The 144179-nt window shown below is 29.3% G+C and overlaps 10 protein-coding genes, 1 long non-coding RNA gene and 3 pseudogenes across 39 annotated transcripts in view; 5 read left to right on the top strand and 9 right to left on the bottom strand.

Annotated features, from left to right (window-relative positions):
- Window positions 1-9933, bottom strand: part of LOC145186514 (vinculin-like) — a 9997-nt gene extending 64 nt beyond the window's left edge. Inside the window, exons 1-19 of the mRNA XM_090095500.1 lie at window positions 9555-9933; window positions 8979-9086; window positions 8632-8803; window positions 7930-8247; window positions 7321-7539; window positions 7075-7211; window positions 6459-6651; window positions 5982-6127; window positions 5694-5856; window positions 5454-5605; window positions 5046-5285; window positions 4837-4972; window positions 2798-2889; window positions 2628-2715; window positions 1093-1241; window positions 856-971; window positions 606-741; window positions 412-502; window positions 1-260 (exon numbers count right to left, since the gene is read on the bottom strand). The exon at window positions 1-260 is cut by the window's left edge and continues 64 nt beyond it. Coding sequence (XP_089951626.1) covers window positions 100-260; window positions 412-502; window positions 606-741; window positions 856-971; window positions 1093-1241; window positions 2628-2715; window positions 2798-2889; window positions 4837-4972; window positions 5046-5285; window positions 5454-5605; window positions 5694-5856; window positions 5982-6127; window positions 6459-6651; window positions 7075-7211; window positions 7321-7539; window positions 7930-8247; window positions 8632-8803; window positions 8979-9086; window positions 9555-9611 — 2874 coding nt within the window. The 5' untranslated portion in view covers window positions 9612-9933 and the 3' untranslated portion in view covers window positions 1-99. The remainder of the gene's footprint in view (window positions 261-411; window positions 503-605; window positions 742-855; window positions 972-1092; window positions 1242-2627; window positions 2716-2797; window positions 2890-4836; window positions 4973-5045; window positions 5286-5453; window positions 5606-5693; window positions 5857-5981; window positions 6128-6458; window positions 6652-7074; window positions 7212-7320; window positions 7540-7929; window positions 8248-8631; window positions 8804-8978; window positions 9087-9554) is intronic.
- A 7202-nt stretch (window positions 9934-17135) lies between these two features.
- Window positions 17136-34329, bottom strand: LOC145186517 (tolloid-like protein 1). 9 transcript variants are annotated; one of them, XR_016454840.1, is made up of 14 exons: window positions 34141-34329; window positions 33874-34005; window positions 33522-33660; window positions 33106-33281; window positions 32753-32965; window positions 32359-32544; window positions 20920-21048; window positions 20673-20814; window positions 20041-20339; window positions 18461-18616; window positions 18139-18342; window positions 17808-18056; window positions 17270-17487; window positions 17136-17191 (listed from the first exon to the last, which is right to left on the bottom strand). XR_016454840.1 is itself a non-coding variant. In XM_090095445.1 (13 exons), exons 1-13 carry the CDS (start codon window positions 34256-34258, stop codon window positions 17372-17374), a joined length of 2259 nt encoding a protein of 752 aa, XP_089951571.1. In that variant the 5' UTR covers window positions 34259-34329; the 3' UTR covers window positions 17136-17371. The 9 variants fall into 9 exon arrangements, 4 of the variants coding, with proteins under 4 accessions (XP_089951571.1, XP_089951573.1, XP_089951572.1 ...); XR_016454842.1 differs by having other exon boundaries at window positions 17136-17487; window positions 17808-17989; window positions 34141-34308; XR_016454841.1 differs by lacking the exon at window positions 20920-21048 and having other exon boundaries at window positions 34141-34307.
- Window positions 26290-29365, top strand: LOC149885058 (uncharacterized). 8 transcript variants are annotated; one of them, XR_016454851.1, is made up of 7 exons: window positions 26294-26569; window positions 26771-26920; window positions 27114-27251; window positions 27373-27414; window positions 27514-27551; window positions 28046-28145; window positions 28278-29365. It is a non-coding gene; the product is annotated as an uncharacterized LOC149885058 (long non-coding RNA). The 8 variants fall into 8 exon arrangements; XR_016454846.1 differs by lacking the exon at window positions 27373-27414 and having other exon boundaries at window positions 26290-26569; window positions 27641-28145; window positions 28585-29365; XR_016454847.1 differs by lacking the exon at window positions 27373-27414 and having other exon boundaries at window positions 26290-26569; window positions 27641-28145.
- A 5309-nt stretch (window positions 34330-39638) lies between the features above and the next one.
- Window positions 39639-47703, bottom strand: LOC145186535 (vacuolar protein sorting-associated protein 26B-like). The gene is made up of 10 exons (XM_090096355.1): window positions 47611-47703; window positions 46528-46671; window positions 45588-45663; window positions 42793-42949; window positions 42386-42487; window positions 41919-41981; window positions 41209-41315; window positions 41047-41115; window positions 40609-40751; window positions 39639-40538 (listed from the first exon to the last, which is right to left on the bottom strand). The coding sequence occupies exons 1-10, from the start codon at window positions 47611-47613 to the stop codon at window positions 40458-40460; spliced, it is 945 nt and encodes a 314-aa protein (XP_089952481.1). The 5' UTR covers window positions 47614-47703; the 3' UTR covers window positions 39639-40457.
- A 6731-nt stretch (window positions 47704-54434) lies between these two features.
- Window positions 54435-83854, bottom strand: LOC145186510 (uncharacterized). 5 transcript variants are annotated; one of them, XM_090096518.1, is made up of 23 exons: window positions 83746-83854; window positions 83197-83311; window positions 71249-71586; window positions 69929-71057; window positions 68338-68494; window positions 67885-68246; window positions 67612-67689; window positions 64518-64805; window positions 63664-63816; window positions 60998-61228; window positions 60480-60715; window positions 60221-60403; window positions 59805-59922; window positions 59464-59610; window positions 59286-59380; window positions 58770-59201; window positions 58237-58329; window positions 56856-57006; window positions 56574-56771; window positions 56272-56340; window positions 55577-55818; window positions 55034-55170; window positions 54435-54807 (listed from the first exon to the last, which is right to left on the bottom strand). In XM_090096518.1, exons 1-22 carry the CDS (start codon window positions 83758-83760, stop codon window positions 55051-55053), a joined length of 4950 nt encoding a protein of 1649 aa, XP_089952644.1. In that variant the 5' UTR covers window positions 83761-83854; the 3' UTR covers window positions 54435-54807; window positions 55034-55050. The 5 variants fall into 5 exon arrangements, with proteins under 5 accessions (XP_089952644.1, XP_089952643.1, XP_089952647.1 ...); XM_090096517.1 differs by lacking the exon at window positions 54435-54807 and having other exon boundaries at window positions 54830-55170; XM_090096521.1 differs by lacking the exons at window positions 54435-54807; window positions 83197-83311; window positions 83746-83854 and adding exons at window positions 72679-72755; window positions 73258-73687 and having other exon boundaries at window positions 54830-55170.
- Window positions 73754-76646, top strand: LOC145201649 (uncharacterized). The gene has a single exon (XM_080074750.2). The coding sequence runs from the start codon at window positions 73754-73756 to the stop codon at window positions 75581-75583; it is 1830 nt and encodes a 609-aa protein (XP_079930876.2). The 3' UTR covers window positions 75584-76646.
- Window positions 75577-77285, bottom strand: LOC145201650 (uncharacterized). The gene is made up of 2 exons (XM_090096523.1): window positions 77096-77285; window positions 75577-76955 (listed from the first exon to the last, which is right to left on the bottom strand). The coding sequence occupies exon 2, from the start codon at window positions 76861-76863 to the stop codon at window positions 75631-75633; it is 1233 nt and encodes a 410-aa protein (XP_089952649.1). The 5' UTR covers window positions 76864-76955; window positions 77096-77285; the 3' UTR covers window positions 75577-75630.
- LOC149885057 (uncharacterized) lies at window positions 77726-78976 on the bottom strand (annotated as a pseudogene).
- A 5958-nt stretch (window positions 83855-89812) lies between the features above and the next one.
- LOC145186539 (regulator of G protein signaling 13-like) lies at window positions 89813-96217 on the top strand. Of its 7 annotated transcripts, none has more exons than XM_080062680.2 (7): window positions 89813-89916; window positions 93698-93914; window positions 94210-94302; window positions 94381-94442; window positions 94570-94736; window positions 95673-95762; window positions 95858-96217. In XM_080062680.2, the coding sequence occupies exons 2-7, from the start codon at window positions 93724-93726 to the stop codon at window positions 95963-95965; spliced, it is 711 nt and encodes a 236-aa protein (XP_079918806.2). In that variant the 5' UTR covers window positions 89813-89916; window positions 93698-93723; the 3' UTR covers window positions 95966-96217. The 7 variants fall into 7 exon arrangements, with proteins under 7 accessions (XP_079918806.2, XP_079918808.2, XP_079918809.2 ...); XM_080062682.2 differs by having other exon boundaries at window positions 89903-90014; XM_080062683.2 differs by lacking the exon at window positions 89813-89916 and adding an exon at window positions 90773-91077.
- Window positions 96218-97485: 1268 nt separating this feature from the next.
- Window positions 97486-114707, bottom strand: LOC145186512 (uncharacterized). Of its 4 annotated transcripts, none has more exons than XM_090096374.1 (24): window positions 114577-114707; window positions 113866-113901; window positions 112868-112936; window positions 111028-111093; window positions 110861-110907; window positions 110671-110760; window positions 110461-110521; window positions 110290-110376; window positions 109980-110021; window positions 109844-109899; window positions 106565-106628; window positions 106373-106440; window positions 103797-104239; window positions 103561-103704; window positions 102447-102626; window positions 102017-102367; window positions 99937-100041; window positions 99327-99560; window positions 99179-99243; window positions 98692-99100; window positions 98459-98565; window positions 98153-98374; window positions 97888-98073; window positions 97486-97802 (listed from the first exon to the last, which is right to left on the bottom strand). In XM_090096374.1, the coding sequence occupies exons 2-24, from the start codon at window positions 113887-113889 to the stop codon at window positions 97575-97577; spliced, it is 3348 nt and encodes a 1115-aa protein (XP_089952500.1). In that variant the 5' UTR covers window positions 113890-113901; window positions 114577-114707; the 3' UTR covers window positions 97486-97574. The 4 variants fall into 4 exon arrangements, with proteins under 4 accessions (XP_089952500.1, XP_089952503.1, XP_089952502.1 ...); XM_090096377.1 differs by having other exon boundaries at window positions 105107-106440; window positions 114577-114699; XM_090096376.1 differs by lacking the exon at window positions 114577-114707 and adding an exon at window positions 114004-114119.
- Window positions 108480-109207, top strand: LOC149885056 (uncharacterized; annotated as a pseudogene).
- A 1472-nt stretch (window positions 114708-116179) lies between the features above and the next one.
- Window positions 116180-118771, top strand: LOC149885055 (uncharacterized). Its single transcript, XM_090096721.1, has 2 exons — window positions 116180-116524; window positions 116683-118771. Exons 1-2 carry the CDS (start codon window positions 116306-116308, stop codon window positions 118561-118563), a joined length of 2100 nt encoding a protein of 699 aa, XP_089952847.1. The 5' UTR covers window positions 116180-116305; the 3' UTR covers window positions 118564-118771.
- Window positions 118572-125024, bottom strand: LOC149885054 (uncharacterized; annotated as a pseudogene).
- A 5729-nt stretch (window positions 125025-130753) lies between these two features.
- LOC149885053 (uncharacterized) lies at window positions 130754-134222 on the bottom strand. Its single transcript, XM_090096691.1, has one exon. The coding sequence runs from the start codon at window positions 132351-132353 to the stop codon at window positions 131127-131129; it is 1227 nt and encodes a 408-aa protein (XP_089952817.1). The 5' UTR covers window positions 132354-134222; the 3' UTR covers window positions 130754-131126.
- Window positions 134223-144179: the final 9957 nt, after the last annotated feature.

The following is a 144179-nucleotide window of genomic DNA, read 5'->3' as shown; positions in this document are numbered from 1 at the left end:
AAACAAACACGAAAAAAAAGCTACGAAAAAATCATAAAATGTTTTCGACTGTACACATTGAGTAATAAAATTTTGAAATTGTATTTTATAGAAATGAGATTAAGACCCAGTCTCTTTCTTGCGATGCGAAATCTTTCCGTGTCCAGTACGGATCTTAATAGTTGCAGATTCACAGTCTTTCACAACGTACCTTGCGGAAGCCATCAAATTCTCAGCACAACCTACAAGCATCTCTGTAGCTTCAAGATCCGCTTGAGGGTCTAAAATAAAGGAATAAAATGAGCAATTTTTTTAAGCTTCATTGGTTAGCCTATCGTCTGTTAAGAATTACAATTAGACATTAATAAAAGTAATTATTAAAATCAACAAGAAGGCAGGGGAGGAATAGGAGCAGCTAAAAAAATCAGTTACCGTTAGCACCAAACATTGTGGCTTTGACCGTGGCTAAAATCTTCAACTGTGTTGCAATCGTCGGAATGCGATCAATCGTGAGCTCCAATTCCTAATAAAGATTAAAAACAAAAGAATCAAACTTTTTTTTGCCATTAATGAAATCTTCATAAGAACTGAATGTTTTAAAAATAAACATTTAGTGAGAAGCTTACACTTTTCATGCGTTTGTCAGGACAATCCTTTGCGATCTCCCTGGCACGTTTAACGAGCTCCACACTTGCTCGTGCAACTCCTTTAGCTGTCTCGATGAGTTCCTTTTTTGAATGAGTGTTGAAATGATCTTCGTCGCTAAAACAGAAGAAAGAGTTAAAATTGCCGTAAAAGCGTCCAACCCTAAACTTTTAAAATGAATAAAACAAAAAGCAGGTTGAACTTGCACATAAACCTACGTCATAAACTTACGTAATAAACTTTGACATTTTGGCAAACAGCATGGCCATCTGGCGTGCAGCTTGGATTAGAGAATTGCCTTCCTCTTCCCATTTGCTAGCTTCAACGTGAAGCTGATGAGCAGCGACCTGGAAAAGAAAGTGTTTAACGCACAGTGGGAATTTAATTTAAAGAATTGATTATTTCTGTGATAAGCTACAAAAACACTAAAAAAAAGATTAGCTTCAAATAAATTAAAATTCTTTTTACAGCCATGCGATTATCTGCATCAGGAACATTTTCTAGAATGGAGCGCAATTCTTGAGATTCATCAGCTGCTATCAAGCCTTCCACAACTGGAAACGAAGCAGGTGGTGGAGGGCGTGCAGGTGATGGGAAATCAAGTTCGTGTTTATTCGCTTAAAATTAAAACAATCGAAAAAACTAAGGAAACGTTTTTATTCACCACATTTATAATTCTCATCATGTGTGTTTGTGAGTGTGTGTGAGTGTGAGTGTGTGTGTGTGTGTGTGTTGTGAGTGTGTGTGTGTGTGTGTTGTGAGTGTGACTTTTATAAAGATTATCAATAATAAAGATTTGAGTTTTTTACAATATTTAATTTCTTTTTAAGTTTTGAAAATATTTTTAATGTTTGGATGTAGAAAAAATAAAATTCCAAAATTTAGTAGTTTAGTTTATTAACTTTGATTTATTCTACAAAGTAATGGTTACAATTTCTTGTTTTATTTATAAGGTTTCTTATACAAGGTGTAAAAACATGCTGCCGCATTTTTAAAGGAAGAAGGAATTTTTTGTTCCCTTTTTGTGTAAAGTTAAAAGTAAAATGTTTAGAGAGATTTTTTTCACAGTTTCATTTAAAAGTTTTCTTTCTTTATTGATATCTCATTTTGCATTGAGTTCCAAGAATCAAGTTTACACATATTCTTCTATTGAGATTCTATTAAAGTTCTCATACCTCGATTACCCTCATAAGCCTTGATGACATCAATTATTAATTTACTTAGGGTTTAAATTAAATAGCCTCTTAAATAGCTAATAAAAACCCTTAAGATTAGTATTAACTTATTTTGTTCAGAAAAAATGAATTAGATTAACTCTAGACAATGCTTTTTTCATGAAAGCTGCAAACAATGTGTTACTGATTGGACATGCAGCTAGATAGCAAATAGGCTGATTGAATATTCATTCAAAAATATATTAGGCTTTCATATATTAGCTTCATGTAAAATTACATTAAATACAATTGCTGAAATGCTAACCCTTAACTATAATGCTTAGTTAACTACTTTGTACCCAATACTCTAAATAGTTTTTTTTTTTCAACTAAGTTTGTTCTTTTGAACAATGCTATCCATATTTTAAAAGAAAAAAACATTTTATTCTAATAAGAAAATGTAATCATAATTTTAATAAGAAAATATTAAATATCATTGTATATTTACAAATTTCAGGAAATAATATACATGAAAACATGAAAGTGCATCACCAACTCATATTTACAGCTAACATCACAAATATCTGCCTTTGATTGATGTCATTTGTCTTTTTTATTATAACTATCTTGTGTTTGTGCTTTTTCTTAAGACACAAAATTTCATAGTTAACAAAAAGAACACAAAAAAAACAATTTCATAAAAAATGTAAACAAACTATAACTTTTTTTTCCTTTGTAATTTACTAAAAATAATTGAAAGAACTTTTGCTACAATTGCATTTTGGTTAAAAATTATTTCATTTGACTTGCTCCTAGAGGTCTGCTGCTCAAAAATAAAGTAAAAATTACCGATTTTTATCTTTGCCATATCAGGTAAAGGGGGGAGAGGTGGAGCAGTATCAAGTGCATTTTTAACTTCAACAACCTTTCCAACAAGCTAAAAAAAAAACAAAAGTATTAAAATATTATAACAACAATTTATAAACCTATGATTAAATTTTACTTCTTTTATGACGCACCCCATCACTTGTATTCTTGAACTCAATTTTCACTTGAACTGCTTTTGGATTTAAAGCAACATTCTTAGTGCATTGGACCAAAGGAGAGCTGCCTAGATAAAAAATAAAAATTAATCTCTACAGCTCATTATTAAAACATTAGAAATAACGAGCTTATCAACTCAATCAGATTAACTAATGAAATTAATTAAAATCATTTTTTTATTATTATTTACAAATGTGTAAAAAAAAAAATTGCAGAAACTAGAAACTACTACTCTGGTGAAATAACTTTACTACCTTTTAATGGTGAATAAAAGATAAAAAAAATATGAATAAAGATATTTCAGTACCATCTAAATATTATGAATAATCTTAGAACCCTTGAAGCTGGCAGAAGCTTCAAGGGTTCTAAGATTAATCATAAAATTGGACTCCAATAACATGAAGTTACAACCAAGTTGTAAGATCCATGTCAAACTTGAGCTGGCATGGGTCAGATGGCTTATACTTCGAGTGATTCATTATTTTGTTAGGCAAATTACAAACTAGTCTAATCACGTTTCTTTTCTAAACTGATCTATTCAAAATGGCAAACTCTTCACCACCCATTATTTCCTCATACTTTTTATCTTGTTTGAAAGTTTTCTGTATCTTGACTTTGTTGTTTTTCACTCTTTTGATCTTGCTGGTCTTTTAACAGCTCTACAGCTTCAGTTGAATGTTTAAGAATGAGATGGCAGGTGAGTTGAAAAGTGGATGATCGATTGCATCAAAACTTTTTATTGAGTGCTTTTTCTTTTTGCTTTACAGTAGCCTCAAACTTGTTGTTCCTAAATTGGTTGCTTTTGTCATCAGGTTCTACTTTTACAGTTACATTTTTCTTCCCCACTTGGCTTCTGTCTAAATGGTACCATATCTTAAACCTACTTCCAGGTATCATATTTTAAAATAATTATTGCTAGCTTCAATGTGAAGACACCATTTGACACATTCACATTGAAATTTGATTAATTTTACAGAGCTAAAAAATTGCAACTATTAAATTTGAAGACTCCTCTGTAACATACCCAGATTTCCCAGTTTTCACAACAACTTGTTGTACCAATATACATACCTTACACATGCATGCAGTTCAAATTTAATGCTCACTGCATTGGTGAACATTAATTTTAATTGTGCATGCTGGTAAAATTAAATGATTCACCAACAGTGAACAGTCACACCTTTCTCACCACAGTGACAACAGCATCAAAATAGCCACATTCACCACATTCACCATATTCGCCACATTTGCCACATTCGCCACATTCAGCACATTCACTACAAAATTTACAAATGAATCTACACATGAACACAGACATGTTTCCAGCAGTCAATTTCTCATGATATAAAGGATCACTTTTATATAATTTATTGCAAGATTCTACTCCTTGCTGGCTTTCTCCCAGTAGAAAAACTGTATTTCTTGTTTAAACATCATGAATAAATATTTGATGTATTAAAGCTGGCAGATAAAACTACTGATACAGTTAAATAAAAGTATTTACAACTTTAAAAGCACATTTCTCAAATTTGTTGATGTCAAATATAATACCAATTAGTGGCTTTTCCTATAAAATTTAGTTCATCAATTTGATTAACATAGCAAAAAAAATGTTTGAGAGGAAAGGTGTAGATTTATCAATTTTGGCCAGAAATAAAATTGTGTCCAAAAATCCAAACCATATTGCATTTCAAGAACTTTTTAAGGTTATTAAATATCAACCACACTAATATGTGTTAAGGTATCAACCAAACCGATATGTGTTAAAATCAGCCAAATCTGTATGTTTTAAAATATCAACCAGCCCAATATGTATTAAAATGACTCTGATTTAGCCACTTACAAATTCACTAAAGATTTTTTAAAATCAATAGATTACTTAAAACCTGCAACTTGAGTTTTAAATTCTATAGCATATTTTTGTCAACTAAATTTACTCTCTAATGAACTAATGATAAAAATATTTGAAAATCTTTTAAAACTTTGGTAAATTTTAAAAATTAGGGATACTTACTTTCACGTAGCCGACTAACTGCAGCATTAACATTTTCTTGAAACTCAGGCTCAAGAGAATTTTCTGCTTCAGCATTAGCAACTTGAATGACACGATTAGCTAATCGAACCATGTTGCCACCTTTAGATACTACAACCTGTTAATTTGAAGGATATATTAAACTAACTTGCACCCTGTTGTTCCTATATTAGATCTTAAGAAGTACTTACAGAAGGGTTGGATTGTTCGAGACCAACCAATGCATTTTCTTGCTCTTTTCTGATAGCTACTTCACTCTCTTTCACAAAATCAAAAGCATCAGTAGCAGTGTCAACAAGTGCTGTAACTTCTGATGCTTTATCAATCCAATGATTCTTAAGATTATCAAAATGAGCTTCAATGGTGGGATTCCCAGGGTTCAAAAGCAACAGTTTACCTGCATGTGAGACTTGGGGAGTAATTTCTGATAACTAAACAGTTTTATAAAACAAAAAATTATAATAGATTAACTTCAAAAACAACTTTTTAAAAATAAACCAATTTATATCTAAGAACAAAATTAATTATAATTTTTTTTTTATGATTCTTTTATTCTTAAATATAGATTATTCTTTCCCATAAATTTAAAGAACACTCACATCTTTTGCAGCAGAGTGGATATTGTAAACTAGTTGCTTGTTTGCATGTTTCCCATGCACAGCTGTTTGCTCAGCACTCTCAATCATTTTGCTTGTATGGTATTCAAAAGCACCTGCTTTCTCTTCATACTCTTGGTCACGGTTTGGTGTATCTATATTTAAAAAAAAAAAAAGATTTTTTACATAAATTAACCTGATACAATGAAATCATTTTTAATTAATTATAAGCTTTTGGATTACCTATTGCAGCTTTGGCTGCTTTTTCAAGATGCTTAATAGGAGTGGTAGTATCCATAAAGCTATCAACAACACCACGAACTGCTCCAATTTGAAGAATAACTTTTAGTTTCTCCAGCTCTCTCTTTAATTGTTTTGCAATAAATTGAGCTTCAGGAGTGTTTCCCTTGAAAATATTTTTCAAAAATTATTAAAGTGATTTTTTATCAATTTCTTTTAAAATATTTTATAAAAATTTTTAAACAATTCTTTTTCTTGAAAAACAAATTTTTCTTAAAAAACAAACCATACTTTTCCTTGAGCTTTGAGATCTGCAAGTTCCTTTGTCAAACGCTGTACAGCGCTTACAGTTTCAAGGAGCTCTTGTTTTTCAGGTCCAGATAAATGCTCAGCCAGCCTTTTTCCATCTTCAATGAGAGCCTCGATAGCACGCTTACCTATAAAAAAAAAAAAAAATGTTGCATATCAAAAAAGATATATATCTTTTTGTTATTTTTTTTTATTGTAGTTGAATTAATATGAAAATACTATAACAATCTATCAGCATGTTAAAATTAAATGTAAATATATATATATATACATATACATATACATATATATATATATATATATATATATATATATATATATATATATATATATATATATATATATATATATATATATATATATATATTAAAACATATTATAAAGGTATCGTTAACAATTAACTGCAGAAAATCAATTGCCTGCTATGACTATTAGTACTAGAACTAAAAGTTAACATACCAGCACCATTAGGCTCAAATCTTGGGTCATCAATCCAGTTCATTGCTTGCTCATATTGACCCTGTGTTGTGGCAGCAGGCAATCTCCTACCAGAGGTTGTTTCATTTGCAATTGCATCATCAACAAGTTTTGTCAAACGTTGAATTCTATCATCAATTTCTTGAGCAAGCCTCATTGCTTCAGGCGATTGACTCTGATGATTAAAAATTAAGTAACAGTTTTAACCATAATCTAAATGTCACAATTGGAATTAACAAAAGTAACATTTGATTGTACTTTTTTGTTCAGACTATTTCCTTTAAGACATTAGTGTAAAATTTCTAATATACTCTCTAATAAAAAAAAACCTGTTGATTATCCTCACTTTTCAATTCTCTAATTATACTTGCTTACTTAACTATTCTCTAATTAGGCATTTTACACATAATTTTTAGTTTGGAAACATAAAACACAGTTCTTTAAACTTTAAATTTTAGTTTTAAAATAAAAAATGATAATAAGAACAAAAGTTTCAATTTCTATATAAGTTTATACATTAATTATTTGAATACAAAATAATAGAAAGATAAAAAAAAAAAAAAGCATTAAAAAGAAATTATTATTTTGTTAGTCATACCATTCCTTTAGATCGTAGATCTGCAATCTGATCAATTAACCTATCAAGTTCATCACATAAGTTCTTAATCTTCATATCATTTGCTAGAATACCAACCTGTCGAGCTTGTTTTATTATTTCACGTAAGGCTTGTTCACCTGAAGAATATACCTTAAAATATTAACAATGCTAAATTGATTCTTTCAAGATAGATTCAAGTTACAAATGCTCTGAAAATTTCATAAGAATGCATTTTTTTTAAATTACCAAGACCATTCGCTGTGGCTTCTGAATTTGACAACCAATCTTTAGCTACTTTCAGTTTTTCTTGATACTTATGGCGAGCTTTTTGCATAAAGTTTGTAGGATCTTCAATATCATATTCATCGTCTACTTTCAGTTGAAGGACACGCATAATTTCAATGATGTCATCACTTATTTTTGTTATTAAAAAATTTCGATTTTCTTGCGCTTCAGCTTTGCCCTCTAAAAAAGAAAACTTATGTTAATACTTATGGTTAAAATATTTACATAGACAGTATAGGTATAAACTATGTAAGTATGTTATGGTGAATGACCAAAAAATAAATTTTATTGGCATAGGTTATAGAACAAGGAAATGTTTAAAAAACTCATATTTAGTGAAGACATTTTTGTATTTCAGTTAAAACTTAGTTTAAAGATAAAATGTTCATTTTGTGTTAGTTTGTTTTATTTTTGTTAAAGTTCATTTATTAAAAGCTTTAAAATTACAGTAAAGTTGCAAATAATTTTCAATCAAAACACTTGGTTGGCAGATGATAAAAATCAGTATTAAAACTTAGATAGAATTTTACCTGGAAAATGAATGAAAAATTTATCAAACACCAAACTTACTTCCATTTTCAAGTGTCAACACAAAGGACTTCATAGCAGAGATCAATCGTGGAATATTTGCTCTTGCACTGTTTTTATGTTTCTCTAGTAAATCTCTGTGTGTAGCATGTGTTAGGTCTGGAATCCTACCTTCAACTTTTTTGGCAAAGCTAGTAGCACCAGGAGTAAGATTTTTTACAAATGTAACGCAATCAGGCAGAGATTCAACAATTTCAGCAACTTGTAAGTAATCTAGTACTGCACAACATTGTGCTAAAATCTTCCGCACTTCACCATCATCAAAAGTTAGAAGCAGAGCAGATGTTCCATTTAAGATCCCTAAATACAACAACCATGATATAGTGTAGATAAATAAGTAAGAATTTAAAGGAAATATGTTTAGACTACTAAAAAAGATAATGCACCTTTTAATGCTGGTATATATACATATACATATATACATATATACATATATATATATATATATATATATATATATATATATATATATATATATATATATATATATATATATATATATATATATATATATATATATTCATATGAAAGCTCAGAAATATCACTATACAAAATAATAATGACAATGGTAATGAAGAAAATGAAGCTTTATATAAAAAAGAAAAAGAAATCACAACTATAAAAGAAATATGCTTTGAAATATGACCTTTTTGAAACATCACTACAAAATGTTAAAATATATACCTCTTGCTCCATCCAATAGTAGCTTACGCCCAACACTTGAATATGGGTCACTCTTTAAGACTTTTGAGGCTTGTATAAGGTCATTAGATGCCTGCTCAACTCTTGTAAATGTAACAGGCATTTCTTTTTGAAGAATTTCATCCTTACTGGTTTGTACAGTTGACTTACCAACCTATATTGGGTGGTTTTTTCAAATATTTACAAACTTTAACTCTTTCTTTCAATTCATAAATATTTAAATTTACAATTTATTGATAATTATTTCACACACTTATTTATAAATGATGTTAGATAAAATATATTTTAAAATATCTTTCGTTATCTAATTTAAAAAAACATATTTTTACCAAAACAAGGTTGTTGACAGCAGCACTAACAGTATTAACAGGTTCTGATAAATCAGGAATTGCTCCTCCTTCTTCACCTTCCTCATGAATTACCACAAGACGGCCAACCTAAGTACATGTATAAAAATGAGCTGAGGAATTATCTTTTAATTGCAACCACAGGTACTATTTCTTCTATTTTGCTGATTGGCTGAAAACTAGTTTCCTGGTAAATCTAAGCAGCAAAAGGTTGCTGTTTGTATAAAAGGGCTGGATGTTATCATGTAAATGTGACTTTTTAGACAGGATTTTTTAAGTATTGTAATTTATTATGTCTTGAAGAAGAATGTACATATTTAGTTTTTATGTTACAATATTTATCATTTAGTACAACATATATGTTTGAAAATAGGTTTGACAAATAGGCAAAAAGAAATATGTATCTATAGTAAATGCTTAGCTTGCTGACAATTAAATTAAAGATATTGATACCATCCATGAAAATAATGATATCACGTAGCTAGATGTATAATAGGCACAAATGTAAAGAATTGAATTGAAAACATAAGCAAAAACTTAAATAAATTCATAACTAACTTGCTGAGCAACAGGTTCAAGAATCGATTCAATCGTTTTGGTGTGAAAAACGGGCATTTTTGAACACAACAAAAACTGAATTAAGTATAAAATCGAATTTCTTTATAAACATTAAATCTAGTAAAATAAGACTTTTCTTATCGGTTCATAAATCGAGATCTTAGTTTCGTCATAACTCCACCTTTCTGCACAATATAGATATATAGATCTCCTGTGGTTTTAAACAAAGTAATACTGTACTTGAATGGCTAGGAACTTAATCAAAACAATTAAAATTTTGTTTAAGTTTTTTTACACCTCGCTCCCCTCCTCTCCTTCCCCTTGTGTAATTTATTTAAATTTCTAAAAATGAAATTAAACTGTATAAAGTTTTTTAGATGAATGATTAAAAATTTTAATGCTTAAACATTTTGATTCGAAATGTTCATATTGCTTTTACAGGAAGTTTGGAGCTAAATATTGTTTATCAAGAAGATTATTTTTTTATTGACTTGGTTTTGCAGTTTGTTTGTTTGATTTTTTTTTGCTTTTTTTTTTTATCTACTTATTTATCCAATTTTTTGGATAAATAAGTAGATAAAAAAAACGGGCTTAATTTATCACTAAGATTGGTTTGCACCACAAAAAAAATCGTTTGTTTTTTAAACACGTAAATGACGTTTAAGCGCTTAATTTTATTGCTCTGTTGTTAACTTTAATTTTTTTAGTAATTCTTGCTGTTTTATTTTCGGGATCAGAACGCATATCCAATTGTAAGGCATATCACAATTGGATATGCGTTCATATCCAGTTGTGATATACCTACAATTGGATATTATAGGGGTGTTCAGCACCGTATCCTTCGCAAATGAAGTCTTACAAACGCGAAGCGAAGTTGTTTGTTTGTTTGTTTTTTCGGGACTCCTTTTTTACGAAGGTGATGCGAATATATTCGCAAATTTAGAACTTCGTAATTACGAAGCTTCGAAAAAGTTCAGAAATTCAGAACTTCGTAATTACGCAGTTTTGCAAAGTTTGATAATAAAGCTTTACGAAGTTTTTCAAAGTTTACGAAGTGCTTAGAATGTACTACGAAATATTGGTGCCCTGATAACGGATTACGGAGGAATAGCTATCAGGACAATAAATTGTCTGGAAAAACGGGAATTGTATAATCAAACTTTTAATTGTCGATTTTATAACTATATATGTCTTCTTTTTTTCTAACAAAAACTTTTTATCTTTTTCTGTTAGATAGTTAAACAAACTTGGTGAGGTTTTCGCTCAACGGCGACTTCACAATTTTTGCTCAAAGGTGACTTCACAATTTTTTTTTGAAGTAGAAATAGAAAAGAAAAAAGAGAGAGAGAGAGAGAGAGAGAGAGAGAGAGAGAGAGAGAGAGAGAGAGAGAGAGAGAGAGAGAGAAAAGAAAAAGCGGTCAGAACGACTCCCAAAAGGTATTCATTTAAAAAATTTTGGATCTGGGAAGGAGATCTGGGATGGGGAATTCGCAAAAGTTTTGAAAACAAAAATTTTGTATAAATCTGAAGTAAAATGCAACAAACTTTGGTCACAAGAATTAATGCACAGGAATTCTTAAAGTTTTCCAAATATTTTGTGTAAGTTGAACCTTAAAAAAATGGTTCACACAAAAATTCCCATTTGAAAAAATTTACGCCAACTTTAAGGAAAAAAAAAACAGTGCAATGGAAGCAACACCATCGCGTAAAAAAAACTTAGAGAAATCTGTGTATAATCATATAGCATTAAAGTCAAAGTAGAAAACAAAATAAAGATGAGTGAACATTAATGATTATTTCAAGTTTTTTTAATTTTTTTTTTTTTTAAAGTTTCACAAGCTTTTGTAGTCTCGCTTCTCACATGTTTTTGTTGTCTCGCTTCTCACATGTTTTATATAAGGTAATTTTTCCTGTTTGAAATACTTCATCTTTAAAAAAATTGGTAATATTTTATGCAGTTAAAAAATATTGATAGTAACATGAGGGGTCTTAAATTTCAAAAAAATTTAACCATCTAATACTAAAATAAACTTATTGATTTTTTTTTTTATTTTTTACTGGGAAACTGAAATTAATAGAAGGTGACATCATATAGAAAAGTGACATTTTTAGAAGTCTTTTCTATTTGACGATTGGCTGATTGAAGGATTAGAATGTGTCATGCTTTTAGACGTCAGATAAAGAAATTATCATTTTCCCATCAGCACATGCAAATGGAATGGTCGTACTGAACGAAAAATTTTAGCCATTAGAGTTTTATTTGATTTATCACTTTTGCTGGGAAGTTTTAGTCACAAAAAATTCTGAACAGCTGTAAGAGTTGTAGTTAATCGCGATGAAAATTTACAAAAATGAGTGGCTTTTGCAAAAAAAATTGCTTTAATTACAGGCACGTGATTACTCACTTAATCCTTCCACAAGTCAAAATTTCTAATCATTTTTTATCATTTTAATCATTTTATTCTGTGCTATCCAGAACCTCGATTTTCTCAGGAACTTTTAAGCGTAAATCTTATGTGTAAATCTTATGTGTAAGTCTTATGTGAAAATCTTACAAGAAAATTCCATGAACTTTTTGCGAGTATACGTAAGAAATTGAATTTACAATAACCATAAACCTGACGGACTTCTTTTTTTTTCTCTTTCCGTACGTAGAGTTTCGTGAAATTCCTTCCAGATTATGGTTTCTAGCAAAAGTAACTTCCTCAATTAACATCTGAGGGGATTGAAAGAAGAGCTTATGGTGACAAAACTTTTCGCAATCTTTTATGCAAGTTTAAATAAAAAATTTAAATAAAAAATTTATATTGAAAAAAATTATTCTTTCACAAAAAATTTGATACATTGATTGTTTTTCCAGTTTTAAATTTGCAATTAAAAGAGTTGCAAATGTTTGTTTTCATTAATGTATTTTTGAAAAAGGTGACAGCCATCATGGTTGTCAAAATTGATGCCATGACAGCCATCGCATTAAAATTGATGCCTCAAAAACAGTTTTTTAAAAACTCTATTAAAAAATGATTTTTTATTTGCGTAAACTTCATCGTAGTAATTTCTTAAAACATGAACTTCTTTCCACTCATCTTCCCGCTCATCTTTCCCCGATGCTTTTTAACGTGGTATCATACCTAGGGATTGCAATCCCGCACACTTTTTAATCCCGCGGGATCCGCGCGGACTTTTTTAATTTTTGTGCGGATCCCGCGGGATCCCGCGCGGGATTAGTAGGTTTCTTATGCACATTATAAAAGGCAAAATGACAATTGTATTTTTCTTTCAAGTATTTCAGAAAAAATATACTCAACTTATGAAATTGATAAAATAAGGTAAATAAAGCCAAAAAACACAATTCATTTGTAAATCAATATAATTCTTAACATTTAATGAACAAAAAGACAAGCCAAAGTACATAGGACATCTTTTAGCTTTACGTAGAACGTCTATTAGCTTTTTTTTTTTTTTAAATATCAAAATGAGAAAATCATTGTAAGAAATGTGCTCTTAAGAAACAGACCCTACTTAAGGTATCATCACTTAATCTATTCCTCAAAGGACTGCATATGTAACCAGCTGCTGAAAAAGCTCGCTCGGCCTCTACGCTTGTTGGTGGTATGGTCATCAAGTAACTATGCGCTATATCTTGAAGCTTGCCTCTTACTCCATTACTTTTATAGGCAGACATTTCCGGCTTCAATAATTTATCAAAGTCTAAAGAATCTAAATTTGGTCTCTCCTTTACATTTTCTGTCCAGCTTTTCTTGTCTTTCTGTGTTTGATTTTCCAATTCTTTTTTCAGCGATAGAATTGTAGGAGTAAGTATTTGGGAACTGTTAATAAAATCTACAGCTTCTTTTTCTTTGAGTTCATTTTCTTCGTCGGATTTTGTAAGTAAACTAGTAGTCCATTTAAATTCTTATTACGACGTTGTGTAAACCTCACACGAAGTGCAGCGGCTAAATCTTTGCTCAAAAGTGATGATTGCTTTTGCAATTTATCTAGCATAAATTGAAAAGTTGTTTCCGCCGTGACAAGGTTCGATTCTCTCCTGCATAAAAGTTCGAGACCAAGTTTTAGTGGTGCTAGGCAAATAATTAAGTCATTGATTTGGGACCACTCTTCTTGGGTGAAACGAATTTCTGACCCAATATCAATTAAGGCTCTTTCAATACAATACCAAATACCAATCAGCAGATGGTCGGTCAAAATCATTGTCAAACCATATTCTTTATTTATAACTTCATCATCCTCAGTTTTACCATATTCATCTTCTTCTTTACAATTTTCATATGTAGTAAACGATTCTTCGACTTCTCCGCTGTTTTTCTTGTATAAGATATCAATAACTGCAAGTTGTATTCCATGAGCATAACATAGTTGTTGATAGCAACTAACTTGACGCAATATTCTGCATTACACGATCCATGGATTCGAATCAATCCAAGATTAAAGTGTTTCGCCTCCATATGTAAATTTAAGTTTAAGTATCTCTGACTATTTTGTGATGTCCATTCGTCAAACGTTATTGAAAACTTTTGATTTTGCTTTTTTAGTGATGTGAATTTTTTCATTATATTGACTTTTACAGAATCTGAGAATTTAACTACCATCGATCTTATAGTATTAGGTGAAGTAGGAAGCCGGAAACCACTCTTTGAAAACAAGAACCGTAAATCTAAAGATGTGCAAAAACTATTAAATGTAAAGCCGAACATAGCATGCACTTCGCATTTTGTTTATCACTTTTTTTAAAATATTCCATATAGTTTTAATTTGCGACATGCTTAGTACTTTTGTATTAAAATCTTAATGTAAATAATTTTTAAAGACTTTTTAAAAAGTAGTTTTTAAAAGTATATTTTTTATAATTATGCACGCACGTTTTCAATTTCACGTTTTCAGCATACTCATTAACAAAAATTTCAACATACTCATTAGCGAAAATTTCAACATAATCATTAATTAAACAAAAAAAAATTTGAACGAGTTCGACCAATGTTTTGCTAAATAATTATTTATTTTTGAATGATTTTTTTATATTTATAGCTAAGAAAAATATTTTAATAGCTGAAGATAAATTTTTCAATGGATTTGTTTCGCAAATACATTAAACACTTTTAATTTGATATTTTTTTTGTCTTTTTAGTTTAAAAGAATTGACCTTTTTTGTTTAAAAGCAATAGTTTCAAAATCCCGCCAATCCCGCGGATCCCCCAGTAGTTTTTGCGGGATCTCGCATGCCTTAAATTTATGCGGGATCCCGCGGGATTGCGGGATCCCGCAATGCGGGATTGCAATCCCTAGTGGTATCCTTCAGTTTTTTTGATTAAAATTTTTCTTTGATCAAAATCTTTTTGATCATCAAAATCTGTTAAATATTTAAAATTTTTTCTTTATAAATTTAAATTTATTTAAATTTCATTCACAAAGTATAATTTCTATGTAATGAATACATTGGTTGTTGTAAAAAAAAATATTTTTCATATGGCGCCATTTCATTTCGTATGGGGCGCCATTTCAACCTAAATTTTTCTTTTACCTTTAACATAGAAAATCACGTTGATGTTGGCCAAAAAAGTTACTTAAAGAATATTGGAATTTTTTTTAATATAAAAATTATGATTTTTTTAACACATGCTTCATTAACGTGAACATAATTTAAACTAAATTAAAATTCTTCAATATTTTTAATGATAAAAACTCATTTGGATGTTTTTTTGATTATTTGGTTTGATGTTTTCCTCACCAGCTTACATTTAGGAAGAATTAAATTTGGTCTATTTTTTCTAACTGCCACTTATTGTAAAGCTAATAGCTAAAACTGAAATGTTTTTAAATATTTTTATATTGTAGTTGCAAATAAAATTTTAAAAGCAGCTTTGACATCAAAAAGGGTTGTTGAAAAGAATGAGATGCAGTGTAAATTTGTGTGTTTTTGTTAGAGAAGAGACTTACAACTGCGATTAAACGAAGTTACGTCAGTTTAATCGCGAACGAGGAAAATTTTGATCTTCCGAAAATCGATTAAATAATTTTATTTTTCGTAAAAAACGTCATTATTTGGTTCGTAATTTACGATCATATTCTAACTAACGGAATAAATAGTAAGATTCAATCGTGATATTTTGTATCTTACGTCAGTTAAAAAAATTCCGTTAATAATTTGCGTTAAAGTTCGTAAATAACGATTTGGGTCTTTTTATAAATGGTGTTTTTTATGTAATTCTATTTGTTTACAAAATTGTGCTCCACATAACTAGACCAGCTCTCATTTTAAAAAAAGAGTTTTTAAAGTCTTATTTTTGCTGGTTTTGTAGTCAGTATCGTTAAGTTTACTGAATTTATTTAGATATTTATAATGAAATTTATTTTTTGTTATTTGTATTTTAATCGTTATTCACGATTCGTAAATGTAAATATTCATCAGTTACGAAATTTACCTACATTTTTTTCAACTAAATCTCTACAGTTCTGGTGTCATTAACATGTCAAAATCCTTCATATGGCGATAGTTTGGTAAGGTTAACGAGGGTGGTTGTGTTCCAATTGATGACTTGTAAGAGAAAGGAAACACTGAGGTTTCGGATTCAGAGGAAGAGATAGATGATGAAAGCAGTAAAGGAACAATTGCTACTTAAAACACCTTTCAGTCTCAGTACTCAGCAACAGAGGAGCATGTCAGAACACTAGCCAGGAAACAACTGACAATACGACTTACCCAAGGAAGTCAATCACAATTTATGATTGTTGTTAGAAGATGCATATACAAATAAGTTTAACATATTTTACATTGTTTAAAATTCTAAACTTTTTTATGACAACTTCAATAAAAGTCAAACTGTTGTATACATGTGTGTAATATTCTTTAATAGTACTTTAGTAGCGAATGGGTTTGTAGAAAAATATTTGATAGTAGTTATCGTAAGAGTGTTCAGTTTCGAAATTTTATCACAAATTAACGGGAAAGGATCCTAATAAATTAATCGATGGTTCTCATAATTTTTAACAGAAATTTCAAACAAACTAATTTACGTAGCTATGACGAACCTTTCGAGCAAATTACGTGAAGTTACGAATTGAATCAATTACTCGTTCGAATTTCAATATCACAATTTAATTTATATCGTTAATCGTTACGTTCGGTTTTTTACCAACGCACATAATTTTAATCTTTAATCGTTACGTTCGCAAAAACTTCGCAACAAAAAGCATTTTCTTCATTGTCACAAAGTATAAAAGAATAAAAGCATTTTCTTTATTGTCACAAAGTGTAAAAGAATAAAATGCGTTACAAAAAATAAAATATATAAAGATATATAATTGAATGTAAATAGAATATTTTATTGTAGACTAAAGTTAGAACTTTTGCCATTTTTTCTGATCTGCAGAAATGAAGACAGTTCCATTGGTACTAAAGTTCTTAAAAGATTTAAAAGAGTTTCTTAATTTGAATTTTTTTTTTTTTTGTTTTTTTTTTTAAACATTTTTTTTAAAAAAAGTTAACGGTGGAAAAAAATTTAATCAAATGAAAAAAAAAGGAAACAGAGAAATGGAGGAAAACCTACGAGAAAATAAAAAGAAATGTTAAGATTACGTCTCTAATTGTCATTTCATTGTCAACCAGCAAACATTTTGTTAACCTATAAATCGAATGTCAAAATAAAAACATAACAGTTTGTATATTTTTACAAAACTCTCAGTGTTATAAAATGGGTTACCTGTCTAATCGTCTAGCTATCTAATCGTCTAGCTATCTAATCGTCTATCTCATTCCATGGTTGGTTTTAGTGACACATATAGAAAACTATCAAATGTGTTTATCACTTTTGCGAGATTTTTTTTACTGCTCTCCATTTCAATTTGAATCCTTTTTTTTCAATTGCTTCGTTTGAAACAAACTTCAACGTGATTTTATTTGTTCTTGAATATAAGCCATCTGAAAAAAATGAAACTAAAAAGATTTAAAAAATAAAACAATCTAAAAAGATTTAAAAAATGACAACTCATTAGTTCAATAACATCTACATAAAAATCTATCACTTGATAAATATGTAACGTTATAAATTATCATATTAACAATAACATAAATATGTAAAGAAAAACAATAATATTTATTTTTCATTTCCAGGAAAACCTTACGTCTTAAAATAAAAGTCTTTAAATGATTTAATAGCATAAATATTATATTTATCCCTTTTTTTTTAACTTTTTTATGTTTAAAACTTTTAATGATTTTTTTATCTTTAAAAAAATCACCTTTTAACGGATCTAATCCGCAAATCCGACTTAATAAAATGGAGTTACTATCATCACCATCTGTAATTTCAAGATAGTCATGCTCGCAAGATCCATTCTTCTCTGTTTCAAACGCAATAAATCGCAATAATATTAAGGAATCCTTGTCCACCACGATTTCCCAATCGCATTTCATATTCGAACTATATAACGAAGGATAATGTGGTGTACTCAACTCTCCTGTTATTGATGTATATACTTCTCCACAAGCTGCGTCAGTTAATACAAAGAGAAACTAAAATAGATGTTAAATGCAAAACGTTGTAAACGAAATTATATTGTTTCATTATACCTTTTCGGTCTATTAATTCCCAAGATGCATTGAAACCAGTCCTGTTTTCTTGGCTATCAGTAACCATATTGATCCATAATGAAGGTGTAGCGGATACAACTGTTACTAATGCATTCTGGCCGCAATACTTGCCAATTTCTTTACCATTCATGTCACCGTCTCGCACAATTAAGTAGTCAAATAAACAAGGCTCCATTAAAAACCCTGAAATGTTTTCATATGATTTTAATGACTTCATTCATGTTCTTAGTTCATAGAGATTAAGCAAACAGAAAGTCCAGGTCTGATTTTATCCCTTTAAAAAAAAAAGAAGGAAACTTACTTTCAAAATCAAGCTTTTCAATTAAAAGTTTAACTCGCTGATTCGTGCCTCCTTTAATTAACCAGCTGCAGTTGAGGTCACTTGGATAAAAATTTGGGTAGTTAGGAGAGTAAAACACTCCTTTGTTGACTGTAAAAACCTTGTGACATGGTTGAGCTGTAAATAGTATATACATATACATGTTTAAATACGTTCCCTTTGATATATATACCCCTTAGTTAGAATAATATTTCTCGGGATGATGCAATAGTTGATAACTACTAATTACTATTTAAATTACATACAAATTGTTCTTTGCTTAGTTTTCATAAACTTTTCAACTATTTGTTGAAAAGGTTATGAAAACTAAACAAAGAACACACATATACATGCACACACACCTACACACTCGTACACTCACATGCACACACACCTACACACTCGTACACTCACGCAAACAAGTTATAGTTATCTAAAAACATAATATAAAATCGTGCGCATGTGCAATTTTTTTTTATGCATAAATATTCAAACTCTTTACTTAAATATACAAACTTATACTCAGATGGGGTATATAATTTCGACTCATATTGACTTCTCCTAAGTGATACCTTTCTATCTGTTGTTATGTTTATAGTTATTATCTACCTTGGTTTGTTATCTATTATGAGGTATAAAAATCTAACAGACTTTTTATACCCCAGAGTGTTGGATATACCCGAAATGACCTGGCAATTGTCTCACAAATCTACTGTTGGTTTTTTAATCAATGGCGTTATCTTTTTATGAAAACTCCAAGAATAAATCCAAAAAGCGGTGCGAAAAAGTCATGTCGCACTTCCGGGTATTTTAACTTGTAGCTACCAATCCTTGTGTTATCCTCTGAGCTTTTCCAAAAAATGTTAAAGCAGGGTTTCCATTAGCGTTGTTTCAAAAAGTATTGTAAATCGTTGATAATGTTTTTGATGACTGATTTTTTTACTGACGTTTGTTGCTGACGAAATCTCTTTACCTCAATAAACCGTTCGTAGTTTTTTATACATCAACAATTTTGTTAAAAGAGTAACGTGATCTAATCTAGTTATTTAATAAAATAAAAAATGCCATTTTCCCTTGAAGTTGTGAAAGAGAAAAAAAAAGTTTCCAAATTTCAATCAAAAGAATTTTCTCCCCTAAATCAACGACAAATGATTAGGTTATTAATGGGGAGTTTCTAAAAATTAATGTAGGTTTTTTTTCTAAATAATTTTTACATCATAATTGATCGTTTGTAAAATAATCAGTAAAATTTAAATAAAATCGAGTTTTAAATGGAAAATAGTAAAAAGTTTATTACAAATTTTTCTAAGCCCTTGAGGGTCGCCTAAAAATTTTTCTAAGCCCTTGAGGGTCGCCTAAAAATTTCAGTCAAGTAAAAATCTGAAAAATTTGACACAAAAACGTTTAAGACACCAGAAAAAAAAAAACTTTTGTCTTTTTTGGAATAAAATCTGTATAAACTTGTTTAACAAGTGAACTATATATGCTTAAATAATATATGAAACATTAACAAGTATATGTATTATACACACTTAAATAACATTTTAACATATTGTGCTTACGACATTTTTGAATATTGCATTTCTTGTTTTCCAACGAATTTCCTCGACATGGCTCTCCCTCAAATTTTGGTGCGGGGTTATCACAAAAACGAAATCGATGTTGATTCCCTGTTCCACATTCTTTTGTACACTTTGACCATTCGCTCCAGCTACTATATTTTCCATTTACAGGTGATTGAAATTGGCGATTCCTAGAAAACTCATTTGCACAAAGGTAGTTGTTATCCCAACCGTCTTTACCCTCTTTTGAGTACCACTGTATGCAAGATAGATTTTTAAGTGGACCTTCAAACGACCATCTAAGATCGTAATTGAGGTAACTCTCAAAAAAGTTTTCAGAACTTTGACGTATAGATTCAATAATTAAAATTTTTAAATTTATTTAACGAATTAAAATTAGACGAAGTATAATTGCATTTATTTAAAACTTTATATATGTATATATATATATATATATATATATATATATATATATATATATATATATATATATATATATATATATATATATATATATATATATATATATATATGTATATATATATATAAAGTTTTGATAGATATATATATGTATAATCTTAAATTATAACTACTAATTTGTACACAAAACTTCGGTAAAAAAATTTTCTTACGTGAAATTAAACGGTGAAAATTTTGGTAAACACAAATAATTATCATTCCAACTCTTTCCACTCAACGGTTCATTGATTAACGTACATTTCATTTCGTTTATGGGGCCGTTGTCTGACCATCGCATTCCAATCTTTCGTTCACCTGAGAGGCGAAAAGTAACTGTTTTTTTTTTTTTTTTTAGCAGTTCATTCTTACAAAGATTTTTTTTGCTCCCAAAAAATTATCAAGAATATAAAGGTGACTCACTTCTTTGACAAAATGAATAAAAACGCAAATCATTCAAATCCTCTCTTTCATATATTAAAACGCAATCAAGTAAATTGTCTACGTCTCGAGATCCAGCGAAGCTAAAATCATTTGGGTATCGGGGCCAATCTTAAAAAGTCGTTATTTTTATATATTTTTAAACTTTTTAAACTTTTTTGAAATTGAAGTAGTTTTTGTTTTTTATTAGTTTATTATTTCTTGCAAAACTTTTACTAATTTTGTATGGTTATTACCCACAGTGGGCCAGAATTCACTTTTACTGGACAAAATTTGTAACTAATTTAATATTAAAGCTATATTCACTAAAATTAGTATGAGTACAAATATGATGTCTGTGCTTTTTATGAAGGTAATATTTTTTTATTTCTTTGCTATGGATACTTTTATTTTGCTTAGCAACAACCTATTTTTGTTATCTGCAGATATTTTGTAAGTTTTATATTTTATTCACTAAATTTGGCATGAGTACCAATATGAGATCACACTTCTTACAAAAGTAATAATTTTTTTAATTTAGTTGCTATGGATACTTATATTGCTTCGTTACCGGAACGTTCCTTAGTTACAAAGTGGTAAATTGATATTTGAATATTTTATCGGATTTTTGACCCACCTATATTGAATAACAATTGAGTATTTAGGTAAATAATGTTTTAGGAATAATAAAAGCAAAAAATATTGCAAGAAAGCATTGTCAATTTTAAATTACCTCAAAAAATTATAAAACAATAATATCGTTTGAAGATTGTTTAAGTAATTGTAAAACATCTGAAGGAAATGCTTTATGATTGGTGTGATGTTGATTTACACAGTGATGAAATAACAGGATCACTGGAAACTAGGAGTCTATTGATAAGATCAGTATTTGTTGCTCTTCCGGATGTTTTTCGACTGAAATTTTCGCGATAAGATTTGAAGTCTTTATTTCTAGCCTCTTGAGCTTCCTCTGACATAAGTCCGATGGGTATGTAAGACTTTTAATTATGTCATGTCCATGTATCAATACTTCGTGAACTGATTGAGCCATGTAATACCATGGATAAAGGGACACATATAGTCTAAAAGTGTCGAAACAATAATCCTTGAATTTTAAGCAGTCTATTTCATATCCTGAAGAGAGCGAAACCAAGATAATGTAAAATCTGAATATAAGGTTTTGATCAATACCCAGAATTTCAGCTGTTTGTTCATAAGCTGCAAAAGCACGCCTTGAGGTATTGCCATCATTGCTTGTTCCAGAACCACCACTTTTAGGGAAATCAACAACAAGTTCCATTTTGTTCATAAAATCAGTCTGAATCTTTTGTTTAGCTACAGATGCCTATACTTTGTGTTCTTTAAATCTTGCTTGCCACTTTCTTGTTTCTTTTTTATATGCAATGTGCAATACCATCTCAAAAAATCTAATCCATGCATGAAGACTGGAAAGACCATATTTGAACTCTCTGTTAGTATAATCTATTAAGGATATCAAGACTATTCATATTTTTTGGAGAGACACCACACACTGAACAGCATTGGTATGAGTTATTTTTTTTAGATAATATTGTTTGGACCTTCCCATCAATCATTGTAAGTTCAATAATACAATTCACTTCAATAGAAGATCCGCAAACCTCTGATAAAATCATACCCAAGCTTTCTATCTCACTTTTAATGTACTGATCTTCTTCAATCACAGAATCCTTGGATTCCATTTTGTGTGCAAATCTTATGGTTTACAATAGGCTGTGGAGGATGACTTGATTTCTCCAAAAAGGCACCCTTTTGTTGCTGTTGTTAAATCCAGTCAAATCCAATGAGACTACCCGCCTTAAAATGACTTAAGGGCCCCTTAAGGGTCCCTTCGTGGTTCAGGGTATACTAAGGGCAAATTTTCTCAAACAATTTTTTATCAAAACTAAAAAATATTAGCTTACATTACTTTTCAGCACAAAATTAGTATATTTTTGATGATTTATTAAAGTTAGGGTGTGTTTAGGGCAGATCCTAATATGGGGGGGGCTTAGGGCTAAACTCGGGCTAGCCGGAAATCGGCTCTAATTTTCTGGAATTTTAAAACTCGGAAAAAAACGATTTAACAGAGCAATTTTGAACCATTCAGAAAGAAACTCCGTAAAGCGTATATTGACGTTGTTTCCTTAAAAAATTGTAAATATAGTTTGAGTGGCTTTTTTTATGATAGTAATTAAGATATTCTTACGGATTTTTATAAGTATAAGTTGTATGCAAAACTTAAGTAGAGAAGAGTTTTTTAGTACAAGAGGAAATGTAGAATTGAACCGTTGCACAGTGGAAAATAAAGGTGTGTTTCGGACCAAAAATCGATAACTTTTTTGTTACTAAAAATAGAGATTTGAAATTTTGCACAAATGTAAAGTAGTATATGACGCTTCTTGAGAAATACTTTTTATAAGAATTTTTTGTAATACAATATTAAAAATAAATAAATAAAAATCAAAAACTTCAAAATTGGCAGTTTGTTAATTTACACTTTAACACAATGCTTTACAAATGTATGAAAATACCTTAAAATTATTAAAAAGGACGAAAAATACATAAAGTGCTTACCTACTAATTATAGAAATATTTAAAAGAGTTTCTTAATAACAATTTTTAAATAGTTGTTTTTATGAAATAATGTATAGGTATATTAAGGTGGTACCAGGGTAAAATCAACTTTTTAACAAGAAATTGAAAACTATTAATAGACTTTAGCTCTTTTCTGTTAATGAACAAAAAAAAAATATAAAACAGTAGCCCAAAAAAAAAAATTTTAGTGATGACGTCATTAATTATGCGCATAATTAGTGTTATGTTACCCCCAAAACTGCTTATTCTTTCATCTAATATAACTAACTCAAAAAGAGTCAAAACTGCTTGAAAATTTGAACATGAATTCTTTAATGTATTAAGAATGTTGTCAATGAAACAGATTTTTTTAAAACATTTTTAATTTTACCAGGTTGACATTCGAACTTTAAGATATAAAATTAAAGGTAGTTTGGGACCAAAGCATGATAAAAATGAGTTTTAAATAAAAAAAAAACAAAAATTTGCTTCACAGACAACATTCGTAATATGTTCATCTTTAAACCTGCAAAATTTCAGCCTATTATCTATTTTCTATGAAAAGTTATTTTTTCTGAAAAATTGAGATTTAGCGAGAAAAAAAGCGTTTCTAAGGTCGTTGTTATGAAACAAGAACCAAACTGCTCTTTAAAAAAAGGCCAAACTTGATTAAAATTAAGAAGATTTTTGACTTTTTGCAATACGCATATTGAAATAGGAAGATTTAAGAATTCAAAACATTAATTTTGGTATTTTTCAAAATTTTATCAAAAATAGCCGTTTTTTACCCTGGTACCACCTTAAAGGTACTATATCATAACTACATAGGGACTTTCAGTTCCTGAAATCAGTTCGTTGACTTTCAAAAGCTGCAGAGTATCTTCATCAAGTTCTTGCACATTTCACGCAAAGAATTTATTTGGCTCTTTACTTCATCTACAATGGCTTTAGTTTTCTTGGAAATCTCTTTGCAGAATTCTATGCATATAGGTCGACAAAAACGAACATATGAAGGTGCTGGATTTTGCCAAACAACTGCGCCAGTTACTATATCAATTAGTTTGATAGGCACCAAAGAACTAGTAAACAAATTTGCATCAGAAATAAGTTCAGATTCCTCTGGAAGTTTCTACTTGTATTGGCTTTAGCCAGTGAAACCATCACAGCCCCATTTACTATATGAAAGTAAATGCTTGAATTCAATACTGTACACGGAATCTATGGTCAAAATTCTAGCTACAGTGTGATCCAATAAATCTTGTAGTTCCAGAATTTTCGGATGTGTGTTCGTAATTTCTATTGCAGAAGATGGTGGATAGCAGGTCTGTTTAATTTCTTGAATTTTACAATATGGTGGAAATATGGAACAATTTCGTTCATTAGTCACCTTCCTCATGTACAAATATTGTGCTTTTGTTAAATCTGAATCAATAAACACGCTGAGTGCTTCTTCATCAGTTAGCATATTTTTCTGGCTTGCGTTTTCCATAAAACTCGATATTAATTTTTTTTTTGTCTTTATCAGCAATCCTTAATGATTCCACAAGTTTTGCTTCTGCTTCTTCTCCTATTGAATGCAACGCCTGAAGATATGTATTAAAGATATGCTCGAATCCATATTCCTTAAGTAACATGGAATTTTTTCTTTTTTTTGCTGGATTCTGACGAATCTCCATAAGACACGCACGGCCTTCCGCGTTTTTCAAAAGAAGTAGATGGCGTGGAGTCGGTAATTGTCTCTTCTGAGTTAGGTAAAGATACACAATATCCAACCAATCACTGTTCTTAGATAAAAAAGCTTCCTTTTTCCGTGACGCCAGTATCCATAGTTTATTAAAAGACGGAATAATGTGCCTTTGAATATCACCCATGATGAAACACAAGTTGTCCTCAGAAAGTTGATAATTTTCTTTTAAAATTGTTGACAGTGCCTCAGTCTTTCCTCCATCAATATAGGAAAGCAATAATTTACATTTCAAACACTTAAAAATTGTCATTTTAACAAGTCACAAAAATAACTAAAGTAATATTCAATACTCAAACGAGTTGATTTAATTTCCACTGTGAATTTGTTATACTGATATAAATGTTTCAACTCTTTATATATTGGCAGTGTACATTTACTACAAAAGGAGTGCAAAAATACAAGAATGCCATGGTATAAATAAAAAATTGATAATAAGTTAAAAAACATATACCAAGCTATTGTTATAAATGAACAAAATTTGAAACCACGATAAAAAGCGGTTTTCTGTTTTTTTACTTTTATCACTCTTTTCTCGATAATTTCGGAAACCGCACGTTTCTGCAACTCATTCTTATACATGTTTTTAATAAACACCTAGGCTACAATACTACATTAAATGTAAAGCGTGGGGAAGCGTGGGTAACTACCAAAAGTCTCAGTGAACTTGAAGAATATTAATTTTTTTCATTTATTTTATTGTTCAAATAATTACTCCTAAATATAAGTAAAAATGTATAATTTTCTTAAAATCTCCATAACATGAGCCTTTCAAAAATGTATAATACTTTATACTTATTCCTAGAAAGTTTTTTAGAAAATTAACTTTTAAAGTGATGAAGCGAACAGGTTTGAAATGAACATCCGCAAAAGTAATAAACAATAAGGCTTCAAATCCTTTATTTTTACATAAAATTATGTGAAATTCCTGCATTATAGTAATGATTGACCATTAAACTATTAAATAAAATTGAAATATAATGACAGTAGCGACATTAGTAAAAAACATTTATGATATGCTGTTGCTCTACAATTTTCCACTGTGCGTTGTGTTCGCTACGAGAAAGCTACATGGTTAGAAAAAAGAATTTGCTTCAAAGATTTTTGTCCATTCATATAGCTTCTAAGTATTGATAGACATTAATCATGATGATCAATTGTTATTTAAACTATTTTAAATGAGTTATTTAATATAATAAAGATATAATCCTATAATAGCAACAAAATATTTGTTGTATAATTTAAAAATGGCTTCAAGAACTGAAAGAAGAAAACGTCGTAATCAACTTGATACTTTTGTCTCAAGATGAAAAGGTAATACAACAATATAAATAGGTAGCTAATAATCTTGATAATTTGAAAATATCAAAGTAATGTTATAAAGAAATTATAGTACATTGTTGCTTTTATCTCATTCTATTTATAGACTGTCAGACAAATATCTGACTGCCTTTTTTTATCTAAACTTTTGTAACTTTTTTTAAAAATATTTTTGGTCAAATATATTCATTTTAGGAGAATCTTCCAATTATATGATGCAGGGTGAGCCTGTTGTAGAGGAGGAGAATATTAAAATTGTTGAAGATAACTTTGATAGAAGTGTGCCTACTATTTTTGATGGTGCGACTGGATTATATGTATAAATGGAGCGCAAAAGCAATGAATGTAAATTAGGATTTCCTTTGTTTAATCTAAATTGTTAATTTTTGAGACTAATACTCACCAAACACATGCTACAAAAAAGATTGCTGTCAGTTTTTTTACTAAGAGTAATTAGTCAAACTAATTGAACAAACTCATACACCTCTGTACCTTACAGTGCTAAAAGGCCAATTTTTAAAAAAATTGTTTTTTTCAGGTAAAGTTACATTAAGAGAAAGTCATAAAAGTAAAGAAGAATCCAAGTGTCATTTTTTATCTCTTCATATAAAGCTGTTATTTCTGTTTGAGTTTGAGTGAAAACAAAATTTGAATGTCTCAATCTCCATTCCCACATGTAAGTTATTAACATTATCAAATTTCTTTAATGTAATTTTAATCATGCATAAATGTATGGTATCAATTGCTAAATGTCATTGTTAAAGTAAATATCATTTAATAATATGATTTTTATTTAGTTCTAGCCTGATTGTATAAGTACATCTCTTAATTTATCTGATGTAAGTAAAAGTTACTTTTCTGCTGTTAATCGAGATGATTTATTTGTTCTTATATGAAAGTATTTTGTTGCTACGCTTTTTTTTTTTTTTTTTTTAAAGGTTTTCAGTTTTCAACTACCTGTATTGCCCAGCCAATTGTAAGTTTTTGAAAATTGGGATCTAGTTATATATTTTAGTTACACAAAAGTTTGATTGTGTTTTTTAATTTTTTAATGATTTCATATAGGATTCAAGCATTCCACAGTCAGATATACAGTCAGTTGTATGCTGTAAACTATTTATTGTTCATGTATAGGTTTTCTCTTAATCTTTACTGCATTTATAGTAATACTATTTATATCCTGGTATATAAGGCCACCATGCTCTAAAACCCTAGGATATAAATAATAATGAGATTTGATATGAATCTCAAGGTCCACATGTAGGAGTACATATGGCCCAAGGAATACATGTAAAATATGTATTGGTGTACATATCCATTTTATTAAATTAAATTAGAATATATTTTTATGTCAGTTAAGTATTAGTTTTATAATGGTACAAAACTGCTTTAGACTTTATTTTTCAAAGGGTAATTATAAATTGTTAAAGTTTTATAAACTATTGAAAATAATATTTGTTGTGACTTTAGTTAAGTCTCCGTGATTCTTCTGATTCAAGTTTACTGCGTATACATGGCAGTATGCTTGGGGTTTGCAACTGACTTAAAGTTGAACCATTTAGTGCACAAGGTTTGAATGTTTTGTATTACTAGGGGTAAGAAAATATTCTACAAAATGTTTTGGCATATGAAATGAATGGCAGTAGTATAATATTTTAAGTATAAATATGTAGTATATTGTTTATTATGGTTATCATAACAGGACAGTTTCTTATGAATATGTTCATTCTTCGTGAACTGAATATAAGTTGACCAATCTTGAGCAAAGACAGGGAAGATTGGAGGCATGTGTTGCTAGTGATCTTGTTGAGCAGAATGTCTGTCATACATAATTTCCTATCTTTACTTCTCTGCAACAATGTTCTGAGATTGAAAAGCACCCAAAAAATATGCTAAGTTTTTTTCAATTTCTGATTATGTAAGAATAGCCATGATGTGTTGCTCTTGACAAGGGAACATAGTGTGAATGATGGTGTAATATATTTAAGTTGTTAACTGATCTTTTTTAGTTAGCATTGATGAAGAGTGAAGGAGGGTTGACTGTCTATGAACAATTTCAAACAAATTGCTGGCGCATGACTTACAGCAAAAGATTAATAGGCTTGAAACACATGGGAAGCTGAAGTTTTTGATAGCCTGGAAAATCAGTGTAAGAAAATCAGTGTAATCTACTGTGAACAATTGTACAAATATGAATCTGTTGGACTGTGAGTCAACAGTTTGACTTGTGGTGTTTGACTTAACAACAAAATAAAGTAAAACTATTAATATCTTTTTATATGCAGATATAATTTATATTGTCAATGCGGCTATATCAAACAATACAATCTCTAATACATGTGAATCTCTAATACATGCGAATCCATATATTTAGGCATAACTATAGTAATTGGTTATATAATTATAGATTTAAATGACTATTTATTTACATATTTTTTCTCTTTTTTTTATAAGTATTTATTTAAATTTTTATTGTTTCAACTGTTCACATTTTCCCTGGCACCACGTCAAAAAAGATAGAACTGAAAGTAGCACGATTTTTTAATAACGCCAGGATCGCTCTGGTGGTCGTCTGCAGCGCTGTAAGAAAAAGACACTTGAAGTTTTGATTGAGGAAGAGAGTAAAGACGACTATGAAGGAAATAATGACGGCAGTAAAAACGAAGACGACAGTGAAAACAATAATCCTCGACAAAAAAAGCAAAAGACTTAGAAAACACTTTTATAAATAAAGATATGTAATGATGATTTTTATAAATATTATTAAATAAAATGTGTTAAACTATTGAATATTACTAGTTTAAAAAAACAACCACGCTTTACTACTCATACAGGATGAGTAGTAAAGCGTGGTTTTTATTTTGGCCGCTTTAGGGCTAGCCCTTAAGGGACCCTGAAATTTGGCGCGGACATTTCATAACGGTCCCTTAAGGGTTTGCCCTTAAGGGACCCTGAAGTTTTTTTAAGGCGGGTAGACAATTAATAAATAATGATTCTTCACGCTTTAAATCTCTGTTAATATAAGGTTCTGATAAAACTTGTTTATAAATGCTTTGGCCAGTAGCACCATCAAAACCAGCCTTACACGTTAGTGTCATTGTTTTTATTGCTTTGTCGTTCAATATCAAAAGCCTTAGCACAGGTTCCTGAACTGCACAGATTCTTTGCAAAGTATGAGTCAATAAATCTTTTAAAGTAACTAAAGCTGAATAGTCCTCCACTGTTATGTTTGCAGGATAACATTTCAATTTTGCATCTCTGACATCATTGTAAGAGGGTAGATGTTATATTCTTTCTCCAAGGCTCCGCTTCTAATCAATTGATAGGAAGCTTTTGTCAGACTTGCATCAATTATTAAAGCCAGTGGCTTCGTCTGCTGAATATTTAGTTGCATTATCTGTATTTGAAATATTTAAAACGTTCTTGGCAGCAGTAACAATAGATTCATCTCTAAGTTTTTTATTTGCAGCAAAAAATAATTCTTTGGAAGAATGAGATTCAATTAAACAAGATACAAGCCGTTTTTTAGTTTTATTAGAATTATTATCAAATGCAACTGGTTTTCAACCACGTCTACTTGCAGTTGGTTCATTGTCTTTTTTTCTGACAATTAAATATTCATTAAGCCAGTTTAGAAACTTCTTTTCAAAGTTTTTGACAGTATAGTTTGCAGATTTCCACTTTTTTTTATACAAGTAAACAAATCGTTGAACAGCATGTATAAATCAACGTCTTTAAAATCAGCAAACTTTGACTGAATAAATTTCAATATATCTTCAGCAATATTTTGTTTTGAAATACTAAGATGGTTTTTTTGGAGAAAATTATGAATGTCTAAGTTTAATAAAACCATATCTAAATAATTATTTAACAAGTATTTTGTATTTAAAAGTTTAATATTATAATAAATATGCCGCCTGGACTACGAACATTTGTTAATAATTAAGTTACTACAGTTAGTAGTTAAAATTAAAAGTAATTAAGTTACTGTTAGTATTTGTAATTAAATAACTAACAACTACCGAAAATATGTTGTTGCTATGCTATGCAAAGTAAGGTATCCATAGTGTGACGAGGGAGAACTAAAATAAAAACGACGATCGATAAAAAATATACACATGATGATTCACCAACTCTTCAAATAAATAAATGATAAAGCGAAAAAGAATTAAGTTAAAAACAACAACTGAGAAAAGACGTAAACGCGAAGACTCGTAAACGATAAAGCGACAAATAGAAAAGTCAAAACAATGATTCGAAAAGATTTATACACAATTGTTCACCGATCTATCACGTAAGTAAATGATAAAACGGAAAGAAGAAAAGTTAAAAACAACTGAGAAATAACATAAACACGAAGACCTGCCATATAAGTAAATGTCCTGCCATATAAGTAAATGAACCATGCCATATAAGTAAATGAAACCTGCCATATAAGTAAATGAAACCTGCCATATAAGTAAATGAAAAGATATCGCAACTGGAAAACAAGGAGTCTTAGAGTTATGAGAGTTAGTTAGTTGAGAGATTTGGAAAGAGAGATTAGAGCGACTGATGAGTACGGTCGTCGCTTTAGAAGAAGAGATTTAAAAGAGAATTTTAAGAGAAAGAGTTTTTAAGAGATTTAAAGAGGATTTTAAAGAAGAGAAAGAATTTTGTGATAAGAAGAGTACTTTGATGAATAAACAGTTTTATAATAAGCAGTTTTATAATAAGCAGTTGAATAAAAGAAGAAGAGAAGAAGATTTTAATATTGATTGTTGGAGAATAACCAGAAAATTTAATTAAAGAAGAGATATTTGTAATAAAAGAAGATATAAAAGAAAGAGGAGTAATTGATATAAACAGTATTGAACACTGCAAGAAGCGTAAGAGAATATTATTTGTATTATATAAAAGTTATGAGTAAGAGTGCTACCATTACACATTAAAATATGAGTTTTATTATATTATAGAACATACTTCCCCTTCCCCTTACCTTCATTAACTAAACAATAACAAACATTAAATAAACATTAAAATAAATAAATTGTTACGAAAAAACGCCAACCTCACAATAGTAACCAAAAAAAATTAACCTCATAAGAATTGTGAATCTCATTTTAATACATACCCCCAATATTGTGTACTTAGCGCAAGTAAAATACTGTTAAAACAACGTTAATGTAAAAATGAGTTGTTGTTATACAAAATTTAGTACCATACCAACCAAGTTAAAACATATATAAAATTTGAACTGGGATTTAAGGGGACGAGTAATCAATTAAAACTCGATTGAAGCATCATATAGCTCAAATATTGTTGTGGTAATTATTAGTTATAGTGCGGCAAAAAATAAATTTTTTAAGGAATTTTTTTTTTAATCTGTGATTTTCAAAGTATAACTGAGATAACATGCTATGACAAATTTATTTCACACATTGGTTTTTCTTATCTCGAAATACTCTAGAATAACATGTACTAATTTTTTGTTTCAAAAACGTAGATGCAATTGAAATATAACACAACTTTGATGTCACCGTTAATTACTTATTTATAATTTTTTTTTTAAAATTTCAATTTTCAAATGCTTAGAGTCCTGGTAACTAAGGGATTTAATATAAATAAATTATCAATAAATTTCTCCTAATATATATAGATACTAAAATTAAATAAGTTTTCATGATTAGACAACTAAAACTTTTCCCACTTTGTCCACCTACTGGCCCACTGTGTTACCCCCTACCCCTGGAAAGATTCTTTCACTTAATATGAAGGTTGGAAGATTTTAAAAAAAAGGTTACCTGGGCATTCCTCGTTGTTGCATGCCTCAGTTTCAATTTCAGGTCCAAGGCAACCATTAGTTCTATTTTGCATTCTTCGACAGATTCTCGTTCTTTCTCGCGTTCCTCCTCCACAAGATTCAGTGCAAGGTTTCCAGCGAGACCACAGGCTCCAAACCCCCACATGAAAATTTTCGCTCAAAGCGTCTAAAACATTTTTGAATCTTTACTTTTTTAAAAAAGTTTTTATATTAAGAATATTATTCAAATAAAAGTTTAAATTCAAAGTTTATTATATAAATATCACTCTTCATTTTGTTTTATTCCTTTCTTAAAAAAATCCTCAATTTAAACATAAAAAAATATGTAACAGGTCAATAGTAACGAAAAAAAATTCTGAAAGTGAATTATTTACCGCATTTGTATAAGAACTTGATCTTCTTTATATCAAGATTGCTTAGTCTATCATTTCCCAGCTTATTTATGTTGTTTGCTTTCGGTAAAATTGTGTTTTTTTGGTTAATCGAGAATGCGTTCATTGGATAATGCATAATGCTAAAGTAATCATATTCGAGTCCCAAAGAATGAATATTGTAATTTGGAAATTTTTTAAACGCGTTTATTTTTTCTAAAGAAATTTATTAAATATTAGGTATCATGAAAAATTTATTTGCTACAAAAGCAAAAAATATTTTAAATTCTTCTTAACATAGCATTCTTGTTTCCTTAGGCTCGATTATTCTAATATTTAATATCTAACATCGGTACCGTTATTCACGTTTTCAGTTGCAATCGTCACATAATCGTCTCTATCGGATCGGCTATGCTCATGTAAAAAACCTACAATATGGCCGATTTCATGCGTTATTGCACTCGTTTGCAAGCAGCCTTTGCCCAAATACACAATTTGCTTGCCACCTTTTCTACCAACGTCAGACTCGCAACTAGAATCCAATTTTAAATCTGTTTAAATTAAAGTTTTTTTGTTGAAAAACTTTGCTTATCGAGTTTTTCCTTTTAAAAAAAAGTTAAAAATTTGCTATTCTCTTGCCACGTTCACAGATAAATTTTTATTTATCATGGGAACGAGGGTGGCACAAATGATACTGGCTTGCTTTTTCAATTGACGAATATTCAAAACAGAAATACATCAAAATTATCATTTTACATCACGTAGGATTTACCTTTTTCCACTGCTAAAATAAAATACTACATAATCTTTTTCATTTTGTCGATGTACAAAACGAATGCACGTGTTTGTCTCCCATTCAAGAATCGCTTGATCGAGATGAATTTGAGCTGTGTTCTTCTCCTCATCGCGAACTATAACGAATAATAAGTAAGCTTTGAGGATGTAGACAATAGTTGGTTTACGGTCAACCTCTACGACCTTTGGTACTACGATCAAATACGCTTAAAATTTATTTTGCTAAAATCTAAAGATGTTAATCTCGCAGATCATCAACTAAACCTCAATTGATTTACAAACAAACAAATTAATCCTAATTTATATTGATTTTAAAAGTCCTAACGAACCGTTTTTATGAAAAGCTACTGCGAACGGAATTACTCCATTTGTCCATAACTTCTTTTCATGAGCTAAAGCACCATCTTGTTGACTACCCTTCGTAGAAATTGATTCAAAGTTTAGCCATTCCACTTTCTTTTCTGTTAATAAATTATTATTATTAAAGAAAAAAAAAAAAAAAAAAAAAGAATAAACATAAAAATTTAACGACAGTTTATTCGGTACAGAATGTCAACATTCAAATCATCATAAAAATTTCAGCGAAAAATACTCACCAGAGTCATCTCCTTGAGTTGTTTTGTTACTGAGGATTATTTGGTTTGTCTGGCTTGCTTGAAGACTTGCACGTGCGTATTTTATAGCAAAAAATGTCAACAAAACAAAAAACTTCATTTTTCTTTCGAAACTTTTTTTTTTTTAATGAAACAAAACAAAACACATGTTTGGTTAGGGAAAAATACAAATGTTTGGTTAACTGAGAAAAAAACAAATGTTTGGTTAGCAGAGAAAAAGCTAATTAAAAGTCATTTTCGTTTTCTTTTAAAAGTTTAAAATGTATCTGCATTATGTGATGGAAGTTTTAAAATTTCTGTAATTAAAACATACGTTAAAGAATTGGAAAGTTCATTAAAATTTAATTTAAATCAAAACTCTTTAAGGTTTCCTTGTTTGGGGATGTTTACACTTTTACAAGATAATATTGATACATGACACGATTGGTGGGTGAATTAGCATTGCGTATGTTTATAAAGAGCTGTACTTAAGAAATTAGAGAGTTTACTTTCAAACCATACAAAATGTTTTCCCAGTTGTTAAGATTTTTTGTTTAAATTGCTTAATGTGTACATAAAGGCAGGGGCAGACTAGCCCGATGGAGAAAAATCATGTTTAAAATATGTTATGCATTATTCTGTGCTTTTACCTGTAAAAGTTGTAAAATTTGTTATTATCAATTCGGATAAATATATAATAATTTGTCTTTTCTTTTAAAGAATAACATTTTAAAACAAAATTTATTTTATAAATATTTCAATGAAATTTGTAGTTACAAGTAAAGGAGAAGGGAGATTATGTTTTCTTTTCCTTTGTTGTGAAATTGATGGAGGATATTTAGAATACTGGAAGGGCGCTTACTCCTTACATCTTTCTAATTAATTTCCTTTACGTATCCTTACGTACTTAGGGGTGACTGTCAGATGAAGTGGTTTTTTGCACTTATTTCTCCAAAGCTCAATTTAGGCAATCCAACAAGATGGTTGATGCCTTTCATAACATATGTGTCTTTGCAGTCATCAATAACGTTTTAAGTCATTAATTAGTGGATGAGATACATGTTTAGCTTTTCTACAGCAATAGTAAACAGTGAGTGGAAGACACAATTTTCGCTCTTCTGTACAAGCAGTAAACAGTGGATGGATGACTCATTTTCAACTCTTTTGTGCATTACTTAGTTCTTTTTGTATTCTTGATTTTTCTTTCTTTATCTAAAATTTTTTGTTGGGTAAAAAATGGGAGTTAGGTTAAGAAAATTTTAAATGTTACATTTTATTGCATTCGCAAAGATTTTTTGAAAAACAGTTAATGATAAGTTACAGAAATATCAAGTTTTCATTTTTTTAATTGTAACATAAAGTACCACGGTCTTAGTTTCTAGATATCAGCGTTAATAAATCCAGTTGAAAAATTGCAAATTTTACCAACTTCTTTAGGTTTGCTATCGTTAATTTATATCAACTTCAGATTTTATTAAACTTGTTCAATAACAAGAGACACAAAAAAATCTCGAAAAAGATGGTGAAAAGAAACCAAGTCCAACTTCTTTGAGTTTGACAAATGTTTACCTTCAAACTAACATCATTGTCATTTCCTGTCTCAAACATCGTTAACATTTTTTAAAAAAAGTTCCTTTTAATACAAAAGCATTATTTTTAAATATTGAATTTCTTAGATTGCTAACTTAATTCGTTGAATTGTTGAATTGTGGCTAAGGTATTTATTTTTCAATTTAATGATAAGTTTTTTTATTTGAAAAAAAGCTTGTTCTAGTCTTCTTCTCGAAAGTAAGACTTAGTGTCCATGTCCTAATATCATTGAAATTTTATTGAAGAATTTTAATAATATTTTACATTTTTGATATTTATTAAAATAAAACTGATAAGTAACATTTTGTACCACTTCGTAACATTTCGTACCATACGTAACACTTCGTACCTCTATGTAAAACGCTTTTTGTTGAAAAATTTTGGTTTTATAAAGATAGCCAACAGAGATTTCTCATTTATAGAGATAAAACGGTGAATTGGACGTTTTTCACTCATACTGTCAAAAATAAAACAATAATGAGGTCATAACTATACAAAAAAAAGTCAAAACCGCTCAGAAGGATTTAAAAATGAGGAGATTTTCTGGGTTTTTGGCTCCAAATCACTTTTGGAATAAGTCCTAAATCCATAAGCTCCATCGTCATGCTTTTATTACGGCTTAGTATAATTTTTCTAAGGCAAGCATCAAGGATGTGGATTTCATTAGAAATTCTGCTTTCCATTTGAGTGTAATTCATAATGAGAATCTGAACCAGCTCCTCGTAGGTTTCCCTGTGATTGTTCATGAATGACTACACCAAAACTGTCCTATGCCGCTTTCTCTGCTCTCTTTAGCTTCTTGATTACGTCACACCTTATGATCTTCCTTATTTGTGGTCCAACGAAAACACTGACACCGGCATTAACCTTTATAGTAAAAAAATTTCAAACTTTTTTTAGACTCAGGCCTCACATCTCTTTTAGTAAGATTCTAGGTTGTTTCTTATATCATATATTTTTAGATATTTAACCTTTTAGTTAGGTATGTAAACAATTGAACCCTTAGCAACGCCTTAGTTACCTTTTTGAAATCACTATAAACCTATCTAGCATATTGGTAAACTTATTTCATGTTAGGTAGGTCTTTAGATTATAATCATTTTCATATAATTTTGTCAAATACAGTTTGATATTTAATAGCATTGAGGGATATATCAACATATAAAATATGTACCACAGTGTGCTCTTTAAAGGGAAGTTGTTCTATTGTTAAAATAAGTTTATTCAAAATTAATATTTTTTTGTTCTGTAATTTCGTTGTGCGGAAGCCATGGTGAAAATTGGTAGAAAAAAATTAGCATTTTGTAGTTTACCCTTACGACACAAAAAATCAAATCCAGAGATTAAGAAAAATCACAATCAAAAAAATAATAAAAAGTTATGATAATTATATCATAAACTTTACTCTTTTAAAGTCATTAATGACTTTTTCTTGAATGTTGCTCAAATGATGTTAGTTTAGTTGACCAGTTTTTATCTCAAATGGGGTACGTGGATAAGTTAAGCTTGGTAAGAGAGCATGCAAATATATAAACAGAAGCTTACACATTCACAGAATGTTTTACACATTCACTGAATTTTTGACACATTCACTGAATGTTTTGAGAATATTAAAGCTCAATATTGAAAAGAATGTGAAAGGAACAAAAAAATTTGAAAAAAAATTCAAGGCTCATTTTTTTGAAGTGAAAAATGACCTGTAAATTACACAAAAACTTCTAGCACAATGGAGCATCGCAGTAGAAATTTTTCGACATTCAGTGCAAAAGAACGATTTAAATTATATCCTAGAAAATGGCAATACGTCACGATATCCTAGGAAATAGCAATACGTCATGATATAATGAAATATTTAAAAGTAATCCCTATAAGAAATATCTTCATATTTAGGAAAATGTTAAAGTGTGTAGGTCATGTCAAGAAAAATGTTACAGTGTGTAGGTCATGCCAAGAAGCGTCTTGCGACAAGACTAAAAAATCTGGTCAAGGAATATATAAGAACGTCAGGGAACGGAAAACTTGTTAAAAAAATATTAAAATCCAGATTTCCTATGAAATGGCCATACTTTAAAAAAAATTCTATCTATGTTATGAAAAAGTCAATTTTAACATTATTATCGTACTATCTTTTAGCAATACAGATTTTCATGTTGTCAATCTAATGATAAATCTTCTTATCGTAGAGATTTCTAGAGTTTATTTTAAACAAAAAAAAGCCACAAATCGTGCAAAACCAAGATGAGCATAGATGAGCATAGATGAGCATCTCGTTCGCTCGTAGAAAAAAAACCACGATGAGCATAGATGACCATAGATGAGCATCGTTCGCTCGTAGAAAAAAAAAGGACTTTTAGTATTGATGAAAATATTTGAAGGCATTGAAGTTTAAAATACAAAAAGCAGTTCACTTGGAGCTTTTTAATGATTTTTATTTTTTAAATGGTTTTTACAACACACTGGATCTTTTCTACAAACCCATCCAAAATTTTATCAATTCGTTTCAAATTTTTAGAAAATGTTCCTTCTAATATCCTCTAGAGGATAAGCGAAGCAGTTTTTTTATCTTGTATATTTATTTGATAGTTGAACTAAAAGGTAAACGAATTTTGAAAAAAGAAAAAACTTTAACAAAATGTAAACGTTCTATTATTTGGTGTATAGAGGAAATCTGTAATTTTATTCAAAACGAATTAGTTTTTTACAGACTTTTAGGTCAGAGGTCTTCCATAAGCTTTATCAACGTATGGTCATTTTGTGAATTCGTTTTCGTGAGACCCATCAGGAATAACGCCATTTTGAAGTTCGATGACCTTCCACTTATAATTATACTTTAAGGCACTTAGCATTTGGCTATAGTCCTTTTTCAGATGCTCCAGATGCTTCCAGAACCCCCCTTGAATAGACGCTATACGTTCGGACTACAGTTGATTCATTAAGCCTCGAATATAACAATTACACTGTTGCAGAAGTACAACCCATCTTGCAGACTGAAAAAGCTTGGTGACTGTCCATACTTGTCATAATTTGTGATTTTTTTGTTGCACTGTTTAAGTGTCAGAAGCTCAGCAGTGAGCTTAGTAAGACGAAGGTCGTTCCTTATTAGTTCAAATTTCTTTCTACATTGAAGCCTTAAGCTCCAAAACTGCGCAAATCCACTTTCTGACGGTGTTTGATGTAGAGAACTTTTTTGTAAATTTAAATAAGATTAATACAAAAAAATAGAACTTAATTTAAAAAATTGTAAAAAGTATAAGAATTATTTTTTATGTCGTGGTCCAAGTAAGACCTCTTTTTCAAAATTTCGCTGAGTTTCATAGTCGCACAAGTCCATCATTTTCAAAATGGATCTCTATAGAGACATTGAATTCTAGTTGACAGGTATTAGTTTCTATTTACATCATTTTTATAGCAAAAGTTGAAGCAACACAGAACTTATTTTTTTTAGAGAAACACAAATTAAAACGTTTTTCTTGAAATGAACGTTGATAGACCTGTGCTGTTTTGGAACTCATGGCTGCAAATGTAAAATTGTATTATGGATTTCCAGTGTCATCACACTCCGACGTGTTGATCCCTTCAGAAGATGGTTGATCCATGTCAGAAGGGTTGAAGCCTCAGAAAGTTCAAAAAATGACTAAAGGATTCCAGAAAATTCTTAAAACATTGGAACATTTTAAATGCTTTTGGAGAGTTTTTACAATTACAAAACTTTCTAAAAGTTTGATTAACACTGAATTTTAATAACTTTTTAGAAAACAGATTAATGAGATAAGTCTCATTTCCGTGTCAAGAGCTGGTCTAGTAGTAGATCAGAGAATGTTTAAATTTTTATTTTTTTTTCGTGTTGGTTTCGTTTATAAAACCTTTCGCTCATAAAACCTTCAAAAAAGTTTTAAAAAAAACAACAAATATCATCTTGTTCTTTCGAAGATTTTTTAAAGAAAAATTCCAGAAATAGTTACATAGAGAAAATATAGAAAGGTAGAAAATGCAAAAACTAACGAGATTGTATTTCAGAACAGATAAATTCGAATGTTAATATTAACAAACATAATAGTTAATAAACATAATATTAACAAACATAATAGTTAACAAACATAATAGTTAACAAACATAATAGTTAACAAACATAATAGTTAACAAACATAATAGTTAACAAACATAATAGTTAATAACAAAAACAACAATGTAATAATCTAGATCATATTCGCATCAGCAAAAAAAAAAATTTTCTGATAAAAAAAATTCAAGACAAGCATAGAGAATAAAGTTTGTTTTTAAAGCGAAAATTTTTTTCAATATTCGCAAACATTAATCTATAAAAATTAATCGTCGGATAAAACAGAGACTGCAAACAAGAACGTAAAATAATCGTCAGATAAAACAAAAATTTTTCGCCAAAATATTTTCCATGAAAAGTGTGTAATAAGCAATTTTTTTAATATAAAAAATTCGTTGATTAAACACATCTCAGAAGATAAATTAAATACTCAAAAGATGGTGAACCAAATAGTACTTAGGGGTAAAAACTCTACAAAATTCAAATTTAACTTTCTGACGTCTCTCAATGCTATATATCTAAGTACATACGCATAGACTAAAATTTCTACACTGTTGATAATATAGCATCTGCGACAGCGTTCTCTTTTCTTGAACTGCTAGTTTAACATGCAAGTAGAAAAGAAAATCCGTACAAAACTAGTTATTATATATATATATAATTTTATAAATTAGACTCTTTCAAATTTATCTTCCAGTCCAGCAATTTTTTGTCGTTTGGGAATATCTCCTTTCCTCCATAAATATATTTCCTAAAAAAAAAAGGAGTTTAACAGTTTCTGAAAAAACAGACAAACTTTTCATTAAAAATCTGTAAACTACCTGCTGTTTAAAATAACGCCGTTCCTCCTCATCAATAAGAACAAGATTCAAAAAATAACGCGTCGAAAACTTCTTATTGATGTCTTTCATAGTCGGCGTCAGTTCATAACCAGAAAGAAACAGTCGAATAGGTATTGATTCACCTACACAGAGAAAAAAAGTACAGTTGGTGAAATTAATTAAAAAACAAAGCAAGAAATTTTACTACTTTATTTGATGCATTTGCACGGGAAGCAAGGGAAACCCATAATATAACAGTCTTCTTTAAAAAGATAGTTACCTAGAGCAGGTTTTTTTCTGCTATATATTTTCTGCTATAGCTTTCACATTAATCGGCGTATAATTTTCTGTGGTTAAAAGGTTTTACAAATTTTTACTGAAATTGTACCTTTAAACAACGTTTAACGATCGTAGAGAGTGAAATGAGAAAATAACTACCTTTAACAGGTGCACCGTCCATTATTTCATATTTTGCAATTGTTTCATTTTCAGTATATGTATTCGGACCTAAAAGAATAAAGCTAGGTATACCACATCACCTACAAACTGCAAGGAATTAGTTTAAATAGTGTCACAACTTAAAATGTTGATAATACTGACCTGTGCCAGCTATTTCCCGTTTAATAATTGCCAATTCCATGTGTCTAATTTTAATGCGAACCAACAGAAAGTAGATCTTCCCAACAATAACATCCTTTAAATGGTATCTAGAAGTTTGTAAAAAAAATGGTATCTAGAAGTTTGTAAAAAAAATGGTATCTAGAAGTTTGTAAAAAAAATGGTATCTAGAAGTTTGTAAAAAAAATGGTATCTAGAAGTTTGTAAAAAAAATGGTATCTAGAAGTTTGTAAAAAAAATGGTATCTAGAAGTTTGTAAAAAAAATGGTATCTAGAAGTTTGTAAAAAAAATGGTATCTAGAAGTTTGTAAAAAAAAGAACAAAAGTAAAAAAATTTGTTTTAAACTTTTCATTTTTAGCTGTAAAACATTTGAGAGAAGAAACCTTTGAGAGAAGAAAAAAAAGCAAAAAAAAAAAGCAAAAAATGAAATTGAATATAGATAACTGAATGTTCATTCTGATTATCTAAATTCAATTTATGCATGAAATGAATCCCACAATTACTATAAGAAAGAATAAAGCTTGTTTTTTTTTTAATATTGTTTTTATCATTATGTAATTCTAAGTAAAATTATGGTTTTAAAAAAAACGTAAGGTAAATTTTTGCAGCTTACTGAACAAACTTACCTACAGTCACCATAACAGAGAACTACAAAGACAAAAAATTTAATGAGAAGCTGAAAACCTCTTACTTTGATTTATTGTATTCAAACTCTATGTGTAAACAGTCTTCTATACCAACTTCCATCTTAATACTAAATGAAATGGCATCTTAATAGTTAGTGTAAAAAATCAAGAATAAATTTTTCAATTTTATGGGTCTCATTCAAAATCAAAACAAATGACATAAAAATAATGACAATTTTTAGGTGAGAAATTTTCTCACATTATTCATTGACTTAAATTTAAAGTTAAAAATATGTAAAGAAAACAGAAAAAAAAACTTATGACCACTACTACAAAAACTCAAAACAGCGCCAGAGGATCTAAAGTCATAAAAAGTTGCCATTTTGTTGGTTTACTATCTGTAATTCACAGCTTTTTTAATGTTGATTAAACTCAAGTTAAAAGTAATGCAAACATTTATAAAACCTATTTTAAAAGTAGAATTGACTTTTTTTTTACTTAATGAGAAGTTTCAGGAGACTAAAGATTAAACCTGTTGTTCAATTCTGGATATGTGGATAGTGTATGAACAGCAATATCTAATTCTTGTGTTATGTCTGCAATTCTTCTCATTATAGTTACTTTTAAGAAGTATCTAGATATAGAGGTCATAATAACTAATTAAGTGATAAATGGTCAAAATAAATCAAGATTACATATAATCACAATTTCATAACATATTTATGACAAATTTATGATAATATCAACTTGAGAAAAAAAAAGCATCTGATAAACATAACGAGAATCTGATAAACATAATGAGAACATAATGAGAATGTAACAATGAAAATATAAAATATTTTCACATTAAAAAGAACAGCGATGCAGTATTTAAGAGACTGTAATTAAACAAATGAAACTTCAAAAATTTTTATTAAAAACTAATGATTAAAAACCTACCTCAGTCTAACATTAGTTCCATTATAAGATTCATAAGGTTTTTCAACATTAACAAATTCAAATTTATAAGAACTACTCATAGACAATTCGCCAGGTTTCACAAGATCTTTAACAAGAGAAGTGAATTCATGGTGGTTACCTCGATCATAAAAAAGCTCTGAAATAGAAAGAGGTACAATCTCTTACTATTGATATTACTTGCTAAGTTTTTAATCAAAGACAACAAAAGTTCTGCAGTCTTTAAATAAAAATTTTGTGAACACCTGCGGAAACTGTGTGTGATCTCAGAAATTAATTTTTGTGAGCAATCATCTAAACCAAGCTGCTTTGCAGTTAACAAGAAAATGTATCAAGAGTTTGCAAGAAATACTGATTCTATTTATAAAAGAAATTTTATGACCAAATCTTTTGGTTTGACAAAACAAACACCAAAAATACACTCCTCAATACTAATCAATTCAAAAATTATCCACTTTGACACAACCAAAGCCATCCAACGAAGGATTTTTTTTTTGAAACATGAGTTTGGCTGTTTATATTAGAGGAACTTTAAAAAAATATTTAACAAATGTAACTCTTAAAAATTTTTTTGTTAACTTTTTGATCTTAAGGATAGTATAGCACATTTTATATAGTTTTGATTTGTTAAAATAAAGGAGAAGGAGAGTGAGGAGACGGAAACAGGAAAGGAGGAGGAACAGGAAGAATAGGAGGACCATGAGAAGCAGGAGAACAAGGAGGAGAAGAAAGAGGAGAGATATAAATAGTGTAATATCTAATAAAATCTAGTCACAGTAGCACAGAAAATGAAAATTTTTTAGCAGATATAAAAAAAAAGCAACTCATCCATCTTTTATTTTTTGGTGTTTAGATCGAAAATCTTTTGTGAATTCAACAATTGAAAGAAACTCAAGAGTAAAAGAATGGGATTGTTGGCAAATGCCAGTTGAGAGTCACATTTTGCATATTTATCTAAGTCAGTATTGATTTAGAAAAATATGAAAATTTTACTGTTCTTCTGTTAAAAAGGCATCAAGTGAATTCTTTAGCTTTTATAATGCCTAAATGGTATAAAAAGACATTAATAGGGAAGACAAGCAGGAGTTGGTAGAGCCTACCAACAGGTAAAATACAGAAACTATGGGTAGTTTATCAGATTCTAATCAAAAGCATTATACACCAAAATTCAACTCTTATTATTCTCTCAAAAAGAAATAACTGCTGAATTTATTACTTGGTTTTATACACTAAAGAAAATATGTAATCAAGCAACATATTAAGATGTGACAGCCATAGAGTGATTGGTTCAAGAGGCTCAAACCCTACTGCAGTAGTGAAAGCAATTCATTCAATTTTAAAACACTCTTGGCACTTTATACTATAAACTAAATCTTGGTCTTTTAGATGACAAACTTTTTATGAAAAACCTTTTATGAATGAGTTAAATAAAACCTGGTAACTCTATTGAACTAGTTATTATCATGTGATGTTTATATTTTTTTCTAGCAGCTTCTATTCTACTATTGATGTTTTAGCAAACATATGGTTGAATAACTTAACACATAAAAAACTAATTATAAAATAGTGCCATTTTGTAACACCAGAATTGAATGCTCACAGACTAACAGTGTTTTCATTAAATGAGAGACCTAGATAGCAATAAATTTGTTTACCATATGCTTTAAAATAAACCTATAGAACTAGCTTTAACAAATGAAGTAATTAATAGGAATTTTAGTTTAAAAAAAAGAAAAGAAAAAATAAACATTAAAGTGAAATAAACACTTTATAAATCACCTACAGTGCTTCCAAAGAAACTTATTCAAACTTGAATGAAAAATCTAAATTTTTTTTACAACAATTCTTTGTAAAGCTGTTTTGTTTGTCTACTACTTTCTTGCCTTAAAAACAATTATGGACAATTTTTAAGGCCCCCTATGTTTTGTTACTTTTCTGCATGCCTAACCTTTTGTTTTTACAGGTGTTTATTTCGATAGTTGCTCGTAGACATTAAACAGATTGTTTAATCACCACTCATCATCATTGCAAAGAAGTTTAACTTCACTCCATTGAGAAATCAGTAACAAATTCAATTTAAATTTGTTTTTTAACTACAATGTTCCTCCATTCCCTTGTTTTTTGATGAAGTCTGTTTTGAGACATTAACTATTGCATTTGTAACAAATCATATAGAATATCATATAGTGCAGTAGGACATCATAAAGTGCAGTAGAACAGCATAAAAATCATAATACTATAAAGTAATTCTAAGTAACACTCTTGAATGAAATTAAGTAAATTTTTTTTGCTATTTGAACTTTTTGTTAATTTTCTAATGTTTTGATACTTAAGATACTATTTTATTTGATTTTAAACATAATTTAAGCTTTTTACATAATTTCATGTTTTAATTTAATCATTCATGTATAAAATGAGGATTTTGCTCACTTCTTATTTTTCTGTACCTAATAACCTATGTTCATCATATTTATTTCATTTCAGAAAAAAAGGTGAACTTATTACGGTGAATTATTACAAAGGAAAAGGTGAGAGTATTATATGAAACTTAAAGAGAGAAAATATGTAATTTTTTTAGAAGATAAATGGGTGGCCACTTTTTTAACTTCTTCTAATCTATAAAAGCACAAAAAGAACACACACACAAATGTAAAAAAGTTGATGGAACTAGAAAAATCAAAATAAGATGTACCATAAATAGGATAAATACCTGAAACGAAGGAAAAATTCTAAATTTTTCATTAAAAAAATTGTTGAATGGTCATGAAATAAATTACCAATTTGTCCAAAAAATTCAACTTTAATTCCATGATGCTCTAACTTCTTTCCTGGATATTTTAAGTTCACATTCACCTGAAAATTTATTTAAAATTATTGCAAACAAAAGTTGCCCAAAAATTCAAAACATTGTGAAAAAAAAGCTATTTTAAAGAGACTATTTTAAAGAATGATTGCACAAAATAATTAAGAATGTCACATTAATTTTTTTTTCAATTTTGTTGAAATTTAAAAAAACTCCTTTCATTACTTTAACTATTGAAGTTTTAGAAAACATTTTAAAAATTCTGGAGATTTTTTTTTTTTTTTCACAAGTTAGTCTTCAAAACTTTTTTTTTTATGCCTAAATTAAAAATATAAAAAATTTAAAGTCTAAAAAAATTTGATATTAAACATTCCTTAAAACTGTTGATACTTTTAATAAAATAGTCCTTGGAAAAATTGGTTTAAAATTACTCTACAAATTCAAAGTTGGTCCTGAGGTAAAAGTATCCCAGGGTCAAAATTTATATTTAAATAAAAAAAAGAAATTGAAACTCAAATCTGAATTTGAACAAATTTATCAGTTTCAAACAAGAAATAAAATTTTTTAACACTGCTTGGAAAATTTTAAAACTAATGTTAAGACCTCCAAATTGCAATGCTAACAGGGATAATAGAATACCACACTTTTTAGCAAGCAAAAGTATTTAAAAAAAGTAAGTGCAAATGTTTTCTTTAAAAAAAAAACTTCATGAAAATGATTATCATTATAAACCATTATATACTAAAAACTTTAAAAAGAAATTGCTCTTTTTCATTTATTTAATTAAATTAGAAATAAATGGTAAAAAAAAATCTCCCTTTTTGCACAAATCAAACTTTTCATTACAAGTATAATGTAGTTTTTGACCTTGGGATCTTTAAGAAAAAAAATTTTGAATCAAGTTTAAAGTTTACAGTTCCAGCCACAGTTTCTCCATCATAGTAGAGATACATTTTTTCTCGCTTTCCATCTTCAAGTTTTACTTCCACTTGTTTTCTGTTTTCTGCATCAACAAGTACGATGGATACCTCAGCAGTTTGACCAAATCCAAAGAAACTCTAAACAATTCTTTTATGGTAAACTTATTTCCTTTTTTAAAAAAACAGTTAATTAAGTTAGATAACAGTACACATGGAAATATAACTATAGCATGGAGTGAACCATTTTCTAATGAACTTGCTTAACACTGCATATAAACAAATGTTTGAAATACAGGAATAACTTGAGAATTTCTTTAACCATTAAGCTACTAAGATTGAGTAACAAAAAAATTTAGCAAACTCAACTCTAAAAATTGAATTTTAAAAAAGCAAAATATGACAGGTCTTCTTAAAAGGCAATGTTTTTTATTTCTTTGAAAATTATCAAAACTTGTGAAAAGTAAATTTATAATGGAAGCAAAAAAGTTTGAGAGCTGCAATTAATGATCAGACTCATTTTTCAAAGTTCAAAATGTTCAACATATTCATTAACAAAATAGCTAAAATAAATTTGTTATTGTTACAAAAGTTTTCTACATCAATTCTTTAATTAATTTAGGTATTTAGTTTAGAAAGCTTGAGTAAAAATCTATGAACAATTTATGAAATGTTTATCTTGTAAAAGAAAGGCCTTTGGTTATATTATCAAAGGCAACTCTTTTTTATTTAAGTTTTAAAAACATTGTAGAATTGGAACTAAGAAAACAAAAATAGAGACTACAATAAAAAGCTAGTGTACTAACTTAAATAAAAATGTCTAACAGGCATTTAAATTATTATCATGCTTATCAAATTGCTTTTTTTTTGTGAAACATGCAACTTGCATAGAAAAATTCAAGCATAGCATTTATAATCATTATACTAAGAACTTATATAAATATATAGTTTTATAAATGTATAACTTTACAAATATCTAAACTAATAAATTTTTATATACTTATAGTAGTTATATATTTATAAGATATACATTTATGGATGTTTACATATATACAAACATAATAATTTCTATACTCTTACCATATCTCTAGATGTAGTTTCTGGTTTACCAACACAAGGATAATATCAAAAAAGTAAATGTGCTTAAACTAAATAAAAGATTTTTTAAAAGCTATATTTCTTCATTAAATGATTTTTTAAACTTTTTCTTAACTTTTTTAAATGGCAACTAGGTTTTCTATGATTAATTTAAAAACTCTTAATTTATGATTACTTAGATAATTTTATTCAATATATTACATCAGCATACTTGAAGATGTATGCATTGAAGATTAGCATACTTGAAGATATATATATATATATATATATATATATATATATATATATATATATATATATATATATATATATATATATATATATATATATATAGGTTTAATTGTAATGTAAACTATATTCAAAGAATGCAATTTGACCTTAAACTATCAACTGCAATTTAATTATTTCTGTTTTATTAAGAGATTAGATATCTAAAGATAAATATGATTGACCGACTTCAATATAATCAATGATTTAGAAAGTGTTAAACTACCATCTACCTCGAGGTAATTATGCCTATATAACAAAACATACTTAAGGAAACACTTATGACACTAAAAAAATTTTCATCAAATTTTGCTACATAAATGGATAGCATTAACATTCAGAAAAATTATAATCCATATTAAATCATACGAAGGTGATGTCTCAATTTTTTTCTAATTTTAATGCATGATATATGAACGCTAAAGCATCATAATCGCCCGATCCTCGTACATTTATCGAAACCGGCTTATTAGCATATTTGCACCCATCCTCCCCTTTCCTCCCTTAATTTTACGATTGTTTTTAAATGGAAATCGTCTACTCATCCTAGAAAACACAAATTTAGAGTATAAAGTAGAGTATTTGAACTGCTAAGCTGTAATATTTTAGTTCAAAAAGAGAAGAACTTTTCAGTTTATTGGTGCATGGGAGAATGTGCAATACTGATCAAAAGTTCAGCACACTTTTAAGTTAAGCTAGGTTTCATTCGGTAAAATTCTATTTTCTTTTTGAATTTTTTTTTTTCTTTTTTCTTTTCTTTTCCTTTTTTTTTTTTTTTTTTGTGTATATCAATTAAATAGAATAGAAGAAAAATAAAAAAAAAGTTGGATTGTTATTTTTTTAACAAACAGCAACTTTAGCCAATTAATTTTTTAGCGCCCTTCTATATTTTTTTCGGCGATTTTTGACTGTTTTGTCAATTCAGTAATCCCCTTCTATATAAAGTTTTAAAAAATTTTATTTTTGATGAATTTTTAAAAATAAATTTAGTTAAAACTCACTTGGTAAGAGAATGAGGAAAAAGCTAGTTAGTCAGAAAATAAACAGCTTACAACAGAATAGTAGTGAATTTGTTCGAACTCTCAAATCTGTACCCTGTTCATAAACATCAAGAAAATTAAAAAAACTGTTTTTTTTATTGCAGACGTTAGAAGGGTTTTGGACATCGCAGTGCAACTACTATTACCAATAAAAATAGTATAAACAGCATCACAAGCAAAAACCATATGTATGTAGGAAAAGAATTGCACAGGAGCTTAACGTGGCTCTTGTAAAACAGGTATTAAGACTTAAGAGTAACCTTCTATACATAGGTTAATCTACAGAAAGATATGCTGCTATGTAGTGGCCAGAAAACTCTTGATATAACAAATCTTAATATAACAAATTAATTTTTACTGAGAGATTTTAGGAATGACTAGTAATGTCAAAAACAAAAGTATTAAGTGACGAATCAAATTATACTGTCATTATTCGAAGAAATAGAGTATTTGTCCTATGATACATAAAAAATTTTTCAAACTCACTCTCCTGCGCAGCAATTACAACGACCTTGGGCTCAATTTTACGATGATTCAGCCTTTTTTTTCGGTTGCTTTAACTTAAAAATTTTATCTAAAGCATGCCACGTGTTATATGTATGTTTTTTGGATTATTTTAAATAGCTTAAATTATCAAACTTTGATTTTAAATTATGGAAAAAATTTATTTTTACTTATTTCACTTTCAAAGAAAATATTACAATTAAATATCTTAAGTGTGCGAAAATCTTAAGTGCGCGAAATCTTATGTGCGCGAAATCTTAAGTGCGCGAAATCTTAAGTGCGCGAAATCTTAAGTGCGCAAAATCTTAAGTGCGCAAAATCAGCAACATTTATCACCAAAACTGAACATTGTATACAACTTTCAACTACATAACATATTATTAAATAATTTTTGATAAGCTTTTTCATAACCACAAAAGCTGTATATTTTTTCGTAACTATATAAGTTTTATACATATCAGCCCCTTCCCTGTTCTTAATAACTGTTTTTGGGTAAAACATCTCACTCTCTTTTTTAAGAGGATTAAGATCTTTAGCTCATAAAAAGAATACTAAGTTACATCTATAATGAATAATATTTATGATGAACTATATTTATAATGAACAATTTTTATGATTAAAAGTTATTTAAGTCATAGTTATTTAAGTCACATTTAATCTGTAATCAAACCAGAATTTACAGATGTTGCATCGCACACTAATATTTTCCAGGCGTGAAAATCATCCTGAAGTTGCTTAAGTTTACTGAAAAAGAATTTCAAGATTTGTCTTTCTGGTTTACTATCTTGCTGGTTTACTATCTTTCTGGTTTCGACTTACAGATTACACAATATGGTATTCCCTATTTTTGTATCTTTTCACCGTTAAAATTGAAGACAAAAATTCCACATTTTGGAGTTGTTTTTTTTAATTCATATTTAAGAAATTTTTTGTTATTGCAAATCATTTTTTCAGTCTTTAATAACTCACCATCTTTTTTTGATGGGGCAATCAACTGAATGCTACTTTCACCAGCGAACTTGTAATTTTCTTGTCTTGTTACATAGAGTCTGGCATAATTTGTATTTTCTTCTGTTACTCGTTTTAATTTCATCTGGAATATAAATTGGATATTACATTTGTTGTTTCAGCGTCTTCGACACCTGATTCGTCATGCACATTACAATTTTTTAATTACTTCCGGTTACCTTGAAGTATAAAAGGTGATCAGGTTTTTTTAGAGTTTTTAACAAAAAAAACCCATAGAATTTAATCAATTGACAAAATGTTCATAAAAAAAGTTCTAGTGATGATTCAAGCATTTTTTGAATTATATAAATACCCGGATATGAGAAATACCTGGATATGAGAAATACCAGGATATGAGAAAGCTATTTAAGCTAATGCTCTTTAACAAAATGTTAAAGAGCATTAGCTTAAATAGTTTTATACTCAACAACAGCAAATTAAAAAAAAAGTTGTATGTGAAATAAAAACCCACCCAGCTCCTAAACTTTCGGGCCACAAGCGTCATCCCATTGTGCAGGAGCTTGTGTGCTAGGGCAATTCCCTCTTAGGATTCTTTCTATGTAGGAGCTGTTTATTTTTCCTTAGTTATCTTTGTATTAACCAATTGTATTTAAGATTCTATATCTGCCCAAATAGCAGCGCTCGTATGGGCCTGTGCCGGCTACGCCAGTTCTGGCGATCCAATTGCGAGACATAAAAACTCCATAAAAGGCACGTCGTAGCCGATATGAACAACTGTTGTGCCGTAAAAGATTCACCAGAGCTATTTTGACAGATGGCATCTGTCACTTGGTCTTTTTGCATCATCCCAGTCCTGGAGATCCAATAACGGGCCGATGTATATACACAGATGGCAAGCCAGAGACGGTTAGCCACAACTGGACTGCTGCTATCAAAATAGCCAGCTTTGGACTCTCAAGATGGTGCACAATGATCAGAAAAAAACAAAACTACGCAACTCATAATTTTACTTTAAAAATCAATAACAAAAACAGAATATTACTTATAATTATAGTTTCAAACTATTCTAAGAATGTTAACTTGTAAATTCCTGTAGAAAATATGGTAGTTGAACCCTTTCAAATAAATTGACATATTGTTATTAGAAAAAGATTTATTTTACAATTAAAAACTTTTACACAAATGTTAGAAAATTTTAAAAGTTCATGAGAACGAGTAGCTCACTCTTCATAATCACTCTCAAGCAAACTTTCGGAAAGGTTAAGTACAGGTGTTTGTAAAAGATCTGCGATTTCAGGTGACAATGGCTTTTTTTTACTAAACAGTTACATTATATATATATATATATATATATATATATATATATATATATATATATATATATATATATATATATATATATATATATATATATATACAATTCATTTGTGATTTTGATATTTATCTAGCCTTATCCCTACAATCCAACAGCTGCAGAGTTATGCGAAGTTTTGTACTCAATTGATTTTGTCTTCTTAAGTCGTACATAAAACTTTAAATTATTGAATTTAACATCATAATAATACAATAAATTTATAATAATTGGTGACACTTCTAGATATTTTAAGAAAATTATGAATGAAAATTAGCTGTATTTCCTAAGAAGTAGTTATTTAGTTGCTATGAAATCATTCTTTGGTAGCTGTAAAATTTAAAAATATCTTATGAAGTATTATTATATTTCAACTACACATTTGTTTACTACATTTTTAAGCATTATCATTATATTAAAAAATACTAGTTTTCTAGACTTGTTTTAAAGCTCATATTTTCTATGGAAATTTTTTTCTCTTATGGTTTTATCAACTTAGTATTGAATTTCTTTTAAAAAATTATTTTAGGTGTAAGGTATGGTAAATTTTATTTAATATTTTATTAATATAAACTATTAGCTTAAAGTTAAAGCCGGAAATTTAAATAATAAAGTTAATTTTTATTCTTTTATTGTTGCACGATTTTAGGCGAAACGGACTATTTTGTGTGGCCGAATAAATGAACGGCTCTATGAAAACTAAGAAACTGATGATAATGTATAAGTTTGAAATAAAAATTTTTCTTTTTTTGTTTAACATAACATTTTTTACAACGGAATATTACATATTTATTATATCATTACATATTTACGTAAATTTCAAATGTAAATATATTTTTTTTGTTTAACAAAACATATTCTTAAAGTAACATGTTGTGTGTTAACTTCTGTTTTTCGTTTTTTTAAAATAAATACGATAAAATGAAATACAAATTCTCAGTAAAACAAACTATAAATTTTAATTTTAGTTTATTTAAACTTGGTTTTTTTTTAATAGTAGTGAAGAAAAATTATTTGTATAAATTGTCATTTTAGACCAAAGAAATTCAGTTATTAGGTCTAAAATGATAATTACTAACAAACTTACAACTGTTGGCAGTTACCAACAAAGTAATTTATTAATTGCTTGTGCAGAAATCTTAAATTTCAAATAATTAGTATTTGCTATACAATTTATGTATATTTTAGTTCTTAACTACCCAATGCTGTGTGCTAGAAGGTTAATAAAACATCTGCATGATAGGCAACTGAGTTTCTTTTAAAGATAAAATATTTTGGCAACTCGGCATCGTGATAAAATTATTTAATTTCTGTATGCTGTAGCCATAATATGTAATAGCAAGTATAAGAGTATACAATACAGGTAAAAAAGTATAGTAGATGATTTAAATATTTCTTTATTCAAAGATTTATCAAATAAAACATTAAATTTTTTTAAAGGTGTTTTTACATGCATTTATATCTTAAACTAGGAGTGATTATTCCTAAACTTTAAAAGATAATTATTAACAGTTAAAGATATAAACTTATATGTATCATACATTTTTTGACAGCATACAAAATGTTATCGAAAAGTTCCCTTAAATAATTTTTAAAGTTGTTTTGAATAACAAGTCAAAAGCAATTGACTTGATTATTGAGTTGGAATATTACAAAGAATAATATATAAATAAAATAATATATGATGTAAAAGTATTTATATTTTGTATTTAATATTCTTATTAAATAAAATATCCATTTATTACATTCATGTTTTAAATAATCCTAGAAGGAACCTCTGAGTTGTTTGTGTATACATACAGTAGCGTGCAAAAGTTTAGAAACACATACTTTTTTCAGTTTTTAACGCATAACTTTTCACAAACTTTCTCAAATAACCTGATATTTTTACCGAATGTGCTCTATATTATCACAATTCAAAATCCATTTCACAAAATTTTTAAAACTCACCGGTCAATTAATTTCAACTAAACTTTGGCACGCTACTGTACATACATAGATACATACATACATAAATACATAGATACATACATACATATATACATACATACATAAATACATACATACATACACACACATACATATACACACATATATGTAGGTATATGGAGTTGCTTCAAAGAGTGGTCAAAGTGTAAAAGAAGCAGTCAGGCGTATGGTTTCCGCACTTTTTGAAAATGAGGCTTTTAAAAAGTATAATTGGTCAGGACAAGGAGAGCTTAAAAAAAACCATTTTGTGACTTGAAGTGACAACTTGTTATTCAGAGTAAGAAATCTTTTTTATTTTTAGAAAAGATGCATCCGAAAGTGATGTCCAAGAACCTGTTGTTCACTATTTGGTAGAGATCGTAACGGTGGCAGAAAACAAAGAGCCATAAGAAAATCTGCTAGGATAAATAGTTTTGAACATTGTTCAATACAAATCGTTAGGAATTATGTACACAGATTGATTTTACATTTTAGTTCTAAATCTTTCTTAAAGGGATTTTATTAATAAAAAAAATTTTAAAATAGGTAGCCCCTTATAAAACGTTTCTGAAGAAAACTAAATGTATATAAATCAATTTTTTTTGATTTTTTTTATATGATAACTTACATTATATAGTTATATTATAATTAATATCATATATACTATATTATAAATTTATATTACATATAAATTAGAAATCTAAAACTTTGTTTTGATTTTTGAGTGTTATGTCCGTGCAATATGTAAAATTTTATACAGTTAACTGATGGATAGGAGCGTTATAATATTAACAATTTTCTGTCTGTGGCCCGTCACTGATTCTGCTCTGGTGAATCTGTAGGCCAGCATTGGATCTTTAAGGATATGTCAGTGGTGGCCCTTTAAAACGCCAGAGCCTGCAATAGTTAGCCAGCCCTGGACCATATTTAAGCCAATGTGCATGGTGGCACTGCGCCAGGTCTGGCAGGTCTGGTCATGTTCCGCAGCCAGAACCGAACCGTTGTCGGGCCACATGAACGTTGTGTCGGGCCACATGAACGTTGCTACTTGGGTGCTTGTTAGTGGATTACATTCCTACACTTAAAAAAAAATCCAAATGAATTTATTTTTTTGAAAAATATTCTCAAAAACTCAATAATAAAAGTCTTTTTATTTCTTTATAAAAGAACGTAAACTTTATAGGATATTCGAAGATTATTATTCGAAGATTATTAATTTGGAAAGTTTTAAATTGTAAAATATCACAAATTCCATAAATACTTATGTTTGAAAAATATAAAATAAATGTCAATTATATTTGTTTACACTCCCTATTTACTGAGTTAGGCACAAGGGTTACTATTTCTCAAAAAAACCATATCGTTTTTGATTTTGTGGAAGGCGTCTAACTCTTTCCAGTACAGGTATTTTTTTTCTTTTTTCAACAAGAAGCCTTTTAGCACCTAAGAATAAGCAACATATATTTAAGTGTGTGCATGTGTGTATTACACCAATTCTATAAATGATTTCAACGTCTATTTCTAGAAACGCGTTAGTTTTTCTATAAATGATTTCAACGTCTATTTCTAGAAACGCGTTAGTTTTTCTATGCAATTAGAATTTTATTAACAAAATTCACTATTATGTTAAAAAAGTTTCAAAAATTTCAAAGTTAAAAAAATTCAAAAAAAATAAATGCAGTTGCCTCGTCAAAACAGAGCGTTGTTATTTTTAACAAGATAAAAAAAATTTTTCTTGAGGAAATGCAAAAAAGAAGCCGTTTTTATCACTGCAAGCTGCCTCTTTCTAAAAAGAATGCATTAAATCGTAGGGCAGAGAAATTTTTAAAAGCATATTCCAATAACAAACCTCATAAGCATTTTTTAAACGATTTTCTTTAAGGTTGTTGCTACCTTCCAAAGAAGTACTTTCAAGGTTGTTGCTACCTTCCAAAGAAGTACTTTCAAAAACAGGTTTTAACTTGTTTAAGAACTTTTTCACATTCATACCACTTCGGTTGATTTCGTGTGCTAACTTTACTCGTGCGTCATTCAATGTGCGTGTGCGCAGGTGGTCATCCAACTTTAACTTCTTGAGGCGATTTTGAAACGCTTAGGTTAACAGAATTATTGATAAAAAAATTTTGAGAAGACTAAAAATTTCAAAAGCAAACATGCTTGCTGCAATAATTACGCATCGACATTTTGTTTTTCCTTAGATAATAGATAAATTACCAACTTCGATACCAGTCTTTTGAAATAAACTGAACCGAATTTAAAATATTTTGTATTATTTAGACATACAAAGTAATAATATTCCACAAAAACTTGTTACAAGAATATTTTTCAATGTTCTAATCACATAAAGAGTTCTATTTTAATAAAAATAAAAATCTTTGATTTATTATAAATGACGAATATAGAAGCTTGTACTTTATTCTTTATTTACGGAAAAGCTAAACGCCTATGTTTTAATTTGTCATAAGAACTATTTTATTTTAATGAAGTTTTTACAAATTTTGTTGGTATTTTAAAAAAGTTAACTTTAAAAATTTAACGACTCACCAAATGATAATCCTTTAGCATAGGCTGCAACAGTCTTTCGTAACTCTTCGTCGCATTCTTCTTGATCACCTAAGAAGACAGTAAACATTAAGAAAAGAAATATTTTGACAAACTTTTTTCTATTACTGCTGACACCAAAAAAAAAATTTTCTTTTGTAGGAAACAAAAAACTGCATGTGCGATTTTAAAATTTTCTATAATATTTAATCATAAGTATTCACTTTAAAACTTACATCGCAGCGATTCTATTTTAACCATTTAAAGATATATTTTATTTTATGATTTAATAAAATTTCTCTCACACTTCTTCTCCGCTTCTTCTTTAATGCCTTTGATTTTTTCTGCAATTTGATCAATACCAACTGGGTCACTTACTGAAGATGGCTCTTTTAATGACATAACCACGTGATCAGATATCTTTTCATAACTATCTACGAGTACCTTGGTGCGCTTACACATTTTTGTCTTATTTGAAAGGTGAAGAATGGCGGGAAAGATGCCTGTAAATATTTATTCTTAAATAAAATCATAGAAACATATTACTATAATACAAAAATTTAATGAATCTTGACATAAAATTTTACCGAGAGGTTTTGTTTTGGTTCGGTGAAAAGATAACTCGTGTAAATAATCATCTTCAAGCGCTTTCAAATCGTCATCGTTATTAATTGATGGAAAGTCTTTATACATTTGTCTGCGAATCTCACTGATTGTGTAATTTTTAAGAACAACATCCTAGAAAGAAATATAGAGAAGTGGTTTTTACATCTGATTTGAATCAACTAATATTATCAACAAAAAAGATTAAAAATAGCGAACGGATGCAAAAAGTGTACACTTTTTTTCTCATGTGAAAAAAACATTGAAAAAGTAAAGATATTGCACTTTGTACTCCAACTAAATTACTTTTCAACACATTAAGATTCACCTTTTAATTTTCAACAGGAGCTTTAGTTATCAACCTTATCAACACTATTTGAAATCCATTTGATAATTAATAATTAAACAATTATAATAGTAATGATAACAATATTATTAATAATAATAATACTAATAATAGAAATATTAATAATAATAATAATAATAATAATAATAATAATAATAATAATAATAATAATAATAATAATAATAATAATAATAATAATAATAACAATAATAATAATAATAACTATAATAATAATGATAATAATAACAATAAAATTAATAATAATAATAATAGTAAAAATAATAATAATAATAATAATAGTAATAATAATAATAATAATAATAACAATAATAACAACAACAACAACAATAAAAATAACAATATAATAACAATAATAACAACAACAACAACAACAACAATAAAAATAATAATAATAATAATAATAATAAATAAAACAATAAATAACTCAGGAAAATCACTTCTTGATTTTGATTCTTGTCAATTTTATTGAATAATTTTGAACTTCATTAAAAAGTTTGATTTGAAAGGACTTTGCTTCGATTAGTTATTTACTGTTAAACAAATTTTAATTTTTAATGTTCCATCCAAATTTCACATAATTTTTATATTGTAATCAAATCTTGATGTATTTTATCTGACGAAATGATTCAAATATAATGCTATTAACTAAACAGTGAAAAACTGAATGCTTTTTTAATACAAAGGCAATTTTAAATTATATTTTAAATGAATGAATTTCTGTCTTTTAGAAAACATCTTTTATCTCAATAAATCAAAATACTGCAACAGCTATGCAGTTAAACACAGGGGTCAATTGCAGTTTTAGAAAACAGAACTGTAACAGAAATTGCAATCACTTAGACAACCAAACTTTACTACAAAAAAATAAACTTTAAAAAAGTTGAAACTTTTCAACTCATGAGTATGATGTCATGAGTATATTAAGGTCTTGCATAAAAGATTTAACACATTTTTTGTCTTTACTACAAAAGAAATTTTAAGAAAGGCTTAAAAAATACCTTTTTTTTATGAAAATTTGTTTCTTTGAATACTTCTAACTCTTCTTCCAAATTTTTTAACATTTTGTCGTCGACTTCTTGTTCTTTTTCCAACTATAGTTACAACCATGTATAGAAACGAAGAATAAATTTTAAAATTTCAAAATTTCTTTAGAAGATAATTTATTAATGTAAATAATTATAAGTAAAAAAATTTATTGCAAGAGAAATAATTTCCATGTTAAGTAACCTAATGTTCAAGAGGAAAAAAATAGCTGAGACAGCAGAAAAAAATACTGCAGCTAAGTTTATGACAATTACTGTCGTGGAACACATTTATATTAGAGAAATAAAAATTAAATCTTTTGGTTTTTAATTTTAATTTTAAAAATCTCATTGATTTCATATCTTAAAATCACATTTGTGATGGTGAAAATGGGTTGAAATGTTTCTAACTAAATATTTTCTTGTTTTTTTTACTTAAATAAGTTATTAAAATCTTAAAACTAAATTTTAGAAGTATTTTAATTGATGTAAAGAGTAAACAACAATACCTCAATTTCTTTGTCTTCAACAATCTGAAACTGACCAGATAGTTCTTTAATCTTAACATCCATATTTAATATGTTGGGGTATTTCCACTCTGAAACCATTTTTCCTATATCTACCAAAAAACCAGGGACAAAACAAATATTAATATTTAGTTCATGATGTGATTGTTTTGCCACTGTAATATTGACTTTAACTTCAAAGCAAGCACCGGATGCAACCTCAAGAGAGATATTAAAGCACGCAAAATGTATTTCAATAATGTTATCCATGACATACAGGAGAATATCTTTAGCAGCTTTTAAACCAGCTTTTATACTATGTTTGACTGAAGAAGCAACTGCCTTGCCTTCTTCAATTATATCTTTGGCCCGATTTAATATATATTGTGCATGATTAACAAGAGAGATGAGCATTTTGTATTTAGCATCATTCCACTGAACACAGAAATAGGAAAAGTATGAAAATATTGGAATAAATTTTATAACTTTTATTTAATCAAAATATTTACACAAATATACCTCTTGATGTAATGTTTTAGCTTTTCTCTGACTTTTGGCAATTTTTTGGTCAATTTTACATCCATAGTTACACCACAAACGAGAAAAAGAGTCAACTAAAAATGTTTAAAACAGGTTATCCTCTTGATTATAAAAAAAGCTTCAAAGTTTTTTCATTACGAAAAACTCAAAATTATACCATTTTTGCACTTTTCATGACACAGTGTTTCAATGACATCATCATAAGCCGATATCTTGTTTGCTGTCTTAGACATTTTCATCTCCAACCTTTCCAAAAGTTTTTGCAATCTGTCCAGTTTTCTATTGATTCTTTCATACCAAGATACTAAATCACCAAATATTTCAATTTATGTTAATGTTTTTTTTTATATATATATAATTAGTGATTTTATTTTTTTTTTCATTATTTGACATTAATTCTTAAAAATAAATATCTTTTTTAAAAAGTGTATTTGTAATATTTAATTTCTTTAGTAACTTTTTTTACTTTTACACAAGCAGGTTATCAAAATGTTTCACCTTGCCTAGCATCATTTTTTCTGGCAAGCTTTTCAGCACTAGCAGCATTTTTAGCTGCTGATGATATTATCTGATTAGCTTCTTTACTTGCTTGTGATATGGAAATACATGAAGCCACCTAGAAAAGAGATTTCTTTTAAAAAATTATCAGAATACAAATACAAAAATATTGACAGTATTTTTAGTTGATTGACAATAAAAGTTTAACAGTAGTTACTAATAACAACCAAAAAAAACAAACAAACAGATATTTGAACAAAAATCTAAGTAGAGATTGTTGTCAACATAACTCATTTTTTCTTAAAGTCTTTTTAACAAAAAATGTTCTCTTAGAAATAAAACAATTACAAAAATTTTTTTTACTAATTTTAAAATTTTTAAAGCTTTACAAAATCAAACTTAATAGCAAAGTTCACCATAAAATCATTCTCTTCAAGCTTCTTATTCTTTATATATGGTGTTTTTACAGCCAAGGAGGCTGTGGCAATGCCAAACAAACTGCCTTCTGCAGTGAATCTAATGCCTTTGTCACCAACATCAATATCTACTTCTGCAGATATTCCCAATATATCAATTCCTGCTTTAATGACAAACTTGGCCTGTAGGATAAAGAATGATTCTTTAAAACAAATAATGATTAAACAGCAAATACAAAGATAATACATGAAATATTACCGAAGTAAGACTCAAACTAATTAAAATTTTAGGACCCTCCCAATCTCTAGTGCGCTTAGATCGATAAACACAAAACATATTATGAAATAGACAAAATGGTGACAGCTGAACTTCAATATGAATTCTCTTCTCACTAATTTGAATGAATGAATCAACTTTGTAACCAAGTATGTCTATTTCTCCTCGCAATGTAAAACCAGTTCGAACTTTAGTTTTAAACTGTGGAAGATCTATTCCTGTAAATAAATTTTTAAAAATATTTTAAAAATTAAAAAAGATTTTTTGCACAGAAAATAAGTCGATTCATGTTAAGCATCTCATACAAAATAGAAAAATTTTCATTTAAAAAAATAAAAACAACCACTGAATTACAATTGTTAATAACATTACGAATGCAGTATGAAATGATAAGAAAAGAAAGTTAAAAAAAGGAAGATGGCATACTTTAAAGTGGAAACCACCACATGAAAATAATAATCAAAGTTAACATTTAAGTTAATAATTAAATTAAAAATGACCATTTGGATTGGAGGTAAATGCCACTGTGAGTCCTTTTGGAAAACCAGTATCAAGATACACTTGTTGGAGATTTAGATCATAATTAAATGCTTTAGCAAATGCACCAAGTGAAAGTTTATTTATACTAGCATATATAAAACTATCCCAGGGTTTCAATAAATCAATTCCTATAGCTCCTTTTACTTCAATTGCTTTGCCAGTAATTCCCAAATTCATTTGACCATGAAGAGCTGGAAAAAAAATATTTACACAAAATATATATGCCTATAATATATGTTATTAACATTGATTTTAAGTATAGGCAAGTGTAAACTTTTGTTTAAATTAGAATATTTTTAAGTTTATCAGCTAAATTTTTTATGGTATATGTTTATATCACATATGATTTTAATCTTATCATGTTATCAATTCATAATTACATTTTGAAATTTTTTATAATTTTTAAAAATTTCAAATTTTTAAAAAATGTATCTACAATAGTACTGCAAAACAAAAGCAAAATAGAGTAAAAAATTGAGTATCAATTTTTAGGTTCAGTTTTTAACCAAGTGATGGTTTTTGACCTCTTTTAAAATTTTTTTTAACTTATAACATATATAACATAGTCATTATATGATTACATTCAGTAAAAGCTTAAAAGTAGTTTTATTTTTTCAGTTTTTCTTTAATGATTTTTTTTTCTTTGTTGATTTGAACTGAAATTTTTACATATGTTGACTTGCACCACAACTTATATTTTTAATTTACTATTTGTTAAAACCATATTATCAAAATATCATAAACATGCTAAAGTCTAGGAATGAGTTGACAATATCCTTCAGCTGATTTAAATGTAATATCTAAAGCTTAAAAAATTCCTTGTAATTTAATGATGAACCTAATACTTGGTAGGATAACCTAGTGTCAATAGCTACTTGATTACTGTGGTATGGAGTCTTCAAATTTTCTAAGTTTCTTTAATTGATGCATCAGATGATTTTGGACCTACCAACCAACTATCAAAATATTTCAATAGGTACTTTATAGGATTTTGGTCAGGACCAGGGCAATATTATCCATGGAGCAGAGGGAGAAAATACAAAATAATAAAAAAAAACTTAAAGCTTTATTTATTGTTGATTTTTTAAAATTGTATTTGTTTAAAGTGCACAGGTATTATTAATCATATTATTTTTTCATTTCTATATCATTTATAATTTATTCTTTTAATTTATTTTATCAAAGAAATTCCATTAAAACTATTATTTGAGTTTAAAGAATATATATATCTACCAATACTACTGTGCATAAGATTTATCACAAAACAGGACAATTTATTTAAAGAAAACTTCAGGTAGCAATTTTCAACCATGAAAACTATTTGTGATGTGTATAAAAGACTCCTTAAGCAATCGCTGTTTCCGGTTTAGTTGAAGTTTACATTTCATCATGAAACAATTTACCCAATTCTTTTGATTCTTTTAAAGAATAACTAAAACAATTTTTTTGGAGTGATTATTGGAGGACTAGATAAGGTAAAGTCAGTGGCACAGATACAGTTTTGTCAACCAGAGAACTATATAAAAAACGAACCTTTGCTATTATTTTTGATAAGCTTTAATAGAGCTAAAAAACACCTTTATTGATTTTTCTTATTATTTAAAATCATTTTATGCTGGAAAAGCAATCCTCTTCATAGATCTTCTCTTAATACCATAAAATTATGTTTTTAACTTAATTATTATGGTATTACCCCAATGGTTGCTTATAGTTACCCTAAACTTTAGGGTGAATACAATCTTTGCATGTTTTTATAGAATTATTGATGATACAAATATACTGAGAAAATTTTAAAGATGAAAGAGCTTTCAGCAGAAAAAGTAAGGAAGAACATTCAAAGTATGATAAAATTAAATTTTATGGTATTATAATTTATGGTATTGTTATTTATGGCCTTAGAACTTAAGTCGATCCATTCTAACTTCAATAAGACAAATTGGATGTATAGTCTCTACCAAAATCCATCTCCAAACCATCATGCTTCTTTTACTATGTTTCATAGACGGTAATTGGTTCCTCAGTTTAAAAAACCTCAGTTTTTGGCTAGGAGGACAACAAAAATACTTTATTCTGTCTAAATTCAATAGCATGAATTTTGACTCATCGCTATGGAGAATATTTAACAACTCTTCAGGAGTCCCATATAAATACATTTTAGCAAACTTGAGCTTGACAATCACTTTTAAAAATAAAGAACTTATTTGCTGATCACCTACTAAACAAATTAGCCCAATGAAGGCATTTTTTTGATATGCCATCATTACATTTGCTTTGTAATACAAAAACATTTCTGCAAACTGTTGACTTTGATACATTAAAAATGTAATACTACTTTGCTATGAGTGCTTTTGTAAATATTTAAAAGTTTTTGTAAGTAAATCTTTTTTACAAAAAAATATTAGTTATTGTGCAAATCAACTTTTGTGTAAATTTATGAGTTATGGTGCAAGTTTACTGCAAAAGTTTCAGTTCAATTTAACAAAAGGAAAAAAGTTATAAAAAATTACCAAACTTTTGCACACTACTGTATCTTTTGTATATATAAACAAATAATGATTACTAACATAACATATTTACAGCCTTATAACTAACAGCATTCTATATTTAAAATGGTAACTTAACATACCAATTTCATTTGGAATAAACATGCTTGGTTGCAAAGATACAGTTATACCATTGTTGCCCACAGCAAAATTGGGAATTCCAAAGGGTTTATGCCACATACCTTCCATTTCCCCAGAGAGTTTTAAAGATGCAGTTAAAGTTACACCAATTGAAACTACAGGAAAAAAAAAGATTTGACTTGTTTACTTTATTTGTTTGCTTTGCAGAAGAATTTTAAGACAAATCAAATGGGATAATTACAGGGCACTTAAAACTATAGGAAAAACTGTCAAATAAAAAATATAGAAAATAAAAAGCCTCCTAAAGTAAGGCTATAAGTTGGTAATTCTTATTGATAACTAGTGAATATCATTTTAACTTTTGATATGAAAGAGTAAATTACATCTTTAAATCATTGATTTGATTAAATCTCTTAGTTTTAAATTCTTAAAATCAAATTTTTTTTGCAGCTCTTTTACAAAAATTGTGTCCAGTAAGACTATTTTAACATTTTTATTAGAATTCACATAATAAGTTACCTACTTTACAACTAACAATTTTACCCCAATGGTTGCTTATAGTTACCCTAAACTCTAGGGTAAATACAATCTTTGCATGTTTTTATAAATTATTGGTGATACAAATATACTGAGAAAATTTTAAAGATGAAAGAGCTTTCAGCAGAAAAAGTAAGGAAGAACATTCAAAGTATGATAAAATTAAAGCTTTAATTTTGTAATTACCCCATTTGAAATAATAAAAAAAAATTTCATTTTAAGTTATTGTTCATGCTTCTTGGACGTAATTATAATTTACTACTTTTAAAAAAATTTTTAAAGGAGAAAATTTAATGTTTTAGCTCAAAAATTTTATTACCTTTAAAAACCAGATTTTCTGGCTCCATATGCAAAGTAAGCTGTCCCTTTAATGAGAACTCAGTGGACAATCCAACAGTAATTTCAAAATATGCCTTATTTAAACGAACTTTTTCTCCAAAATCTAATGCACCACCATCATATCCAGCTTGAAAGAAAAATTCAGTGCCTTTAAATCCAGCATTTACAAATAACTTTGCATTTGGCTTCATTTTCTTCTTCGCCAACTCGCATAAACTGTTTTCATTACAATTTTCAGGCAACCCCAATTTTCCACTAAAGTAAATACCTGTAAAACAAATGACAATTTACCAAGAGCACATATTTAGTATTTGGTTATATTAGTTTATTTTGATCTGTGGCTTAAACTGTTAAGTTTTTTAAATTAATTAGATATTCAGTTTATTACACAGTAAGTTTTTTAACTTTTTATACAGATACATTTTTATTTACCTTATATTTCTCTTTTCACTATACATCTACTCATTATAAACATTACCTTTTCTTTTTCATACACTTCATTTTGCACTGGTGTATGGATGCTTTGATTTTTTAGTCAGCAGATTTTTTTGATCACTTATTTTTAATTTACTCTATTTAAATGATGTACTTTAAAGTATAGCTTTATGTGCTTAATGTTTCTATGGGTTAACTAGGGTTGTGTAGGTTAAAATCTAGTTCATTTTTTTTTGTCTCTGGACCATTCAAAGATTGATTGATTAAATTGATAATCAAGATGTAAACTTGCTGCTTTAAATATGATTTTTAGCCATTTTACATCCAAAAATGCAATCAAGAATATTTTAAACTTTATTGGTATTTCTATTTTGTTCATAATTAAGCTTAAGCTGAAATAGTAAACTAAAATGTACTTAAAACTAATAAATATATGCATGATAGTTTCCATGGAAACTTTGAACTAACTATGATTTTTCAAATGCTTTTCTTGTAGCATTTGGCAAGAGATTATTAAACTACTTTGCTACCCAGAAGGTTCTAAAATCGGCCTGAAATTCAAACTTGGAAAATCTACTAACTTTGCATTGCCAAGGTTTAGCAAATTTTGCATTTTTAAAAACAAAAAAAAATACATTTTATGATTTAATAGATGATTTAATTAATATGATTTTATTAAGAGTAATTTCTACATCATTAAAATGAGCAAGAGTACTTTCTACATCATTAAAGTGATTTTTAATTAAAAAAGTAAAAATTATAGATATTTGTGTTACATCAGAAACACAACTCAAATTTGAATTTGATTCTTATTAAAGTTTCCAATTCTGAAATGTCAATGTAAACTTTGGAAAACAAAACTTAATTTTTATTTTTTCTTTTAAATACAGAAATTTGCTGCAAACTTTGATACACAAAGTTGCATTGCATCACCATTTTGAAGTGTGATGATCAGTAAAATTAAAATTTTAATTAGATCAACAAATACATTTCAAAATCCAATAACATCATAAAAACACTATAAAATGTAAACAATACAAGCATGTTTTCCTATAAATTCTGATTTATAGAAATTCATTGTTGTGGTTGCATGATCAATTCTTAAGATTATTGATTGAATATTAAAAGCGCCAAGCAAAAAATATTATTTTAAACTTTTGATTTAGTTTTAATTGTTCAAGAAATATGTAAATAAAGTTAATTTTGTTTTTTATATTGTAGTAAGAAAAACCCAAAGAAAATACCACAAAATGGAGAAAATGTAGTCTAGAAAAAGTATAGCTTGTAATGTAGTTTATTTTAAATTCAGTTAATGATGTGAAAAGAAAAATCAGGAATGAGATAAAAAAGAAAATGCAGAATAAGTATACAGATAAAAAGAAAAATAAAAGAATTGCTGTACAATCAAAGAATAAGACAAGTCATTTTCCTTGTCCTCAGTCAAAGTTAAATTTAAGAAAAGAGCAAAAGTCAAAACTGATGTAAGCCTTGATTTTGCAGAGAGTTATAAATGTATTGCTCAAAATGAACCAAAAAGCACTCATTATGGTTGGAATCCAACTTCATTTTTCCACTTAGCTGTAATAATCTCTTAAGTCACTTGTAGTCTTTTGCAGTCACTTGCAATTGCATCAGACTATGAAAAGCATTCTAAATGGCTTTTTTTTGCACCCATGCATAGCAAATTCATTGTTTTCAAAATTGGAGGATTTATCAATAGATATGTGAAATCCAAAGCATTGTCACAAAATGTTGAAGTAAGCACAGTATCATAATTTGTAAAAGCTGCAGATGTCAAGATTATTTTAGTTGATGTCATGAAAATTAAGAAACAACCAAGCGTTTAGATTGTCAAAGATAATTTCTATTTTATAGTGGAAAGTTGAGCAAAGAGCTGTAGGAAAATAATTCATGAAAAAGAACAAATAATTATACAAAGCCCATATGTGTATCAAAACATTTCCATAAGTGAAACTTCTGTTTAAAGTATTTCGGAATTTTTAATTACATATGCACCAAAATTAACCATATTAATAGAAAGATTTTAGCAACTGTTATGACTTTTGAAAAAAATTAAAGGCATTAAAATTCAAGTGTGAAATTTACAAATGTTACAACAGTAGCTATGGAATCCACTATATTCATAATATGATAACTGATCAAATTATCATTCTAAAAAGAATTTTTTATTCTAAAAAGGATTGTCTGAAAATTCCTGTAGATGGAAAATTTTCTATTCTGTAAAATAGGTCTAAGTAATCTTTCTTATTTTTTTTAAGAAAATTAAAGGAAACATTTTAGTTCAACAAAAAATTTTTTTAGCAAAGAACACTCATTACTACTTTGACAATAGAGTCTTGTTTGCTCCAATCTTCTCATTGTCATAAAAAATATTGTTAATCTGAAAATATTAGTTATGCTTTTTGTTATAAGTTAGAAAACTTCATCAAAGCATCTGATTTTATTTACAATAAAAGTAAAACTGGTTTAAATATCCTGTTGCAAATAAAAAAGCTATGTATTCAGTATTACTTTAAATGTGTTGACATTCTTGGAATATATTTATTGTTTGAATAAAAAACTCTATCTCATTATGTTACATAATGAGATAAAGTTTTTAAATTATCATACTGCATTACCTTTTTCTGGCTCCCTAATCATTTCCTTTAGATCTGGAAGTGTGAACAAATCTTTCTTAGTATTTGAAAGAACCAAAGCTAAAAAGTGATTACTATAAATCAATATTCTTAAAAATATTATTTTAAACAAAAATTCTTGTTTAAATATTAAAAAACATTAAAATACCAAAAAAAAGATTTGAAAATTTTTTGTTCCATGTTATGCAATCATAAAATGTGTTTTAAACTTATAAAAGAAACCTTTCTTATAAAATTTCAAAATGAAAATCTTACCAACATCTAAGTTAACCAGCCAATTTGTTCCACCAACTCTTTTGTCAAATAGACTGTAAATAATGTGATCAACTCTCACATTATTCATCATTACAGCCATAGCCATCTCAAGGTCTTCAACTTCAACTTCTTCGATTTTTTCACGAAACTGTCGCATTAATGATTCATTATGAGAACTACTTTTCATGTCTGGATCTTCTGATGCTAAAAATGTTTCATTAGAATATTTGCTGGAACTTTTGATTATATGCTTTTGAATCTTTTCTTCTTTATGAGACTTATCAGTTTCTCTCACTTCCCTCAATAAAAATGCTTCAAATTTTAAACCATCCCAACCAAATAATATTGGGTTACCATACACTCTGTAAAACAGCATTTTTTTAAAGTTCAGAATATTGTGTAAATATGAAAGCATTTAAACTCTTTTACTAACATACCATAATCAATTTTTACCTGAATTCTTGAGAAAGGCCTTCACCAAATGAGGCACTGAAAGTTAAATTTTGAATTCCAAAATTAAATGTTTTTGAACTGTCTACAGTTTTTTTAGCAAGTTTCCCCATATTAAATCCTTTCATTAGTTGAATAGATGTCAAAGCTGCCAATGAACCTATTAAAAAGATCAATATATATATATATATATATATATATATATATATATATATATATATATATATATATATATATATATATATATATATATATAGTATGGTAAATAAAAGCTATTGAGACAAAATAGATGTTAAAAATGATGATTGATTTTCTCTGAACAACTAGTAAACAAAAATTTTTTATAAGTTTGCAAATGTTCACATTTGCAAACTTATAGCTAAGTTTTATTTTGAAAAACTGCAACAATTTTATGATAAAAGATCTTTTTAAATAAGATGCAAAACTCTCTAATACTTTTACACCTATCATTTGTAAAATTTAATGTTGGTTTATAATTGGATTGTCTTAAACCATAGTGTACTAAGTCATTTTTTGCAAAGTTAGTACTTGAAATAAGGGTACCAAATCACAATCCAAGTGAAATTAAACTATCTTGCTTCTCAGCACTGTGAACTAAAGTGTTTGTTGCATTTACACAATAAAATCATACATAACACCATTTTTTCTCAGATGTAAGTTTCTTGACTTAGTTCTGTATGATTTAAAACAACTCAATAGTATTTCACAGTGGCATAGTTAGATGGGAACATACATTAGAGATGTATAAGCTACTTAAAAATCTATTCAGTTTTGTAATTAAGACTGTACAAATTGTCATCTCAAGATTAGCAATAATGATGCCAGATGATGACTATGTTGACAAAAAAATGACAGTCACACAATTAAAGTTTTAGAAATAACAAATAGAAACACAATTGTATATAAACCAATAAATTGATAATAATTCATTTAGTAAGGTTCTCTACAATTCTGTAAGTATTTTATGATTTTAAAAACAAGTCAAGACCAGAGACAAACATTAAGCAAATAATGACTGACAAAACCTATTTCATAGAACCATCAGAGTTCAAAATAAACACTAAACAACTTGAAGCTAAAATCCATTGTCTATGTTGTAACAATACCTGATTTAAGAAACATCTGCAGACACATAGAAAAGAAAGGTTGAGAAATTCTAATTGATTTTCTGAGAGAATTCAGCAGATTTCTTGAGATTTTTTGAGGGGAAAATTTATTTTGAAAGGTAAAAAAAAAATTAAAAGAATACTTTCAAAGAAAAAGAGAAGGATCGAAAGAAAGGCCTTTGGGCTGAAAATGTTAAGTACTTTAATTGAGAGTATTTAAGTATTTTATATCATTATTATTTGTATTAAATTTTTGTTTATAAGCCCTATGCAGATCTAAAGTGTTAGAAATCAAGGAGTCTACTGTTGCATGAACCATACACAAACCACACACATTCAAATCAACCCAACTTCATAAAATCCCTAACAAAATAAACCAATAATAAGAAAACACAGCATCATAAAGTTAAAATTTGCAGCTCTTACCAGTTAATATATAATAAAAATAAGTATATTTTTATATATACCTTTTAAATCAAACTTATTTTCTATCTTTTTAATATGAATTTTAGCACATGCCCCAGCAAGTTGCAACTCAGCTTCTAATGCAAATTCAAAGTTCCCTTGTGCATCATAAGTGATTTCAAAGTAACCATGTTTCACTAATAAGAACTTTGTGCCAATAAAAACTTCACCAGGCATTGAAATAGCAATCTTAATCTCTTTGGTTTTTACATTCACATCATATTTCTTCACTATGATGTTAAAGTTGGATTTGAAAACATATTTTTGTAAGAGTGTAACTGCTTTTGGAACTAATGCAGCCAGCACATTCATGCTATCATAAAAGATGTCTTCTGGAAATTTAAAAGAAATTTTTTCTTCATTAACTATGATTTGCACAAGCATTTCTTCAGGAACATTTTCTAAATGATCTACCACTCCAATGTTTTTTAAATGTTGTTTTATGGGCAACTTAACATTAATCACTATTCCTTTTGTTAACTGTGTAGTGTTTGTTAAGAAATCTCCCAAAACTTCATTTAGTTGTGATTCTTTAATATTTGCCATGTCTTTGCTTGCATATTCAACAGATAAATTAATGAAAATATCTTTTAAAATTTTAACAAAACTCAAATCTTTTCCACTGATTTCAGAAATGATTTTTAAAGGGTCAATCTTTTTCAGCATTATTACAAATCCAACTCCTGCTAAATCATCTACTGGTTTTTGAATAACTAGGATACCAGAAATTTCACCAAATCCAGGGATATTAGTGATAGAACCCTTTGCAACAATTTCATAACTTCCATCTTCAAATCGAATTGCACTTATTTTAGGTTTTTGTATGACAGCATTTGAAAATGTTCCACCGCCTTTTAGTAGGTTTTTATTGCTTTTTTTAGTTTCACCAATAACTTTTTCACTGGCCACACTCTCACTGGTAAAAAGTTTCCAAATCTCAGCAACATTAATATTATCAGTAAAAAAACTAAACTTTGTCTCTGTTGATGAAAAAGCTTTTTTAGCTTCAAAAATAAAATGATGACTGGAAATTCTACATATTCCATTTAATTCGATGCCAATTTTTTGTATACTAAATGATTCTGCCAGATCTATATAGTTAAATTTTAGCAGAAGCTCACCTTTTGTTAACTAAAAAAGAAATGAGGTTATTTTCTGAATAAGTTTGAACAAAATTGATTGATTTATTATTCTCATAGAATTTACAAGTGCTGCATTGAATATATATATATATATATATATATATATATATATATATATATATATATATATATATATATATATATATGTGTATAAATCAGTTAAACCAATTGATTTCTAACCTCAAGTTTTTCTTGAATAATATCAAAGGATTTTGATGTTTTGCACTTAAACTCCACATCACCTCGAAAATCACCACAAGTATTTATGACAAAATAATCCACTTCAAAAACATTAGAAGGAAATACACTTTTTGTTAATGTTTCCAATTTCTTATCTGGTTTGTTGATTAAATGATTGAATACTTTTCCCAGAGATAGTTTTTCTTTGCATGATTTGTCTGGTTTAAATGTCCATACACAACCATTTTTGGTATTATCTACAGAACACCCTAAAAGCTCATACTTCACACCAGAAGGTATCTTTGAACTAGCCAATGATATAAGTGTAGGCAATAACTCTAAATTAAAACAACTAAGAACTATAAAATTTAAAAAATGAATTTAAAAATTAATTAAAACATGTAAAAACTTACATATATATAGACACACATAAAAGTTTATTATGTTTGTATTCATCTCCTTATGGGTCAAGATTGGTACTGGGATTGGTCTTAGGCTCAGGCCCAGATTAAAGAGAGGATTATTTTTTCAGGCTTATAGGAAAAAAAGAAACAACCGAGGTTTAGATTTTTAAAGAACTTGCTAGAAAAAAATCCTAAAAATATAGTATGAGAGTGTAAAATTAAAGAGTATGAGTGTAAAATTTCAGTTAATATTATCAAAGTAAATTTTATCAAAATTATCTTTAGTAGAGAGATATTTTTAAAAAAATTGAAAGGTATTTTAATGTTTAATTCTAAATTTGCAAAATGAACATGCACCAAATAAAAAAGAAAGCTTAGTTAACTCTTTTGCTTTTATTTTATTTATTTATTTTTTTATTTGTGCAGAAATATTACACAAGAAAAGTCAGTTGACAATTTACCTACTAATACAGAAAAAAAGAAAAGAGGAGAAAAAATGTATTCATCGGGTGTTAGCTAGCAACAGCAGCTTTAATATAAAGTTTATCTTAAATTTTTTTGGAGTTAGTTTTGAGGTGTTTTTAGTTTAGAACAGCTTCTGCTGAAAAGATTTAAAGGTTTCAACATCAATGAAATAGTTAGTAACATGAGAAAGATATACACAGACAATGCTTAGTCAATCTTGACACGTATTGAAATATTATTTATAATAATATTCAGGATGAAACAGATATTCAATCGGAAAAAATATTTTTGTAAGACCGATGAAATAGGATTGTAAGTTAGATTTAATCCTCAATGAACTGAAAATAGAAAATACTTCACTATTTAATGAAGCAACCAGTGAAACTCCTAAGTGATTTTAAACTTTTTTTCTTTTAAAACTGTTAGAAAACGAATAACAATTATGATTCGCAATCGCTTTAAAAAAATATCTAAATTAATAAAACACATTAAAGATAATTAAGACATAAAAATCAAAAATTCAAATGTTTTCCAAATACTGTACCGCCTTAAGAAACTTACAATTCATAATTATAGTCGTAGTCTGGTGATCATGGTGTTGACATTAAATTGTCAGAACTGTTTACTTGTGAATTCAGCTATAAAATCAAGACAACAAGTGCAATAGGGCATCCTGTACTTTTAAATTTTTATAAACAAAGTCGGCCCCAAGCTTTTTTTTACCTTTAGGTACACACATTAAAGGTGGACATATATAAATTTATCAAAACTAAAGCAACATTTGCAATAATAGACTTTAATTTTTGCAAATATTAACTCAAATGGGGGAGGGGGCGGGGAGCGAAATTTAAAATGTGGAAAAGTATCCCATGTGGATGATATAAAAAACGATTTTTTTTCATCAGATGGGATGTCAATAAATAAGGAATTTTTCAGAAAATATGGAGTGGCGTGTAAGCCCCCTTTATACTCTATGTATAGGTCCCAGGTTTCATAAATACTTTATCTACAACACTATATCAAGGTTATAAAATTTAACAAACAAAAGTTGAAAACTCATTTCTCTATCTCCATAATTTATTTTATTACAAGAACTAAAAATGACTAAAATGAAAAGACTGCCTCTGAAGCTGCAGTTACCTAAAAAAAATTATTTGTAAAAATCATAAGGAAAATTGTTTTTCCTTAACTGCCTTCTCAACTTCTTGTTCACACAAAAATACAGAACTATCATAGGGCATTCCAGGAATTTTCTAGATCATTATTGTTCATTTAACAGTTTAAGATGGCTTCATAATATTCTGTTCATGCTATAAGGTCAGTCAACATGGTTGCATTCAAGTTTAAATAACAATCTTATATATTCTTGGAGCGTCCTATTTACTGATGTTTTTTTTCCAGAATTTTCTCAACAGCGAATTCCCTCTCAATTTTGCTTTTGCTGCAAAGTAATGTTTGCAATAAGACTTTAGAATGAGAATACCACGCTATTTTTCAATTCATGATATTCATATGAACTTCAAACGTCCGCAAAACTTTGTAACCGCCATGATGGGTGGCAAAAAAATGTAAACAAATATTAGATACTAAAAGCCGATCTGTTGAAATTGATTTAAATTCTTTTTTGCCTACAATTATGCGATCACAGTATTACGAGAGTCTTAGTTTGGAAGTAAAAAAGAGATACGAAGAAAAATTATCAGTTTTAGAGATTATTTTTGATCCGTATTCTTTATCAGAAAAAGACTGTGAACTAACTAATAACGTAGACAAATGGCCTAATCTGACTTTTGCTGATATAAACAGCTATCTAATCAACTTTCCAAGTCAGTTTACAAGTTCTAGCTTAAAATCTTACAAAGGTCTTGAATCTTACAACTATGTAACTAGTGGTCTTGTTCACAACGTTCTTGTAAAGTTCATTCATGGTGTAAAGTCTATTTATATTGTTACCAGTCGTGTAAGACATGGTCAGAGCATTTTTTCTAAAACTTCAACAAGGGTATGGGTTAGCGTTCAAGAAGATGGTGAAGTTATAAATGCGCATTGCACATGTATGGCAGGTTTAGGTGAAGTCTGTTCTCATATTGGAGCAACACTATTTTATTTAATGTTAACATCTGATTATTGGAAAAGAAATAATGATGATGCTTGTACATCTCAATTGTGTGCTTGGTTGCCACCAAACCTTAAGAAAGTTACTTATTTGCCACTTTCACAAATTAATTTTACCGATCCTAAAAAAAAATTTGAAGCAAAAGTGAAGAACCAAACACAAGCAAAACCATATATTAAAAAAGCCTTATCTGTTCCAATTCCAAGTGAGACAGAAATTGCTAACTTTTACAGTAAAATATCAGATAATGCAAGAGATAGTGTAATTCTTCGTATAATTCCTGAATACAGTTATAAATATATACCTTTAGTTGCAAAACTAAATACAATTATTTTTAACTTTTACAAAAGAGAACATGAACAATTAAAGTATCATGAACTCGTGCAACTTTCAAATAAAACTTTTTCAGATATAAAAATAAATGAAGATGAAATTAAATTGCTTTCAGATCATACAAAAACTCAATCTCAATCAAGCTTATGGTTTAGAGCACGTGCAGGGGTTATAACAGCTAGTAAATTCAAAGCTTGTTGTCATTCAAATATAGCCATGCCTTCTAAAAATTTAATAATGCAAATTTGTTATCCATCAGAAAATAATTTTATTACCAAAGCAACAAAGTATGGTTGTGATAATGAAATTGTAGCTAAAAATTATTTAAAATCACATTTATTAACAACTCACAAAAATGTTGAAATTTTTGATTGTGGATTACTTAGAACACCCAGATGGCCATACCTCGGAGCAACTCCTGATGGTATTATGAAATGCACATGCTGTCCTCATGAATACATAGTTGAGATAAAATGTCCATTTAAATGCACAAAAAGAAATGTCTTTGAACTGGCAAATAATGATAAAGAGTTTTGCATGGAAATAAAGGACGGAAAACATTATTTAAAAAGAAATCATCAATATTTTTATCAAGTTCAGCTACAAATGTTAATTTCAAATATTCCGATTTGTTATTTTATCGTGTATGATGGTGAAGCCAGTCTAATTGAAAAAATTTATGTTGATGAAGAATTCCTCACTGAAAACTTAAACAAAGCAAGAGATTTTTTTATTTTAGCGATATTGCCTGAACTCCTTGCTAAATGGTATTCTAGAAATCAAAATAATTTTGTAAATATTGGGGCCTTAGAACAAAGTAGCAATTTTGAAACAATATGTACTTGCGGTGAAATCAAAGAGAGTATTATAATTAAATGTTTTGATATAACTTGCATTATAAAAACCTATCATCTTAATTGTCTTGGACTCACAAGCAAACCAATCGGAAAATGGTTTTGCCCATATTGTTGCCACAAGAAAACCAGAATTAAAAAAAAAAAAGTTTTAAATGAATAAATAAACATAACACTACATTTATGTATTTTTACATATTAAAATAAAAGTCAATCAATAGGGACTACTCCACAACAAAGGTTACATAATGCAGAGCAAACAATTAAAATATTATTTAGTTTACATATTCCATCATCTGTTCGACTGGTTAGTTTATTAGGAAGTACTCCTTGCAAAATTGTGTATTTATTTCTTAAGAGCCCAATTAAACGTTCAACATGTATTCGTACACGGGCAATCTCTCGTGTCCAATCAACTTCTATTTGAGACAACTGAGACTTTCCTCGTGTAAAAGCAGGAAGTTTTAATTCTGCACAATGTAAACCAACAGAATCTGCAATTGTAAAACCTCTGTCTGCTAACACCTGATCACCAATAAGTAAATTATTTAATATTCCAGAATTTTCTGTAATATAAACGTCAGATACTCTTCCGCCCCAAGCTTCTGAAACAAATGATATTGAGCCTTGTGGAGTAATGCCAATTAAAACTTTAACAGTATTATGGTGTTTATATTTAGAAAATGTTTGAGCTCTAGCTGTCAGATCTTTTGGTTTTTCAATAAAAATCTCAAAGCAGTCAATAATTACTACACATTTAGGAAAAAATTCTTGAAAACAAGCTGGCATTGTTCTCCTTAAGATATCTCTCTCTGGCCACTTTATTAAAAAGGATAGTCTGCGTGTCATTACAAGAAGCCATTTTTCAAAGATTCGTGATACGGTTGGTTGACTTATCCCAAATCTATATGCTATATATTGTTCCAGCAAATTTAGACGCAGTTTCATTAAAACAATACAAAATTCTTGCAACTTTGTCATAGTTGAAGCATTATTAGCTGGCACATAGTTTTCAATTAAGTTAAAAACATGTTTAAATACATGTATCTCAGGAAGACCTGTATAAAATTGAACTTTTTTTTTGTCTTTTATTAGTTTAAAAGTAGCCTCATCAACTTGATTTTTCAATTTTTTGTTTTTCTTGACGAGTGCAGTATTTACATTTTTTAGTTTTTGTATAATATATTTAGATTTCATATTTTCCTTTTGAAGAAGTTCAATTTCTGCTTTACTGTCTTCTTTTAGTTTTTTAATTGAATTTTTAAACTTCTCGTTTTCTTCTCTTAACTCCCTTATAATTTTGACAGTTTCCGATTCTTCAACAATTTCTTCTTGCAAACAACTGTTAATACTATTTTCTTCAATAAGCACTTTTTCAGCATTCCTCTTCTTTAAACGATTTGATCTTTCTGAATATATTTTCCTTGATGAATTACATGACATGTCATTAAATTCAAAAGGTATACTGTTTTTTCTGTTGACTTTTTTAATGGAGGGAACAAAGTCAGCATGATTTTTATCATCATTTTTTCTTCCTAAAATATAAACATATATATATATTGTTGTATATAAATATATATACATATATATGTATGTATTTATATGTAAATTTATAAGTGCTCATGTGTTTATGTATTTAACATTTAATAAATCCACGCAAGAAGACTTGACTTACCAGTAATAAAATGTTCACCGCAAATGCAAACTCCAAATTCGGCAAAATCTTTCTATTTAAGAAAGCAATCCATAACCTCCTTCGCTCTTCTTCTTTCGGAAACCTATGAAAAGGAATTGTGCTACCTTTAATTTTTCTGTTTTCACAGTATGGTGCGCAACAGCTTTTTACCATTTTTACATTTGTTTACATCTTTTTGCCACCCATCATGGCGGATATAAAGTTTTGCGGACGTTTGGCGCTCATATGAATATCATGAATAGTTTTTTGTGCATTTTTCATCTTGAAGTTTGATAAGGTGAGTTGGTGTTCAAGATGTGTCATGGCCCCTCTTTCCAACTAGGCTTTTTGGAACCACATAGGGAAGTAAACTGATACAAGAAACTTAACAATTAATTTTAAGTTTTTTAGCTCATCTTCTAATCCATGCTTGCATACCCATAATAAAAATAAGGAAGAATCTGTGTTGAGCCACAATGAATGGACTATAGTGTCTGGTTTTTGGTTTGCCTAACTTTCAGCAAGAGTTCCTGAAATTACTGGTCTGGTATATTTTATAGGTATACTTCTGATTTGAAGATAAGCCAAGAACTTCAGATATTGGCTTGAAATTGTAATTTCTTTCCATTTCAGTCACTTTGGAAAGCAACTTCCCTTGGGGTCCAGAAAATCCTGTCTTTGAAGTTGTCTTACTATCAAGCTCTTCTATCAAATGTCAAAGGCAAAATTCTTTTGTGTGAAGTAATATATTAATACCAACATTTATGTATCTTCGACATCATACAAATTAGAAAAGTAAAATATTTCATTTTCAATATGTTCACCAGGTTTAATTTTTGATTTTTTAGATTTTTATGATTTCTTCTTTGTTTAAATAATATATTTACCATACTCATCAGTCAAAGTGTAGTGATCTTCATTTTAAATTTGAGGATAAAATTTTTTAACTTCCTCATTAAATGTGAATACAATGGTTTAGTCACTTTTTCCATCAAAGAGAATAACAAAAACATCTTCAGACTTAAATCTCTCCAATAATCTGACTCTCTGACATAAACTTATCTTTAGCTCTATGCAATTTATTTTTGCCCAATAATAAAAGAGAGCTGATCCTGGAAGAACTAATGCCTCCACCAAATCCTTTAAATACTCTAAAGCAATTACAGTAGCAGTATTTTAAATTTTTTTAAATTTCGCTTTACTTTAAAATCCTTACTTTTATCTAATACATCAGTAATTTCTATGCAATTAGAACATTTTAAGTCACTATTAGAATACCCTTCCCTGTTGTTATATTTTTCCAAAAACTCATATCTTCTTTTTAAATGGCTCTGACTTAACATCTCCTTTTATTTGGCCTTCTTTAGATACTGTTCTTACTTCTCTCTATTGCCTTTCATTTTTTGTTCTTTCTTCGCTCTATTGCTTTTCGTTTCCTTGTAATCTCTTTATAATCTTATGATCCTATCTCATTTGACCTTCTCCCCTTCTTTTGTTCTCTGCGCTTCAATAAATTCTAACTCTATCAAGGGAATCCTTGCTGATTTTTAACATATATAGTTGATGTGAACTTTTCTTTCACATTTCAGACGATGATTCATTACGGAAAAGAATAGAACATTTGCAGTTAGTTATATCAAACAGTTTCAAAATACACTTTATTATGTTGTCAATTTCTTTCTTTTTGGTTTTCTGCGAATATCCTGTACATCATTGTCCAGCTAAGGATGCTTCCTGAAACATAGATCTAGCTTGAGTTGATGTAAAAAAACACTTCTTTAAAATATTTCTCTCAAAGCAAACCAACACCAAATCTAGTACTAGTAGCATAAACTTGCTCTTCAAAAGTCTAATTATCACAATACCACAATCAACAGCCATTCTATCAAAGCTCTTATTGGTAATGAAAGTTCAAATTCACCCTAAGCAAATTGATAAGCTCTCATTTAAAGTATGACCAACTTATAATTCTGCTCAAATGGTATCCACTTCCTTATCAACCCCAATTTTGGGATTTGTTTTGTTGATATAACAATTCATGATTCTAAATACTCCAATGTAAGACGCCAGGTTTTCAGTCTCAGCACTGAAGTCAGAGAACCTCTTCTCGTTGGATTTGCTTCATTAAGCGTAAAGTCTTTGAACTTGTTCGAAAAACTTACATTTTACTTTAAACCTAAAATCATTACAAGCCATCGACTTCTGTTACTACCGAAATATCGAATCTAATTGCCTCGGAGCAATCCACTGTATATCATTTACAAGAGCCGGATGAGACTGAGTCATTTGATCCCCCCTGAAGATTGACCTCACACGTCCATGGAAATCGAAAACGATATTGTACTCAGACAATCAACTCGAACCCGCGCGCGAAAGCGAATCGTTTGCACTTTTATACAATTGACCGAGTTACTTGAAATTTAAAATATCAGGGTGAACTTTTTTATGTTATTAATATTTCTTCTTATTGTTTAGTAAATTAGAAGTTATAAGAAGTCTCTTCTCTTTTACTGCGGTTCGAAGTTATAATAACTCGATTTATTTTAAAAGACTGATGTAGAAACATTATTTATTATGATTCTTTACTAATAGAAAATCAAGCGTCGATGTTATATAACTATCAGGCGCGGGTTTAGCTTTTTAAAGAAGTTAGTTAAGAAATGTTAACGCTTCTAGGTATAGAGAAGCCCTCTTCAAACGAGGGGGCAACTTCAATTTGCCTTTTCGTTTGTTGAGGGGAAAAATTTAAGTTGCCCCCTTGGGTTCAAAATTTTTAAAAAAAAAAACAACTTGTTTACAAACTCTTACAAAAAGGCTCAAACGATGTTTCATTACGGACGCTAAAACGGACATCGACCATTGGACCTGCTCAATCTGCCAAGCTTTAGTCCCTCTCCCATCTTCGTAAAGTTGTCGTAAAAAAATTTCTTTTTCTTTTCTACAAATACTATCATGATCACTACTTAAAGGAGCTACTATCTCTAGTTCTATCAACTAAAACTCATTCTCGCTATTTAGCAAAGTCTGAAGCACTAATTATTTCAGACACCCCTTTTTATGAATTTAAAAAAGAAGCATAGGTTAGAATTCAAAAAGAAACAATTTAATAAGAATTTATACGATTTCGAAATCGTCAGCCAAATAAACGGGCCAGGTTAGGCGCGCCGAATATGGTCCGAAATTAAGCTACCGATAACAAAATTAGAATCCACTTTACAAATCTCTTCTTAAATTCGGAAGCCGGTAAAAAACGAGCAAGATGGGGACTTTATACTTATAAAAATTCCTTAGATATCGCTAATTTACACCCAAAAAACCACAAAATAAAATTAATGTATTTTTTTTTAATTAGAAAGCTTTTTAATTAAAAAGTGTTTACCAAAAAAGATGTTAGTCGACGCGCCTAACAAGCCTAACCCGAAACCCTGACTTTATTCCATTTGAAATAGATCTTGAATAATAGGTAAAGAAAAAAAGCAATTATTAATCATTGGCAGCCTGGAGAACTTTTTGTTTTTTAGTAAATATTTTTAAGGTTTTCATTTTGCAGCAATTTTTAGGAAATTAGGGTAACAATAAGTAAAAATACTTTGTAACTCATTTAAAAGTTTTTTTCTCTTAACTCAATTTTTCGCCAAAAGTCGAAACGTTTTAAATCTTTATTAAAACTGGAATTACGCAGTTTTATTCAAAAATTAAAGGATCCAAGTTAACAACTAAGATTAAGTTTTATCAAGGTGAACTCTTTATTATTATATATTTAAAAGCTTTATTTTTTCTTCAAAAAGTGATCATAATCCTGTTTCAGGATTTAATGATGTAACTTTTTGATGTAACTAACGGAGATAAGTTTCATCTTTCAAGCTACTCCAGCTTCTAAGAGGATACCTCTGTGAAATTGCTACGTATTTAATACTTTCCTATCATCAGTTAAAAGGGGAATTAAATATCAGTTTTTACATAATCTTCCAGAACTAAAAGAAATAGAATTTAAATTTTTTTTTTTTCCGCATTAAGCTATTAATCAACCATTTTAAAATTGTCTGGATTTTTGAACAGATAAAAAATGAAAGAAAAAGTCGAAACAATTGTAGTTCGTGGTATTAGAATTCTACGTATCTCGACTCGGTATGTGTGCAACATACAGACAATATGGACTTAACTCACAAATTTTAAAAGCAAAGAGCAGAACAAGTGAGAAACTATGTTGCAATGCGATGCAGTCCGAGTTCTGTGGAAAGCAATATATTGTCTTTCGAGGTTAAAGAGAACAATTTTAAAATACTGCTATAAATGCTGGTAACTTTTAAAGGCTCTTTTCAACTCGTAGATTCTATATCAGCTTCAGTAGCACTAATATGAAAATTCACCCTATGAGTAACGCTCATACATACAGTAGCGTCCAAAAGTAATTGGACAAACACCTTTTTTGTTACATTTTCTCATTAAGTTAACATTTTTATATGAAATTTCGCGCAAGCATGTCAAATTATGCTACAATTATGAAAAATAAAACAAAAATTCTAATTTGGGAGTAATTACTCAAAATTTTGCTAAAAGAATGGAAATGATTGGCTCAAAAGTAATTGGACAAACTAAATTCTTACAATGTTGATATAACTTAGACTATTTTAACTGCTTTTTCTGACGGCAGATTTTTATAAAAACATTCAATTATCAATAACTTGCAATGGGGCATAATAAATATTTAAGCGAGGCAGTGAAAAAGTTGAATGTACAAGCATCTAATAACGGTAAAACTGTGCGACAAATTTCAATATATATGAACATTCCGCGATCAACAGTTGGTTATTCATTAAAAGTTTTTCAACAACGGAGTTACTTCCAAGTTTCAACAAAGTCAGGACGCCCAAAATCAACAACTATTCGCCAAGATAATGTTGTAGTAAGATCGTCAAAGGCAGATCCGCGCAAGATCCGCGCAAGAGTGATCCGCGCAAGAGTGCTAAAGAAATTCATGGAGAATTTACTTGCTCTTATGCAACAGCAAAGCGTCGCTTAAGACAAAACAACCTTTTTGCCTGTCGTCCTGTTAAAAAAACTTTTTTTCTGCAAAATTGTAGAGCACGGTTAAAATTCGCTAAAGAACATCTAAGTTGGACACCAAACCAATGGTCGAAAATACTATGGAGCGATGAGTCGAAGTTTAATATGTTTGGTTCTGATGGTATTAAATATGTTCGACGTCCAATAGGTCTTCGAAATGATGTTAAGTACCAAGTTCCTACAGTAAAGCATGGTGGTGGCTCAGTAATGGTTTGGTCATGTTTTAGTCGTGATGGAGTAGGTCCAATCTATCGAGTTCAAGGCATTATGGACCAAAACATGTATAAAGGAATTATCAAAGATATAATACTACCACATGCAAAAGACAAAATGTTGTGTGGTTGGACTTTCCAACACGATAACGATCCAAAACACATCTCCAAGCTAGCCACGGAATTTTTAGCTTAAAAGAAAGCTCGTATCTTGGAATGGCCGTCACAATCTCCGGACCTGAATCCAAATCCAAAATTAGTGTTTGGAAACGATCTAATCAGCATGATTTGTTTGAGTTGATTAAGCGCACTTAGGAGGAAATACCAATTGATGTTTTAATTAATTTGGTTGATTCAATCCCACGTAGATGTAATGCTGTCGTTGCGGCAAAAGGTTTTCCAAAAAAGTACTAGGATTATGCACAGAATATATACATTATGTAACAGAATATAACACTATGTAACATTATATATATTATTTAACAAAAATCTTCATAAAAAATGCTGAAAATTTATCCTTTGTCAAGAAATTTTTCTTTTTTAAACGACATATTTAGTTTGTCCAATTACTTTTGAGCCAATCATTTCCATTGTTTTATTAAAATTTTGAGTAATTACTTCCAAATTAGGATTTTTGTTTTCTTTTTTATAATTGTAGTGTAATTTGACATGCTTATGGAAAGTTTCATTTAAAATTTTTAACTCGATGAAATAATATTGCCAAAAAGGTGTTTGTCCAATTACTTTTGGACGCTACTGTATATAATAACATCGAGAGAGAGAGAGATTTTTTTTGCACTATTAGTAAATAAAATAGTTTACCTCTTCGAAAAGCTCTTTGTCGATTTCTGTTTAACAAAGTCTTTTCTGAGGAATTAACAATTTTTCTTCCGTTAGTTGATTGAAAAACCACAATCAGCAAGAAAAAACTTAAAATCTAAAAAAACGTAAAAGTTAAAAAAACACGATATCTAAAAATGAAATGTTTTAACTAAAATGTTTCAGATTAAAAAAAAATTGATTTTGATGACAGGTTTTCTATCTGAGTTTATGAAATTACATTACACTATTGCATTTTATCATTATGAGATTGGGAACGACTTTTCTTTTTATATCAAGAAATATAGGATTTACTGCTTTACTGGAATAGATAAAAATTTTGTTGCATCAACTTGCGGTGCACTCTGATACTTTGCAAAAAATGATAAAAACAAAAATAAAAAACTTAAGTCAATTTTTTTGTATCGATTTTTATTACTCTGCAGCCTCCATCATTATTTCTGCTTTATTCAACTCATCAGGTTACTCGATTATTCAACTCGTCAAATTACTCGATTAGCATTAAATTTAATCATTAGAAATAAAGCTTACTTGCTTATATATCATATTTAGAAAGATGGTCGCAGGTAAAATCTAACGATAAAAACATAGCGATATTTACATCTCCAGATTCAAAACAAATTTTTAAAATTCATTCGAGTGTAAATATTCCAGTTCAAGCGTAACTGTTATCTAATTAACCGAGTTATTAAAACGACTCAAACCAAGTTAAGGTTTTCTGTGACTTTTTTTCATCAAATATGGAAATATTAAGACATTTAAGTGCCTAATATCAAAGCTGAAATGTAGAATCTTAAAAAGTATTTTTTCTATTAAAAAAAAAAAAAAAAAAAAAAAAGCAAAGCTTTTGTCCCGACGTCTCAGTGATTTTTAGGCCTTTGATATGAATAACAAAGTACACAGCAGAATACAGTATTATATTACTTATAAAATCAAGCAATTAAAATTTTTGATTAAATTTAACTTTTACTTTATCCGAGACTGGCTACATATTGTTAATAACAATTTTAAATGAGGCTCTTTAAACGTTCGAGATATTGTTATAATGTCAAAAACGGCCGAAACCGAAATTTCAGCCGAAGCAGAAATCAAAATTTCGGTTCAGTAAAACAATAACCGAAACCGAAATTTGAGTGAAACCGAAATCGAAAGCGAAACAGGTCAAAACTTGAAAAACAAATCAATACGAAAATAATATAAAATAATTATTTTACATGTACAATGCGTCCCAAAACTCACTAGAAAAACTAAAGCTATGTATTATGCAAAAATTTACATTTTACATAGGTTTAGTTTTTCTAGTGAGTTATGGGGCAATATGGTTCAGCAGAGCTGTATATTTTTAAAAGTATATAGTTCTGCTTAACCATATCATAGTTCATCTTCATTATTATTAGTTAGGGTTTTTCTATAAATTACAAAATTATCGTTCCAACATTTGTCATCAAACAAGCACTATTGATAGTGACAGCTATTTGTCTATGGTACAGCACCATGTGGTCCATACTTAAATACCCATCAAAAACGTGCATCAACAATATACCAACAAGATGGCACTCCCCTGCGCATAAAGAGAAATGTGAAACAATTTCTAACTGAGACCTTTAGAAATGATCGTGTTTTTAGCCGTTTTATCCCGCAGTTCTGGCCACCGCGTTCGCCAGATTTTGCGATTTCTGGTACTAAGCAATCTAAAACAGTTGGTGTATGTGCCAAGATCACCTTAACACTTAAACTAATTACTCTACCTCCGGCAGAAGACCTTGGTTCAGCTAGATTGGCAGTTAACGGCCGTACATGATGATGTAGAGAAACGTCCCACGTGAGGCCATTCTCCGAGACGATTTCATGCAGCTGAAAGGTAAATACTTGAATATCAAACGCTGCCCTTCAAAAAAGTATTGACAATGTAGGAATAGTGCTTTAGTCTTTTATTGATCGCTTTCAATTAATATTAGAAAATGATGGCGATGACTTTGAATGATATTCAAAAATCCCATTCTAATAACATTTTTTTATTATTCAAATTTGTTGAATTGAATAAATATATGGAAAAAAGATTTGTTTTTGTAGTGATTTATGGGACATATGGTATTAAAACGATTTGTAACATAAATAAATAAAAAGTAGAATGCTTGAAGACATTTTAGTATTTGAAGTTCGTTTAAACAATAATTTGAGCAAAAGTTTCAGCCGAAATCTCGGCCGAAACCGATACAAAAGCCAAAAGTTTCTGTTCACAAGCATTTAACATTCGAGCTACCTCAGTAGTAGAGTACAGTACAGTAGAGTGATGGGACTAAATTTATATTGTTTGGAACAGATGGAGTAAAGTGTGTTCGTCATAAGCATGCTGGAGTGTCATAAGGATAGTTTAGTCGAGACTGTGTTGGTCCTCTTCATCAAGTTGATCAAGTTGTTATGCTGCGACGTGCAAAAGATAAATGTTGCGTAGATGGATTTTTCAACAAGGTAACGATCCAAAACACTTAGCAGGCCGAGAACCTTTCCAAGAGAAAGAAAATTCGACTTTTGAAGCAGTTGTTTCAGACATGAATCAAACCGAATCTTTGTGGGAACACAAAGATCAACAAATTAAAAGCCGAAAACCAAGGACGAGCTTTTTATTCAAAGTGATGCCGTTTGGTCCAAAATTATTCCAGACGCCATCAAAAATCTTATTGAATAACAGCCGCGTTATTGCCAACGTAACCCCAACGCTAAAGGTTACGCAACTAGTTATTAATTGAAAAATCAATATTAATTTGAGCGTGTTACATTTTAATTTTTAGAAAGAAGTTTTGAACTGTCTCTATAGTTTTGCGTGAGAATATTATTTGATATATGCAATTGTTTAAAATATTTTTTTAAAAAAAAAATAAAACAAAACAAAAAACAACGGTATTCATTAATAGAGAAATTTAAAATCTAAAGAAAGAATTATTGAAATCAAGCTAGTTATTAGAAAATTTAATGTGAAACTTCAAAATATTTCAAATCGTTTCTGTCAAAATAAACGGTAGTATTTTAAACGGTTGTATATTAAATTTGATTGGAGCAATAAACTTCACATGATGGAAACTTCTCGATGTTTTAAAAGTTTGAAACAAATCATCAAAATAAAACGTCCTTAAACCATTGACTTGAAAATAAACATAATCATTAATCAGCCATTTTATTATTCCAAAGCTTGAGAGGCGTATCTACGCTTTAAAATGCTTTGTACCAAACAAAACAACCCAACTTTATGTTTTTGAACAGATAACCAAAGTTATGAAACATTACCTTCAAATAAGTTTCTTCAATATTTTTGGCTTTCCGTAAAACACCTGTTTTTTAGTTGAAAACAATGAATAGCAGCTGGACCGGTTTATGAACCTCCAAAATATAAACATTCCAAAAGTTGACCGTGTTTCGTAAGAGACGCTTCTATATTTTTAAAATTTTTGCATACTTGAATCTGAATAAAATACTTATACGCCGCTTCGAAACTAAAAACACGACGGCTGAATCAAAGGGTTGCGAACGTTCCCCAATCTCTTACTTCAAACTGCTATTAAATTAAAATTTTCCCCAACTTTAATGTTTAAGAAATTAAGGAAAGCTTTCATTTTATTTTTTTCATTAAAAATCAAATTTAACATCATAAATCAAACTCCTATTTCATATGCAGTTTGGGTGTAGAAAATGATTTTTGGGCGTAGATAATTTCAAATATTTTTAGAGTGTAGAAAGTTTTAAATAGTTTATTCTATTTTTTTAGTGTAAGGGAACACCATGTGTTGTTGGCGTTTTATGTATGTATCCGTCTTCGGAAGGTTGATCGTCTTTATATTTCTTTCTTCCAACAAGGCGTTGTTTGATGAGGCGTTGTTTGATTTAATTGTTTTACACCTTTAGTTAGTTTACACTTCAGATATTGAAATTCACACCTTAGATATTGAAATCCTTTAGGTAACGAGGTAACAACTTTACATAATTTGCTATTTTAGTGGTAAAAAAGTTTAGAAAAATATCTGTAGTTTTTACAAAAGTCGTGGAAATATACAACTGTTCATAGTATAAAAATTATAGAGTTAAACTTTTAACTCTTTTCATAATTTGAATAATTTATATAATTTACATAATTTGCATAATTTGAATAAATTATATAATTTACATAATTTACATAATTTACATAATTTACATAATTTACATAATTTACATAATTTACATAATTTACATAATTTACATAATTTACATGATTTACATAATTTACATAATTTACATAACTTCATAGCTTTTTAAATCCATTTTTTACTATATACTATTTGTTATTTAACTCTTTTTAATGAATAAGGATTTTTTTTGATAGAAAATGACTTAATAAAAATATTTTCTTTACAAAGTTCATCATTAAGAAATACAAATTATTTAGAAAGTTTATTATTAAGAATCCAAATTATTTAACAATGTTTTACTTAGAAAATATTTGACTGAAGAGCTTAAAAATTTTAAAAATTCCTTCTATGAATTTCAGTGAGGTAACAAATATTTTCAACTGCTCAAATGATGAATTTAAATGATGCAAGAACATGCTTAATGAAATGTTTGTATTTTGACAAATACTTTTAGAGCAAAATTCTGCTAAAATCCAAAATAGAATTTCTGTTTGAATGCGAATACGACGAATAACTCAATTGAAAACTAAATCTCGTGAGATTTACCATTCAACTTAAGTGAAGCAACAACGCCTTAAAAACGCGTCGTGAATGCTTGCAATTTTTTTCAAGCATTCCTGTTTCTCATGAATAAATTTATTAATTCTAAAATTATTTAACCATCTTGGTTTTTGTGCCAAATTCGATTCTCAAATGTTCATTTCGCGTTCTTCAAGACGATTCTAATGCTTAGGAACAATTGGCAAGCAAACCTGTATGTCATTGTACTTAGGAACAATTTGCACACAAACCTGTATTTAATTGTATTTGAATATTTTATTAATAAACGAATTCTAATAAACCATTTCACTATTATGCAGTCGTTAAGTAAACAAATTTTAAAATAAGTGTCTTTACATTGACATTTTGATCAAAACTTGAGTGTTGTCTATTGTGTGCATTAAAAGGAGTATATCGAACACGTACTCTAAATAAAAAATGAGAAGATGAACTTGTTTTGTTGTTGGCAAATTTATTAACATCAGAAATTAAAAAGTTTCTTAACGTTTCTTTTACATTTCTTGATGTTTCTTTTACATTTTTATTTTATTATTATTAACTTTTCAAAAAGTTAAATAGTAGTTAGTCAGTTAGGAAAAAAAAGTTTCAAAAATTTTAGGTGAAAATAATTTAATAATAACAAGACAACCTCGTACTTAAACCTCTAGATTGAAAGAACGATTTTTTTTTTTTTTGAATTTTAAAGAAGTCTTGATAAGTTCCCAGTTTCCCACTGTCAGAAGACTGCACTTTAGATTTAGATTTTAAGATGATAACTAAAGTGACCTGATTACTTTTACTAGTTATTTATTCTTACTCTATAAAGTAAAGTAACTGCCACTAGTAAATAAAAGTTATTGATCTAACATTTATTTTTTGACATTTCCTAAATTCAGATTATTTTTCTACACGTTTATAAAAAAGTCCGGCGCACTATCGCATTGTTTTATTATACTCAGAGTGTGCTCACACTCTGAGTATAATAAAATGATTGAAGGGTTATTCGAATAGATTATTATTCGAACAAATTATTAAAAGTTAAGTTTATCGAAGTCGTTCGAATAACAACTTTAATCGATTTATATTCGAATATGCACTTACAATAAAGGATTGTCGTACTTAGAGCTTCCCCTCTACACTACTTGCGGTAAAAAAAATACAAGAGAAAACATTCCACCTGTTTCCAAACCAACTTAAATGCGGACTTACAGCAAACATTTAAAGAGAATAATCATGTCATTATGAGGTCTTAATAATGTTTTTAATAAAGACACAAGAAATGTCCAGTATAGAAAATCAAATCTATGCCGTGCTTCTTAAAATTGCTTAAATGCGTTACAAAAACGTTACAAGTTAACAGTTAAACATAAATCTTTATTGATTATTAGTTTTATCTATCATATGTTTTTGTTTGTTAAAACACTTTTAAACTCTTAAATATTTTTTCAAACTAATAAAAACATAAGACGTTACAAATTGAGGGCAAAAATACCTGAAAATAAATCTGTTAAAAAACAATAATAACAAAAAAAAAAAAAAAAAAAAAAAAAGGCCAGTTGAATGTAATCGTTTTGCAAATGTTTGAAGAACGCTTATTTATAGAGTAAAATCTCACAACGCTATTTAAAATGAAAATTTTCCATCTTAAACACGTGGGGGTATAATTTAAAGATTAATCATATTGCTTCCTGAATCTAATTAAAACAAATCATTAGTTGTATTTAACTTTAAAAAGGTTTTTTTTTTTTGCAATTGTTTTACTTTCAAAACTTACAAAACTGTTAGAGGCCATGAAGCATACAATAATTGACAAGCATAGTATGTTGGCATGGTCATTTACAATGCGGTAATTAGTTAAATAGTAAAACCGCAAGTTTTACTATTTAACTAAAAAAAACCCCGCGTTTTGTATTCACGGACTCGCACCAGCAAAATTTACACGTGAAAAGCGGATTATGAATGTAAATCAAATTGCGGAGAATTGTTGACGTTCGTTGCTTATGTAGGTATTTTAATCTTAAAAAAGGTTTGCAAAAAATCATATCTAGTATCTCTATGCTGATACATTTAAAAATTTTATGACAGCGTAAAATAAATCTAGTGAGTAATTCTTTTGTTTTAAATAGATTATTTGAAAACTTTTTCTAAATTATTCGCTCAATAAGTTCGCAAACTTATTTCTTATAAAGTCGTGCTGAAACTCCCACTGTAATTTCTTTAAAGGCTAATACTATATTCTATAGTTCTTTCAGTTTTTCCTTATAAATCTCTCTGTTTTTCCAACTTCTTTAGTCTCTTAACCATCTTCGCTTTTTCTCATGTATTTTGTCATTTAGTTTTATTGGTAAAAACCGTTAATGCATATTTTTACCAAAATCGTTCTTCTCTTTGTTTATGCAACGTTAAAATTTGTTTGATTAGTGTTTTTAAATGAATTTTTAAATGAATTTAAAAATAATAACAGAAACACCTTCATTTGATTTTAATATTTTCAATAACAAAGTTTGAAGTTGAAACCTACGATAAAGGTAGAAAAGAAGCGCATGCGTACAAATCAATTTAAAAGTGACAGGTGAACGCTTGTAACATTTTCTAAATATTAATAGCTTAATTGTATTTTTAAAAAAAAATTCGCCTTTTTGAATAACTATAGTTCTTAAGTGAAACTTCATATTATTTCATAGAAAAGTTCAAGAATCAAAAGTTGTAAAGTTTAAAGAGATTCACAATGACGCATAGCGTCACTTTGCTCCTCTTATAGCGTGTTCCTTGCGTACTTTGAGTTTTCTAGAAACATTTCGTTAATACTTAAATACGTGAGAAATAAATTCTTCACTAATTTAACAAATGATTGCACAACAGCGAGCAGATTGTTGTGACCCCCTGAGCACAGTGCAATAAAACATTGATGAGTTCACTTTTGACCTGTCAAACTGCTTTGCGTCGCTTTAAAACTTCATTGTAAATATTTTATAATTCAATCCAAGTACTTTTGCTCGACAAAATCGCGAGTGGATTTTGGAAAAGTTTTAGTTTTCAGTATGTTTATGTGAAGTGAATATGTTCTTGAGAATACACACCAAAAATTTTGCCGAGTGAATGTTAATTATGCATAACAAAGTCAGAAATTTCGAAGAAAAGAAAAAGATAAGTATTGTGTGAGGTAAAAATTACTGATTTATTAACGTCTTGCTATTGCGTATTTGAATGTGTATTCAATCGTTGAAAACACGGGGGTAGCATGCTAGTCGAGGATGACGCGTTTCAACGCGGTCGTTCTAAACGAAATTCGGTCTAAATATTTTTTATGTGACTGATGCTGAAAACCTTCAAAGTGATGAAGATGAAGCCGAAGTATTCGGGTAAGATTTGTAAAACTTGGTAGCTATTAAACTTTGTATCAAATGCAATTTACCTTTGTGTTACGTATTTAATGCAGTCCTTGCTGCGAAATAAAAATCAAAGATCTCTTATGCCAGTAAGTGAAACAATATATAGAAAAATTTTCTTCGATTCTTTTTTCATATATATATATATATATATATATATATATATATATATATATATATATATATATATATATATATATATATATATATATATATATATATCTGAAAAACATATATTAATATAACAGATCGAAAAGTTCACACTTGCGAACAAAGCCAATACATAGCAGTAAAAGAATTTCCGTATTTCGAACTTTACATAAAATTTTATATTTCACCGATAAATTTGTTTCCTCTTGTTTTCTTTTCTATTCGCGGAAAACGTTTTTTTTATTATTTCATTTCCTTTCATTTTTCATTTTAATTGTCGTTTCTATTGTTTCTCTTCACACAAAGAATGAAATCGATCGAAGATCGAAGTTGATAATCCATGAGTTTTTTAGTTAAGGTTTGGTTGTTTTTTTCAAGTTCTAAGAGGTTTTTGTAAATGACTATTTTGCAACTTTTATTAACAATGCAATCGTTTGATGTCAATAAAAAATATGCTCGGAGGGAACGAGTACACCCGTTATGAGTTTCTTACACATAAAAAAAGCTTTAGTTTCTTAAAACAATTAAAAGTAGCGGACTGTTTAACCTGCTTCTTTTATTGGTAAGGAAAAAACGGAGTGATCACTTTTTCACCTTGATAATCCAACATCAACAACGATAAATTCAATCTCAAAATAAAGTTTAGAAAACTGGACATCCACAATAACAAAGATTAAATTTGTTAATCTTGTCGATTAACTAAATTAATATTTGCTATTGTGGATGTCCAGTTTTCTAAACTTTATTTACAACTTGGTTTTTGTATTTTACAATCGTTAATGTGTCCTCCGTTAAAAAAAAACAATTGAGAATGAAAAACATTCAAAATAAACCCGATAAATAATCAAAAGTTAAGATTCTCAACATGGAAGAAAACAATATGGAGACCACCTTTATACTTTTTTAAAATAAAATCCAGATAACGCTTTAAAAATGGTGTACTTTTATTTAACTCTTTTTTTTTTCGTCTGTTTCAAATCCTACGCACGCCTTGTCAGTAGAATTAAGTGCGCAAATAACGCGCCGATCACTGGACACTATCGAGTTTCAAAATAAATAAAGTTATTAAATAAATAATTAACAAAATAATTTTGCTTGTAAACATTTTTCAAAAAAAAAATTTTAATTCGGTCAATTTATTATTTGCTGGATGATTTCTTCTTCACACACATTTGTCTCCCTAAATATATACTGCAAACGACAGTTAAATCGTGGGAAAGAGCAGGGGTCATTCTCATTGGTGAGTGATTTTCTCATAGTTTGTTTACATAAGAATGCTAAAAGAAATTGAAACAGCCGATAATTGAATATCAAAAAATCAGCTGCAAACCGCTTTGTTTAGATAGTAACGTTTAGTTTCTTAAAGGTTTTTGTTTTTTTATTATTTTTTCTTTCCAATAAACGTTTGCTAATCAAACAGAGTTAAGTTCTACTAGCCGAACAACCGATTGAACTACAAGCTCGGGGTAAGTCTTTTGAAAAGCGCTTACGATTACATTTTTTTGCAAAAACTTTAAAATTGTGACGCTCAAGTCTCGCAGAACAGACTTTGCAACTAATTTTTTTTCTTATCGATACCGCGTAAGTGGGTTTTATGACGGGTTATTTCGCAACTTCGATACTTCTTTTGTTCTTTTCCTTTTAGCTGTTAGAAAAATTCGGCTTTCTCTTTCTTTACGGATCATCGCTTTTAGATTTTGCGGTTCGATGTACAATCGTTGTTTAATGAGCAAACTTTAAGTTAGACGAGACTGGCTCTTTCCTAAAATACTGAAGTGGAGTTTGATGTGTTTTCATCGGTCCTCTCAACCAATGATAGGAGGCATTTTAAATTTTAAGAAAACGTAAACAAAATTTACACATGTTGAATTTTTAATTTTGCATCCAAATGATTTTCTTTTTTTTTTTTTCTTGTAGTTTTGTTGTGTAAAGATCTTTTGTATGAATAATGCGTGAAGTCGCATTGCTATAAATAATCGAAGAAAAATTCTTTCACGAAATTTTGCATCGAAGCTACGTTTATACAAATAAGTTGCCAATTGACTAAACAAAGAATTTTCAAAGCTTATCAGAAGCATGCGTAAAAGTTGCGCAAAATTTTTGTACGAGTTTAGCTATGCTCAAAAAAATTTTTGCTTCTTAAGACGTTTTTAAAAAAAGTGTGGAAAAAACGCGGAATGTTTATTAAATTATTTGGAATAGTTTATTTTACGAGTGTAAAAACAAATTTTAATTCTTTTATAGATTTGGCAAATAAAAATACTAACATAATGTGTTGCCCATTTTGGTTCTCCGCTTCTTGTGGGGACGATGCACATACTTTTACATTCTCGAAGGTGATACTATCCCCTGAAGAAACACAAACATACCAGGTTCCATGGGAGGAACAACAGAAATCTATAGCAAAACAACAGAATAAACGCCTGTGTTTGTGTTGGTGTTGTCTGTGCACTTGTTTGTGGTAAGTTTTAACTTAAACATAATGGATTTGGATTATATATGTATGTATGTATGTATGTATGTATGTATGTATGTATGTATGTATGTATGTATGTATGTATGTATGTATGTATGTATGTATGTATGTATGTATGTATGTATGTATGTATGTATGTATGTATGTATGTATGTATGTATGTATGTGTATTATAGAATATAAAATAAAAGATATTTCATGAGATTTAAATTTATGCTACATAATGCATAAATATATTTTATAATTATATATATTCTGTAATATTATACTAAACATTTAGTAAACCAGTTTCAAACCGACGTAATCGTAGAGTGTCGAACAATAAAATGGAGAGGCGCGCAGTATGCTATAAAAAGCTGATTGGTTCAATAAGGTCAGTTCTATAGTTTATGACAATAATATGAGCGTCCATTTGAGTTTATTACCTTAATACCCACTTTCAAAAATTTAGGCCGAATATTGAAAAAGTTAAACTGTGGTCAACAAATTTTGAAGCGCTGTTAGGCGACGAAGGTAATTGCATTTTAAAGATCGAACTAAAAATTTGTAATTTTTTTTTTTTTTTTGCTTAGTTTTTCCTTCGACAAGTTTTGAGATGCTCAATGTAAAAGCCTCTTTTCTTTTTTTTTTGCTTTCCAAGATGGACGCCTTCTTTTCGAGATGTTCCTCAGGCAGGAACATAGCGATGAAAATCTGCAGTTTTGGGTAGAAGTTGACCGTCTCAAATCAATACTGAAACCAAACGAGAAAAAAGCTAAAATGATGCATATATACTTCGAGTTCGTGCGTCCAATGGCAGAGCGGGAGGTATGTTGATTTGCATTTCTTAAAGAACTTGCCCTGAAAACATGACACGAACGGAACATACTAGATAAAACTCTTCTGTGTTAAACTCTTGAATTGTTAGTTGTTTTCGACAAAAACTCATTTAAGTAAAACTAAGTTGGTGTATGTACGTGTCGGTCCGACCCTGCATTAAGTGATGGAAAAGTGCCATTTTATGTTAAATTTCTTTCTTAATTTTCCAATAACAAGAATGTTAGAATTTAAATGATGATCCCATCTGATTTAGTAAACTTGTTAATGAAGACCTGCGTTATGGTTTTTCACAACCTTAGTTTTGTAAATCAATTGATCTTTGTTTTTTACTGAATTATTTTAATTTTTTTCTATAAATCTTTCTGTTGCTTGTACTTAAAATAATTATGAATTTTTTGGCCCTACAAAGTGAATTATCAATCTCATTAAAACATTTTCTCTTTACATTCAAAATGTGCACATAATATATTATCATAATTATTCGTGTGTATACTATTATTAATCGTTTGATTGTTTACATTCAACATGCGTCCATATTACACATTATCGTTTAGATTCTAAATCAGTGTTTCCTAAACTTTTTTGTTCAATTCCTCCTTTTAACTTTTTTTTAGAAAAATATAAATATCATTCCCCCTGGTACTTGAAGTTGTAAATTAGAAGAAAGACATTCCATATTTAAAAAATACCATTTTTAATTTGAATTTAAAACAATGCAACTTATAAGTTTCTTGCACACAAGGTCTTTAATATCTGGCTCAGTTAGAGATGGTGCGTTGAGATGAAGCGGTGTGAGCATCTGGCTTCACGTGTAGTTTGTTTTTGTGTTCGGTTTTAACGATACTATTTTGGGTAAAGCTAAAAAATTAGTTTTCATATTTTTATAATTTAAAGTAATTGTAAATGAATCTTCTCTCTATTTAGATCAATCTATCTTCAACAATTCGTAAAAAGATCGAAGATGAGCTATCAAATAACCCTCCAGATGGCGTATTTGATATTGCTCAAAATCAGGTAATTTTTCTGTTTCTTTTGAAAGCTATTTTATGTTTATCTATTTTGCTCATTCACAGCTTCATTTACACTTTTACATACAAAATTCCTTTTAGGTGAGCTTGCTTATGTATCGACAGAGCTATCCACGTTTTCTTGTTTCCGATTTGTTTAATGCTGTTATACAAAGTGCTCACACTGCTAACGTTGGAAAAGTTACCTGATCACTTAAAGCATGTTTTTGCCTTGTAGTGCAAGCGTTATCCACTTTGCTGGTTTTATTGAAAGATTTGAGCAAATATTGGTTTTGCGAATCTTTTGAATATACTTGCTGTTTTAAAAAGAAAAGCTAGAATACTTCGCAACAATTCAACCGATTTAAATGTGTACAAACTCGAAAAACTTTAATTTTCCTGTTTATATCTTAAAATCGCGGCGAATAAAAATTGTTCCGTTTCCTTTTAATACTTCAAAAATTTGTTTTTCTGTCTCGTTTATCAAGCAAGTTAAAGCTTTTAAATAAAAAGAACCGTAGTTTCAGCTCTAGATCACTTGAACTTTAGTTTAGAATATCTCGTCGTTTGAAAAGCTGATTAGTAAAAAAGGATTTCCTCAAGGAATTGACTTTTAATACAAAGTAGTGCAATTGCGTTACGATTAAAGAATATAATTGTATTTGTTACTACATGTTAGATTTGTTTAAGATGATTTGTATAGAGCGAGATAAACTGAACTGAAGAATTTCATCCTGGAGTCCTCGTTCGCAATAGAAAGCATGTTCATAAAACAGAATCAAGAAATCTTTTTTGTCAATCAATAAATAAAAATTGAAGTAGTTTTTGTTAACGCAAAAATTAAAAATAAAGAAGTGAACGCATAAATTATAAATGAAAAACTTTTTTTTAGGAAAGTCTAACTTGTCCTCATTACTGTTGTACATTGATTTTACATTCCTTAATAGAAAAATGTTTTAAAGATATCTGGGTACAACTTATCTAAATTATAAACCACCACATTTTCTTTAAAAAAAAAAATTATTAATGAATATTTTAAAGTAGTGGGTTAATTGGAGACTGTTTTGTGAAACATGATCCTATTGATGCGTGCAAACCACAAAAAATTTGGCAAATCATTGAGAATCGACAGCATTATGAGTTGAAGTTTATCAGTATTAAAGTTCGCGGTTTTCTTTTCACCGATACTGTCATAGTAAAAAAATAACTGCCCAGTTTTTGCCGTCTGCTGATATTCTTATACAGAGAAAAAACACAGTACTGTGCGAGAAGAAGCAGAGTGCATTAGACATGGTTAGGCAAGAGGATCTGCTGTTTGAAAGTCGACTCGAATTTTTTTTCCATTGAGTATATTAGATTCAATGCAATTCGAACGAGAATTTAAAATATTAAATTTTAATTAAAAAATAAATGTCTCTGACGATTATTTTTGATATATTTTTTCTAAATTTATTATTTTATGTTTTTAGTATATGTATATATATATATATATATATATATATATATATATATATATATATATATATATATATATATATATATATATATACACATATACACTAATCAGCTTTTTGTGTAAGAATATATATATTCTTACACAAGTTGATTAAAAAGATATTCTGATTGGTTGGTGACTAAGAAATCTAAGTTTACATGTTGATTTATTAAGTATAATCACTTTTGTTGATTTTTGAGGTCAATAGAAACATCGAAGAAGAAGATGCCAATAATTAAATTTGAAATATTTTATCGTCATGATTACAATCAAAATTGTTCGGGATAATCAGTATTTCACTGCATCCAGTATAGAAAAATATTGTTACTGCTTCGTATTTCTCTTAAGTGCCTCTAATTCACTTGCCATGTTCTTTCGAATAACTTCATTTAAACGAGCTTCTAGCATTTTTGCTTCTCGCCTTGCAGACTCAACTTGTCTCTCTAAAAATGATGTGTCTTGCAAATCATCGTCAAATCCACAGGGCACAATCTTTCCGGGACTTAGCAGCAAATTGATTTTCTCTAAGTCAGAAAGTGACAACGAGGACTCCTTTTAAAAAAAAAAAAAAAATCTTTTAATGAATTGGTACTTAAATGGCTTCTCGATTAAACAGAACACAGAGGGGGAATAATACCTTGCATTTTTCCAAAGCACTTTTAAGATCCTTCGAGATCTGCTCGGTGTTGAGCTTAATAGCTTCTGTCTCAAAGAGCACATTTTTTAGCAGTTTCTCAGTGGATTCTGTTAGTCGGCTAACAATTTCTTGTTCCTGAGAAGACGAGGTTGGTTTACAAGCGACTCCACCTTGATCAGCTATCACCTGAAAGCGATCATTGCATTCAATTAATTAAAAGTTAAAAACAAAGACGTCATAACAGTCTCGCAAGTTTTATATTCACCTGCGTCGGGGAATGCAGTATCGTGGATGTTGTGCCAGCATCACTTTTTAAAATTCTAATAGGTTGGTTTTTTGGAGCACTCTTTATTTTCTGAACAGTCGGAGGAGATTTTCGTATCGAAGGAGGAGAATTTTTTCCTTTCTTCTTATTCTTAGCAGCTTTTTTAAGACGTTCATCATCAGTCAACTCCGTTGTGTCTGTTTCAACTCGGCTGACTAAAACCTGCAATTAGCAATTAACAACAGCTATTTTATCTCTCATTTGTTAACACCAAGCAATGAACGTAAAGCAATACCATTTTTTTACCGTAGAAATTTGTTCAAAACCATCTTTACTTTTCTTTTTTTTCTTTTTATTTTGTTGTTTTGAATGAACACCGACTGCTGTTGTATAATCACCAAGACTTAAACCTCCTGTAATGCAGATGAAAATAAAAACAAAACCTTGTTTGACCAAAAATTTTCGAAAATGAGCAAAGCTAAAAAAAAAAAAAACACTATAAAAGTGGAAAAAAATCAGTTAAAAAAAATCATACACACCCCCGTTAGTAATTGATGGAAAGTCGTTGCTAAAATCATCAAGTTCACTGACACGTGAAGAGGGATTAGCATAAACAGATAGCTGTTGTCCCACAGGTAGCTGCCTTGATCCACTGACGGTGGTAAAGCCGTCTGAGAGTATGCTGGACTTAAGAGGTTTAACGTGCGCTGTTGGCTTCTTTGCTGTAGCTTTGACTTGATTTCCAAAAATAGGTGATGACTTTTGTAGTTTTAACGGCTCAACAGAGGATTCTTTTGCGGATATTTGCAGTGGTTGTTGTTGATGGTGTTTCACTATAATGTCGTCTTGTTTACTTTTTGATGGTTGGTTTCCGCTGACAACAATATTCCACGATGCCATTCCCTGTTGAGGCTGGTGATTTTGCTGCTGTAAATTGTTTGTAGAACCCTTAAAACAGAAGATGATTTTTGTACCAACTTCGTGTGCAAGACTCCTAGCAAATATATTCTCACTTTGTTATTTTACCTGGTTTACATTTTCTCCTGGCAAAGGAAAAGCCATATTGACTGCATTAACTTCCTTACTCTCATCTAAATTTGACAATCAGTAAATAACGATTTAAGCTTATTAAACAGAACTATAAACATTAAAACCAAATACTTGCTACTTATACCAGAGAGCACTTTTGACCACAAAATGCTAGGATCTTCATTTTGTGTCACAGCTGCTAAGTTGTTGAAAGGAAGAGATGTTGATCCAGAAGTAAGATTTGAATTAATGCCAGTATTTTGTAGAACGGGACCTTGACCAGTTGATGTCATACTCAACAAAGTAGAAGCAGGTTGAGGTATAGCTTGAAATGGAGGATTAGACCCAGAGAAACCAGGTGGAGGTGGAAGACGTGTACCTACAAGAGAATAAAACAAATGTCCCCATAACACCATATCAACTATTAAGAGTAAGAATCATAAAATAAATTAATAGAGCATATTAACACAGTTTTCCATTTTAACATAACTATTATTGTAAATAGGTTATTTAATCATCAGCCGAATGTAGCTGAGGAAAATTAACTCTTGGTTTTATTAATCAAGCTTAAAATTGTAAATCAAACTACATTAATCACCTGTTTAGGTTCACCAATTGGAGCACTTATAAGTGATTTAGATTAAAATACAACACATTAACAGCACAAATATGGTAAAATGATTGTTTTAAACAATGAATAGAGATGAAACTTAAAAAGATTATTGCTTTAAAAATTTTTATGGAAAAAAACTTACTGCTTGAATTCATCCATAGTGATTGTGGAATTGGTGAGTTTCCATGAACATAAGCCGATGATACCAAAGTACTAACTGTTTTCTCTGCTTCATTACTAACAGAGTCTGCAAAAAACCCAAATACAGTTAAAAGCAATTAAATAAAACGTTGAAAATAAGTTTAGATAATGCATGACCACTAAATCTAAGTGCATAGTTCACAAGGGCATAAATTTTTTTACCAAAAAAGAGAAAAAGATTTATATTCAATTTTTATCTGTTTATTATAATAAAATCTCAATCTTTTTTGATAATTTTAACTCTTACAGTTTTTCCAACTAGAGAACCTATTGACTTGGAAAAGTAAGATTGATGTTGAACTCCTCTGAAAACAATGGTGTCTTGATGAGCATGACTGATGAGTTAAACAAAAATGGCATTGAGAATTCTCCAAATGATACCTATAGCTTGCCCCATTGAAAAATTATTAACTCTTCTAAATAGAGAATACAAAACCAAACAGAAGACACCAAAAACCGTTCAAGAATTTTGTAAAATATGGATTTGCCTACGATAGTTGATAGAGTAAGTGCCCAACTGTTCATACTGTAGAAGTCAAATCATATTAAAACAATGGGTCAGAAGGTGAGTAATTGAAGTTATAGGGGAGTCAACAAGTGCATTGATATTAAATTATTATATGAACTACAGGTTTGGTTACATAACTTATAAATAAGGTTATTTGACCTCAACTATTAAAGACTCTGCTGACCAAAAGTCAGTTACTCATCAGAAACAGAATTATAAGAAGCTAAGATGTACTTCCTTAAAAGGATAACAGTAGAGGTAAAGAAATTCAACATACCCAAATAATATTAGAAAATATTTAAGGAAAAAATGTTTCTTGACCAGCAGAATTTTGCCGGGCCAGCAATTCAAATCCAAAGTTGCTAATATAACAAAAAGTATCTAGTACTTTTTGTTTTCAATTGGTTGACAAGCATTCTCCTCTGGCTTACAGTGTAATGTAGTCACTGAAATTCTCTGGTACAATATGGTTGCAAGCCTTTTTGGGGTAGAAACATTATTGAGGAACACATTAAAAGAATTCTACATCAAAGAAGATAGAGAAATTGCTAATATAGTTGAGCAGTTACACCAAAGATCTACATAACAAAGGAAAATAAGAAAGTAATATTTCAAAAAATATTTAACGGGAACTTCAAGAACACTGATACACCCAAAATAGCTATAAGATGGAAGAAACATTGATAAAAGCCCAACTGGACTTAAGAAAAAAACAAATATTCCAGAGTAGTTCATTAAAGACAATTAACAAACATTCACTACTTAATTCAAAAGTTGGTTAGGGAGCTGTTCCCAAACTTATCAACTGAAATGATTTATAAATTATTACATATCAAGGAGAAAGGACTGTAATATACTTAAAGCAAGATAGTTTGATGTTTAGAATGTATTAATATAAATTGTTTTGAAAACAATCTTTAGAACAAAAGAAATTGGAAAAGTCAAATAGAGAGCAAATCAAATTTTCAGAAATATTTAGATTGCGGTGTAGAGTTAAAAATGATTAAATGGAGAGCTACTTGATCAGCTACAATATTTTTCACTTAGAAATGAGTTGTCAAACTATTCTGTATTGTTACATTCATCCCCTGTATTACACTGAAAAAAAAAAAGATGTTGATGATCAAGAAAACCTACAATCATTTTTATGTGCATGAAATTCTACTTGCCAATTTTTTGAAAGTGAGTTAAACTACCAAACCAATAACCCTGGGATTTCTATTATCTGGACTCATTCTTAGCAATTCTGATTATATAGATTAAAAATTTATAAATTCTCTTTTTTTTTTCTCCTGTTTTATTTTTTTAAAAGCTTGATCAAATTATTTAGAAACATATTTTAAAAAGTACTAAATATGTAGGAACTTGGCAATTACAAAGTTAAGACCATTACAGTACTTTTTTTTGTCTTAAAGGCATTCAAGAAATCATAGTGATCATACATAATTAAAAAATAACCATTAAGGCACAAAACCCACAAAATGTGGTAAAAAAAAAAATCAAAACAGCTTACTTCCAAAACTGATATTTATATTTGGAAGTAATGCACGCAAGCCATCTTGCCAATTCTTATTTTCTGTTGGAGCATTGGCTAAAGGTGTAATGTTTAGTGGTGGTTGTGATACTAAATTAGACTGCTGTGAATGTAGCCTTTGAAAACGAACCTGGTTCATAGCTTCATGACTCTGTTGCTGCTGCATATGGGGAAAAGATGAATAAAAACCATGAGGTTGCATTTGCTGAGGAGAAATAAAGCGAAGTGGAGATGGATTACATACAGGATTAAGAGTTGTTGATGACATTGGTTGCTGAAAAGAATTAATCACTTGGGAAGAAGGTCGAGGTGGTAAAACTTGTTGTTGACCTAAATAATCAAAGATATAAATAAATAATTTAGTAAAACCTTGATGCTAATACTACTTTAAAAAATTTAATAAACCTACTATTGCCAAATAAAGAATATGAGTTTCCAGATACATTATTTTTTGAATTAGATGAAAAAGAAGATGGCCAAAATGAATCCCATGTAAATGAAGGTTGAGGAGGAGGATTTAGACCCTGTTGTTTTTCAATAGCAATTAAATCTTCTAATCCAGAAGTACTTTCTCTGAATGGATCAAAACCTTAAAAAAAAAAACAACAAAATAAAAAATAGCTAGTTTATTAATCAATAACTTACTTTTTACCACCTTATCCCTTCTGCATAGAGAACATTTTAGATCCGCCAGAACCAATTTATAACAGCCATTTTATTGCCTGTAATTATTGCTGGTGGTATTATTTGCCATTTACATTATTATTTTAGCTTAATAACTATTGTCAGTAAACAGAAAAAAAAAAGTTATATTTTTAAACTGTATTTTTATACTTAAATAGATTTTAAAAAAAGGTTTTAGAAAATTCAACATAAACAACATTAACATTTAACAAAGTTTGAATCAAGAAGCTTAATTAAAACTGCTGAACTTTTCTTTTTTCTTTTAATCTCTTGACTCAAACTTTAGAAAGTCTTTGTTTCAACAGAAATTACTAAAGTTTTATGCAACTAAGAATAAGTATTGAGTTGACAAGATTAGACAGTTGAATGTGTTTCATGTTATCATAGGATATTCTCTGATAGGACCGTCACTAATTCTGCATGTAAAACACATAAAACGCCATACAAAAACCTGTTTTTAATTCTTTTTGAATTATTTAAGATTTTTTATAAATCTTAAGATTTATCTTAAGATTTTGTAAACTGTTCTTCCAAAGTTAAGCTTATTTCTGATTTAACAGTATCATGTAACAGTATTATTGTCACTACATGAAAATGTTCGTTGACCTTTATACTAAATGTCCTCTGACATGTATTTAATCTGTAAAAAGCCTCCTTTATCAATACAAAAAACTGTAAAGTTTTAAAATAGACACTGTAAATAATAACTTTCTGACAAGTAGCATTTTGCTAATTATAAATCCCAATAAAAACATTTAATGATGATTTTTTTTTAAAAAATTTTTAAAAAAAAAAAGGAAAAAAAGATCAAAAAAATAAAAGAAATTAAAACAACAAACCTAATTCATCATCAAAAGAATTTATCTTGAGATCACTAAGACCAAGGTCAAGCATGCCAGGCCACATTGTAAAACTGCTTGTTATTATTTCATCAACTGATTGTAATGGCTCATTTGGAGCAGTTTCAACAGATGTTGCCCAACCTGGATTGTTCATAGAATGTTAAAACAATATGTTGATATATAAGATACTATTCAAAGCATATGCAACTATTCAATTAAAGAATACGACAAACCTGTTGAGAATTCTGGAGTCAATGAGTCACATTTGTTTTGTTGAGATAAAGAGAAATCTTCATTTGAAGAGCGCAAGCTTGACTGTCCAACTTCACTTAAACTCTTTTGGAATTTGGAAGATTCTGGCTGAGATTTTATAGATAGCATTGATTTATTATTTGTAAAAGATTTTGATAGTGATTTCTCTTTTAACACCTGATCATTTTTATTTTCTAAATCTTTTGGACAACTATCGCAATGGTCATCTTTTGAAGTCCCCCAAGATGCTTGAGAAGGCAATAATGAATCTGCATTTTCCATATCATCTCCCCAATTATCAAGAGAAGATGGTTCAATATTCTCCTCCTCCAAATATTGTTTATTGCTGTTTGGTATTTGCTGCTGCTGACGCACTCTAGCAGCATAGTTCTCAAGGAGGTTTTTTTCAAAAATCTGGTGCTTTCTGAATATAAAACAAATAAAAAAAAAAAAAAAAAAGAAAAAACTCAACATAATGCAAACAGTTAACTTAAGATAATTAATAATCAGTTTCTATGCTTTTGAGCATTCCATACTTTTTTATTAAGAAAACATTTGATTACTTTTTTAATAGTTAAAATGGATGATTTATACATTTCTATTGCAATTTTCTTTATAAAAGTGATTAAATAATTTTTTTGGGAAAATTTTAAAAAAGGTGCTAACTACAAAAGCAAAGTTTGTCTGTAATAGTTTCCTAATTTTTTAAAGCATAAAAATTTTTTCTACATATAATCTAATTTTGAACAATCAGCTTGGCTTCCTAAACCAAAAATCTTGCACAACTAATCTCTTAGAAACATTCAATACTATCTAATTGGACATTTCTAAAGCTTTTGATTCTGTACCACACAGAAGACTTTTGATTAAACTTGTTCTTATCAGCCTTAAGTGTGAAGTTCTAAATTGGAATAAAGCCTACCTGAATCAGAATAAACAATGACTTTATATTAATTGTGTATGGTTGGTTGATCTGATGTTTTAAGTGGCATTACATAAACTTTGGTACTTAGGCCCCTGATGTTTGTTATCTATGTCAATGATTTGAGAGTGAATCAGTTGCTGATAGCCCTGGTGCCCAACTTAATACCAAGAATTAAGTTACAAGTTCGGCTCAACTTGGTTTACAAATTGATCTTTGTATTGAAGTTAAATCTCAATACTCAAAGATGTTGTGGTCATTACAGAAATAAAAATAACAAGTTTCAGTTTTGTTTTTTTTAAACACTAATAGCAATAATAATCAAATAATAATAATAGCAATAATAATCAAACCAACTTAAGAGCCTACTTTTGAATGAGATTTAGAATTGTATTTCTCAAATGATCTCAACTTTAATAAGCATGTTCAAATTTGCATCTCAAAAGCTCTCAGGATTCTTGCAATCCTCAAAAAAAAAACATTTAAATTTGTAGGTGAAAATATGGTGCTGATGCTTTTTTAAGTCTTTATTAACCCACATACTAAGTTTGGTCTAACAATTTGGTTGCCCTACCTAGGAGGAAATAACCTTCTAGAAAGAAGTAGAGAAAAGCAACAAAATCAGTTCCAACTCTAAGAAAACAAAATTATTCAGAGAGACTTGAAAAAAAACAAAAAACTACATTGTCTTGAATTTAAGAGACTAATAGGTGACCTCATCCAAATATACAAAATTATTTATGCACTAGATATTGTCAACTCACTCAACTTGCAGACAACTACAAGATTCAGTGAACTCAGTGAAAAGATTTGCCAGAGGCATAATTTTTTATTTAATAGAACAGCAAAATACTGGAATCAATTCTTGTAAAACATAGAAGTGCCATCATCAGGAGAGTTAATAAAATTTAGTCTAGAAACTTTGTTCAACCATAAATTCAGTAGCTTACTTTATGTAACTGGTTGTTTAAAGTGCGTTCATTTAATACTACACTCACTAACTAATATCTAAAATATAGCATTGCAAACATTTTTTGTTTGTATGCATGTGCATGCATGTGGATGTTTGTATATATGTGTGTATGTGTATGTATGTGAGTATATATGTGTATATGTTTGTGTATGTGTATATATGTTTATGTATTTATATGCAGTTTTTATTTTGTATAACTATATTGAATGATTAATTGATTACAACAATAAATCTAATACAATAGTGCAAAATGTTTATAAAAGGCATTGTATAACAGGGAAAAGTTTGATCCAAATAAAACTGTCAATTCACAGGTGTGCTGAAGGAATACTTCTGCATACACCCTATGATCAACATAAGCCTCAACGATGAAAAATGTTTTTATCAACTTTGACCTTTAAAACTTCTCTTCTTCATTTGCTTTTATAAAATCCTTAAAGAGATTTTTCCCCAAATAAAAATTCTTAAGACAACTGATATAGAATATAGAGATTTCGTTATTCTAATTTATGAAACAAGCTAAGAACAATTATTCAACTATTACTTTAAAAAATAATAGGTTTTCATTAATAAACAAGATCAAAAACGCAAGTTTAATTAAATTTTTAATAACAATTAATAAACAGTAAAAAATGATTCTCAATTAATTTATATTAAAATACCCAGCCTGCATATCTTCTTTAGTAAAACTGGCTGCTTCTTCTCCCACATCATGAAGATACATGCAGTCCTAAATTAATGATACTTGCTTTGTAATTATAAAAGCAAGACAAATAAAAATATTTTACTAGAGACAATCAATATAAAACTGCTGACAAATCTTTTCAGTGTTCAAACTTTTCTCTATGACTTACTTGCTTTGGACATTGCATACTTCGAAGATAATGAGTACAATACTTAGTAGTTCCCAGGGATGCCCTAAAAAATAAATTTAGTTCTAATAGTAACTCAATATAGTTGAACATGTGTTACATAATTTACAGTTTCCACATCGAGCCATTGTGTTTTAATAAAATGAATATAAATATTGTAGTGCCTTATAGCAGCATCACAACCTAAGGTTGTGATGCTGCTATAAGGCACTACAATATTTTAAGGCACTACAATATTTTAAAAGGTTAAGCTCAAATATATAGGGTTGTCTATGTACCACATTATGTGGGGAGTGGGAGAGGGGATTTATTTTTGTGATAATTTGTCATGGGGAAAAAGGAGGGGAAGAAGAGGAAGGGAGTGGGGAAAGGAAGGCTTGTACATAGCACAAGTTGTGCTGAACTTAAAAGTAACTACCGTGGTGTGACCTAACAAAGTCCTATGCTGTAAGAAAGTCCTTATGTAACAAATGATAAATTTTGTATATTATAAAATAATTATTTTGAGAAAACACTTTTTGTTATTTTAACTAAATATTTTTGAAGAAACTTTCCATAAAAAAAATTGACTGGATAGGTAGAGAATTCGGCCTATCAGAGTTTTTGTTCAACTGAGATGTAAATATTCAATATAAGTCAATGCCATTTTGAACATTGCGTCAAAAATTGTATGGTGAAGATTTTTTATTGTAAAAAATTTTGTTGTTAAAAAACTATTTTGATCAATAATGGCTCATGAGCGTGGTAAGTTTGGAATTTGCATATAAAAACTATTGATTTACACGTAAAAACTAATATTTTTACGAAAAAGTTGATGTGGTTTTTTCCTCTTTTTTACCGTATACAAAAGAAAGTCCTAGCTTTACAAAAATGATTTAATTTTGTTTTAGGCCCAAAAAGATTTTACAAACCATATTCACAACAGGATATGGATGAAGTATTGGATAAAATAAAAAAGAAGACTATGACAATATATGCAGCATCTAAATTTTATAAAATACCTAAGACAACCCTTGTTTAACAAACACAAGTTCGAGCAAAGAGTCAAATAGAGCGTCCAACAATTTTTGATAAAAACTTAGAGGTTAAAATTAAAAATTAGCTAATTGATATGGCCAATGTTGGTATGCCAGTCACAAAGAAACTTCTTCTTAAGGGTGTATCTATTTTAGCACATAAAATGAATCTTGACCAAAAAGTAATTGACACTCGTTGGGCATGTAATTTTTTCAAGAGACATTCAACACTTTCAATTCGAAAGGCTCAGACACTTCCAAAACACAGAATACTTGTTTCCAAACAAGATATTAAAACGTAGTTCCAATAAATAACAGAGTATATGGATAAAAATGATTTATTGTCTGTGTTTGAGGATCCAAAACAAATTTGGAACCTTGATGAATCATCTTTTGATCTGTGTCCATCTATTAAAAATGCAATTGGACAAAAAAATAAACGATTGTATAACATCACTGCAAATAGTGATAAAGAAAGTTTCTCAGTTATGATAACAGTAAATGCAAGTAATTTATTTGCACCACCTTTGGTTTTGTATCCCTATGAACGGCGAATTCCACCAGAAATTGCAGCTGACTTTCCTATAGATTGGGTTATGGGTAAATCAGCCAAAGGTTACCAGATATCCCAAACATTTTATGATTATATATCTGGACCTTTTATTGAGTTTTTAAGGAAAAATAGTGTCCTATTGCCAATAATTCTTTTTTTAGATGGCAACAAATCACATTTGACCTTAGATTTGGGACAGTTTTGCAGAGAAAATGGTATTGCAATCATTTGTTTGCCACCTAATTGCACCCATTTTGCACAAACATTGGACTGAGTTTACTTTCATGTTGCAAAAGATATTTGGACTGACATAGTCAAAGAATGCAGAATGCAAAACCTTGGAGTTGCTCTACCAAAAAGAACATTTGCACCCCTGCTCCAGACTGCAATTGAAAAAACACAGAAAAGTCCAACTTTAACACCAAATGGATTTAAATGCTGCGGTTTGTGTCCTTTTTTACTAGAAAATTTGGATCTTACAAAATTCCAGTTAAGTGTACAAGAAAATGAAATTCAAAGGGATCCTAAAGAATCCGCTGAAACTCTGGTTATAGCCGAACTGTTAAGTCCAATTGATAAGGTAAAAAATGATTTAGAAACTGATATGACAGATGAGCAATAGAACAAGAAGCCTTATTTTATTACTGGCAGAAGAAAATGGACAAAATAGAGGGTGTTGATCCCACAACTCGAGAAAAGAACATGGTTCTAGAAATGCTATTAGAGGAAACTCCAGTAAGTAATGAGAACTTAACACAACCAGAATCAACAATTGCATATGAGATAGCTTTAGCACCAGTTCAAGGACCTTTGCAAGCAAAAGACAATATTTTCGATTCAATATTTGTTAGTCCAGAAGAATTTCAGTGTAAAAAAGTACCAAAACAAGCAACAATAGTTTCATCAGTCATTACATCTGACCAACATATAGCTAGTTTAAAGGAAAAAATCTTCAATAAATATATAATAGTAAACATTAGGACTATCTTTTTTACTTTTAGGACTTTCTTTTATTCCAAACAAAATTATAGTACTTTCTTTTTGTCATCACCTTGAACTATATTACAGCTTAAATCAAGACTTTTTTTAATGTATTCACGCCTAAAACAGGGTAAAACTGAAAATTTATTCATTATTCTACAATATTATCAAAAAGCAAGAATTCGAATTCGTTATTTTTTAGTATTAATTTGCTCTTATAAATTGAGATATCGAAAACTAGGACTTTCTTACGTCACATCACAGTAAATTCATTAACAACTAACATCATTTTTACTTTAAATTCTCATCATATTTTAAGCACAAAGTAATCCTCAAAGGCAAGTAAGTTTAGCAGCACAATTAGTCTGAGCTTATTAAATCCTCAAAGGCAAGTTACTTTAGCAGCAAAATCAGCCTGAGCTTCATTCAATAACTGTGCTCCCCATTTCCCTTAATCAATTTGATTTAGGAAAATGAGGGGGGAGGGGGGAGGGAGGGAGGGAGGGGCACATTGATTGCTCTGAATTGAAATTCTGAAGTCCAATTAATTCAAAGACAACCTTTTCATGCTGATTTATACACTGGATGAACACTTAAACTCATCATGGACAAATGCTGAATAAAAGAGACAGCTAAATATAATAGCCTAAATAAAGAAATAACAAAATATATATACTTGAATGTAAGAATGGTATAAAACATATTTTTCACCTTATTTTTAAAGGAGGTTGCATACTGTTGATAGAAAGTATTGCTTTAAGGGCATCCTAAAAAAATAATGCAGATATTTGAAACTATTTTTATGTTTTCAAAAAAGTTTTTGCTCTTATCATTTATTGTTACTTACCTCAACTTTAGTATAGGTAATATATGCACTGGCACTTGGACCCTATGACACAAAGCAAGAAAAACACTTAGATAAAAATATCAAGCCAGCTATAAGGAAAAGCTTCATGTAAAGAAAATCTTTTATGATAAGATTAAAAAATATTTTTAACATTAGAAAGGCATGCTGTTTATTTCTGTATTATTTTCTTAGTCAAACTAGAACCTTTTTTTTTTTTTGTAAACTACCATACATACATTTTAAATTGTCATTGGAATATTTTACAGTTTAGAAAAAATTGGAAATCTTTGAAAAGCAACTAAGTAAAAACCTGAGGTCCAGCATAATTTGTATTTGGATTTATAACAATTTTAACTATTTTTCCATATTTTCCAAAGTACTCATGCTGTTTTAAAACCTGTAAAAAAATACAAACATTTGAAACAACAATAATGTAATTTACTAATCCATATTTATATATTATTTTAAAAAGTTTCTTAACCTCTGCATCTGCCATTTTTTTCGACAATCCAACAACAAAAACAAGATGCTTTTGAATAACGCTAAAGTAAAACAATAAGCAAATCAACAAAATCAAAATAATCTCAATAAAACAAGAAAAGAGTAAAAATCCAAAATAAATTCTCATTAAAAAAATGTTACATTCCTTGAAAGTTTAGTGTATTGAGAGTATATAAAAAAGCATCAATACCGAATATCAGAAAGATGTTGTCTTGTATCAGTGACCTTCTGTTTCCGCTGTGTCTCTACCTGCTTCCTTTCTTTCTTAGCTTTCTGAATTCTAGCAAGAAATTTCAATTTGTTCTTAAAACAATATTTTTATTTAATTTTTTTTTTGTTTATATAAAAAAGTTTTTTATAAATAAAAATCATAAACTTACTCATCTTGAGAAAGCGGACGGTACATGGCTGGGTCTTCAGTATAGGTCTACAAAAATTCAGTTGTTAATCCTCAAGAAATAGGTTTTATCTCTGATTTTTTCTTCAAATAAATATAATTGACTTTTTCAGTAATTTAAAAGTAAAATAACTTTTTGCTTTAACATACTTTACGACAAGCAGGGCACAAACCATTTCCATCTGTTTTTATTCTATGCCAACAAAATCTACAAATCTAGAAAGCAGACATATGTTTCCAAAAATTAAATTCAAAAAGCAAAACAAGGAAAATAAAAAACAAAAATTCAAAAAATGTTTTTTTTTTGTAATATTTTCAATTTTAAAAATCAAAACAATAATACTGATTTTAATTGGTTAGTTTTTTAAGCTAACAACTCTATAAGTTACTTTGTTACATTTTCAAACAATAAAGATTTGATTGGGTTTTTTTTGTCAGCCTTTGTAAGCCTGATCTAGTTACACCAAATTTATCAAGATTGAGTATGACATACAATTTCCAATCTTCGTTTTGCCAATCCTAGTTCAGATTGGCCAGTAAATTTTAATCATTAAATATTCCAGACAAAACATTTCCCCTACTACTCTGTAAAAATTAAAAACTAATTAAGGATGCTTGAATCTATTATAGATTTTAATGAAATAACAAGCATTAAAACTAACAAGAAAGAACTAAAAAAAAACAAGCATAAAAAATGTATAAAATATAACAATATACACATTCATTTATACATCACATGGCTGGTAAATTGCTTAGTAACCAATTAATCGCTTTTGAGCATTGTATCAAGGTCAAATTGTCAATAACAATATTTCTGAGTAAACTAATGCTACTCAGAAGTATCCCAGTCAGCTGTGTCTCATCTTATAAAAAAACAAAAAAAAACAATATTGCAACTGGTAACATTAAACTGGAATTAATGTATAAAAGTATTTTTGAAAAACACAATGCTTCCAGGTCAACAATATGTCTTACATTAAACAAAAGTCTTGATTTACTAGCTGCCAATTTCTATTTAAAACCCATTATCACCAATGATATTTGAAAGAGACTCAGGTTCTGTCAATATAAAAATTGGATACCACAGCAATGATTACTTTGATGTGGAGTGAAAAGAGTACATTTGAGCTTTTTTCACATGCAGAACAACTTGTACAGCAACTTTAGAGTTCAAACACCTGTAACTCAATCTACACCTAGGCAAATATCAAGCACCCAAACTCAGTGATGATATCAGGTGTATTTTCATAGCAGGATGAATTGGCTGATATTTTATGGAAAAGGGGGAGAAAATAATGCAATCAGATACAGACAAGTGTTAGAAGATCACCTATTGCCATTTATGACATGATACATAGATCTTTATGCAGAATGGTTCAGCCTGCCATACCCCCAAAATAGTCATGGCATAGTTGCATGGCTAAAATAATGAAATATTTATATGGCCTTCAAATTCCAAGATTTCAATCCTATGAAAATCTGTAGAGGACAGTGAATTTCCCTTGTCAGATTAAAAACACTAAATGCACTAAAAGATGCAATTTGACAAGTCTGGGTGCTGTGACGATAAAAAATAAACATCTATCAACAATAAAAAAGTTACCATATGAATATGTAAGCAATTTCATCATTTAATGCCATTTTAAAGGTTATTTGTTCTTACTTATTGATGATTGATGGATTATATTTAAAAGAAAATGCTTTTGAAAAAGTTGTGATTTGTTCATGTTTGTTGGTAACAGTATGTGAACCTGATCCATTACTACCCTTCATTGTGGTTTATTACTTAAAAAATAACAACTAACACCTGGAAAAATAAGCCAAAAAGCCAAAAAAAAAAATCCATCAATCAAACAAACAAAAATTTCATTAAAAACTTTTTCTTGGATTACTAAACTTATTAGTATGCTAGCATTATGTTAATTTATGCCATTCAAAATTTATTGCTTTTCCTAAACTAAAAGTGTACAGTTGATTTGCAGAAAAATACCTGATAGCCACAAGTGCAAGGATAGAAATGAAGATCATCTATCTCAAGCAGTTCCATACATAGTGGACACTAAAATAGTACAATGTCAAAACTTTTAACATTAATAAAACTACTACTTTTCTTATAAAGATAACTTTAAAAAAACAATGGAGATATATGAATAGTTTTGTTTTACTCTTTTAATGTCATTCTCTACATAAAATAAGAATGTTTTAGAAGATTTAACAAAAGTAAATATATTTTCTTTTGTCAAAAAGAAAAAATATAATATGTAATTTATATCTTTTATTTCCAAATCTTGTGCCTTAATAATATTTAGAGAAGTTAATTTTTACTTTTTGTTCAAACTTGATTTCAAATATTAAAAAAATTAATTTACTATTGCTTTTGGGTTTATTACAGGGTTAGAATTGATACCACAGTCTGTTTATTGCTACAGACTGTGAAACATAAAGCTTACTTCATTTTTAAATAGTTGTAGCAGTCAGGTTGAAATATAGCTATGTAAATATTGTAGCTATAATTCAATCAAATTACTACAACTGTAATAGTTTAAAGATTTCTTTGACTATTTTTAGAAATTTCAATGAAACAGAATAGAAAATAAACTCAATCAAAAACAAAATTTAAAAGCAAAACCAATTTTAAGGAGTTCCAAAAAATCCTTTTTGATTAACTTGTGTCAAATGTTTACATAATCAAATATTATAAAATTTTACACAATTAAACATTACACAATTTTACACTATCAAATATTATTAAGAGCTTTTGAATATAAAAGACTTCAGAATTATGTAATTCAGTAAATCAAATCAAGTGTAGTAGAGTAAAATTTATAATATCTAAAAAATATTTTTACAACATCAGTTCCTTTCTTTAAAAGTGCAGAAGAAAAATTATATATACTCTGAAGAGATTACTTTATTCAATGACAAGCATTTTAAACAAGAATCTATTAAAAGAAGCAAATAATAAAATTTAAATAAAATTGGACTTACATCTGGTGATTCCGGCTCAGACATTTACTACAAGATCTATATATATATATATATATACGTACTACATAATTAAACTTGCCTCATTGTAAATAGCCTTCATTAAATTCCTATCTAGGGAACTAAACTACATTAACTTACTAGATATTTTGCATAGATCTAAATTTGCCAATCAGAAAAATAAAATTTTTCATAGCATTTCATGGGATTAGATACAGTAGTTGTGATTCTACTATTTGCACACAAACAATAGATAAAACTTTTTTTTTTTAAAAAAAAAAAAATTTTAAAGTATTTATTAATAATAATTACAATCTTTAAAATCATTCTTTTATCAAGTTATATACAAGCACAAAGTTATGAGCTTATGTTTATAAACTCATAAAAACAATCCTATAATATTAAAAAGTTAAAAAATTTGAATATTTAGAAATCTACAAAGCTTTAATTTAAATGTGCATCATTATTTTCGGTCAATAACAATGATATTTTTACTATAAAACTTGTTTTAGCCAATCGAAATGGTGTTTTTACAACTTCGAAAATAAAGAAGCAGAAAGAGTTGGATCAATCTTTTTTTAATTAATTTTACTAGTACACATTACTCATTTTATAAAATATGAATTTGATAGGCAACAAATGAAACAAACTATCACTATGTACTATTTTTTTTAAAGAATGGTTATGACTAATTAAAAAAAAAACAAAACTTACTTGTCTTAATGAAAAATTACACAAATATAACTGAGATAATCTTAAAAATTAGTCAGTAAAAAATTATCGAAATTTTTATACGAACAAAACAAATTCTGCGGAGTACTGATGAAAAAAAGGTGCAACTAAATTTTTTTTTTGCACCAAGTTGGCACAGAATAAACAATGGCAAATGTAACCCATGGTGGTTTAGTAATGGACATTTATTATACGCATGCGTTACATTTTGCTCAAATGTTGGTAAACAATAATGTTCGCAAGTAAACAGAGAATAACCAATAAAGTTGCCTAAACTTCAAATTAGATTTATTTGTAGATATTTCTAAATAGTCTATAAGAAATGATGTTAAAACAATACTTTAGGTATGGTATGTGTCATCAAAGCTATCATTTAAATAATTTTAAAAAGAGAATAGAAGTAATACTAAAGTGAAACTTAGCTGTTTTTTTTGGCGAAGTTTGACCTGTGCTTACATTTTAGTCTATATTCTAAAGTTTTAAATTTTTTAGTGACTATCTTGATTTTTTTTTTGAAAATATAAAAGTTTGTGAATCATTTAAAGCAAAAATCAAAAACCGGTTACTTTTTTTTGTGATAATATAATGCTTTTAAAGATTGATAAGTTTTCTTTTTATTTGAAAGGTTAAAAATACTGACAGAAATATTATGTAGGCTTTAATACTGCCGTTTATTTTCTTTAAATCATTTTTCTTTTTCTTGGCTGAGCTTTTTTTTGGTATTTTTTTTACTGTTGGGTTGTTTTTTATGAAATGCTCATTCATTATGGTTTTTAATCTACTTAGTCCTTTCATATGGCAGTAGGTACTCTTCATGCGGTTGATTTCAGCATGAATACTTTCTCCCCTTACTTTCCATAAGTACCTAGTCCTACTCCCCATTTTCTAATGAAAGATAATGCATGGTACTCCAGCATATGAAGCTTGGGTGTGATTGAAGCGTTTGGCCAGTTTACACAGAAGTACTTCATGGAATCTTTGATTCAATTTTCTGTAACCAATAATATGTATATATATATATATATATATATATATATATATATATATACAAAATATATAATGTGTTGTTATAGTATAATAATACAAATACTCTTGTTCGTTTGAGAGTGCTCGATACTATTGAATATATTATATTATATATATATATATATATATATATATATATATATATATATATATATATATATATATATATATATATATATACAGTGTTGAGTATTTTAAAAAGTATTTTAAATGAAAGTATTTAAAATACTATTTAAAATTTTGTATTATTTTTATTTTTATTTGAAATGCTTTTATTCATTAGTATTTTCAATTTTATTTCAAATACTTTTCAAGGCCATTTTTTATTTTGTTTAAAACACAAAATACAAAATACTTTTCCACCAACAGCAAATTAATTAAAACTTGGTTTCCAAAAGTGTAATAATAAGACGACTACATTCTATATACGTTATGTATTTCATCCTGACGTTGATCCTCTTTTACTATTTAAATATCATTTCTTAATTCATTGTGCACAATGAATTATGCACATCGAGCCATATATAGTCATTGAACTACATATTCATTGTGCACAATGAATTACACAATGACGCAACTACAAAAAGTTCTTTGGCTGGATTGAGCTGCCTTAGACCACCCTTGGTAATGGTAATTTGTTATTTAATTACTATATTAGAGGGAACCAATCTACCAAAAATTCAAAATGGCGGAAGAGAGGGAAACGACTAAAATTCTAGAAAATGAAAATGCTGAGAGTGAACAAGCCGTCCCTGCCATACTTGATGGAAAATTTTTCAAAATTATATCTAAAAGTAAAACTACAGGGGATGTTAAAATTATTGCACAGTGTATGTTATGTGTTGGCAAAAAAACCTACAGTGGTTCACTGAAAGCAACTTCTAATTTTACTCAACATCTTCAGGTATGTATATAACTACAAAAACACTATATTATATTGCGCACTAAACATTAAAAACAATAAACTCATAAAGCAACACAGACAAACGCTAATGCTATAACATAACACAAATAAATGCAATAATCTCGGTTGATTGACTGTTGTTGTTGTTGTTGTTGCAGAATGCTCATGGCAAAAAGCGAATCGAGGAATACAAGCAGCACAAGGTTTCAGTTGCAAAACAGCGTAAGCGCTCGGTAACTGAGATGGAATCTGGAGTTGGAGGTGGACCTTCTGTCGAATCTGGTCCTGCTTCTAAGAAGTTGAAACAAATGCATATTATGCCTCGAAATCAAACATCCATTTCACAGGATGAAGTTGACAAGCTTATTGCTGACTACGTTGTGCAAGAAATGCGCCCCTTGATCACAGTGGAAAAGCCGGCGTTCAAAAATTTGATCCACGGACTCAATCGCAATGTCAGTATACCTTGTCGCAAAACATTAGGCAAGCGATTAAACGCCCGTTTGCAAAAAATCCGTGATGATAAAAGAACAGTCTTCAGTAAAGTACCATTTGTTTGTACAACAGCTGACATTTGGTCAGTGAACCAAAAGAGCTACTTAGGAATGACAGCTCACTATATTGATATTAGTACTGAATGCTCAGTATCACGCATATCTGTTGCTCTTTCCTGTCAACGTTTTGTTGGAAGTCATACTTACGACTCAGTGGCTGCAATGATCTCAAAAATTCATAATGATTATGGGTTACACGTGGAAAAAATTACAGCAACAGTAACAGATAATGCCTCTAACTTCAGCAAAGCCTTCCGAGAATATTTTGTAGATACTAGCAGTACTGCATCTGGTTCAGGGATCTCTGCAACTGCTGAAGAACAAATTCAGGAAACAGGAACTGGTAATGATGATGAAGCAGAAAATTCCGACAATGATGTTGAAATAGCGGACATGACTGCAGTCCTAAATTTACCAGTTAGCGAAGACACGGATGATGATACTGAAGTTGTTCTGCCTCACCATGAAGCTTGCAATAGTCACTCTCTCAGCCTCGCATCAACTACTGATGCAGATAAAGCATGTGATTCTGATGCTAATTTCAAACGTCTTTATCGAGCTGCATTGGCCAAGTGTACCAGCATTTGGAATTTGCTTCATAGAAGTTCCAAGGCATCGGATGCTGTGAAAAAAATTATCGCAAGGGCAATACTGATACCAGTCCCTACACGATGGAACTCCCGGCATGATGCATTGAAATGCATTCTCCAGTTGCAAGATAAGCTTGGAGAAATATGCGACGTTTTGAAGTTGCCAAAGTTCAAAAAGAAGGAGTTAGAATGTCTAGAAGAGTATGTAATGATAATGGCTCCTATTGCTGTTGCCATTGACAGGTTACAAAGTGACAATGTGTACTTTGGCGATGTATTTCCGACGCTGCACACCGTACAGCAGAAGTTGCAGGACCTGCAGCAGAAATCACTGAAGCATGCTAAGAAATTTGCAGAATCTATGCTTACAAGCTTGAAAACAAGATTTGAGGTTCATCTATCATTTTCTGAACATAATGCCAGCAGGATAGTTGCAGCAGTATCGCATCCCTACTTCAAAATGAGATGGGTTCCGGGTGATAAAAAAGATTTCTGTCGTGATCTCTTCGTTCGTGCAGCTAAGTCTCAGCAACAACAGTTGTTGGACAGAGCTAATACTATTTCTGGCCCTGACCCACTTCCAGCTACTCAATCAGCTGGTGGCAGTGGCATGAGTGATGATTTTTTCTCGTTTAGCGAAATTAACATTGCAGAACAAACAACAGTCAACAACGAATGTTTATCGTACTTAAGCGACTCTGGTACGGATTTTAAAATCTTGGCAAAATATGAAGTTATAAAACACGTATTTGTGAGGTACAATACGACCTTACCTTCATCCGCACCTGTTGAGCGGTTATTTAGCACCGCTGGACAAATTCAGACGCCACGAAGGAACTGTCTTAGTGATGCAACATTCGAAAAACTGTTACTTTTAAAGGCCAATAAATGTTGATTTAAAGGTTAAATTATGTCAATAAAGTTGTGATGTACGATTCGAGTCGTTACAATTCCAGTATTTTGTACTTTGTATTTAAAATAGTTTTATAATGTATTTTTATTTGAAATACTTTCCTTGTATTTTATTTTTATTTTCATTTCAAATACTTTTTAGGTAGACTATTTTATTTTTATTTCAAATACTTTTAAAAAGTATTTTGCCCAGCACTGTATATATATATATATATATATATATATATATATATATATATATATATATATATATATATATATATTGGTTACAGAAAATAACACAATGACTTAAAAAAACAAAGATAAAGATCAAATGACAAAAATGATTTTCTCTATTTGTTATAAATATTGTTGTATTAGTTTTGGCATTAGGCTTTTCCACATTTGCTACTTGATAAAACATTTTGAAGGAATCCCCTCCATAGACACCTCCTATTTTGATATGGATTTCATTGTCTTTAATCTTGTTGTATAATAATTTGTTGCTAAATTATAGTAATTAGTTGTTGCTAAAATTATAAGAAAAATTATATTACTATTATATAAAAATTTTATTATTTTATTATTATCATATTATTATTATTAAGAAAAATTAGTTTTTGTTTTTATAGTATTGCATTTAATTCTAGTATTTTTAAGTAATTTAATTAATTGTAGTATGTTAAAGCATTTTTTAAAAAAGGTTTGTTTGTACCTATCTAGTCTATCTAGTACATTTGTTATACGTTGTTGTAGATTTTTGATATATGCACATGGTAGTTCCTTGATTTCATAAGAACTTTTTGAATCTTTTTTTTTCAACCATGAATGGAGCGTTTTTAACAATAAGATCATCAGATTAGAGTGCGCCAAGTTCCCGTATTTACGGGAACTACGGGAGCGGGATCCTGTTCCTGCTTTTGGTATTTTAAATACGGGAACGGGATCCTGTTCCCGTAATAAATAAAATACGGGAACAGGAAATTCCCGTTCTTGTTCCCGTACGTCATTCGATGTTACGGGGTTTTCCCGTAATTATTATATTATAATATATAATATATAATATTATCATTATCATCATCATTTTAAAAATATATATTTATTTTATTACATTTTTAAAAATCTTTAAAAAGAACATTTTAGTTTGTTCAGTTATTTCCATTGGGTTTGTCTTTTGACATTTCTTCAAAATTCAAAGTGGAAATTAGCCCCATGGGCATTATATCCAAGTGTAGACTTTAATTTCCACTTTGAATTTTGAAGAAATGTCAAAAGACCAACCCACTGGGAATAACTGAACAAACTAAAATGCTCTTTTTAAAGATTTTTAAAAAAGTAATAAAATATAATGAAATATAATTCATATATATATTTATATATTATAATATAATATAAGAAATACGGGAAAAGCCGTATTTTTACAAGTTTCCCGCATTTTACCATGTTTCCCGCTTTTTTACGCGATTCCCGCTATTTTATGATTCGCGCGCATATATTCCCGTTTATTTTAAGATTTTAAGATTTATGTTATAAATTTGGTACTAATACTAGGAACAAACTACTATAACTATAAGGTAAATATATATAAATATTATAATAATTTAAAATTATAATTAGGTTTAAGACCTAATTATAATTTTTTTTTAAGCAGTTTACTGTCTTCGTTTCTTTGCTAACTTTCTTCTTTTCTTTGCTAACTTTCTTCTTTTCCTTACTAACTTTCTTCTTTTCTTTACTAACTTTCTTCTTTTCTTTACTAACTTTCTTCTTTTCTTTACTAATTTCTTCGTTTCTTTACTAATTTCTTCGTTTCTTTACTAATTTCTTCTTTTCTTTATTAACTTTTTTCTTTTCTTTACTAACTTCTTCTTTTCTTTACTAACTTTCGTCTTTTCTTTACTAACTTTTCTTCCTGCTGGTGCTCCTTCTCCAAAGGTTCCTAAGCTTGGTATGCGTCCTCAGTGGCCTGTTGATCATTTTGAAAATGTGCGTCTTGTTACGGAGGTTACTAGGTTTGTTGTCGAAAGTGATCAATCTTTTAGGATTGTCGATCATCCCTCTTTTCTTCCAATGACGCGACAGGCAACCAAGGGTCAGTACAATCCAGTATCAGCCCGTCAGGTGTCCCGTAAATATATTCCTAGGTTATATGCTTTCATGAAGAAGAAGGTTTTCACACTCATTAACCAGGACAAGCCTGATATGGACGGTGTTGGGTTCACGAGCGACATTTGGACTTCAAAGACAAATGCTTCCTTTCAAAGTCTGACGCTGCACTACATTGACAAACATTTTGCTATGAAACGTTTCATGCTTCGTCTCGAGTCCTTCCCAGAGTCACATACAGCTGAAAATATTTGTTCAAAACTTTCGGTTATCATAGACAGCTTTGAGTTTGGTAGGAATGTGTTTAGGTGGGCCACTACAGATGGTGGTGCTCCGGTGGTTAAAGCGGTTAATATTTGTCCTGAAATCAACACTGGCCTCCGATGTGTCGACCACACTATTCATCTCATCGTCACCAAAGCACTAGAGAAATGCAAAGGTTGGTCCATAATAAATAAGAAGGTGTCTCGTTTGGTTGGTCATTTTTCACATTCCGCCAAGGCTACTGCTGTCCTCAAACGAATTGCAATAGCAGCTAATTGCAATCGTACCACGCTTGTGCAGCGTGTTGTCACTCGTTGGAATTCTGACCTCAGACAACTTGAGTCAGTTCTTGATCTTTATGATTCGTTGCAAACAATGGCGGAGAATGACACTTCTTTGGACGAATTTCTTCCATAAATGGATGATAAGCTAGTCATTTCTGCCCTTGCCAATGTCCTCCAACTTTTTCAGTGTTTCTCTGATCTTGCTAGTTCTGATAAAGGTCCCACACTCCACGTCGTCATTCCTGAACTTATTTCAATTTCTGCAAAATTGAACACTTTGAACCGCTCCCCGCCAAATGAGATAGTAGGTGAAGTAGGTTGGGCGTTGAAGGCTGAGTTGGATGCGAGGTTCCCCGACTGTGGTGTAAACACAGTTGAGTATGCTGTCGCACATTTTATGGATCCAAGGTACAAAGGTGTTGCTCTCAAGAAGTACGACAAGTACAACGCCACACGGGATTTAGTTGTTCAAGGACTCCTTATGTTGACTCATGGTGATGGAAGTTCCCCAACTGGCACTCCAACACCCCCTTTGGTGATAGATGAGGATGAGGATGATCCAATGGCTGCAATGTTGCGTGAGTCTTATGGATCCAACCCCACAAAACGTGGTCCAGAGTCAAATATGATGGTAGAGGTCAATTTTGAGGTAGATGTCTATGTTAAGGAACCAGTTGTCCCTCGTGATTCCAATGTCCTGGAGTGGTGGAAGACTAATCGTAAGAAGTTTCCATTTATGTCAAGGTTTGCTAGGAAAATCCTATGTGTCCCTGCCGCATCGGCAACCTCTGAACGAGTATTCTCCACTGCTGGGAACATCATCTCCGAACGAAGGACCAACCTTAATATAGGAAACATTGAAATGTTAGTCTATATGAAGGAGAATTTCAGAGAGTTGGACAGGTTAGGCGTCACTGACTGGCCAGGTTTTGCTTGAATAGTTCCATACTTCTATTTTTTCTTTTTTGTCTATTCTATTACTATTTTTTATTCTTCTTTATTCTTATTCTTTTTTGTAGTATCATGATTTATTCTTTGTAATTTCCTAAATCTTCTATGTTGTTAAGTTAATAAATTTAAAAAATAAAAAATAAAAAATAAAAAAGAATCCAAAAAAAAACAAACACCTAAACCAAAATAAACCACAAAAAAAAAACAAATTACATAACCAGGAAAAAAAAGGAAAAAAAAAAGCAGGAAAAAAAACCAGGAAAAATAATACAGGAAATATTAGACGTTCCAGGTGAAAAACGGGAACAGGAACGGGATTTTCCCGTTCCCGCTTTTTAAAAAACGGGAACGGGAATTCCCGTTCCCGTTTTTTTCCAAGTCCGGGAAATGAATCCCGTTCCCGGAAATTCCCGCTTTCGTTTCCCGGAAAACGGGAATTGTCACAGCCTACATCAGATGATCATTTCTTAGCCACATTTCTTTGTTTTGCATCAGAAGTACATATCACATTGTTGTTTTTCAACCACCTAAAATGATGTTTTTTTTTTATTATCAATAACTATTAAAAGTATTGAATTTGTATTTTCAAGATTTCTATATAATAATTGCAATCTTGTGTACCTAGATAATATTTTCATGTTGATATAAGTATTGCTCATGTTTGCTTTTAAACTGATCATTTCTTCAGCAGATATTTTGGCTTTTGAAATATTTGATTTGCTCAAAATATATTCTTTTTCATTTTCATTAATAGATTTCAAAAGAGTAGCAGTTTGCTTGATTGTAGAACTGATGCTTTCTCCACATGTTTTGCTCATTATGTTTTAGCTATAATTGTCGTCTGCGAATTATGCGTAAACATACATCTGAACTTTCTTTGTAAGCTCTTGGTGTTGATGTAAAGCATAAGGGCTAAAATATTGTGTAATTTATTTAAAATATTCAAAAAATCATACTATAGTTTCCTAATAAAAAAATAAAAGCATTTTTGTTTTAGTAATTTTACAGTCTCTGTTTTTGTAAAGATAGTCTTACCCTTGGTCCACCTGTTGGAAGTTCAATTACATTGGATGTTGTTTGAGACATTTTTTGTTTTATTACATGCAGAGCAGCATCTTCAATATTTCTCGTTATAACACTTGTTGAATCCAATAGTTGTTGAACTTGATATCGTAGTTGTCTGACAAGTTTTTTGATGTTTCTTTTGTTCTGAAAGTTGTGCGACTTTAAACAATTTACCACAACCTTGCTTGCATACTTCTTGTAAGCATGGGAATTTCGAAGTTCGAAATTCGATGATTTCGTAATTTCGGATGTTTCGATCTAAATTTCGGTCCGAAATGTATTCAAAATTGGATCGAAACTAATTTCGAGTCGAAATTTTTCCACAAGTTTTGGGTCGAAATAAATTTCGTATCGAAATTTATATTGAATTTCGAAAGACGAAATTTCGAATTTATCAGAAAAATAAATTTCGCGAATTTCGAAAGAACGAGACTGGCAGGTAAATCGAATTTCGCAATTTCGTGAATTTAGAAAAAAACAAAAATCGAAATTTGAAACATACCGAATTTTCGCCTAAATTTCGTCAAATTTGGAACTAATTCGCCTATTTCGTCTTATCTCGTCAATTTTGATTTTATTTTGATACTTTCGAAATAATTTTGTTGATTTCGTGCAATAATTAATAAAACGTCGAAATTAATTTTATTACTTTTGGTAGATTAAATTTTTCATTAAATTTCAACCAGTGGGAGTATTAATTTCGCCTCATGAGTATTAATTTCGCCTCTTTTTTTTAATTTCGATAGGTTCGTTTTAATCTTGCTGGTTTCTTATTAATTTCGATAATTTTGATTTAATTTCGCTGGTTTTGTATTAAATTCGATTTGAATATAAATATTGACAATTTTAACTTAAAACTCATCATTTTGTTAACCAAAACTACTACTACTAGTTTCTCTGTGCTACTACTGCTACAGTGCTACTTTTTGGATTTAAATTTGATTTGATTTAAATGTTTCTACTGCAAAAGAAATAATAAATTACAATTTATTTAATTTCATTTCATTTCATTTTATTTCATTTTATAATAAATTAAGGTGAAAATGGGGAAAATAACAAAATTAAATCGAAATATACGAAATTAGAACGAAATAAACGAAATTAAAACAAAATAAACGAAACTATTACTTCTTTTAATAATTTTGTATCTTGTAGGGGAAAATTTTGGGTTTTAAGGGGATTTCGCGAAATTAACAAAATTAACTGAACTAACGAAATAATTTCGACCTTCCAAAATTATATCGAAATCAACGAAATTAGATCAAAATTGTCGAATTTTACTTCAATATGCTGAGTTCTTTCTAATTTCGGTGATTTCGATTTCGAATACCGTCAATCCGAAAATGTGGGTAAAGTACAATTTCGCGAATTTCGAAAAACCGAAATTTTTAAACATTACAAATTCACGAATTTCGAAATTACGAAATTAAAACTTATGTTTAATTTCGTGTCAAATTCGTTACTTTCAATGACCCGAAATTATACGAAATTATTTCGCGAAATTAAACAATCCAAAAAATCGAAATTTCGTTCTCAATTTCGATCCGAAATTGAAACACGAATTTCGTTTCGTTTAATTTCGTCGATTTCGAAGGCCGAAATTCCCATGCTTAACTTCTTGCAAATTTTCTATCATTTCAATGGTATTGGTTGATGAAATTAACCCATCACTTGGAATTGAAAAGGAACATTTAGGGCATTTTGTTTTTGATATTAGTTTGCCAATAATAAGTGGTAATAGACATAGTGCGCAGAATGAATGAAGACATTTTTTTATAATAATTGGTCTATGCATAATGTCGTTGCAAATAGTACACACACAAAGATGCACATGAGGGTTTAAGATGCAGTTAATATCTTGCAGCTAAAGATTAAATTTTGTTTGAGGTAAAAGTTAAGATTGTATCCCAGCAAGCACACAATGTTGAAACAACGTTGAAATAACGTTGATCAACGTTATTTCAACGTTGTGTGCTTGTTGGGATGTTATTTATTATATGTCTAGTCCAAGTATTTTCACTATAACTGATACTTAAAAGTCTTCCACTTATCTTTTTCTTTTTTATTCTTCCTTTATTGGCTTTAAAGCAAACACATTCAGTTGCATTGCAATTATCAGGCTAAGATCTTTATTTTAGTTCAGTGTTTAAACCTTATTCAATATTTTTTAATATTTAAAAGCATCTATAACACATTTTTTGAGGATGCATATTTAGGTGGTCCTTATCGATTCGGATAAAAAAGCCAAATTCTATTCTAACGATATGTTTTGTTAAAAGAACACTACTAGACTTTCTCCACATATTCTGCATAATGTTTTTAGTTTTGTTTTGTGGGACTTTTTTCACGTGTTTTTTTATTGCTAAAATATAAGATTTGATGTACAAAATTTTTAAACTTAAAAAAGTACCGGACTCTGATTTTTTTTTTTATTATAAAGTTAAAACCATCTTTTTTTTAAATATAGCTTTAAAGCATAAAAATTCTAATAAACGCTGAATTATTATGTTTTAGTAGTAAGGATGACCATAAAATAATTTCCGATTTTCCTGCGTATTTTATCACATAAAAGTTAATAAATTTAAGTATTTCAAAGAAAATGTGTTTTCCTTGGCCCCCCTTTTTACAGTTTGTAAATTTATATCTGCTATGTACATCTTCAGAGCAATGATATGACCTTTTTTATTAGGTTATGGTAAAAGACCATTACAAAAAATAATCAAAATTACGATGTTGTTGTTTCTAAAGTAACGCATGCGTATAATAAATGTCCGCAAATGCTTAAAATTAAACCACCGTGAACCCATAAACCAATCTTATTTTATCGGATTATTATTTTCAGTGCAGTAAACATTAAAAAAAACAAACACACTAAGTCAAGTCTCAAACAGAGCTTGTAATTTGCGTGCGGTTTTTGCGTTTGTGAACGTACGCGTGGGTGCGTGTCAGGTGTCTTTGTAAGCTTTTAAAATTACCAAAAGACTAAGAGTTTATCATAAACAAAAACATCTGTAGCATTAGTAATTGCAGTACAAACAACCACGACATAAACAGTAATGTTCAGGTTGGGAACTTGAGTGATAAGTGTAATAATATCTAGATTGTCACGTGTCAGAGTCAATCATATTTCTTTTTGTCATGTTTTTCCTAAACACTAATATAACACTAATCTAATTTTTGTTATTAAAAAATTTGTATGCCTCCTTGCAAAAGCCAGTGTGTTTCTTCAGTGGTCTACAGGCGTTCAAACCTTATTAAAAAAAGGCTTCCACTTACGGTTTTAAACATTCTGCTTTAAATCAATAGATTGTGTTTATTGATTGGATTTTTAGTGTAGAATTTTTAGTGTAGAAAGAAAGGGCAATGATGCCAACAGTGCTTTTAGCCTATATGCTTATAGTCGAAGCAAGTTTGTTTCCGAACGGATTTACAGTGCGATAAAAGGCACTTTGGCTTGTTTCACACAAACTCATTTGATTAGAAAATTTGAAGTTACAAATCTGTAAATCCGATAAGAAAAATTCATACTCTTAACATTTTTACTTTTAGCATATCCTGGATCACGGCCTACTTAAATACACGGCCTTCTTTCCTGCTTAAATCGGAAAAAAATAGAAGGCCTGTTTAAAAAACGTATATTCTGTTGGATGGACAAACTTTCTTAACATATTTTAATTATTGCGCTATAAATTTTAAATAAGTATATCCGGCATAGGATAAAAACGTTTTCTAAATCTTCACATCAACTAAACCTCATATACTAAGTATCTATCTATTTATAAAAAGAAGCTATAATCAAGTAACTTGATTATAGCTTCTTTTTATAAATAGATAGTAATTATGATTAATAAATGCTGTGTTGTTGGTTGTACCTCCTATTATCTAGGTGGTGAAGTAGTTCCAGTTTTCAGTTTTCCAAAAGATAATGATTTAAGAAAGTTATGGATTAGATTTGTAAATAAAAATTTCTGGACTGTCACAAAATCATCTGTGATCTGTTTAAAACACTTTGAGAAAAAATTAGTACATAAAGGAGCATCAGAAAAACGATTTCGTTTGCTGTATAACCTTAAGCCTGTCCCTAAAATATACCCTGCTAGCATAGCAGCTGCTTCTCTTCTAGTTATATCTGGACCAAGAAAATCACCAGCTAAAAGAATATTTCAAGAAGATGAATATCGGAAATTTTTATCAAAGGATATTATTAAAGATGTTGGTTCCCTTTCAGCTGCTGATTCACCAGCAGCATATTTATTTTCAAAATTTGATGATTGTGTTGTGTTCCATAGAATTATTCAAAATGAACTACACGTACCTGAAGTTGCTGAGTCTATTCATATCGACAAAAATTTACATGTCCAACTTTTTTATAAAAATCTTCCAGTTTCCTTACGGTCATGGTTCAGAGTAACCCACTAATATATGTTAAAAAGAAGGAGTATGCTAGAAAATCTCAATTCACATTTTAGCACAGAAAAAGAAAAGTTGTCTTCTATTCTTGAAGAACTCAAAAGTCACCAAATAAAAAAAAAACGAATTTATTCTTCAAATGTTCTTCAATTTGCATTGAAATTGCGGTACATTTCACTGCAAACTTATCATTTATTGCTGAAGGAATTCCCACTCCCATCTATATCACTTTTAGGCAAGCTTAAATCAGGTGAAATAGATTCTATGAAAGTTTTGAAGTTGCTACATGAAAATGGGAGCTTATTGAAAGATCTTATAATAATTTTTTATGAAATGTATTTGCAACAATGTGCTGAATATTCTAGTGGCAATGTTATTGAGATTAGTGAGGAAAATGAATGTCATAGAAGCATTGTCTCTTTCATGGTAGCTGGTTTGAAAAAAAATATATCCTGTGTTGTCAAAGCAATTCCAATTGTAAAATTGAACAGTGACTGGGTAAAGTCTGAAATTCTTAACCTGATTCAATTTTTAATAAAAAATAACTTTAATGTTTGAGGTGTTGTTTGTGACAATCATGCTTCAAATGTTTCTTCTTTTACAAAATTACTTGATACACATGGTGAAAAAAAAGATTTGTTTGTTAATGTACTATCACAAAAAGTTTACTTATTCTTTGACACAGTGTGCATCTGATTAAAAATATTCGAAATACCTTACTTAATAAAAAAAGATTAATTTTTCCAGAATTTAATTTTTCAGCTTTCAAAGATGAAATTCATCTTCAATCAGGAGAAATATCATGGAAAATATTTCATGATTTATTAGAAAAGGACAGTCTGTTGGATGCAAGTTTAAAAAAAGCACCAAGTATAAGTAATAAAGTTGTCCATCCTAGAAAATGGAAGCAAAATGTCAGTGTTGCCTTAGGTATCTTACATGAAACTACAGCAGCAGCAATAATTTCATATTTTCCTGACTGTTTAGATATTGCATCGTTCCTAACTATTCAATAAATGGTGGACAATTACAAATTCAAAAAATCAGTTTTCTAATAATTGTCTTGATAATGCCGCTATTATAAATGATAAAAAACCTGAGTTTTTTCTAGCTTTTGCTGACTGGTTAAACAAATGGAAAAACACAAAAATTCCAAATTTTGAGAAATATACATTATCTCCTCAAACATCATCAGCACTGCAAAGAACTTTATTGTGTCATGCTTCATTAATTGAAGATCTGCTGGAAGATAAGTAAAAATTTATATTGACTGCTTGTTTTCAAAGTGATCCTTTAGAAAGAAGATATGGACAATACCGTCAAATGAGCGGTGGCAGATTCCTTGTCAGTTTGAAAGATGTCATTTATAGTGAGAGTATAATCCAAATAAAAAGTTTGATAAAAGTAATTGACTTTTTTGAAAATGTTATCAATGCTGATAAAGATATAGAACATGTTAGATCCTTGATGGAGCAGATTAAAGAAGGAGATTTTGATTGTGTGACTTTATCGGATGATTCTTGTGAAGTTGCCAGTTATATTGCTGGTTTTATTGCCAAAAAATTGATTAAAAAGTTTGGAGTATGTTGCAAATTGCTTTGTACTCAAAATTGTTAACAGGAGTTAAATGATTATAAAATATTTAAATATATTATCCAGAGGTGGGCTAACAGCTCCATCAGTACTGCTTTTAGAATATGTCTGTGACAGTTTTGCTATGCTAGATCACATTTTTGATGTTATTTATCAGTCTCAAATGCAACACTGTAAAGCAGCAAAGTTAGTTCTTGGCAGTAGAGAAGGGCATCAACCATTTTTATGTTCAAACCATCAAAGTCACGGAAAAGAAATTATACACACTGTTATTTCAAATATTTATTTTAATAACACCAGAAAGAGAGTCAGGGATTCGATTGTTGCAGATAACATTGTTGCATTTAAAAAAAGACGAAGAGAAAAATGAAAATATTTTGTTTCACTTTTAATTAGTTTGTGTTAGAGTTTTTTTATACTTTTGAAGCTTATTTTTGAGAATTTGTGTATTTTTATTTCTTGCTCAGAACTTGACAGTCCCAAAATTTCTATTGCCAAATATAACCCATATCTTTCTCAAATCATTGTAGTTTGGAAAACAAAAAACTGGGACTATTATATAATTAGAGGTGCAACCATAATTAAAAGCATTTATTCACCATAATTATTATCTTATATTAAAAAGAAGCGACAATTAAGTATTCAAAGTTTATTGAAATTTAGCACACACCTATCCAAAAATGGTCCCAACCTCAATTTTGAGGACCAAAAAAACGACCGATGGGGCATTAATCTGTAAGGTCTCAGATATTACCAGATGTAAAAATTAAAATCTAATCTCTATAGCCAAAGGAGAAAAACACATTTAAAGTTTATAGCATTTTGCGCAACTCTTCGCACTTGGAGCCCCGTCGTAAATCTATTTTGTTTTTTTTTCACTTTTGGGTTATGGAGTTTTTAAAAAATATCAAAAACTCTTCACATATATGTGTTGGCTATAACCTGACAAAAAATCAGCTCTTTAACACTTGTGGTTTGTGTACAGGGACCTAAAGTATAGGGTATGGCACTAAAAGCCTCTTTAAAAAGAGACAACGGATGCTTTACGTTTTTATTTTAACCTTATTATTGACTATGGAAGTTTCAAAATTTAATAGAATGAAGCCTTGGCATTTATCTTTCAGGCAAAAAAGATATAGCTCTTAAAGTAGGAATCTCGCCTTTGAAAAAACGGCCAAAATATAGCAGCTTTTTGTGGTTTTTATGCTTTTTAAAGATTCAAAGTTACATCAAGTAACTAATTTAGTAACAACATCATGTGACTATTGGATATGGGATTCTATGGTTGTTAGACTTCACATTTGTGTGTACTTTGTCTGCAAAAAGAGTGCTTTTTTTTGTCCAAGTTTGTATAAAATATGGGGAAGAAAACACATAGCTAGAGGCATTTTTTCTAATTATTCTGAATTTAAAACACATAAAAACCTCTTTATATTTTAGTTGTTAAACCCACAGGTTTGCTTTGTTGTTTTTGTTTAAAATGAGTGAACAAATATTGGAAATATACACAATAATGGTAACTTTTTTTAATTTAAAAAAGAAATATATCTTTACTGAAATAGGTTTTAACAAGATATTAAACATATGAAAATCCCATTTAAACTTAATCTCCCATTGTAAAAACACATACAGATTTCCTTTAAAAAAATTACTTTATTGTGGTGTTTTGATGTTTATTACTTTTTCTTCAAATTGCTCTTGAGATTTTTTTATTTAGTACTTGCAAAATAAGATATATACTTCTGATTAATTTTTTGTAAACTTATGATATTTTATGAAAATATAAATAAATTGATACAGTGTATAATATAAACAAAAATTTTAGACAAGAACGAAATTCTAGAAATCACTGTTTAACTGTTTAAAAAAAAAAGAGTTATTTAAAAAATCTAATTTAAAGATGCTTGCTGTTATAGTCAATAACACATTTCAGTAACTGGCCTTCATAACCAGGGTGATCAGGGTTTCTTTTGTACCTAGCCCATTGAGCACTGAAGATTGAATGTAAGGCTTCTGTTGATTGCTCACTAAAAATCCCCAATGCTGTACCCTTTAGAGCAATAAATTCAGGAACATGGTAGAACACTGCATGGGCTTTTGGGGTGACTGAAATTGGGAGTTGAAGATATGAGTTCTTAAAGTCTTTGATATGTTGAACATATTCAGTATTTAATGTCCTTCCAAAACAGGAGCTAACAACACTCTTAAAATGTTGGAATGTTTTCACAAAACCAAGCATATGGTCTGCCTTTTCTCTTTCAATAATTCTTTGCAAAACATTCGTACTCTTCAAAAGCTTATGACAATCATTCCCAACAAACTCTGCACCATGATAAGGTTGTAATTTCAATTTAAGAAGTAATGGCCAATCTTTGCCTTTAGGCCATATCTTTAGCATTGATTTGTAAAGATGATTTACAATTCCAAGGAGAAGGTGAAGTTCCATTGGGGGAATAAACTCAATAACTTGTTTGACATCTTCTTGGTCAAACAATGGGTTATGAACAACAATATGAAAATCCTTTGCATACATTTTTCCATTCTCTTTCTCAATGAATGCTTTGTATTGCATCCTAATGGATTTGAAGTTTCTTGGAGTTCCCTGTTCTTTGAGGTCACTAGATTTAATATCACACCAACAGCAAGGGTGTTTGCTTGAGTGAGACTGAATGCCACAGATGATATTGGCTAACTTCATGTCACATGCAATAAAGAAAGGCACATCAATTTTCCCAAATAAACTTAAAATTTTTTTGACATTTTCATAAGTTTCTGAAACATTTTCAGTAACAGCAACAAGTAGCTGGCGCTTGGCACTTGTTTCTTTCCCATGTTCTACAGCCAGTAAGCTTTTATCATTTGAGGCTGAACTTGTTTTGACATTTTGACATCCACCATTGGAGATAACACTCAAGCTGAACTTGAGGAAAGTTCCTCCACCATCAATACCTAGTTTGATGAGAGGCGGTGAAGTGATTACTCTAACTCTGAGAATTGTGTTATAAAAATCCCCTAAACTCTTGCAGTGAACAACCTTTGCCAAATAATCAGTTTTTGTTGATGGCCTTGTAAGTGAGATTTTGGAAAGTTTGAATAAACTTTCAACTTTTTGACCAGCCATTGTAAAGTTTTCCCTAAATTTTGTTTCAACAATTTTTGAATTTGTAGTCTTGTTTAATGTGCATCTTTTTATTTGAAAGACCAGTATTGATTTGAATTTGAACCATGTCCAAAGTATTTAGAGAAGTTCTTGATATGCACTGAGCTCTGGAGGGACCTGGAGTGATTGTTAGAGCTCTACCTCTTTCTCTGCTCAACCTAATAGTGCCCTGTGGAGAAGATACCTTTTGAGTTATTACAGAGGACGCAATTATTTCAGCAGTTCTGGAATCAGTTGCTACCATTTTCTTTAAGTTTTCAAACTTGGTGGCTTGTGAACAGTTATGTGTTATTCCTCTTTTGACTGCACTGAGACAGTTTGAGCATAGTTTAGTAGTTTTGATAGTTTATCAAAACTACTTGATGATTCTTTCAAATCTTGATCGGTTGAAAAAGAGAGCTTTGTAGAATGTCCTTTTAGTTGGCCAACCTGGCAAATTAAACAATTACAAGAATCAAATCCTCTGGTCTGTGGTCTAATAATCACTTTGTTAAAGTCATGTAGCTTGGGAAGAGGCAAGTTTCTATCTCCTTTGCCATGCTTTTGTACCATTGCTCTGCAGGAATTACATATCCCCAATGGAACTCTATCATCCTTAAAATCAATGGAATTTCCAGAAAAAATATCTAGTATTCTTTTCTTGTTGAAATCAGAAATATGTCTGTCACATTTTGAAAAACAAAAGAAGCATACAGATTGCCGACAATCTTGATGAGTTTTTCTTTTATATGGCATTTCAGTGCTTAAAAAACTGATCTTTGAAAAAAAATTTCAGTACAAGCTTGTGTTGATAAAAAATCTTTTTAGTTGTTTAGACTGTTGACTGCTTAAATGTAATTACTTTGATGTTGTGGCTTTTCCCGGAAATAAGAAACATTTGTTTACACATTTTTAAATAGTCGAAAAAAACTTGGCCAAAGCAATAAAAGATTTTAGGAGATACTTCAATACAAGAAAAAAAGCACAACAAGGTTATACATATTTGATTTAAATAAAAAAAAACTTGATTCTAGCATTTACTTTGAAATTATTTTATAAATTACCAATTAATTTTGAATTTACAATTCTAAAGTAATTTTTACAATATGAAAAAAAGTTTTTATTATATCCAATATTTGTTCACTCATTTTAAACAAAAACAACAAAGCAAACCTGTGGGTTTAACAACTAAAATATAAAGAGGTTTTTATGTGTTTTAAATTCAGAATAATTAGAAAAAATGCCTCTAGCTATGTGTTTTCTTCCCCATATTTTATACAAACTTGGACAAAAAAAAGCACTCTTTTTGCAGACAAAGTACACACAAATGTGAAGTCTAACAACCATAGAATCCCATATCCAATAGTCACATGATGTTGTTACTAAATTAGTTACTTGATGTAACTTTGAATCTTTAAAAAGCATAAAAACCACAAAAAGCTGCTATATTTTGGCCGTTTTTTCAAAGGCGAGATTCCTACTTTAAGAGCTATATCTTTTTTGCCTGAAAGATAAATGCCAAGGCTTCATTCTATTAAATTTTGAAACTTCCATAGTCAATAATAAGGTTAAAATAAAAACGTAAAGCATCCGTTGTCTCTTTTTAAAGAGGCTTTTAGTGCCATACCCTATACTTTAGGTCCCTGTACACAAACCACAAGTGTTAAAGAGCTGATTTTTTGTCAGGTTATAGCCAACACATATATGTGAAGAGTTTTTGATATTTTTTAAAAACTCCATAACCCAAAAGTGAAAAAAAAACAAAATAGATTTACGACGGGGCTCCAAGTGCGAAGAGTTGCGCAAAATGCTATAAACTTTAAATGTGTTTTTCTCCTTTGGCTATAGAGATTAGATTTTAATTTTTACATCTGGTAATATCTGAGACCTTACAGATTAATGCCCCATCGGTCGTTTTTTTGGTCCTCAAAATTGAGGTTGGGACCATTTTTGGATAGGTGTGAGCAGTTTAGATTTAGCTAACGTAAAATTTTTTATCCTGTGCCAGATATACTTACTAAAGAATTATAGCGCGATAATTAAAATTAATTTGAGAAAGTTTGTCCATCCGGCCAAATATACGATTTTTAAACTGGCCTTCTATTTTTTTTCGATTTAAGGAGTAAAGAAGGCCGTGTATTTAAGTAGGCCATGTCCTGGATATAGATTTTTTTTCATCAATAAAGAAAAAAAAAATTCTATCGTCAACATAGTTTTTGAAAATTTGTTGTTATGAGAAAAAAAAACTTAAATTTTATTGAAACTAAAAAAAATTTAAAAACACGAGAAAACAAAATATAAATTTTGGCGACCATTTTATTTTTCACTTTTTTCAGATTCGGGTTAAAATTACTTATAGAATTAACAGCAATTTCCTGGCAAGAAAGTGCCAAGCTAGCCTATACAGACGGGTCCCGTACGGTATTGAACCGGGGATCTGGTATGGTTTTTATCCGGGTTATGGCACCGGGAGTCAGACGGGAACCGTTGTGTTTTCCCGGGCGTTAACGCCACATATTGACTGTTTTAGAATTTACCTCAGGAATGATGTTTGAAATAGCCATTTTGTTGTGTGAAAGTTTTTGTGATACTTTGTTAATATTATATTTCTTTTACGCTTTAATGTTGTTTCTTTTTCAAATAGTGGTATATATATTTTTTTTGCATATATTTTTCAAATATTTCCTTAAAGTTATCCGTTTTTAAATTACGATTGTCGGATAAGAACAACTTTTTTTACTGTTTGATTATAGTAAAATATATTTGAGGATAATTTTTTTACTAATAGTTTTTAGGTATTGCAGTTTCATTATGTTTTCGTTATGTTTGCAATAACTATTTATAGATGATTCTATGTTGATTTTTGCAAATTGATTGAAACATTAAGTTGAAAACACTGGTTTTTAGTTGTTGAGATACTGTAATTAAACTACGCGCGAAAGCAATTACAAAGAGTGGACATTGCGCAGTTTCCTTAAAATCTTATAAACATACTTTGAGCGGTATTTTTAAGGACATATTTGAGTTGATTTGTAAAGTGTAAATTGAAGGCGAATTTTTTGTGGATGGGAGTTTTTTATTAGAAGAGAAAATGTAGAGTTGAAACGTTGCGTTCGCCGCGAGAAAGCAACATATACGTTGTTAATAAGTAGTACTATGTGTAATACCATTATATCGTACCATGAAAATACTAATAATAAATGAATTCAAAAATATAAGTAAGCAAATATTTAGCAATAAACTAAGTATAAAGATAAACAATAGCAAGTTAAACTTCCTTTTTATCTTTTGTAAATAAAAAGGCGAGTAGCAGCAGGATTAATATCTTAAGAACAGATTAGCAACTTCAATAACAAAAAAGTTAATTTATTTTTATTTAATTTTTATTTAATTTCTTCCCTCAGTCAATGTCAATGACGTCTCGCTTTAACATTTTTTAATATTACTTTCCAATCTTATAATTATTTTAACAAAAAAACTTACAAACTTATTTTTTTAAACTTTTGAAGCACGTGCGAAATAAACGAAAACAACAACATAAGATGAGTTTACACGCCACGTTAGTTAATATTAGCATGACGTAACAACAAAGTTCGCATAAATATACTCATGTAGTTTAAGGCCAGTCTCCGTAAATTTCGGGTTTGTTTCGTTTATCTGAGGGTGACGTAAAGTTGTGCCGTTTAGATCCCGCGGGATTTTTCTAAACGTTTATAATAAAGCGGTAACTAAAAAGGTCCGACAAGAAAGTTTTCTAATTTTTTGAGTATATATCATGAGTTCATAACATGTTATGAATTAGTATATAATATAATGATTTATAACAAACCACATTATCTATTATTCAAATCTTGAATACTTATTATTTGCAATAGATTTTTTAAATTGGATGTAAATTGTGTTAGTATATTTTACTAAATTAGTGCTCAATGTTCAAAACAGAACATAGAAAATAGAAAGTGCTCAATGTTCTTAAAGAACAAGAAAATAGAAAGACTTCTTGACGATTCTGAAAAAAGAGAAACTGGCAGCAAGTATATATGTATGTATATATGTATGTGTATATATATATATATATACATATATATACATATATATACATATATATATATATATATATATATATATATATATATATATATATATATATATATATATATATATATATATATATATATATATATATATATATAATATCTAAACAATATCTAGATAATCTAGATAATATCTAAACAAACAAAAAATTAACAAATCAATTGACTGGATGATTATTGTTAAAACAAAATGAATAAAAAATGATGATAAATTAAATAATGATAATCAATACAAATCATATCCTATTTAACAAAACTTTATTACTAGAATATAAACTATTACTCCAATAATATCACAAAAGATGTTTTTAAAACCAATCTCAAAGGTTTTTCCTATTCATTTTGATATATATAAACATTCAACAATTGCCATAATCTTCAAACTTATTTAGCTGCTTTTAATAAATTTATGTAAATTACTTGTCAATTCAACTAATTACCATGCATCTGTTGTCATTGATTTATAATGTATTTCGAATAATAATAATTTTACTACAAAAGAAGTTAATAAATTGATTTCTATTTCTTCCAAACAAATCGGTTAAATTCATTGTGTCAACAGTCTACTAAAGACGACTGCTGATTTTATTAATTTATTTATTTTCAATCTAGATCATTTTCTTTCTCGCAATATTTTCATTCTTGTTAAATAAACATTTTCTTTTTCTTTATTTTCTCCAGTTTTATTTATCTTTACTATACAAACTAAACATGCTAGCAGTCAAATTTCAATGTGTTGTATTTAAGCAGGATCCATCCTCCTATAGTAAAATAAACCACATTCCTATATAATTATAAAATATACTTGTAAATAATTTTTTTTTTAGTTATATAGTAAGCACTGTAAAATAGTAATTGATTTCTCTGACCAGGAAGTTCCATCAAGTACATTAAAAAATAAAAAAAATCATGAAAAGTACTCAAAAGAGACTATGCTGTCAAAATATGTTTGGCAACTAAAAGGAAAAAATATTAGCTTTAAATTAAACTGGTCTATTCTAAAAACTGCGCCTACCTATAATAACATATCTCAAAAATGTATATTTTGTTAACAAAAAAGTTTGAAATTATTACTTATTTAGATCAAGAAAATTTATTAAATAAAAAAAACTAAACTTATTTCTAAATGTAGACATAAAAATAAGTACCTTTTAAAAAATTATAAAAACAAATGAGCAAACTTATTAACCAAATTTATTTAATTCTAAATACCAATTAAAAATAATAAATTGTATTAACACAATATATACATATAAATATGTATATTTATATGTAGGGCAAAGGAGGGCATTAAGACTACTTTTTTTATATAGGCTACTTTTAGATTTTTCTATTGAAATAAATAACTATTGTGAAGTTTAAATTTCTTTTTCCCCTTAAGGCAGACAACATAAGTTTATACCAGGTATACCACTTTATTCTGAAAAAAAAGCTTTCTTATAGTGCCAATACTGGTTTGAAGCTAAAAAAAAAAATTGCAAAAAAAAAAAAAGGGGGGGCAATAAGAGCAGGTATATTCAATCTATATATCTTGACCAAGACTTAGCGCAAATGTTAAACTTCCATTTGATAACTTAAATATCATCTCATTTTTTATTTTCTTTAAATTACTTTCTAAGAAATAAACTAATATTAGAAAATCTTAAGCAAAAATCCTTTTAATAAAAAAAAAAAAACATTTTTGTGAAAGGTGAACAACTTTTCATACAGAATTTACAGCTATATAGTAATAAATACTAGCAATTTGGGGAAACAGGATTTTTTTTGATGTTTAATAGAGTTCACTTTTAGGCAATGTGCAAGCTTTTAACTGTAGTATATTAATCCAAATGTCAAATGAGAATGTTTTGCAAAATATTGTGTTGACTTGAGCCAGGGAACTAAAATACCTAAAATTTTGACACCATTGCCCCATAGGTGGGGGCAATGAGCTAATAAATTTTTACTATCTTATAACACATTTGAATTTATCAACAGGTTTTAAATTTGATCTTATAATTTTTTATTGATAAAAAGTTATGATCATGTGAGATTTTTACCCTCCCCAAAATGAGGGGGTTGTATATATTACTTGATCATAACTTTCAATCACAAAATGATTATTATATGAAATTAAAAACCTGTTAATAAATTTAAATATATTATAATATAATATAAAAATATTTTATTGCCTCATTGCCCTTACAATAAGGGGTAAGGGGCAAACATATTGTGGTATTTTCTTCCCAGACTCTAGTCAGTGCATTGTTTTGCAAAAATATTCTTATTTTACATAAGTATGAACATACTTAAGTTTGGAATTAGCACGTAGCCTTATAGTGTTTCATATCTGAAACATAAGAAAATCATGGTAACACCTATAGATAGTTCATGCTGACACCTAAAGATAGTTGTCATGGTGACACCTATAGATAGTTACATCAAGTAACTAGTAGTAGCAGTAGAAGTTGCATCAAACAAATAAAAAAGAAAAAATTAACAATAAAAGATTTTAAGCTTAATTTTACATAGACTCAGAACAATTGCCACACTTCCATTCCATGACTTTAACATCGCCTAAATCAGTTATTACAGTACATTTTACATGATACCAAATGTCACAAGCATCGCAGCACACCCACTGATCACCTCTATCTCCATGGACACCACAATTAGGACATACAGTGTCATCGTTGTCATCATAACCACTATCATTTTTATCTGTAGGAACTTTTTTTTTTTTTATGAACTTTTTTTTCTTTTCTTGTTTTTTTTTAAGCTTCTCTTGTTCGTTTAAAACATGCTTCTGATGTTAAACTTTCACCATAGCGAAACCTAATAACCCGAGCAGATCTTCTACAATAAGAGGTCTCTGCACATTTTGACTTTAATTGTTTCAGAAAAAAATCTTTGATAGATGAGCCTTCTGAAGATGATGTAGAAATGGGTAACGATGAAGCAGATGGCATTGATGTTGAAAGGGAAGCATCATTAACATAAATGCTTTGAAGGTTAGGCATTGAACAAGATCTTGTGAGGTGATTAGTGGTGAATGTAGGTTTCTTTACTGGTAACTGAAAACATCGGTTAAACAAACGTGTGTCAATAACATCCTTGTTTAGAGGGAAAATGCCAGTTCCTTTAAAACCACTTTTGATTTGCTCCACAGTAAAGGAACTCTGAAAAAGGGTACGTAATAATCCTGGAAAATGTTTCTTTGAGACTGGCCCATTATGTGTTCTTGCGTATTTTAGAAGTAGACTTTGCCATTTACTTTTTACGGGTCGAAAAACAGATGTATCTAAAGGTTGAAGAAGATGGGTAAGATGAGCAGGAATGCGTAGAAGAATAACGTTATTTTTTTTTGCCAAATCAATAAGTGGGGAGCTAATATGAGAAATGTGGCCATCAAATATAAGTACCCGTGGGCAATTTGCAAGATGCTTTGTATACATTAAAAATATGCTTTGAAACCATTCCAAAAAATGAGGACACTCCATCCGCCCTTATTACTAGTAGTATAAACAGCTCCATTAGGTCCACCTTTAACCCAGTCCATATACAAATTTTTTCCTTTGTAGATTACATATGGTGGCATTATCTGTCCACTAGCTGAGCATGCACAATTTACAGTGATTTGCTCCCGGCCTGAGCCACCAATGCTCTGTGACACTCTAGCAGCACCTCGTTTTGCTAATACAATTTGTTCCTTTGGGTCAGTGATGAAACCTGTTTCATCAGAGTTGAATATTTGACTAGGAAGGTTAATAATTCCTGCATTTCTCAATGTTTTTTCAACTAAATTAAACCATATTTTGATGGTTTCAGGATTTTCAGCATGGCTTCTTGTATTGCTTAAATGTTCAGTTTTTCTCGGTGCTATTTCAGGGTTTCGTAGCAAAAAAGCATGCAACCAGTCTTTACTCGGTCTATAATCTTTAAAAGGTGTATAAATATTGTTTACTTTAATAAAATCTTGAACTAGATCTTTTACCTCGCTTCTAGTGAAACCCCAGCCCCAATCACCCAATAAAATAAGGCATTCTGACAGTTCTTTTTCCTGCTGTGAAGTTAAAACTGTTTTTCGTCCTGGATAAGCATCAATAAGTAGCTCACCTTTCACTCGTTTTGAAAGAGCTCTCCTGTCACACCTGAAATGTTTGGATGCTTGGTTTATGGACATTTCCTTTCTTAAAACAGAATTGCAGGCATCTATCATTTCTGGGCTGTTTGAATAGGATTTCCTTCCTCCTTGTTTTAACTTTTTGTATGTTCGGACCATTCTAGAAAAAAACATAAACAAGATTTATCCTCAAAAATACATAAAAAATTATATTTAAACAAAAAAAAAAAAGCTTTGCCATTTTTTACTTGACAGGGAGGGCATTAAGAGCAACTTATTTATAAATAAAAGTTTTATACTCTAATTAAACAAAAGTATTAAAAATTAGATAAAAGCATCTCAAATAAGTCTTACTTTTGCTAGTAATACAAAATTTTGTGTGTGTAAGCTAATCTTAAAGATATATGTTTAAAATGTGTAAACCTTTATTAGACGGCTCAACGATTTCGCTATTTTTAACTAAAAAAAATAAGACATTTAAATTTTTTTTTTTGTCAAAATATTACTTAAATTTAAGAAAGTACTTACATAACTTAGATACTACTTTACTTTCAAGAAAAATAAAAACAAACAACTGGATATATACTTTTTAACCCCTTCGTACACAATGTGTACAAACGTACACACTTCGTCATGTTTATTTTTTACTATGAAGCTTAAGCAAATTAATAATTGAAACACGATGCATACATTAGTGCACACCAGTCCTACCTTCGTGTAGTTTATCTTCTTTAAGTAAGATTTCTGTATCTAGATATTTCATAATGGCGTTGCAAGGCAAAAAAATACTTCGTGGTAAGTTTTTTCTTTATTATAGTTTGAGAATTATAAATTATCTCAAGTCAAATTTTGTATCAGATGTTTTTAATAATATGTTTATAATTGCATACACATAAGTTAAAAATATAACAGGTGACTATTCTTTGCTGAAAATTTTTTTTTATAATACTGTGTACAACGAGAAGAGAGAATAGTAAAACTAGTAAGGTGAAACTCAACATTGAATTTCTTTTTGTGTGATTGTGGTGAGTTAATAATTGCATGTGTTATATATATTTCTTTAAATCTCAGATACAAAATGTGTTTTGTTTAATAGTTTAGCTGTTCATTTAGTATCAAAAGGTTGTATTAGAATCATTAAAAATGAAATGATTTTATTTATTTAAGTCTACCTACTGAAGCTAATGTCCCTGCCTTTGTGTTTGTATAATCAAACATTTGTTTTAAGCCTGTCATATTTATTTTGTTACTAAGTTTTATCAAATTGATTTTATAATCAAAAATAAATAAGTATAATATGTTAAATATATTTTCAAATAATCCACGAAGGTGGTTTACAGTTGAAGATATGTTGCAGCATCTTGATGACTCGGAACTTGAATTATCAGATTCTGATGACTCTGGGAATGAGACCATTAACCCTTCTGCTGCTGATATGCTGACTGATAAAATTGAGGATCAAATTGAAAGACCAGATGAAGATGATCAGCCCGGCACATCTGTGAACAGTGGGAACAAAAGAGAAAAAAAGACTCAGATCAAGTGGCAGTCTCTTCGAGGTGCATTTGAAAGCAGCTCAGAATGGCTGGATGATTTGAACTTGGGAGATGGCTTACTTTCACCATCCTCATATTTTTTTAAATTACTTTAAACCAGAAATATTTGAAACATTTGCTGAACAAACAAACATTTATCATCTACGCCAAACTGGTAAAACTCTAAATACTACAACAGCTGAAATTCAAAAATTTTTTGGTATCATAATAGTAATGGCAAATTTAGGTTTTCCCAGAATAAGGATGTACTGGCAAAGAGCAACTAGAGTAAATGCAGTGGCAGATGTAATGCCTATAAACCGCTATTTACAGCTGCGAAACAGCATTCATATCAATGTCGATCCTAATCCAGAACAAGGAACAAATAAATTCTGGAAAGTTCAGCCTCTGATAAACACAGCACGTTCTCGCTGTCTCAAGATACCAAGAGAAGAGTACAACTCTGTGGATGAGCAGATGATCCCTTTCACTGGTAGAGTACCTGCTAAACAGTACATCAAAGGAAAGCCGAATCCAGTAGGGGTAAAAAACTTTGTTGTCTGTGGCACCTCTGGTAAGGCAGTTGATTTCGAACTATATCAGGGTGCAGGTACAGGCATATCAGAAGAGTACAAACACCTGGGACTTGGTGCTTCTATTGTCCTAAGATTGTCAGAAACTATTCCAAAACATAAAAACTACAAGCTCTGTTTTGATAATTACTTTACTGGCATGATCCTAATTAGACAGCTGAAAATGTTAGGGATTCAGTCCCTAGGTGTTGTTAAATCCAATAGATTAATGGGGTGTCTGTTAAAATCTGAAAAAGAAATGAAGAAGGGTGGACGTGGATTAACCGACTACAAAGTCTCAGCAGAAGGCGACATATCTGTGGTCAGGTGGATGGACAATGGAGCTGTCACTCTTGCCTCCAGCTTTGTTGGAATCGAAGAAATGAGCACAGTAAGAAGGTGGAGTGAAAGCAAAAAGGAATATATTCAAGTGGACAGACCCAAATGTGTAAAAGTCTACAATCAAAACATGGGGGGAGTGGACAAAATGGACTTCCTCATTGCTTTGTATAGGATAAAGGCGAAAACTAAGAAGTGGCCTGTACGCATGATTTTTCACTTCGTGGACTTTGCCCTTGTGAATTCATGGCTTGAGTATCAAGACATTGAAATACAAAATGATACTCCAAAAAGACAAAGTTTAGATCTCCTCAATCTCAGAAATGAGATTGCTGCCACACTAGTGAAAGCCCACTTGACAACACCAATTACTTGCCGACCAGTTGGAAGGCCAAGAATTACTGCAACAGCACCAATCTCAGATTCAGGTGATTTGTCAACATCAACATCTTCTGTGGTTACACCTCCTCCAAAGCGGGCAAGACCGGCAGAAAGACCAGCCGTGGAGATCCGCTATGACTGGTTCGATCATTTCCCTGTCTGCATCAAGGAACTGGGTCAGCGCTGCAAATTTTAAGGATGCAATGGTCGCAGCAGAGTCAAATGCATCAAGTGCAATCTATTTCTTTGTTGCACTGGTGATAAAAACTGTTTACAATTATTTCACATGAAATAATTCGTTGGTAAAAAACTGAAAAACATTTTGTTCTTTTTTTGTATTGATTTGGTAATGTTGTGAGGTAACTACATGACATAAATATTTTTATATCTTTAAAAGAAAGGTTAAAAAATGAACTATTGCTTTGTTTCAGCTTTTTGAGTTTTTTTGTAAGGATTTCTTTTGATATAATATTGTCTACAAAAACCTTTACAGCAAGATTGATACACGCTGTGTACAAATGTACACATGCCCTATTTTGAATAATTGATGAAATATTTTAACAAAGCTTTACATACCCCATAAGGAGGCCTAGTACATTATTTTTATTTAAAAAAAAAATATTTTAAACACATTCCATGTGCCTGTGTACGAAGGGGTTAATTAAAAACTTAAAAGCACTTGGTTCGGCAAAGTTTTTCATAAACTTTGTACAAGCCTTTGAACTGCCGTAAAAAACATCGATATTAAAATATCAAATTAATAATGGTTATAGAATAGCTGTACA

This window comes from Hydra viridissima, unplaced genomic scaffold (genome assembly GCF_058129835.1).
Source record: "Hydra viridissima isolate aposymbiotic clone 2 unplaced genomic scaffold, HvirCarnegie_v1 scaffold_8, whole genome shotgun sequence".
NCBI classification, from domain to species: domain Eukaryota; kingdom Metazoa; phylum Cnidaria; class Hydrozoa; order Anthoathecata; family Hydridae; genus Hydra; species Hydra viridissima.
Note: the sequence above shows the minus strand (reverse complement) of the source record. Positions and strands in the feature narration are given on the sequence as shown.

What these genes read in the sequence shown, in the direction of transcription:
- LOC145186517 (XM_090095445.1), bottom strand. Translation starts at nt 34,258, where the DNA reads ATGAAGTTTTTTGTTTTGTTGACATTTTTTGCTATAAAATACGCACGT. An exon ending in CAACAACGAGGAATGCCCAG is followed by an intron (nt 21,049 to 32,358) that starts GTAACCTTTTTT and finishes CGACTTTTTAAG; the next exon opens with ATTGGCCCCGATACCCAAAT. An exon ending in ATGCAATATTCAAAAATGTC is followed by an intron (nt 18,617 to 20,040) that starts GTAAGCACAATA and finishes TACTATTTACAG; the next exon opens with CTCAACCATGTCACAAGGTT.
- LOC145186535 (XM_090096355.1), bottom strand. An exon ending in GAGAAACTGTGGCTGGAACT is followed by an intron (nt 45,664 to 46,527) that starts GTAAACTTTAAA and finishes ATAAATTTTCAG; the next exon opens with GTGAATGTGAACTTAAAATA. An exon ending in GGACGGTGCACCTGTTAAAG is followed by an intron (nt 40,752 to 41,046) that starts GTAGTTATTTTC and finishes TTCTCTGTGTAG; the next exon opens with GTGAATCAATACCTATTCGA.
- LOC145201649 (XM_080074750.2), top strand. Translation starts at nt 73,754, where the DNA reads ATGCGATCACAGTATTACGAGAGTCTTAGTTTGGAAGTAAAAAAGAGA.
- LOC145201650 (XM_090096523.1), bottom strand. Translation starts at nt 76,863, where the DNA reads ATGTCATGTAATTCATCAAGGAAAATATATTCAGAAAGATCAAATCGT.
- LOC145186510 (XM_090096518.1), bottom strand. An exon ending in GATTAGGGAGCCAGAAAAAG is followed by an intron (nt 64,806 to 67,611) that starts GTAATGCAGTAT and finishes TTTGTTTTACAG; the next exon opens with GTATTTACTTTAGTGGAAAA. An exon ending in AAAAAATGATGCTAGGCAAG is followed by an intron (nt 59,611 to 59,804) that starts GTGAAACATTTT and finishes TTGGTGATTTAG; the next exon opens with TATCTTGGTATGAAAGAATC.
- LOC145186539 (XM_080062676.2), top strand. Translation starts at nt 91,231, where the DNA reads ATGCTGAAAACCTTCAAAGTGATGAAGATGAAGCCGAAGTATTCGG. An exon ending in AAGCTGATTGGTTCAATAAG is followed by an intron (nt 94,303 to 94,380) that starts GTCAGTTCTATA and finishes TCAAAAATTTAG; the next exon opens with GCCGAATATTGAAAAAGTTA. An exon ending in AGCGCTGTTAGGCGACGAAG is followed by an intron (nt 94,443 to 94,569) that starts GTAATTGCATTT and finishes TTGCTTTCCAAG; the next exon opens with ATGGACGCCTTCTTTTCGAG.
- LOC145186512 (XM_090096374.1), bottom strand. Translation starts at nt 113,889, where the DNA reads ATGTCTGAGCCGGAATCACCAGAT. An exon ending in GTATGCAATGTCCAAAGCAA is followed by an intron (nt 106,441 to 106,564) that starts GTAAGTCATAGA and finishes TCATTAATTTAG; the next exon opens with GACTGCATGTATCTTCATGA. An exon ending in ATATTCTTTATTTGGCAATA is followed by an intron (nt 102,368 to 102,446) that starts GTAGGTTTATTA and finishes TTGATTATTTAG; the next exon opens with GTCAACAACAAGTTTTACCA.
- LOC149885055 (XM_090096721.1), top strand. Translation starts at nt 116,306, where the DNA reads ATGGCGGAAGAGAGGGAAACGACTAAAATTCTAGAAAATGAAAATGCT. An exon ending in ATTTTACTCAACATCTTCAG is followed by an intron (nt 116,525 to 116,682) that starts GTATGTATATAA and finishes TTGTTGTTGCAG; the next exon opens with AATGCTCATGGCAAAAAGCG.
- LOC149885053 (XM_090096691.1), bottom strand. Translation starts at nt 132,353, where the DNA reads ATGGCTGGTCAAAAAGTTGAAAGTTTATTCAAACTTTCCAAAATCTCA.